Source organism: Styela clava, chromosome 5 (genome assembly GCF_964204865.1).
Source record: "Styela clava chromosome 5, kaStyClav1.hap1.2, whole genome shotgun sequence".
Classification (NCBI taxonomy): Eukaryota; Metazoa; Chordata; class Ascidiacea; order Stolidobranchia; family Styelidae; genus Styela; species Styela clava.
The window spans coordinates 11,514,599-11,631,602 of NC_135254.1; the positions used below are offsets into that span (position 1 = coordinate 11,514,599).

The 117,004-nt window shown below is 33.9% G+C and overlaps 8 protein-coding genes and 2 long non-coding RNA genes across 17 annotated transcripts; 8 read left to right on the forward strand and 2 right to left on the reverse strand.

Annotated features, from left to right (window-relative positions):
* Positions 1–1,894: 1,894 nt before the first annotated feature.
* LOC120344701 (voltage-gated potassium channel subunit beta-2-like) lies at positions 1,895–3,547 on the forward strand. Its single transcript, XM_039414011.2, has one exon. It carries the CDS (start codon positions 2,261–2,263, stop codon positions 3,224–3,226), a length of 966 nt encoding a protein of 321 aa, XP_039269945.2. The 5' UTR covers positions 1,895–2,260; the 3' UTR covers positions 3,227–3,547.
* Positions 3,548–4,532: 985 nt separating this feature from the next.
* Positions 4,533–46,228, forward strand: LOC120344699 (centrosome-associated protein 350-like). Of its 2 annotated transcripts, none has more exons than XM_078112371.1 (56): positions 4,533–4,723; positions 5,244–5,394; positions 5,730–5,902; positions 6,470–6,530; positions 7,569–7,716; positions 8,206–8,347; positions 8,789–8,894; positions 9,079–9,180; positions 9,265–9,471; positions 12,733–12,879; positions 13,587–13,642; positions 13,840–14,005; positions 14,717–14,825; positions 15,181–15,575; positions 16,263–16,473; positions 17,230–17,436; positions 17,793–17,896; positions 18,175–18,378; positions 18,980–19,210; positions 19,542–19,807; positions 20,100–20,519; positions 20,982–21,121; positions 21,551–21,612; positions 21,824–22,001; positions 22,618–22,709; positions 22,864–23,061; positions 23,605–23,786; positions 24,453–24,606; positions 25,591–25,680; positions 26,312–26,466; positions 27,035–27,187; positions 27,412–27,553; positions 28,038–28,203; positions 28,645–28,815; positions 31,839–32,058; positions 32,803–32,913; positions 33,366–33,625; positions 34,328–34,859; positions 35,375–35,470; positions 35,736–35,852; positions 37,349–37,508; positions 37,591–37,750; positions 38,126–38,219; positions 38,362–38,429; positions 39,024–39,144; positions 39,319–39,411; positions 39,883–40,017; positions 40,437–40,517; positions 41,075–41,158; positions 42,082–42,219; positions 42,437–42,556; positions 42,862–42,969; positions 43,377–43,565; positions 44,330–44,461; positions 44,934–45,065; positions 45,463–46,228. In XM_078112371.1, exons 1-56 carry the CDS (start codon positions 4,616–4,618, stop codon positions 45,664–45,666), a joined length of 8,952 nt encoding a protein of 2,983 aa, XP_077968497.1. In that variant the 5' UTR covers positions 4,533–4,615; the 3' UTR covers positions 45,667–46,228. The 2 variants fall into 2 exon arrangements, with proteins under 2 accessions (XP_077968497.1, XP_077968498.1); XM_078112372.1 differs by having other exon boundaries at positions 28,041–28,203.
* Positions 46,229–47,373: 1,145 nt separating this feature from the next.
* LOC120344700 (breast cancer anti-estrogen resistance protein 3 homolog) lies at positions 47,374–55,937 on the forward strand. The gene is made up of 13 exons (XM_039414010.2): positions 47,374–47,530; positions 47,639–47,856; positions 49,274–50,015; positions 50,595–50,815; positions 51,187–51,262; positions 51,653–51,790; positions 52,109–52,188; positions 52,272–52,365; positions 52,685–52,762; positions 53,276–53,396; positions 53,990–54,198; positions 54,844–54,967; positions 55,062–55,937. Exons 1-13 carry the CDS (start codon positions 47,519–47,521, stop codon positions 55,214–55,216), a joined length of 2,268 nt encoding a protein of 755 aa, XP_039269944.2. The 5' UTR covers positions 47,374–47,518; the 3' UTR covers positions 55,217–55,937.
* Positions 55,938–59,009: 3,072 nt separating this feature from the next.
* Positions 59,010–70,072, forward strand: LOC120344484 (rab-like protein 6). Its single transcript, XM_039413723.2, has 16 exons — positions 59,010–59,230; positions 59,772–59,906; positions 60,684–60,731; positions 61,418–61,467; positions 61,817–61,942; positions 62,505–62,611; positions 63,238–63,343; positions 63,776–63,867; positions 64,685–64,862; positions 65,413–65,563; positions 66,644–66,815; positions 67,275–67,378; positions 67,577–67,905; positions 68,407–68,488; positions 68,653–68,757; positions 68,933–70,072. The coding sequence occupies exons 1-16, from the start codon at positions 59,104–59,106 to the stop codon at positions 69,199–69,201; spliced, it is 2,181 nt and encodes a 726-aa protein (XP_039269657.2). The 5' UTR covers positions 59,010–59,103; the 3' UTR covers positions 69,202–70,072.
* Positions 70,073–73,609: 3,537 nt separating this feature from the next.
* LOC120344497 (dual specificity mitogen-activated protein kinase kinase 7-like) lies at positions 73,610–81,355 on the forward strand. 2 transcript variants are annotated; one of them, XM_039413743.2, is made up of 10 exons: positions 73,618–74,037; positions 74,341–74,427; positions 75,021–75,089; positions 75,180–75,291; positions 76,475–76,655; positions 77,796–77,912; positions 78,024–78,131; positions 78,923–79,102; positions 79,465–79,688; positions 80,500–81,355. In XM_039413743.2, the coding sequence occupies exons 1-10, from the start codon at positions 73,890–73,892 to the stop codon at positions 80,816–80,818; spliced, it is 1,545 nt and encodes a 514-aa protein (XP_039269677.2). In that variant the 5' UTR covers positions 73,618–73,889; the 3' UTR covers positions 80,819–81,355. The 2 variants fall into 2 exon arrangements, with proteins under 2 accessions (XP_077968706.1, XP_039269677.2); XM_078112580.1 differs by lacking the exon at positions 75,021–75,089 and having other exon boundaries at positions 73,610–74,037.
* A 1,080-nt stretch (positions 81,356–82,435) lies between these two features.
* On the reverse strand, positions 82,436–83,109 carry LOC120344498 (uncharacterized). Its single transcript, XR_013475379.1, has 2 exons — positions 82,924–83,109; positions 82,436–82,643 (listed from the first exon to the last, which is right to left on the reverse strand). It is a non-coding gene; the product is annotated as an uncharacterized LOC120344498 (long non-coding RNA).
* A 241-nt stretch (positions 83,110–83,350) lies between these two features.
* Positions 83,351–88,884, forward strand: LOC144422774 (uncharacterized). 5 transcript variants are annotated; one of them, XR_013475382.1, is made up of 5 exons: positions 83,351–83,536; positions 85,884–86,080; positions 86,692–86,819; positions 87,288–87,448; positions 88,396–88,884. It is a non-coding gene; the product is annotated as an uncharacterized LOC144422774 (long non-coding RNA). The 5 variants fall into 5 exon arrangements; XR_013475384.1 differs by having other exon boundaries at positions 83,351–83,526; XR_013475383.1 differs by lacking the exon at positions 83,351–83,536 and adding an exon at positions 85,403–85,509.
* A 3,021-nt stretch (positions 88,885–91,905) lies between these two features.
* LOC120344130 (deoxyribonuclease TATDN1-like) lies at positions 91,906–94,925 on the forward strand. Of its 2 annotated transcripts, XM_039413214.2 has the most exons (3): positions 91,906–92,074; positions 92,173–92,602; positions 93,419–94,925. In XM_039413214.2, exon 3 carries the CDS (start codon positions 93,482–93,484, stop codon positions 94,403–94,405), a length of 924 nt encoding a protein of 307 aa, XP_039269148.2. In that variant the 5' UTR covers positions 91,906–92,074; positions 92,173–92,602; positions 93,419–93,481; the 3' UTR covers positions 94,406–94,925. The 2 variants fall into 2 exon arrangements, with proteins under 2 accessions (XP_039269148.2, XP_077968604.1); XM_078112478.1 differs by lacking the exon at positions 92,173–92,602 and having other exon boundaries at positions 91,970–92,074.
* A 34-nt stretch (positions 94,926–94,959) lies between these two features.
* Positions 94,960–99,786, forward strand: LOC120344127 (gamma-tubulin complex component 3 homolog). Its single transcript, XM_039413212.2, has 4 exons — positions 94,960–97,137; positions 97,408–97,599; positions 98,154–98,342; positions 98,569–99,786. The coding sequence occupies exons 1-4, from the start codon at positions 94,978–94,980 to the stop codon at positions 98,713–98,715; spliced, it is 2,688 nt and encodes an 895-aa protein (XP_039269146.2). The 5' UTR covers positions 94,960–94,977; the 3' UTR covers positions 98,716–99,786.
* Positions 99,787–100,110: 324 nt separating this feature from the next.
* LOC120344128 (DBH-like monooxygenase protein 1 homolog) lies at positions 100,111–109,022 on the reverse strand. The gene is made up of 16 exons (XM_078112476.1): positions 108,873–109,022; positions 108,440–108,618; positions 107,921–108,031; positions 107,606–107,758; positions 106,420–106,510; positions 105,983–106,161; positions 105,611–105,688; positions 105,213–105,314; positions 104,641–104,743; positions 104,224–104,393; positions 103,386–103,480; positions 103,117–103,273; positions 102,157–102,296; positions 101,677–101,770; positions 100,834–100,929; positions 100,111–100,332 (listed from the first exon to the last, which is right to left on the reverse strand). The coding sequence occupies exons 1-16, from the start codon at positions 108,889–108,891 to the stop codon at positions 100,156–100,158; spliced, it is 1,944 nt and encodes a 647-aa protein (XP_077968602.1). The 5' UTR covers positions 108,892–109,022; the 3' UTR covers positions 100,111–100,155.
* Positions 109,023–117,004: the final 7,982 nt, after the last annotated feature.

Genomic DNA, 117,004 nt, shown 5'->3' on the forward strand with positions numbered 1-117,004 from the left:
AGCACTTTTTTAAACTATGGTAGTTTCTGCAAACGTGTTGTTGCGCAAGTATCCACCACAAATAAATGAAATGTAGTGTTCAGTAATCGTCATACACAGTGCTGTGGAAATTTCAAGAAATACGACAATAGTTATATTTAAATTGCGCATGGTTAGATAGAGCAAGTTAGGTTAGATCGATCCAGTATTAGTTATCGAAATGAATTCGGAAAGCAGAAGAAAACAGTTCTTCATATGCATTTCGTCCAGATATTTATATATATATATATATATATTTCGTTTCCCTCATAAACAGTTGCCGGGATTATTCGCTCCTTAAAAAAAAACGACTTTTTCAGTGAGACTCTTCTGTGGCGTTTAATATTCAATCCATGGTAATTACCTTAATTGTGTCTAACGTAACTCGCGTGGCGACATTTAAATACATTACTACTTTAAAAAAAATGTAATATGTGGACATAAACACATGAGATAAACTGTCTAACTGTCTAAGGTATCTTTGCAATCTCGTTAATTTGTTATCGCCATTAGGAATCCGTATTTTTGCCATTTTGCGAATTAGAGAAATCTATACTTGTAACACCGATCCGTTCAATCGCAATGCTGCCACTCGGATTATTTTTAAGATATACCCGTCATATTCTCGAATGCATCACTCAACGGGCTAAGCGTTAGGAGTACGCTCACCACCGCACCTCTAATTACTCTGCGTGGGTTCGCAGGTTCGAATCCCATGCAGGGATGGTTATGTGCGAGAGGATTGCTGGACTCCTCGCCGTCGTTGGGTGGTTCACGTAACCGCTGGTCGGTTACGGCTTCCTCCACCACCAAGTCCATGCTTCCGAAAACAAAACAATACAGTATAACTAATCCCATACCCGACTTGGAATGGTAACCGGACGAGAGGCTGTGGTTCGCCATATGGATAAGCCGTCGTATTGGCTTTCCTCTCCCCCGGGATAAATATGTATATCCTATCCTATCAAATAGTTTTATAATTAAAGTTTTATAATTAAATGCAAAAAATAGCTCTAAAAGGGGAATGGGATAGGACGACTTTATTACATGGTAAACCTTGGCTTTTGGTGTGGGTCTAGTTCATGTTTTTATTCTTTTGTTTTACAATCATTTTGAAGCCCAATTTGAGAATGATTTCTATGACAATATATAACAAAACGACAAAAAGGGCTAGTGTTGGCAACCATGCCTAAAAATCTGTCTAGGCGAAAAAATGTGGAGCCCTCTGCGTCTGAATCATGGGGAATATACTGATTATAATCCGTTTGTATTTATCTCCAATCTTAAAGTTTTTAGTAAGGTTACAATGTACGAATAAATATAACTGTAACTAATAACTGTTTTTTTTAACATATATTCAAAGTATATTCATCGTCTCCAAAAATCATAAAAATTGGTAATACGACCACTGACTCACCAAACTCTTTGCACCGCTATAACGGTAATTTTCAAAACGGCTGTGCAGGGTTCGCGCTGTCAACAGGCGGTGCAACGCGTAAACTGCAGAAACTATGCGGCTTATTTGAATCGACGGCGAATCGTTACCGTATTCAGTCGTTATAATTTTTGCTTCAGCTAGACTAGTTAGTTCTATGTCACAAAATGTGAGTTATGGATATAGACATAGTTTAGAATAACTGGAACTGTAAACTGGTATGTAGACAGGCATTTAAATACGGTACCGGTAAAGATATAGGTCTGTAGGTGTTGCATAATATTCAGAATATTACAGTATTGGTACCGGTATACTACTGTCATTGCTGCATTAAACCGTGAATATATTAAACTACAGAACTAAGTTACATATAACCCATATACCGGTATACAGATTTAGTGTTTCTGTCTGTCTGTGTTTACAGGTTTACTGAGTTTAAAAGTTTTTAGAATTGATTTTAGGTCATGGATTTGCTGACTTTGGTCATCAAATTTTTTTATTTTGTGGCATACAAAAAATTTGAAAAATCATTCTACTCATATTACAAAACAATGTTATTATAGTATTAATAAATCATTCCTGCATTTATTCTACAAACTTATTGTTAACAATATGCCTGTTTTTTAGAGTAACGGAGATTAAATTAGCAAAGAACTTTCACATTTCAGTAGCGCACAGTTCCCTGATTCCAAGATGTCTCGACATTTGGTTCAATATGACAAACACTCAATTTGTAACAAAAATGAGGGTGCCTGGTGTACATTTTTCATATTTTCTTTTCAATCCGTTCATTAGTCACATAGAAAAATGCTATATAGAAATCTTGGAAAATCTGGCTTGAAAGTTTCAGTCATAGGTTTGGGGACATGGGCGACTTTTGGAGGTCAAATTAATGAAGATCTTGCAACACAAATTGCAACAGTTGCATATGAGAATGGTGTGAATGTATTTGACACAGCTGAAGTATATGCAGGTGGAAAAGCAGAGATTGTTCTTGGCAATATTTTGAAGAAAAAGAGATGGCGTCGTTCGAGTTATATTATCATGACAAAAATTTATTGGGGTGGAACAGCTCCCACGGAAGTTGGATTATCACGAAAACATATAATTGAAGGACTTAATAGTTCTTTGCAAAGGCTTCAATTGGATTATGTTGATGTCGTATTCGCTAATCAATTTGACGATGCTACACCAGTTGAAGAAGTTGTTCGTACGTTTACATTCTTAGTTAATCAAGGAAAAGCAATGTATTGGGGCACGTCAAGGTGGTCTTCGACACAAATTATGGAGGCTCATTCAATTGCAAAAGAATTCAATCTTATACCACCAGTTGTTGAACAATCAGAATATCATTTCTTTCAACGAGAAAAAGTTGAGTGGGAATTGCCCTATTTATATGACAAGAAAAACATGGGAATAATGACGTGGTCTCCACTTGCTTCTGGAATAATAACAGGAAAATATAGTGATTCAATACCATCGCAGTCAAGAGCAAATTGGAGGGGATTTTCTTGGTTAAAAGATAAAATAATCAGTGATGAAGGTCGGCGACAACAAGCGAAACTTGTTGAAGCAAGAATTGTATCAGATCGTCTTGGATGTACACTTGCACAATTAGCTATTGCTTGGTGTTTACGTCTTGCTATGAACAGCTCTGTATTAATTGGAGTATCAACCATAGAACAAATTTATGAGAATCTTAATGCAATCAAAATTCTCCCATTAATCACTGATGAAATATCTAACGAATTGGACAAGATTCTTTTAAAATAAATCTGCTTATTTGCCCTTGTTCAGATATGGGCATTCAATACCTCAGATGTTCTTTGCGTCGGGACTTTTAAAAACCCTATTTTTGATGGTGTGAGGTAGTAAGTGAAATGAATGATGATCATGCATTACATATGATTTGATCTGAACTTTTATTGACTATATTTAGAGTGACATAAATGTGATTAGATAACATATAGAATTGTTTCTTGCCACATTCTTCTTTATAGTCAACTCTAGTTTAAGTCAGTGTAAGGGTCTGATATAAAATTATTCAAAAATTGCATGAACAGGAAATGAAAACAATACCAGAAAATATAGAAATCAACCATTCATTGCTGTGACAGTAAGCGGTAAAAATTGATAGTATGAGATTCAATATTTGCTTTTAGACTGTTCATTTTATCATAAAATCCGTATATTCGAAAGTAGCACTGTTATTATTGTTTTTGATCTGTAAGATATGAACAAAATTTGGTGAAATATTCAGTCAGCGTCAGTTATTTGAGCAAATATTACCGTTTTCAAATAGATGAAATCTTTTTTTGTGTTTTCTAATGTTCCATTGTCCCAATACAGTCAAATAGAAAAAATGTTGTCAAACAATGGATAAAGTAAATATCAAAATTTTATGGCCTGTTGTCACAAAATTTACGAGCTCCCACAAACTTCTTTAAATTCATAGTAAGAGCAAAATGAGACAATTACCAAATTTTATCATGATTAATTGTAATTTTAACATCAGAGCATTTTTTGCATAATTCACTAAATTTACTCCTGAAATTTAAATTACTTTTGTGTAGTTATTCAACTGATAGATCTAACGGCACTCTTAAATAAACATGTTTTGAAATGGCATAATAAAACCATTTAAATCCATTGTGTCATTGTGAGAAGAAAGCGAATAAAATTGCCTTACTATGACGAATTGAATACAGACAATGTGAAATGTATTAGGGTTTTGAGGAAAGCATTTTTCTCAACAACTACTAGATCAAATCAAATTCAAATTTTCAGTCATTGAAGAGGGAGTATGCCACTAAATATCTGCTTTTTTTAAATTTTCTCGAGAGCCCTATGAAGTCCAATAATCATTTTCTTGGTTCTTTCAATTCATTTTACACCGTTATGTAGTATTTGGTACAAGTTTTTTTAACAATAGGCTGGAATTTTACTAACATATTAGTCATGTGAGCTTCGTGGCCACACAATTGAACATTGCTCTTTCGACTATATTTGTATATACCGTACATAGGCTATGCATATTTATATCGAATTTTGTGATAAAAAATTTATTTTTTGTAGAAAAACTACCATTTAATTACTCGTAAGTAATTATGTAAAATATTTTTAATGTTGTGACAACTGACAAGTGTAATATTCACATAGGAGATGCTTGCAGATAAGAAGTATTCGGATCACAACGTTTTTCTTTATACCACAGATCAATCGGAGTATTTGAAACCTTGCTTGAAAACATCAAGTAGAGTTAAGTCAATGGTGAGCTATGGAGTGGAATTTATTTTATATATATTTTATTAACATGATTATTCAAGGTTCTTATCTCTTATGTACAAGTGAGGTATTGGTTGAACACATGGCCTGTGGGCTAAATGCGGACCACAAAAAAAATTATGTGGCCCCCAGAGAAGTGCCAAACGAGTTTTGGATTTGACTCAATCTGGTACTTGCGAGTAATTCCAATCCCTTTGCATTGAAAACCTATATACCTATATCTGAGTCCAATTTATTATCTGCGCCTATCTATTTGTAACTGGCCCTATATTAAAGGTTGCACGCCCTTGGGTTAGAGCGTTGGATTTAACTATGTTGCACAACTCTTAAATCTTGGGTTTGAATCCCATGCCTACCACCTACCCAGTGTGCTATAAACTGAACAGGAAATGACAAATGTGGAAAATTCCAGTTTTTTTTAAAAATACAGTAGCCTTCACTTATCATTGGCTGCTTGTACAAAGTAAAATCGTTGTATTTATGAAATGATTTTTTCATTTTTCAGCAAGCTTCAAGTAGTTTGAGGCAGCCACCATTGAAAGGTCAAAAATGCAGAATAGTTACACCAAACAAAAGTGTGGGCCATTCAGTTGCGTCGTATGAACCATTCATTCAATATCATGAAGCATATGATCCATTTCAGACTTCTGGAAAAGGTATCCTTTATTATATTTATAACAAAACACTGATTTTAGGCTTATAATAACAATATAATATTAATAATATTAATACCAAAGCATAACAATTTTTGCATATGTCAATCCTAACCTGCACCTGACTGCGTTATTCAAAAATTACATCACAGTGATGTAATAAAGCCCTTCAAACTATACGAACTGTCATCCAAGACGAGTAGACGATCACCTGAAATCGAGCAAGTTATTCTCTCATTTTCTCTTCGCAACGATCAAGATATGAGAGAGATCGCTATATAGTTACCGGTAGTTCAAAATATCAATCAGCTCTTGATTAACAATTTTACAATAAACAGGTGAGAATTATGCTGACAACAACAGTTCATCTCTCCTGGAGAGACATATTGCACAAGCTACTGTTTTAAATGATACATCTGCATTAAAGACCCAAACACATAAGAGCAAGAAAATTTCTGAAGTTAAGACTGCTGGTATCTCGACAACTGTTGTTCATTTGGATCCAACGGAGGTTTCGAAAATTATAATTTTTTTTCAATTTTTGCATCAGCATAATATTGTGACAAGTTTTGTGAGCTGATACTCTCCTTTAAGCAGCACAATATCCATCCATTTGTTTCTGCTTTTTTTTAATCTATACTGACACAGAACAACTTGTGTTGTTCCAATATAATTATGATTTATAAAATCACATTGGGATGTTTTTTTTTCCTGAGTCTCTTTATAAAAATTTATGAATACCGCTATCCATAATTCAATTAAAATATATTTTACTCAGTTGAAGATGCTTTTCTTTGTCTAAGCTCAGTTTTTTCAAAATATTTGCTTAATAGGATACTTTGTATAGCGGCCATTGTTTGAAATTTAGACTGTTTAAAGTTGGTAACTCAATAATATTCAAAATTAAGGTAAAGGATGTAAACCTGAGGAAGATTTATTTTTCAGCTTATTCTTAAGATCTCATTGCTGATAACAACCTTTAAAAAATGCGCTAACAGCTAAACTATTGATGTATACAATATTGGGCTACTACGTTTTTTTAGCAAAATTTCAATTTTATTTTATCTAATAATATTAGGTATACAAGCATTTACAAAGAGAAGATGCTAGAAAACTGGACAATCCGATTTCCAATTCTGGTAAGATTCTAGCATTGATTAGTACCGACTGTAAATGTCACTCGGAATTAGGTTGGTTTGAAATGAAAAAGTGTGCAATACTCTTAGTTGCTGTACAGACTCAGGTGCACCACTGTATTGGTAGTAACTTATCGATAATAATACCTGGTAATAACTTTTTATAGTCTTCAATAACATCAATCAATCTTACTTTCAGATTTCTGACATTTATCACATAACATTTATTACACTGATTCATGTGTAAATGGAATAAACTTTATTTACTATCAAGTGTCTTTAGACTCTTTACTCATATAGAATTATTTATGCATATTAGCACTGTAATGATTTGTAGGCTACTTGAAATACCAAATTTTTCAGTTGCAAGTTTAGGTCTCTTTTAAATTAAGACATGCTTTTATGTTTTACCTATTAAGATCTTCAGTTTAGCGCAGTGGTCAGCAAACTTTATGTCCCTTGGGCCAAATATGCAAATTATGCATGTGGCCACATTAATTTTCGTCCATGCACAATTGCTACATTAAACTTCAAATTGTGAAGCACCCGCAAACTCCTATTTCAGTGTTAATTACAGCTAATGGGTAGGCACGTTTGGTGAGTGGATAACAAACAAATTACATGTGCTTTCGCTTACGCTAATTACTACAAAACAAACATCAGACCACAACCATTGACATGACAAACATCCATGTGCAAATAATAATAAATTTATGAGCATTTTTTGTTTTTATGAATTGAGAGTAAAGTTTTTCGAGGGTTACAAAATATGTTCTGTGGACCGTAGTTAGCAGATCGCTAGTTTAGCGTGTGTGTGGGATTTATTACCTCAGCTAGTGTCTGATCATATCAAATTGAACTGTTTCAAATCTTAGTTTTCTGTAGTTCCAGTAACACTTTCTGACCTTTTAGTAGTCGGCGTAATATTATTCAGTGACCAGTCTCCTTCCCTCCTTGCTTTGAACAAATTTGTGTAAAATATAAAACCGTTACTCTTAATTTTATTTCTTCTTTCGTCTTAATTTATATGTCTGTTTTAAGGTTTTGGACAGCCTTTTTCTACTAAGTTTCTAACTTCACCTGATGCACCATATAAGAGAATTGATCTCGTCAAACAAAGAAAAAAAATGGAACAAAATTCAATGGCACTGTTGCGACTGAAAGAAAAAATTCAAAGACAGAAACAAAGGTTGGTTAAATGATGGTTGGTATTAAAAAAGATTTTACTTTGTGTGAATGTTTGAAACTCATACTTTAAAAGCCTGTATAAATTATGCTTTATTTATTAAAAAGCATAATGTAATTGCTGGAAAGTGCAAAGGATACAAATATTCGGAACATTTACTACTAACTACTTGTACTAAGACACAATGTGAACATGATTACCTTTACTTAAATTTTTTTTTATTTTTTTTCAATTGATTGTGTCTTATCCATTTGATAGTCAAACTAAAAATAGAAGCTTACTATCATTTAATTTCATCAAAGTTGAAAATAGTAGACAATTATAACATTAATAATAACATAACATGTGCTGTCTGTTGGGCAAATTTGGAATTCTTATCAATTTTTTTTAGGAATTTTGTATGATAGTTATTTATTCAGTTGTGATTATTTCTGTAATCAATTGTCATCCAGTGTTTGATTATTGCAATAATATTCTTGCTTCAAATTTTAGATCTCCTTCCGTAGATGGTTCTCGAAAAGCAGAAGGTTTCAGTCCTACTAATCAAGTTTTTTTGAGGCCTAGTACAGAAAGAAATCATGATAATCATATTATACGGAAGACTGCGGTTGGACCTGTTGCTCCTAAATACAAGGTACCCGTATATTTGATTCCTCATTTTCTTTCATGGCCTTTTGTTAGCATGAGCTTATGTATATTATAATCACAGAATATTTATGGTGATGTAAGTATAGGATTGTGTTACCTCTGTCTATGTTTTATATATTCAATTCGCCAGTCAAAGGAATTTAATTTAATACTGGAACTGGTTACATCAGCCAGTCATCAAATTTGTTCATTTATTCGCACATAAGAGTGATTACAATTTTATGCGTGTTATTCTGAAAGGCTTAATTTGTTCTTAAAATCATCAAGTTTGGCAATGTGAAGTATTATCAGACACATCCAAATATTTATATTTTGCATATAAATTTTTCTGTACAACACACAACTACATGACTAGAAAATTTTTATGAAATACTTTTTTGTAGCTCTGGAAGTTACAATATCCTGATTTTTTTCAAATTGTTTTTAGGGATTCAGCACTACAGAAACAAGGATTCAGACTCCTGATGGTAAAGTATGGAAAGGTGGAGACGCAGCTGCAGTCAGATCTTATCATCCAATGAAAAAGCCTAAAGGTATTGTTAAATTTGTGCTTTACAGTAGGTCTGTTTAGTCTGCCAAAATTCACAATCGATTCCAGGATAACAAATTTTGACTCCAGCTTCTAACTATAAGAAAGTAGAATATTGTTCTTCTTCAAGTTGTTTGCATTGTCCTTATTCTGTTCACTTGTTTATATCTATTTCAATTTTGTTGCAGCTGTGTCCTCTTTATTTGAAAGTAAACAAGCCAGTAAAGTTCATGCAGCATCCAATTCTAGAAAAAATAGAAGTAAAAGCGCGAATCCTATAAGAAAAACTGGTGAGCTCTTTTCATTTATTTTGACTATCGTTCTAGTAGTATATTTGTTAACACATTTCTAACTTTTTCTATGCTCTTGCTCAGGTAAAGTAAGACTCGATCATCCCACTCATAAGAAAAGTATGATCACTCCATCTTCTTGGAGAGAAGGTAGAAGAGTTGCAGAATCTATTCTTGGACCTCCTCCAAAACAACCAAAAAGGATTGTAGCAACAGACGTAACAAAATCTGATCAGAACAAAGAGTTACCATCTAAACCTGACCCACTGTTATCTGCAAAACCCAATCAAGGTATTGGTTATAATATGATTTCTGATTGAAGTTTGGCAGTTGCTGTATATTATCCTCGCATATAGACTGACCATCTGAAAACGCCTTCAAAACACACAAGCAGTCTTGTTTATGACAACCAATCACAGACTCTTATCACTGTCATAGCTTACCAACGCGTGTGTGTGGTTGCTCGAATCCTGAGAACTTCGTTCGCATGGTTCGAGTTGTAGCTGTTGGAAGTTATTATTAAGTTATCCTGATGTCATTTCGATATAGTATGATCAAAGTTATGCGCATATAAGCTGAATTTTTAGTGTGACCAGAGCAATGTGTGTATAAGACGAATCTTTAATGCTGTCAAAGTTATGTCGACTAGAGATGTACCGATGTATCGGTATCGGGTATCGGTATCGGCAATATCGGCCATTTTTTCGGTATCGGCCATGTATCGGTATCGGTTAGATTAAGGCCGATATTACCGATATATTTACCTTTTTGATATGGTCCAGAATGTTTTAAAAGATAAGTTGGAATACTACTTTTTGATTTATTTTTGTCTGGAGAGATCGTGAGCTATGAGCCATACATGTCCCCACCCCTGCGAGAGAATAGGATTCACGTGTTTTTAGCTATTTATCAGCTAAACTAGCTCAACTAATTTGGCTATTTTCACTGTCAAATTTTTATATTGACATTTTTAATATTACATAGTTTTTATGAAGAAATATATCAACACAGCACATAACAAAAAGCAACTAGGCGCCCAGTTTTAAATCATACAGTGGAATTGGGGTCCTTCCTTATTAACGGCACATGGACTTTTGGCACGGGTATAAATTCTGACTGTTTGTCGTCAAGTACGAGTGTCATTTAGTCCGTCGACATCGATAAACTAAATTCCGACAGAATTATCCCACTACACAGGTATTAATTTTAATTCTGCTTAACTACACGATTTCTTTATAGATATATTGACTTGACCGCCTAGCCCTAGACTGTCTCAAAATATATGATAGCAATTGTAAAATATTATAAAATAGTGAAGTAAAAAAACATCCTCAACGGTTATCGGTGGGCCTTCTTGGTGTTGATTGATATTCTTTCATGTTGGCTTTGACTTATTGCGTCGACGATTACGATTAGCCACTAAATTAAATATTTGTAAAATGCTTTTAATTTGAACGTAGGACGGCGGCGCTAGAATGTGTGGGTGATATTCGATATTCTTTTAAACACGAATAACGATATTCGAAGCTCGCGATATTAACATTAAATTCAAATTGGAGATCCCGGCTTATGAGTTTTCTAATTGAACACCGAGATTACTAGCGTTGCTGTACAATGTATCTTAATCAGTTACAGCATATGGATACCAAACATTAATTTCATATTATGTGATATATATATATTTTTTTTCGATCTGAAATAATGTGTACTATGAACAACGCTTAAAGACCATTGTTTTAACCCGTCTTCCCTACACAGCATACCTAATTAAGTAATAATTACATAGTATCGGTATCGGAATATCGGTAATATCGGCCTTTTTGTAGTATCGGCGTATCGGTATCGGTATCGGCGTTTTTAGCTGGTATCGGATCGGTATCGGTATCGGCGACAAAAGTGGTATCGGTACATCTCTAATGTCGACGCCTTAGTTTGGCAACTTTTTTTCTGATTTTTTAACTTAGCTTAAATGCAGATATACGGTACTTTGCAGTATATCTAACATACCATTATGTAAAATTCATAAAATTTTAATTTTCAGGATTTCGATGGTCTTCTTTATTATATTCTTGCATCGTAGAGTATTAAAAATCTACAATACGAATCCCATGCTCTTTATTTGCTCCACCCAAGGTGTGATTCCTATATCATTTTGCCAACAAATGTCAAAAAATGTTCTGATATTTAGATCATAAACTTTTTATATTCGATTTACTTAAGACACATTTATTGATTAAATATTCCCCAAATATATGAATGTATGTGACATTTATTATTACATTTGAGATTGATAACAAATGTATAATAGTTCATGTATAAAATTGTATAAAAAAATTACGCAGGACATATTCTCAATATGTATCAAGAATTTAGATCAAACAACGGACAGGTAGTTCAAACTTTTCAAACAACAATAAACACAATGTAATAAAAACTTCCATTCACTATTGGCTTTGGCATATCTGTTTATTCCAACTACAATAATCCTTAATAGACTTACAGACAGATGAATAATTCTGCTTAAAACTATGATGATAAGCAATGTTTTCAATTGTGCTGTGAAACTTGCGGATTTTGAATAAAAAAGATCTGTCAAATAATAGATCAAAATTCTGACAGACAGGATATGGTTTCTATTTGAGTTGTAAATTATATCGATGTTCCATTTTAAAAAGACTTATAAACCCAGGTATTTATTTTCAATAACCTTTGGTGATATTTTGTAATAAAAGGTTAAAGAAAAGTTTATGAACCAATGTGTTTTAGAAGTTCTACTTTTGAAATTTTTTCTCTATTTGGGAATTTTCCTATTGATCTACTTATTACCTATCACGATGGTGTTTTCTATTTTTATTACTACTGTTCCTTTACCGGCTCATGTTGACTAACATGCAATTTTTTTTATACAGCATTTTCTTGCCTTCACCCTGTACAAGGCTCTGTGTAAGCAGTCATTATTATGTATAAAGCTTCTTTTCTGGAGTAGGCTACTGGAATCTTTTTTCTTTAAATATAACCAACCCAATGAACTGGGGGCTTAGAGTTTGAACTAGAGATACTCACTCAAAATGCAATGCTGAAGTAGTTAGTTTCAGCGCTTTCAACTATTAGGCCACAGGTTCTCAACAGGTAGGCCGTGGACCATTGCTGGAACACAGAAATATTTTTAAGTGGGCCACAAATCTATTAAAAATTGATTGACACATTGAGGTATTAATAAATTAGTTGAATTTTATTGTATTAGAAATGAATGACGATGCTGTTTTTTGCTACTAAATGGTAGTTTTTATTTGAATTATTAAAGTTGGAAGTGCCTATAATTTTTGAGAAGAATTTTTTGTTTTTGTTGTAGTTTTTCCCTTGCATGAAAAAGTTATTGAGCCACAGAATTTTTTTGTACAACGAACGTGGGCCACAAGATAAAAAAGGTTGAAAACTACTCTGCAAGCATTTCATGGTTTAGGTGTAGGTCTTGACAATCCAGTGATTTATGACTAAACTACTTGTTACCTGATTGTTTGCTTTTCATAATCCAACCTATTTTTCTTTCAGAAAAATTGTCAACGATTGCTCGTGGAGTGTTGAATGATCTTGGTCTTGGTTCGGAAGATGAAGCTGACAATAAAAAATTTGATTTGAGCAGAAGACAAAGGGAAGCAGACAGATCAAGAAGACCAAAGAAACATCAACCAACAAAAGGTAAAAATTGAAAATTTTGAAACATTTGTTATAATAGTTCATCTGTGATGTCCAAACAAATCGAATATTCAAATCCATTCTGAATTAATCATAATCAAATATGATATAAGAAATAATTTAAAATAGTTTAACAATATAACATTTCAAGGTTTTAACGATTGAAGCCTCACAGTACTTTCAAACACCTTTCTTATATTTCTGAAAACTAAAAAAAAAATTAGGGAGCCAACCAACAAATTCACTTCTATCAATCTTTCCATGCTTACTGCATATCCAAATTCAATCTCATTGCATATTTTCCACATTTTCTCTGTTGAACATGACTCACTAGATTAGACTACATTCAATATTCCATATTTGAAAATAATATTTTAGAATGTATCCACGAATAGTAGTTTCTGGTTTCCATTCATGGCTTTGATTGTAACTCACTTTAGTATTTGATTCTTTAGTATTTGAGATATTTGAAGAGTGATACTTTTTTGGTATTATTACAAATAAAAAATTATTTTATGCAAACTGAACTTGAAATTATCTAAAAGCAATTTTTTTTAGAATTCACACATTTCTTGTATTATTCAGCACTGTGCATTGAAATCTTTCCTCATAATTTAAGCCCATTTCGATTATTGTTAACCTAAATTAATTGCAAGACATGGAATAAATTACAGAGAAATTTTATTATAACGTTCATTGTTTTCTTTTAGTTTCAGGTGATTCCAAGATTAAAATGGAAAAAACTAGACATTATGATCAAAGTGAGGTAAGTGGAGTTATTATGTTTTTATACTGTCTTTACGAAATTGCTGGTTTTTATAATTCATTGGCATATATTCATATGGCAGTTGGCACAATACTTTTTTATATTTGACTTTTGCTATCATTGCAGCAGTCATCCCACTTCTTGTTCATGTATATGAAAATCACTTTCTTGTTAATGCCAAAATTTTTGTTTTGCAGGTGCAACAATATATTGCAAAACAGAAAGCAGATCGCAAAAGAAAACAAAGTCAAGAAAGGAAAGCAAACAAAGATGCCTATGAAAAGAAACAAAAGCAATTGGATGAATTGTATCGGAAGCAAAAGGAAGCTGCATCTGCTAAGAGGAAACTAATGGCTTCTGGAGGTAATTTGTTTGATATTAATTTTAGTGAATAAAATATGACGTGATGGAAAGATTGAATGGCAAACCATAAACATTGTCTAAGGTGGTGGTTAGGTAACAACAGCCAAGGGCCTTGTGCAGTATGTAAAGAGATAGTTACTCATTGCGCCATATACTTTTCTCGGTTAGGTGCTTTGAAATATTTTTGTAATGTTTGACACTATTTCTGCTGGGTGTTATATGAAAAAGAGAATTGATTGTTGTCTTGTTGGATTTTTAACATTTTGTAATAAAATAATGCAAGCTTACATGAAATAAATCGACACTATAAAATGTTTGAATTTGCTGCCATTTTAAAGTTGGGTTATATTGGCAAATTAAGTAACAAGTGTTTATTGGAGGGCGACCATTTTCTACTGTGATCAGAAGTTAAGTAAATCTCTGATTACCAGGCATCCGAGGCTCAAAAAACTTTTTTTTATATTAAAATATTCTCAATTATTCCCTAAATCCCAAATTCGATATATTGGACATTCCAAGGTATAATAAAATCATATCAACAGTTTATTTTTTAGTTCCCTTTGAAATATCTATTCCACATTTAATAATACCTTTCATGTTTTTTTGCTCTGCTCTGAAAACAGATATTCTTGATTTGGTTAGATAATATGGTATATTAAATTTGTCCAACAACAGGACTTAAATTTTCGGATGCAAAATGTTTTTTTGCAGGTCAACTATCAAAACAACAATCAACACATGAACACGTTGCTGGTGATTGGGTTGTCAAAGAAGATGACAGTGACAAAGAAAACGAAGAAAATGAACAGAATGTACAAGGGTATCATAAAATTTAGCTATTACATGAGATTTTTCACTCTGAGCAAGACTCTTTATTTAAAGAATATTTATTAATTTTTTAGGATTTTTATTTATAATTAAGTTAGCTATTATTCAGAATCAGATGATCAAAATTATGCAATGATATTCAGAGCAGTATTCTGGCATCTGGCAGTGACATCCAGGGGTTGTTACTCAAATCTCAATAAAATTAACCATGAATACCAGTGTTCAACAAATTGTTGATCAGAGTTAATTTTCATTTTTGCATTACTGGTAGCTTAGTCTGTTGATTTGATCTGGCAATTTCAATAATACTATACCATCGTTAACATTTATTGAACCTCTTATTTCAGACAATCTAAGTTTGACGAAAGAATGTCAGCACTTATGGAAAAACTCGATCAATATCGACCAAGTACAACACAATCTACAAACTCATACAAAGTACCAAATAAAGAACCTGATAAACATTTCGAATACAATAACATTCCAAATTCCAATATGCCTAGTTCATCTAACACAGCTTCGGAATTTATGCAAAAACTCGACCAATATTTAAGAGATGATGTACCTGTTCCAATGTCACTTGGAACCAAATCGCGTTCGTTTGAAAACGCTCATCGTGAACCGGAAGTTCATGCCAACCTTACTATTGAAGATTTAGATACTCAGTTTTCTGGAAAAGGTACAAATGAAGTTGAAATTACCGATCCTCCTGACAATTTTGTTCCAAGATTACATGATCAAGGTATATTATATTGAATTGAAAAGCTCTTTTGCAAAATTGAATTATAAACTCCGAATTATCTGACACTTGTTTGGCAATAATAACTGTGACAATTTTTTGTGCAAAAAAGATCTTTTATTAAATGATTTGCTTTGTACCAGTGCTCTTCTGAGGTTTATAACGAAAAAATATCAGTTTTTGGTATTTTGTAATTGTCATTCTAGGAGATACCTAGATACTGTAATAATATCTCTACCCTTGATTTCTATACCGGAGTGTAGGATATTATCAGAATAAAAATCGTTGTTTCAGAGTACTGCGTTTACTTCACGAATCAGAAAACGTTATACATGTTATACACTGGGGGCAGGCCAGAGTGATATTGCTTCATAAAATCTTTTGTAAATGAGTGCTCGATTTTTCAATCATGATTGATTTAGATTATTTCATTAATTGCCTCCCTTCAGGAGTATGCTTACTGAAAAGTTTACTTCATATTAGCCAGAAAAAATTTAATGTTGTTATTGGGATATTTTTTCAACTACCCGTTTGATGTCACAGAATCCTATTTACACTTTTTTACTAAATTAAAAAATGTGCCAATCTAAATTCTAAATAACATTTTGTTCAACCCTTTATCCCTTCCTGGACTTGTTAAATGACTTCCATACTTTGTGAGGGATACTGAAAACTAAATTTTTTTTTCAGGTTTAAAACAGAGATTACGCTGTGAAAAAATAGCAGCTTTAAAAGCAAAAGCTGAGTCACTTCAGGAAAGGATAAATGTGGAATCGAAACGATTAGTGGAACAACCTTTTGTGCCGGTGAAAACAAGTCTTCAAGATGTTGATGCCATATTAAGAAGATCTCCTCGTTATCCCTCTATACCTCCTACAAATGCATGGTCACCAGAAAGAATGTAGGCTTTTTTAAAAGTTTATTCTTTAAATAATCAATAATGAATATTTTTATGGTATGAAAACAGTAAGATCTTCCGTATTTGTCAAGTTTTGATCGCACTTTTCACAAGACATTGAAACAACTCCGATAGATTTGTGGACTATAAAAGATATCAGTTTGCATGCCACACCATGTTAAAGAGATCTCTAAAATCGGAAATCATGTTTTTTGAATAATTACATTACGCAATGCTAAAATTATTAAAAAAGCACCTTATATTATGGTTGTGATGTTTATCTGTGCATGTTCATGTGAGCTTTTCGCTCATTTTTGATATCATTGTGGGCATCGTTTCACTTGTGGCTACGCTTTCTAAAATTGGGGGGTCCTCACTCTAAATCAGTTTGACCCACTAGAACAGTGGTTCTCAAAAGCAGCGCCCCCTTTTCAGAATTTGTCAGGTCTCGCGCCCCACCTCAAAAATAACTAGCTTAATAAAATAAGCTACAAATAACAGATAGTAAGGCGAAATTATGTTTTTTTTTTCAAAAAGCATGTTGAAAATATGTGTACATAATAAAGAAATGTATATATCCAAACCAAGGCAGGCAAGATCAAATCTAAGAAATATTTTTATTTTCAATCAGCTTCACGGCTCCTCAAAAAATTGTTTATGCTCCCCCACCGTTTGAGAGCCACTGCTTTAGAAGCTCCATTTGAAATGCACATCAAGAATTCTCTTATTGGTGCTACACCTTTCAATACTTTATTTCAGTGGTTCCAGTTCTATTCCAGTCAGCAGCATCCATATTGGAGTTGATGTTCCTGACAGTCCATTTCGTAAAGAACATTTTCAAGAAGTAGAGCTTCCGGGTGTATCTGATCTTCATAGGCATGTTGATTCTGTGCAAAAACAGAAATCTGAAAATGAAGCAACATTGTTTAAAATTAATTCAGAATTTAGAAGCAAAAGTCCAATAAGGTAACATTCCTGTAAATTGAAGTTTCATACATTTTTTATTTTATTTTCTCATCATATTAAGAGTATCAAAAATTGAGATTGATTTTCTTGAATTTTCAATTTTTCGATTTTGATTATTTTATTTTGTGTAAGAAAGGACAATGGCTTTGGGCCTAATATATTGATAGAACTATATTTTTTCAGTTAACAGATATATTCTATTCTCTTTGCGATCTAACTACTATATCCAGGGTATACAAATTGTAAGACAATAATTCGGTAATACAGATCTTCCTGATGCCCCATTACTTCTCATCTAGTCCAGTTTTATTTTACAAGATATTTGGACATGCTTAACAAATGTTATCAATTTTTAGTTCTTTTCCTGATGAATGGAGGTTAACAACTGAAGGATTGCGAAATGATCGACCGCTGTCACCTTCAGCTGATCAGGAAGAACAGATAGCCAGCAGCAGTCAAAGTATGCACTATGCAGTATATTGCAGTTCCATATAAATCATCTTGACGATGTGAAAATGCTGTATGGTTTACAAAGCAATTGAGCTGAATCTCTGATAACATGAAATTATTAAGTTTCAAATATTTTTTTACAAAATATTTGATCCTTTTTGGACGATCATACTGCTAAGGAGCTGACTTGATTCAAGAATAAAGTTAAATGTCTAGAATGTAACATGTTGTATATTTCTCAAAAATTGATGAGCTATGAGGGTCTAACAGCTTGATTCACTTTTTCAGGTTCTTCCAGATCTTCAAAAAGTGATTTATCCCAAGAACGTAACACTCCTCTAAAGCTACGTTCTGTGGAAGAAATTCTGAAAGAAATGAAAAGTAAAGAATATGCAGTATCTGATCCTCAACCACTTCCATTTGAAGAAAAAGAAATTCAATCGAATATTTTCGGATCAACTTCAAGAAAAAATGAACATGACTTGTTAACAGGTGGGCAAGTCAATTTGTGAAAAAGCGTGAATGTATATCAAGATTTGATTATTTTAGGCATACTTGTAAAGCTATAGAATTCATGCGTTTGTGAAAAAGAATGAATTCTATAGCTTTACAGGGATGTTTAAAATAATCAAATCATGATGATGATATACATCAGTTATATTTAGCATATCATCTAATGCAATAATTTGAATATTTTTATCTGGAAAAAAGGTGTGCTCACTTACCAGTGTCGTCTAATAACCAGGCTTAGATGACTTGGCTATTCCTTTTCTATTTTTCATATTTATTTGGGAATCCATTGTTTTAGCTCTATCTACATTTTGCCAATTTTTGAAAATTGTGCGACAGTGTGGCTTTTTAGCTGATGAATTTTTGCGAACGAACGTCATATTTTCATGATGGTAGTCCAGTCGCAAGTGATCATGTGTATGACAACCATCATTTTGAGTTTTAATCTCGGCTCATGTTTTGAGGATGGTACGAGGATGATATGGTTTATTCTTATTTACGCTTTCATGTCTATGATAAATATTTTGCACAGATCTTTTACACTTATTGGAGTAACATAACACATTAAATCATTTATTCTTAGATTTGAAAAGTTCTATCTTCCCTAAATCACCAACAACACCAGTTTCTCCTGTGAATAAAGATCAACCACCCTGGGAACGAACAGGAGGAGATAAATACAGTGTTGTTAATCTGTTTACAAGTAAATATCTCAAAGCTTTGAAGAGTAGTAACAAGGAAAAGAACAAAGATAAAGAAAGCAACGTTAGAGCTAAAGAAAGTGTACAATCTGTACCAGATACCTCTATGAAAAGTGAGTGATTTATTGTGGTGTTTTGTGGGCATATCGCTCATAGAAATTCGAAAATCTGCTTTACCGGACATGTGTATTGAATGCTGCAGAAGTTATTGTAGGATCGATTTTCGTGCACAGTACTGTATTCTTTCTGTTTGAAACCCACAACTGGTTCAAGGCAATTTTTTGGGTATTTCATTGAATTCACTCGACATCGCGATCGACTGCTTGAGTTGCGGCGATCGATCACGATCGTGTACGATTGATTTGTTGGCCATCCCTGGTATATATAATAAGATTATCGACTGAAAATTGTACTTAGAAAATAGCAAAACTTCTTTTTATCTAGGTGAACTACAACCTCCAAACCAGTCTTCCTCTGCACCCATGTTATCTACCTCACACAAACAATCTGAAACAGCAAGTTCAAGAACAGATAAATATCCTCACATAGATGATACAATACATGATGATTCTGAATCTTTGTCATCAACCTCGGAAGACTCGTCAAAACCACGAAAAATGAGTGAAATGGAATTGAAAAAGGTGGATAAAGATCAATCTGTTATACCAAAATTAAAAAGCAGTACTTCACAGGATATATTTGAAGAGAAGGTAGGTTGAAAATATGCTCTAAAAGTTAACATCTGTCAATTCAACAACTTTGAATTCTAATCCTTGTTCGAATTTCAAATTTGTCAATACTTGGATTTTAAAAATAGAAAACGTGAACACATTTAAAAATTAGTGCTAAGTAATTTAGAATTCTTATAATGACCTTTCTTTTTATAAAAATTTTCACATCATAAGAACCAAGCCGTTACTCTCACTGCATGTATGCATCGGGTAGTTATAATGTTAATAATTTTTTCACATAAACAACCAAATATACATTTAACTTAACCAGGTTCCAGAAAACAAAGAAAATTCACGTCCAGAAAAGTCAATTTCATTTTCTTCTGAAAAATCTGATGTTTCAATGGAACCAATACAACCTGTAATTCCAATCAAAACTTCGATGCCTGTTTTGGATACCGAGAAAAAATTCTCTCCAGCAGCATTAGAACTTAAATTAACAGCGGAGCTGAATTATCAAGAGGCGATCGAAGAGTCGTTACGGCATATTGTTGGCGTAGAAAGAACCCAGCATGTCAGTCAGGCGCAGCAAGAAACTGTTTCTTTGGCTCAGTTAATGAAAGCTCGACAGTTGGAACATGAAGTTGAAATGGAAAAAATAACAATCAAAGCGAAGGAAGAAGCGCTTGAAGCAGAAAGAAAGAGACAACAATCTGAGGAAAAATTAAAAATGAAACCATCGAAGTCTCAGGTTTGTATATTAACGGTCTGTTTTGCTGATTTGTTGTTCTTGCTGAGGTTGTTGTTGTTGAAAAATTACGCTTTTTTTGTGACTAATAAGCCAATTGCTTTCCTATACCAGTGCTTGAAAAATGGGATGAGCCGCAAAAATGCTATTACTTTATTTTTTTTTGATTTTCAATAAATCTTTTGAAATCCGAAGTTGCATCTCAAAATTTTCTTTTCTTTTGATTCGTGGAAACACTTTCACAGCACACAGGAACACTGTTATATGACCTCTGACCTTTCTGTCCATCTGTTTGACGATTCCTCTCTGTTTTTGTTAATAATCTTAATATTTTAGGGTTCGGGTTTTTTACGTGGTTTGAACGTTTTGGTTTATTTATTTTTCGTGAATTTTTTAACTTAATTTCATTGTGGATTGATGATTTTATGTTATCTATAATGTTTTTTATGTTTTACCCCGATTTAGGGATCATATTATGGAACTTCGGAATCTCAAATGAGATCAAGAAGAAGCGAAGAGAAAATTTCTGACTATTTTGACAGCAATTCTACGTCTCCATCTAGAAGTAGTAAAGCAGATTCATACTCTATTTCTGAATCAATCAGGTTAGCGTGGAACATTGTATTATATTTTTGAACGATCATTATTAATTATTTTGGTATGTCTTTGCCTCTTTCTTAGACTCATTTAAAAAAATATTTATCGAGATGAAGTTTTGTTGTATTCTTATTTTGACTATTGATCTGAATGCATCGGGTTTTATAATGTTATCATTGAGACACTTCTGTAATAATTGTAGTGTTTTTTCCAAAAAGCTAACACCCACATGTTAATTGAATTATATATACTTATTCAAATTTATCTTCTTTTTTTTTCATTGTTATTTATGGAGATTAATAGGCTACTTTAAGTTGAGGTCTTTTTTAAATTAGAATACTTAATTAAAAAACTATTTTCAGAGCATAGATTGGGCTGATAACTATGATCTTATATTTTATACTTTGTATCTCAAACGTTGATTGTAATTTTTTCAGCAATAACACAAGAACTGATAAAGACCTTGACGAACATATGAAAGTAGCTTCTATCAGAAAAGGTGATTCATTTTTTCTATTGGAGTATTTTAACAGTTTTTTAAAATTATTTTATATTTTATTTTCGGTAAAATTATTGACTATGGTGGAAATTTTTTTTTGTGTATCCGCAATTTTTCAGACTTTTGATTGTGCTAGTGTTAAATACAAAGAAAAAAAGGGAAACCTTTCTAACGTCTGAGTTTACTTCAATGCATATGCATTCGATTTCAGATAAGAAATCGTATTCTCCTCGGATTAAAAACATGCAAAAACAACGTATCATTCATCGGTCCGACAGTGATACAGAATCTAGTATTACAGAAGAAATATTTTCAGCCAGGAGTCAAGATAAACTTGATTTGGACAAAACTCTTTCTTCAAAGAAAGAAAATCAAGACAGCTCTGATAGGTTGGTAATTTTAGTGATAAATAATGTTGACCTAAATTTGAGAGATAAAATATTCAATATCTACAACTTGGCAAAAATACGTTAAATGAGTAATTTTGAGCATTAAGAGGTATATATAATTGCCATGAAAGTTGCCATGAAATACTTTTCTCCGATAATCTTTTCAAATATGGAATATTGAATATATTTATAAAAGTGTGTCGTGTTTGACAGAAGACATTGCTGAGATAATTGTGAATTTTTAGAAATTGGATTCAGTAAGGAGAACATTTCAGATAAACATAACTTGAATACTTTTTTTTGAATAATAAGTGTACTTTATGTCTGGCTATAGGATTTTGATTGCTTATAATGATATATTTAAATGAAGATCCAGTCTAGATTCTTCCCAATATCAAGAATTTATTATATCAAATATCACCAAATTTGAATATTGGATTTGCCTCGATCAAAAACTTTCTGTCAAACTGACTGTTTCTGTCATTCAACCTAAAAATCTATTTCAGTATTACTGGTTCAAACATAAAATTTCTTTTTTATATTTTCTTAAAAAAAACAAACACATATTTTGTTGAAAAAATTCTTCTTTTAATAAAAACACTTTATTTATCGAAAGGTCAATTACTGAGGATATCATGGATCAGAGCAACCAAAGCAGTATTCATTCTGATATTGGAAAAGCAAGCAAAGCTCGGAAAAGTGATGCAGGTATATTCATTTATTAATATCAGCCAATTTTTTATATAAGTGTTCCAAATTTTTAAAATTTCAAATAGTCAGTTTATAATCGATTATTGTTTGCACTGAAATTGAATATTAACTAGAAACCAAGATTTTTTGTTTCATTGTTTCACATCTTCAGGTCAGACTTCTGACAGCAGTGACACGTCTCTTCGTTTCGATGAAGCACTTACTGAAGATGAAATTGCAGAAATCTCACGCCGTGTTGTTGTGCCATCAGAAAGTCATCGCAGACATCAGCGTAGACGTGGAACTGGTTCACTAGATAAATCTGATTTATCTTCAGATGAGCAATTATTATCATCTGCAAGACAAAAATGTGGGTTTGTCAGAATGTTCAAAATATTTCGCAAGGAATGATTTACTCCTTTTGAAAAATGTTGTGCAATTAAATGTTAAATTAAATTAAATGTTTTCATCAAGTCAGGCTTATTCAGCTTCTAATAACTTTATAAATCTAAGCTATCTATTTATCGATTATTTTGCACTCTATGAATCAATCACGATGACAATTGATGATTAACAAATTTTGCAAATTTCTCTGCAGGTCATATTAACTATTATTCCTCTATGTTATAACCATCTATTCAACCATCTATTCATCCAATATAGCGATTTGGGAAAATGGAAACTTCTTTAGTTCGGTTTTTACTTGTTTATATAAAACTTCAAACAAAGTTACAAACCCTCAAATTAAAGGCGAAGTAACCACTAACACATCGAGAGCTACACATAAACTTTTTTAAATGCATCTTTAGCATTGTTTTATTAGCTTGAAATGGATGAGCAATTGCTTGTGAAGTTTAACCCACCGTGACAGTTTTAACGACCAATACTTCATGAGTTGATTTAAATTATTCAGCTTTCCGTGGTGGAGCAACTAAAGGATTGGATGATTTCAATATTGGATCTTCGTTACCTGGTGGAACTGATAATGAATTTGTTCATTTCATGGATCAGATGGTTCGTCAATACATGTTGGAAGAAGAAGTTCGAGCGAAACATCAAGCTGCTATGTTGAAACTTAGAGAAAGAGCTATCAAGGTGATATTTTGTATTGTGTATATTCGATGATCACCAAGCTTATTGTTGTTAAGAGGTCTTTTCTGTATCATGAAAAGAATGTTTATTGAAAACCCTAGCATTTTCAAAAGGTTATATAATGAAACGCTGAAATTCTTTCGGGCAATAAAACATGTATTGAAACTAAAATATCAAATACGACGTGCATATCACCACAAATGGCGCCCAAGGCACAGTTTGAAATTTTGTCCACTTCATCGTTGACTGACAATTTATTATTAAAGTAAAATACGAGTTTAATTTAAATTGCTCCAAATTGAAAATATTTTATTGAAAGATTTTACTATTAAACCTTTTTGCGCTCTGAATGACACATGTGGCACGGACCAGTGGCTGCCATACCCTAGATATGCCACTACTCCCATTCGCCAATGTATCAGCACACACTAAATGAATAAAAAATCTTCGATAATGTATGTTTTATGTGCTCTGAATCGTTAAGAGAAAACAATGACTTTTCATGCTATGTATACAGTAAATTAGGTAGAATTGAACAGATCGCCCTTTTGGCGACGAACTCACAGTCTGAAGCAAACGAATAATTTTTAGTAATTTTGTAGATTGGTTTGATTTTTAGGTTGTGTATGTTGAACATCTTAGACTCAATTGACCTATCTTCTTGTACAGGAAAAATCTGAGACAGAATTGTCGTGGTTGGAACAAGTTAAAAAACAAGTTCGAAACAAAGGTGACGATGACAAGATGCCTCCCATCAAGAAAAAACAACGAGCAATATTACTCAGATTAAAACTTGAAACTGCGGAAATCAAAAAATTGAAAGGTTAGTATATAACAGGGATGGCGAACCTCTTTCAATGAATGGGTCAAAAAATATATTTTTATCGTGGAACAGAATAGAGTGGGTCACAGATATATAATCAATGTTTATATCTATAGGAAACTTCCGAAACAAATCTTATCTTCCCTTGGTGTAGTTTTGGGCTTTATTTATGCAGTACTTCTATCAGGGACTTTTTATGGCTCTCGATTTTATGAAATTAGAGTACGAAAACAGGCATATGAGTTAACGAAAACGTTTAGGATGATGCGGCAAATTATTTTACGGTTCCAAAGGGTTTGGAGGAAATTCCATTTTGATAGTGTTTTATTTTTCGATCAGCTTTCAACCACATTAGGGCATTTTGTACCACCCCATTGTTATTTCAGATTTCTAGGTTTTTATTTCAAGTCTGAAAGATTTTGTTTTCTCAACCGCATTGTAGGCGAGAAACTAATAAACTGCAAAGTAGCACCTGGTTCTCGTATAATCCCTAAAACAGTCTGCAAATGGACCCCCGAAAGAGACGAGATGTTGCGAGAAATAAACAGATCAATTGCATTGTTATGTCATAAACGATCTCAGAACCAATAGCTGAATAACGTTACACAGCGATGCAGAGTGCAGACACAGCATCCAGATTAGGAGTTTTGAAAATTACCATACCGGCCCGAAAATTAACAATTTGAATATGAGCGATCGCAGCCCTGGCTACCAAACTGACGGTACATTATAATAGTTCAGTTATTGTTAGATTAATTTAAGGCCGGTTTGATCAATTTTTATCACTGTTATATTAGCATTTTATTTTATTCGTGCCTTGGCGGGTCACGAATAAAACGCGGTGGGTCACTTCGTGACTTGCGGGGCAGTGGTTCGCCATCCCTGGTATATAACATTCGCAATCACTTTAAATGTTTACTGACTGGAAAGCTTTGTATTTGTATTGGCATAAATAAATGCTTTGCAACCAATTTTTTTCTCCAGCTGTCACCAAGGCTGCAAGTCATGAAAGAAAGATGTTTTTACAGCAACAAAAGGAAAATGCAGCTAGAAGAGCTAAATTACGAGCAGCTGGTAAATATATTTCTCATGTGATCATAATTTAAGCATTAAGTACGCAAGCCTCCTTTGGTATCACCTAATTCTCTGTTCATTCTTTACTAATAGATATATTATATCTCTGATGCTGGTAATTATGGCCATATAGTGTAATCAGTCAATTAATATTTCTGGAAATTCTACAGTTTGAACCGGTTGAGAATCGGCAATGGTTTAGGTATACTCAATTCTGATTTTCTCAACTTGGATCATTTTTTCCTTCGACCTCACTGTACTTAGCCATTTAGACTATGAAACTAGGTTGTAATAGGCTACGTGATCTGAGTCATGACTTGTATAATGATTTTATGTGTTAGCTATGTAGTGTCTTAATTGAAAAGCCTTATATATGGCCTTTTCAATTGATGACTCTGACTTGTCGAAAATTGAAACTCGAACTGCTTGTATTGAAAGACTCATCTCATACTGAGATGTCGATGACTTAGTTGCACATATACATAATGTTATATGATATTTTTATATACATCGTACAAGGTCCTAGGTTAGCAGCCAATGATATATATGACGCACTATTTTTGGAAGAAGCAGATATTTTTCATTTATTGCATCATGATTGAGGTGGAACCTGTGTTTTTATTATTTTTAGAAGAGGAGCTGGATGGTGAAATTGCAAAAGTGAAATCGAAATCACAAGAAAGTAATCTGGCTTTAAATAATTCAGTTCCCAATATTGATCTGTCTAATTCACCAGATTTAGAAGATGTCAGTGAGAGTAACTCGGAGCTAGATACCTCGTCAACGGTAATTAATCGTTTCTGTGATACTTATTATACTAAGAATGTCCAAACTAAATTGAATATTCGAATATATTCCAAAATTAGGTATATTTGTAATATAATTATGTTCGGTTTGAGCTTAATTGGATAATTTTAATAAATTTATCCTAATGCATCATCCTTTTGCAAAATCAATTCAATGATATACCATTGAACTGACATATCGTCTGAATCATTTTGTTTAATAAGCTACGCAATTATAGAAGAAAGGTCAGTGTACTGTTGGTCACTGCTTCACCTTTTAGGGGATTTGGTCCCAGCCCATTTCGCGACAGCTTTTTTGGTTCCAAATAAATCTCTCGGAATGGATAAAATAAGATTACGGTATCAAAGGTATAAATTTATATTATATTATTTTATGAATTTTAGGAATATATCTTTAACTAAACATACCATTAAATGAAAATTAGGAAATTAGGAATTTTTTTTTGAAATAATAGTTCTAATTCCGAATGGAATAAATTAATCAAACCGAAAAATAGATTTATTTTAGGGATATATTTTATTCCCAACAAATTTTTATTCATTCGTAGTCTTCCGTGCTTATGAAGAAACTAAAGAAACAAATTCCTGGTGTGTTGGATGAACATAGATTGACAAAACGTGAACAAAGATTGAATCAAAGAAAAAAACAAGCAGAACAATTAATAGCTTGGAAGAAGAAACTCGACAACGAAGAGAAAAAGGTATTTTTTTTTCATATTACAGTCATTAAATTCGAAGTTAAATAAAAATATTGATTGTGAAGTTAGTATACGTAACCCATTGGTTTTATACAGTTCGAATAGTTTATAATATGTTTGAAAAAATAGGTGTTAAGTATTACATAGCCAAAGCATATGAGTAATACTGCATCAATTACAAAGCAAAGCTCCCACCCTTAAAACATTCCCTTCCATTTTCTGTACAGGTGTATAATATTGAGAAAAAAGCATTGTCTGTGTGGGAAAAAGATCCTGACAATAAATCTGAGAAGGCAAAACATTCTTCATTTGATTCAACAGAGAATAGTAGACCCAAGAAGTTAGCTTCTAAAGATGAGCTGTCTATAGGTAAGGGAATTATGATATACTATCATAGTTAAATTTGAATTCACTTTCTGTTTTGCAATTTTCCAACTTAAAGTGTCGATAATCTACTGAGATAATTTTTTTTTGGGTGTTTTACATACCTTCACTCTGAATTTGACTGTTGAAAGCAACCACTGACCATGAAAAACTACAATTTTTTGGGAGAATCAGAATCTTTTTGGTTTAGTGTAGCTCGCATGATTTATTGCAACTTGGGTGAGGTAGTTAAATGATTCTAGTGTAGCCAAATTCAGCGATCTAGTTGCTATGCCACCTCGTATCGCAGCTTAATCATACCATTGCGAAAAAGTATTATGCGTTTCCACCTTAGCGTCTGATCATGAACTTCGCTTAGAATTGATCATGTATAGCTAAGCATTGCTAGGATTGCTGTCTTAATACTTGAGTTTATTCTTCAATGTGAAAAACCCATTGATAAGTATATTCGAGAGATATCCTCTTATAGCAGATGAATCACCTAGTGCAAAATCACCTGAAAGTGAGCACCATTCATCTCCTCCTCCACCCTCACGATCTGAAAGTTCTATTGCTGAAGAAATTTCTCAGTTGAACAGTGAAACAAACAGCAGTATATCAGCTATATCTCCTGAACAGAATAATGAAAAACAAAGGTATTGAATTGTTGATACGTTTACATATAGTACTTTTGAGCTATACTTCATCAAAGTTTATTGGTATATATATTATATCTTTAAAATATTGGCTGAACTATATTGTAGTTACACATGTTTTATTCGGGCTTCCGAGTTGGGGGGAACATTCACAAATTATTCAGACTCCTGACTCCGTGTTGTAGATTATTTTTAACTCCGACTTCATATCTGAATTCATAGAAAATAAAATCTTGACAACAAAAACTTTTGTATTGAAAAGTATGAAAGCTGTTAATAAACTACTGAGGGACGCTTATGGAATTTCGGTACAAAATTTTGAAAAAACTTAGTCATAAATGTGTGCGAATATTCAATTTGTTTTGGAGTTGTCTTGTCTTCAAGACTTTGGTCTTGTCTTCATTTTTAACAATCAATCTTGAAATTTGAATTTTTCAACAGATATCAGGAAGAATTGAGTGATGGTACTAATGCAGAATACAGTCAATCGTTCGAATCTCTCACCGCGTCACAAAAATCACCTCGCTCACCTAAAAGCCGCAGCGAAAAGAGCAAAGTTCAGAAATCAAAACCAGCTAAATCAACGACTAAAGTTGAAGATAGTTCTGAAAGGTTTATATCCATTGTATCAACTTTAGTTTCAAAAATGTATTATATAAGAGAAGACAAAACTTCATGCATAAAAATATCTTCTAAACTTCATTTTAATTATAGAAACCATGCTTTTTCTTTTTCAAATAAGGTTGGTGATGTAGCAATGACAGAGCAAAGCAAAATCTTTCTATCTAAATTGTCTTTAGTAGCCAGATGCCAGTTTTTCATAATTGTATTTGGAGGAGGCTCTGTATATACATTTTTATTGGACATGTTGAAGTTCATATTTATCTGAATTATATCCAGTTTTGTGTTCACAAACAGAGTGGTGGGCTTTATTTTTTCATATGTCGTTTTATGGGCCTCACACCCCAAACAATGCCCTGTACAAGCAGCCTTCTTGGTAAGGAGCCACTATACAGGGTGTTAGAATGCAAAATTCACAGAAGTTAAGGTGAAATGCTACTTAAAAGGTGTACTACTGACACCTTTTAACATTATTGAATTACGGTGAAATGCCATTTAAACATTTCATAACTGACACTTTTTAACAGTTACTTTTTTAATGTTGCCATGGCAAAAAATTTCACTTCAATTTTGTGTAACTTTTTTAACACCCTGTAGTTTGCGAGTAATCATTCCAGTTTGGTGTTGCCTGCACAATTTATTTCACCCTGGGTGAGATGGTGGTCTCAGGATTTGGACCCGCATATTATATGATGACATCATAGTTGTGTCCAAAGCTTTAACCGCTTGTATTAGAACTAGACAGTACTCAAAGCAACATTTATTATAAACATATACCAGTGTGGCAATATTGACTATTAGATGATGACATTGCTATACTTTTGAGTTTGCAATTCAAATTTAATCTTCAAAGCTTAAAAAAATATGAAAAAGATTGAATTTTCATAACGAAGTAGGGTCAAGAAGAAAAATAGATTTTTTAGTAATGGTAATATCATATTATATTTCCATATGGGAACACTGCCCATCTAACATCACATTCGATTTAATATCCTTAGGGACTGAGAGGTCACATGATCCGTCGATGATGAAACGAAATCTTCATCAGAGTGTATTGGAATTTCTAGATAACAGCTGCGCCAAGCAGAGCGTTTATTAATCTCACACGTCATCATCATTGTATTCATGCCTTCACATAGATGTACCTGAAATACTAATGGAAGCATTTAGCACTAGGATTAAATTCTTTGTGGCATAAAAATAGTATAATGCAGCAGTCTAAATGGAATATTAATACTATTACAGATCTCCATTAGATAGAAGATAAGACTTTTAGTGGCTTCTCAAGTTGCCTGGATAGAAAACAGAGCTGTTGTAAATGCTTCAATTGATGAATGAATTATATAATTTGATCTCATTATGCAATTTTTTTTAATTGAAATGTAGAAATGAACTAAAATATTGAGGAGCATAGTCTTTTAATATTGGAGCATACATTGTGCCTGATTGTTTTCAGTTCTGTAAATTGGTCAAGACAATAGGATAGAGATATGATTGGTTCCCAGATAGTCTGTTATATCAGTAATATCATTAGTTTTTCCATCCAGTAACAGAATGACAATTTTGAGGAATTATATTGCAGATATTTCGAAATACTAATGTTCAAAAATTTTCATATCCAAACATTCAAGCATGAGAAAGATTAATGCTATATAGATTAATCGGTACTCCCGTAGTATGTGAACCAAGATGGCGGACACCGGAACGTAGTATGTGTACCAGGTTTGGGTTAGGCCATAATTTTATTCCAATTGTCCTTAATTTAGTTCTATTACGAGTTCGGAGACTAGCCAAGTGACTTTCGTAGTATTTTACCTGAAATTGTGGCCTAACCTGTTACACATACTACGGGAATACCGATTAATCAGACATAAATCTCCTCTGAAATGAAACATGTTGGAAGTCAGAGCACTTCAAAGTGTTAGAACATATAGACATATATGAACAATTGTTAGAAAGCAAAGTTCCGAATAATAACCAGTGAACTTAATATGAAAAGTCAACTTTGATATTGTATTATCAATTTTATTTTTTAGTATGTAGAATATTTCCCTTCAAATTGTTTCTAGCCACTTGGTCTTTGTATGTTTTAAATACTATCATCATGTAGTGGATTATATGTTTTATTAATGTCTGGATTCTGGAGATGGTTTTCTTGTTGCATGCCACAAAAATGGAAGATGTAATTATTTTTAAGTATTTTCTGTCCAAAAAAATTATTGTTTCATGGTTATTCACTTGTATGACATATTCATACACTTTCACTCTGAACAGGGCTCTGCATAAGCAACATTTCTAGGCAAAGAGCTACTGTAGATTTGAAGGAATTTTCCTGGTAATATTTGAGGCTTAACGTATAGAGCAGAGGTTCCCAAACCAGGGGTCGCGACCCCAAATTGGGTCGGAGTGATAAGTAGGTAGGGTTGCGAACGGGTCATGGGGTCGGTGGGGTCGCTGAGGTATGATAGAGGATGGATGTACAAATCATCTAAGATTTGACAAACCATGTTATATTTAGCAGTTTGTAGCATTGCTTACTGTAAAACAGGCCCATTAGCATCGCTCTATGTTTATGCTATGGAAAATGTATGTGCTTATTGTGACATCACTGTTTGGTTTTAGCTTATTTTACCTCATAACACAACATTACCAAACTCAAAAGTCCAGTGAAAGAAACTCTAAAGTTTCATGAAAAATATCGACCTGGGGTCGCACTGGACACTTGACAGTTGTCCTGAAAAAAGCTTGGGAACCCCTGGTATAGAGCCTTGGTTGAATGAAAGGGTGAGGGTAATTCAAGGGTGTGGAACAATTTTTGTTGGCGGGCCATTTAACCAACTTCACTCACTCAAGAGAACCCATAAATTTCTTAATTTCTTCAATTATGAAAACACTGTTTTTGTGTCATTTTACCCTAGGGTGCTTTGCACAAAAGTTATATTCTCTCCAGAGTATGATCCAAATATTCTGGGTACTGTCATGCTCATTATATGTGTAATATTTACTTTTTTTAGAAAACCTGGTGACACAAGTCCTTCAGCTACATCTCTTCTTCCAACAAAATCCAGAGATGAGAAGCGTCCGATACTGACTTCAAAGAAAGCTACCGGACGAGAACAAGAATCTGCTTTACAAAGAAGAGAATCTGCGGAAAGTTGGTCCGATGAATCTTTCTCTCAAACACAATCAGAAACTGAACAAAGCGATATAGAATGTAGAGTACGAGCTTTGAAGGTTTGTTGTTTTAAAATCTTTTTCTTGAATAAGGAAGGCACTGAGCAGGCAATTTTCAATTTAATGTACTGGGTATGAAGGGTCAATATCATGCTTGGTTAACTTTGCCTTTGGGTAGGCTATGACTGGTACTGTATTTGGGGAAAAGGCTACTTCACTCAGCTATACAGTCGAATGAAATACAAAGTCTGTTGAGATGTTTGAATCATATGTAACATTTCAAACTTTTACTTTAGCAAGAATCATCTCACTTGTCAAATGATAAAGTTTTAACAGGCATTTTTCTGGCTCTGGTACCACTTTGCCAAGTTTTTTCTTGAAAAAAATTAAAGGACTATTATATACCTATGAACCACTTCTACTTTTCTAGCACCATAAAACATACATTATATTGTATTTGGTGTCTTTGCACCTTTTATGAGTTTAGCATATAGGATTAGTGTTAACCAATTTTTCAGAGTTGAGGTGGCCATAAAACCATTGTAACATTTGAGGGCATGATGCCCTCATTATAGTTTAATAATTGCTTTCCTATGTTATAAATTGATATATCAAATCAATTCCCTGGAGGCGCGCTATGTTGATCTGATGCTAATGCTCTGTCAAAATAAAACAATCATGTGCTATAAGTGTGATGGCCTATTGATATAGCTACAAATGTGATTTTTGAGCGCATTTTGTGAACAAATTATTGCCGGCCAATTTTATTAAAAAAATTCTAAGATGTGTAATCTGAACTTTTAGGAAGAATTAAAACGCAGAAGATTGATTGCTGAACGCTTGAAAAAGGAACAAAAGCGTCGACATAAAGATCGTCTCAAAGCTCAAGAAGCAAGCTTAAGGAGTCAAATTGAAGTTTGTATTTTTTTATAAATAATTCGAGGATATAAAAACATTTTTTGCATTACCTTTGCATTAAATTTAGCTAGTTATGCTGCTGTTGAGGATTTCCAAGGAGATTCTCTCACTCATAAGTAAAATCAATGTTATTTGAGAAATTCGATTCTAGAAATCCAGACAAATAGAATTTTTCTTATATTACAGGTTGAATTAATTTTTTTTTCTTTCTATGAAAACTCCCCTACTGATATGAAATCTTAATTTATGCTATATTATACGGTATTGGGTAGATGCCTTTTTTCTGAAAATTGTTTTCGAGTTGAAGTCTAGAATATTATTTACTTACTTTTTTATTCTTGTGTATATGGCCATTCTGTTTTGTCTGCTGAATATGACTTTATTTTGAAATTTTGGTCCAGGTGGTGTGACTTTATTTACAACAATATTTATTTTTAATTTACATTCAGGCATACGATGTCTTCATCCAAAAAACACAAAGCGAGCTCACACAAGAGTTAGATCATCAATTGAATACCAATGCAGCACACACGGCCGTATCTAAACCACAAATCAGGAGTCCAAGAAAGAGCGATCAGGCACGACAATCTGCCAGGGCGATAAGATCAACGACAGCCGCAGTTGTTTCACCTGAAGCCTCACCTCGATCTGGCTATCAACGACCTCATGTTCTCGGAAAACATAGAACAGAATCAGAAAGTAGCGGAAAGTGAGTACCTTTGTGTGTTTGATATTGAAATATCTTTTACTATAAATCATTGACGTCCTACACTGATCAAATTTACAAATCAATTTCAAATTAGCTATATTTAATTGGCAATGTACCGAAATATCGTTATCAATAGGCAAAATCCAGCTATTTTACAGATGCAGATATTTTTCTGTGATGTATTTTTCTGTGATTTCATATTCAAAGCCCTAACTATTCTACGCCAGGGGTGCGCAACCTGCGGCTCGCGAGCCAAATGTGGCACACAAGAAAAAATTGTGCGCCCGTAATGCAATGCCAATTTTGAATGGTGGGCCGCTCGCTAAACAAGTTGGTAATTTAGTTTAATCTGTGTAATTCCAACAGCTAGCTTGTGCTTACATCGCATTTCAACGCCAGATCGATTAGCGAAATTTTTGTGCCTGCAGCTACTAGAAAGCCCAGTTATTTGTATCTGGCCATCCTGTATTACAGGTGGCACACCCCTGCTATAAACCATCGCACCTGCACCTGCAATAGCGAAGTAAAACATGTGTCAACATTGGCATCGCCAACTTGTTCTCTGTTGTATAGGCAGATGAATGTTAATTAATATTACCTGTGTATATCTTATTCTGAAAGAAAGCTCATACATATTGAAATTCAACAAGTAGCAAGATATATCAATTTAATAATATTCAGCAATTCTTGCATTTTATTCAGATCAAGTAGATCCCTAAGCTTTGATGATGAAGAGAAAACAGATGAAGCTGCGACACCAAACGGGTCAACAAAATCTTTCCCTGGTGTCGTCGCACCTTTACCATCCAAACACCAGGAAAAGTTATTACAACTCCACAGCGGCATATCTTCATCTCAACACGATGGTACCATCAGCACAGCATCAATACCAACCGATAAAAGCTCGGAGAAATTGAAACGAATCGATCTCACAGATTCAGCAGCTACTCTTTCCAAATTATCGGGGCAAGTTCAAACCCCAGTTGAGGCTTCTGTAACCATGCCAACGCCGGGTGTTGCTATCGATAAACCAAAAAGCTTGATACCTATACCTTCTAAATTATCATTGTCTTCATCAAAATCAGCACCAGTTATTTCAACTACTCCGACTTCACCCAGTTTACAACCTTCTCCGAGTGCTTCAGAGCAGAGTGCAAAACTCTCGAAGAAATCTTTAATTCCGATACCGATATCTTCAAGTCTGGATCCTTCATCAGTGGCGACTAAACAAAAGGTTTGTCCTACTTTAAAAATATTAAAAGAAGATATTCAATACAAAACTCATTTTTAGTTACGCATACATAGCATAATTTCAAAAAAGTTGCAATTAGGCGAATTACATCGAGATAACTTGGCAAATAATGCCAATTCTTCGTATTCAAGATGATGGAGCTTAAACAACCTATTAAGTTTGTAAAAAAGATTAAAAACGTTGGAAAAGCTAGTAAAAGCTAATGAATAATCATCACAACTACTAAAGTGAGGAGGTTGCCATCTCTCGACTAGACTAGCAACAGTGACTATTTTTCTGACTAAGGAAAAATTCCTACCCTAATGGAAAACATTGCTTTTCATAATGGGAGTTGACTTTCTATCATATGATGTTAACTCTCTTGGGCATACTCAAATACATATATACAACTAACAAGTATTTCTTATCACTGACAGTTTTATGTTCTTGTTTTCGAATTTTTTTTCTAGGACAACTCATTTTCATAAAAATTTACATTTTCAAATTTACTTTTCCAGGGCAAATCAGATTTAAGTCCGTCTTCATCTTTGGGAAGTGAAAGAAGTTTAGAATACAGTGAACATTTTGAATCTGAATCCACAAAGACAAAAGATGTGAGTGGCCATATTGATCTATTGGGAATTGGCATTCATTGAAAGTTATTGTTTTTATGTCTTTCACAGAGTTAATAAATACGAGAATGTAATGGATTTAGCATTTTCATGATTAAATGCACGTTTTATATGACGAAAAACGACCTTGTTTCGAATTGTTGTTTCAGTTCACTTTTACTATTATGCCCAACGTGGAAAACTAAACCTTGATTCCTTCTAAAATTCTGACTTCAATTAAATCAAAATATTGTACTTTATATTTCAGGATGATTCAATTGAAACTGATGAAAATATAAGCGAACACTTCAGTATAAATTCATCTGCAACATCAAGTGATAAATCAGCTGTGTTATTCAACTTACCTGCTCACGAAGAAACTAAGGTAGTTGTTGATTTTATTATTGTGTATTTTAGTGTTCCTTGCCGGGCAAATTTACATCCATTCCGTATCTTGAGTCATTTAGAAAATATCACCCGACATAGGGTTAACAAATGCTCTGACTCTTGCTTTGAACTTCTAGGAAGCCAAATTTTGATAATGAAAACTTTGGCATGTGCAAGTCTCAATTTATTTTGTGTTGACTGAGCTTAGTCACCCTAATGCTTTTTATCGATTTCTGTTAAAAATTCTGACTTTGATTGACTTTGATAAAAACTTTGAAATTACGACCCCAGAGTTTGATACTACAACTTCGAGCTTTGACTTTGGCTCCACAGCCCTGGTTCAAAAACTTCATGAACTTCAATTGAAAAACTAGCCATATGAAGTTATAACTGATTCTTTATTGAGTTGTTCTGAAAATAATTTTATTCAAATATAATGACATTCTACAATTAGGTATTGAATTGATTTTGGTGATCCGAATGTATTATCTACATCAAAATTCACTGTATTATTAGCAACTTTTATTAAAGAAACAGTAACTTAAATCATCTAAACCAGGGGTTCCCAAACTATGGGCCACGACCCACTGGTGGGTCGCAAATGGAATCTTAGTGGGTCGTGAAGAGATGTAGAAAGCTTTGATTAATTATACTGGTTATTAGGATCGGTGGCGACTCCAATACGTAAATCTTCAAAAAAACAAAAGAAATTAAATTGAATTTAAATTCTAATCTGTGAAAGTTTCCTTTTTACGATCTTCTCAACGAAACAAAAATTTGCTGCACAAAGATTGACCATGTGGCTTTTTTTCGCGTAGCAGTTTTGTACACTGTACAGCACTTCTTATCGTGTTTACCCGAAATTTTGACAGGATTTAGATGCATTTTCTTTTGAAAATAGCACTATGTTTTTTTTTGGAAGAGGTCTTTTGTGTTCATTTATCAAAAATAAAATTACATTGTAGAAAATCACAAGATTTTTTTACTAAATAATATATAAAAACCGACATCCATTGTTTTTATTTGTATTTCCTATACAAAAATCAAGTGACAAAATCATAATTGTGACATCACACAATCTTGAATAGTCATGTGATCTTCACCTTACTTCAGGCCAATGAACCTTTTCTTTCCCACACATTTTAAATTTATTTTAAGGGTAGGGTCCAATTAAAATCTTTTGAAAATTTAAATTATGATCTTATTTTCAGGCCAGGTCTTATTTTTGAGGAAACATGGTAGTTTTGCGATGATTAGCCATTGCTGTGTTTGTGTTATGTCATAAAAAAACAAAAGAAAATTAAATTGAAGTGAAGTGGGTCGCCATAAGCTGTGGTAATAAATAGTGGGTCCCAACTCTAAAACCTTTGGAAACCACTGATCTAAACTATCCACCAAAGACTCTTTATTAATGGTATCATGTATGAAAAATAAAATACCTCATTGCATAAAGAAAAAACATCAAATATAATTGAAGTATTCTTGTTATTTCAGAAATCTCTAGAATTAAACAAGGAAGACAGTTTACAAAGTGTTGAAGATTTTGAAAACGACCAACAAGACAATGATGACAATGAAAAAACTCCTGTAATGTCCCCTGCACATACACCTATACCATCATCACCTAGGGATGCTTTCCCGTTTCAAGAACAAAGTACGTATTATTTAAGCGAAAGATAAAATAAAAACTGATTCAATTTTGTTAAATTATTGTTATTCATACCGTTTTCTTGCAGTCGATGCTCCATTTCATATAGGAGATACTGTTTGCTTAGCCGAACGGGAGAATGGAATTGTACGTTTTGTTGGGAAAACATCATTTGCTCCTGGAATTTGGGTCGGTGCTGAATTAAAAGGGGCAAATGGTAAAAATGATGGATCTGTGGACGGTGTCAGGTATATTATTTATCTTGTAATGCCATATTGTACTAGAACACTTAGTTTTAACTCATGACATCATTTCGCTATACATTTTGGCTTTACATTTCTAAAATTCTTTAATGGTCAGTTTGCTAGTGAACAACCGCAATATGCACAACTCTTGGCTTTTGTACACTTCGAAATGTCCATAAATATGTATTACAATAATATTACATGCAAATCCAAGTCGAATTTCCTCTTTAAAATCAATAATTTTTTTAAGGAGTAATTCCTCTCAGGTAGAGAAAAGCTTACCTAGGGTGTTGTAAAAACGAGTATACTTGCTGATGTATGAAAAATTGGACCCAATGATGATTACTTACATGTTAATTTTCTTATTTTGCTTCGAAGGTATTTCACCTGTAAACCGAAGCATGGAATATTTGCACCAATTGCAAGAGTTTCTCTGGTTTCATCAAAATCAAAAATCGAAGCTGGAATCAAGGTTGGCATAATAGCAATGTTATCTTTACTTATTGCTTTAAAGTGATATTAATAGCAATGAATTTTTCTCCTGCATTCTAAATTTAATTGCCGATTTAAATATAATTTCTAACAAAATAAAAATTTTATCATTAATTCTTTAGGATATTGTGAAAGACGACATAGAGAAAGATGAAAAACTCTCACCAAAAGATGAAGAACACTCACAAAAGTATGTATTCATCAGTTTAATCCCATAATTGACCAGATGCCATATGGATTTTAGATTTTGATCAAACTGATTATATTCTTGTCATTTTTAGTGCTGTTTTCAGTCTTAGCAAAAATAGGATTTTAGGGCGGTACTTTTCATATTTTATCATGGTGGAGAGAAATATGACAGAATGGCTCGATCACATTCAGAGACGTAGTCCGCCACAGCCAGTCTGTTTGAAAAGTTGTCGAGTATTGAATTAGTTTATTTGTCTCTGATGCATGAACTTGATAGTGAAGGAGTTGTAACCTACCGTCAGTTACATGAACGACCATCACGCACATTTTTTATCGATATTTGAACTTGAAACTTTGTACAGCCTAATCTGAGATGCTATGATATGTGCATTCCAATAAATGCTAATCACGATGCAACAATCTTTGAGATAATTGAAAAGCAAAAGAAACAATGAAATTTATAGGGAACAATATTTTGTTACACATGTCGACCAACATCGTCTCTTAATATTGTTATTGTCCACTGTTATTCAAAAACTATTGGAAAAATTTTCAATTTAATTATTTTTTTCTCATATAATTTTATATCATTCAGAGACTTGAAAGATGACAATGATGATAAAACTGCAATAAAAGAACCAGTACTAAGAAGTGATTTTGATAGAAATAGATTGGCAGAGGAACTTGGTGATAAACTACTCAACTCATTGCTGGAGGTTGGTTGTTGTCAATATTCTTTGAACTTTTTTATACCATGGTTATTACACTTGTTCTCACAGTTGTCACACATTAAATAGTCGGCAATTATTATTATTAAACCTTGAAATTATATATTTTTTTTAATTTTGACAATATTGACTCAATATAAAGTTATTTTCTTTGTTTTGTAGGATTCTGTGACACACATTTTGGAAAGTCATACAGACAAACAACAGAGACTCTCACATGGTAACGAAAATTTATCACCTGAACAAGAACCAGAGGTATGTGATGAATGTTTTTGGATTGGAGTTATTTAATGCGCGGGTCACCAACTTTTCAAAATTATAATGCATTTACATTCTACAAAATGAATCACATCTATTGGAAAAAATTTGACTTTATTATTAACATTAAATTACAACAAGGAAAAGCTTTAATTAATCCAATAAATGAGCTTGCTGATGTTCGATATAGCCTCCATATTGTATATATACATACATATACTCCTCCATTAATGTTAAATTTGATATATTTGAATATTTTTATCAAGTTCTTAAATCTTGGGGATAAGAAGGGATTTTCGTGTAATTATGATTTTGAGGAGTCGCGGCGTGCAGTTCAGGAACTACTCTGGGACCACAATAAATAAAATTTAAAATTTTTTTTTGTAGAATAATTATAATAGGAAATGTTCAACAATTTCAAATACGCTTTGTTTCTTTATAAAAACGTTACATTGTTATTCTAATTAGGAGGAAAAGCAGGATCTGGAAGATGCTGGAAAAGCTAGTGATGATGAAGATAATGTTTTGCTTTCTGCCTCAACTAAGCAATTATTGGAAATGTTGTCGTCTAGTCCTGAACAAGTTGAGGAACCAGAAGAAAAGGTTTGTATTTGTTATTATTAGTAATTAGATAATTTTTTTTTTTTTTCATTTTTTTTTTATTTGGATTATACGGGGATCTCATTTCATCAATCATTTGGAATAATTAAATTTTTTCTTGATTTTTGTTTTTTTATTAGGAAAAATTCACCATGATTTGATAACGATTTTTTAATATCACCCTGTGAAAATTATGTATTGGTAATAAAACATTTCAAAAAAATACCCAAAATTAGAATATTATACTTAGTAAGGTTAGTTAGTAATTTTTTCATGCAGAATTCAATACAAAAATTTTCGTGATGTAACAAAGTTGATTCTCATTGTTATTTATAATAAACAATGAACAATAATTATGATATGAATGAAAATTATTAAAAAAAATGAGAATTTATCGCTTACGCAATGCCTAATATTTTTAGAATGAACCAAACGAAATCACATCCCATGAATCATTAGCTGATACATTCACTGGAGATCTTCTTAAAGACACACTTATTAAGGTATACTGTTGTCTTAATCGTGAGTCGTTTGATGAATTCATTCTCGACGCAGGGTGACTTTTTGATTATGACTATTCTTCAGCTATCTTTCAATTGGCCTTCATGCCCGACTGAGTATTTTTCATATTTTAAATGGACTTGTAACCAGACTAAAAACCTTGTACCTCATTGGTTTTCCTCTCTACAAGTTAATTTTGGAAAACCTAACTATGAGTACTGTCCTATGAAGAACAATTGTGTAATTTGATTATTTCGATCTTTTGAACCTCTGGAGTATGTAACCAATAGGGATTTATTTGGAGCCCTTTTCAGAGATGTTTTGTCAAGTTGTATAATTTTGCGTTTGTTTTGATTTTTTTTAAAATATCTCAAAGCAACACTCAGTAAACAATTTATGCAAAAATCTATTATACTAAATTTTTGACTGATTCTTAGTAATTATATCATTTTTTTTATTTCTGATTAATAAATCTATCTTTTTTTTTTATCTAAATATCCAACCGAATCAATATTTTGATAAACTATAAAATGTTAACTCATACATGTTCGTAATATAGGTTCTGGAAATACGAAGGCAGAGAGTCAAGAAATGGCAACATATGGAAGAAAATGAAGAACAACCAGATAAAACATTTGAGGAGGTAATTTTGTTTACAAAGAATTCTCAATACAGAATTTTTTGTCATATATACATGACTCACAACAATATGGAAGTTTTATTGAGGTTCAAGTTTCAATACACGTTTTACTTTATCTCGTATTAAACACAAACAACATCCATATCCAAGGTTAAGTACTTTTTATACTCTCTTGTATGAGCTATAATCCACCTCCACACCAAACAAGGATCCGTTAAAGTATTCACTGATACCTGAAAAACTACTATTTTTAGAAGGCGCGGCGGTGTGGCTCATCGTGCTAAGCGTTAAGAACACGCTCGCCACCGCACCTCTGATTACTCTGCATGGGTACGCAGGTTCGAAACTTCGAATCCCATGCAGGGATGATCATGTGTGAGAGGATTGCTGGACTCCTCGCCGCCGTAGGGTGGTTCACGTAACTGCTGGTCGGTTACGGCTTCCTCCACCATCAAGTCCATGCTACCGAAAACAAATAGCTAACTAATCTCATACCCGACATGAAAGGCCGGAATCTTTCTGTTTTTGTATAACCTACCCAATTAATCATATCCCGAGTAAGCGTTTTACTTTAACTATTAGCCAGTAGTCATTATTGAGGTGCTTTATTCATTGGCAATACTGTTTATGTAACAAAATCAGTCGATCCATGGGCTTTGTTCTAGCATAGAAGTGTTATGATACATCAGTTACAACGATCCGTTGACTATGTTGCCTTTGCTGTTTAGAATTCAGGGTTTGGCACCCGCCGTGCCACACAGGATGTATGTGAAAAGTTGACCTAACCATTCTTCGTAGATTATTATTGTTTCATATGTAGTAACTGTACTGTGCTTCTTATTTTCCACACACACAAGGCTCGGGTATAAGCCCCTTTCGAAAAGTACAGATAAAACTCAATACCTAAAAATCTTTCCACTTTCTAGGATTCTAAATTAGATGATGGACACGAGGTTGAAGATATTCTTGAAGCCAAAAACAGAAATTCAGAATATATTGAGGAAGATGAAAAGGATAGTACAACTCCTGTTCGTCCAGTCTCTCCCATATTTGGAACAAGCCAGGTATATTTTTTTCTTTATTTTTGCTTTTCAATTTTTAATTAGCTAAGAAAAAAATTGTTTCGGTTTTTTAAGTATTTTTATGTGTTAGAATACTTTAGACTTAAAGAAAATGCAAACGCACTGTACCAGCCATAGCCATTGGCCATACCTTCACGAATAGGATAAAGACTCGTAAAAAATGTAGAATAGCTTTCATTATTGTCTTTTGTTCTATCAGGATGATGGTTTGGATGAATGGTTTGAAGATGACATCGGAATAACTGGATTTCACAAAAAGAAACCGACAATTAGTAAAGATGATGTTGATTTTACAGGAGATGAGGATGACTTGTGGCAGGTTTGTAAAGAATTTTGGGTTGAGTGATGTAATGTTCTACATATTTAGGTATTCTGCCATTATATCTGTGAAAGTTAACTTGTAATTAATTTGCTGATTATTAACACTGCTATATACTGACAACAACATTTAGAAATGCACTTGTTGTAGCGCAGGTTCTAATCGCATGGGAGATAACTTTTTATGTCTTTCTCTCTCAAAAAGACTCTGGATAAGTGTCCATGGTATCTAACGATATGTAAAGAGCTTTTTTTTTAAAACTTTCTGGACTTCTGCTTGTTTACTATTTTGAAATTGTCTTACAGGATGGTCGTCTTATTGAAGTATTGTCTGGACGGACAGAACCTGTTCCACCTCCAAAATTTGTTGTTCCTCATAAACCTGAAGTTATACTAAAACTTGTGAAAGAAGCAGTAAGTAGTGTCATGTCTTCTATCGACTAATTATCAGTTTTTAAATATAATCAGTGTAAAATCTTATTTATTTTGATGAAGATTTCTATGCTCAACCTAATATTCCATAACTGCGGTTAAAGACTATTTAGTGTTCATTTGCAAAGAAAACCTATGAGTCCCACTTCACATACCTCCCTTAACTTTCTGTCTGAAATTTAGACTCGGATTATTACCATTAGAAGAATAAAATCTAGACCGGACAGAATTAAAAAAAATTCCTTCAGTTTGATAATACAGCTTTGAGTACAATATCAATAAAAACTTGTCAAACTAGGATACCACAGCCCTGCAGACAAATCCTGCATTCTTGACTGGTTATGTCTTTACCGTGTTTTTAGAGTAAAGAAAATAACTCTTATTTTCAGACAAACTACTATTATTCCAAGTTTCTTGGAGGAGAATTGCTAACAGACACTCAAATTCCTGATTTCCTTTTCAACGTTTCATCCGATGATTCTTCCAAAGATGAAAATTCCGATAAAGAAATTGATGAGGAAAAGAAAGAAGCCGATCTAAACGCAGATCACATATTCAAGACAAGTCTCTTCGACATGGTAATTTTGGTTACTGCTGGCTTTCGTGAGAATGCGATTGGCCCAGTCACAGTATTCGTAGACACTATACCAGTAGATATTTTCAGGGTGGACTGTTTCAAAATTTTGTGAAGTAGTTTTACTGGAGTGAAATTCAGGTAGGTAAAACAGTATGGGAAAAATACACCCGACATTCCTGAGTTGATAAAAATTATTTGACTTCCTCTCTTGAATTCTAATTTAAATAAATTCTGACTTTGACTCCCGCTGCAAGTCTTCTTTAATTGCCCTTCGAAAACGCTCAGTCAGGTTACTGCTTTTTGAAATTTTAACTTCTGGCTCAAGAAATTTTGAAATTGCAACTCATTTAGTATGACAAGTAGGGCTGTCCAAAATCGAATACTTTTTTGATTCGAATCGAATATTTTTGCCGAATCGAACCGAATAATCGAATACTATTGCGCAATATTAAATCTGTCTCTATTATACAATAAATGTCTGCCCTTCGATGTTGTGGTAACGTATGTGCAGTTACATCTTACTTACTGCTGGTATTTTGCAATACAATGTTTTCAGATTTATGAAAGGAGATCTGTATATATATGCCTTTTGAAATTCTCAAATTACTTATATTATGCGAGTCTTGTTAATGAAATGGGTTTTTACATATTCGTACCAAGGTTTACTGGGAAATAACATTAAGGTTATGATTGCTTGACAAACTCTGTCTCTTAGATTGCAATTCTTTAAAAGACTGATAATATACTCTATCCATCCTATTGTAGGTTCGAGAATTGATCACCGAAATATATAACATCAAATCTTCAACTGAGGAAAACTTGAAACGACCATTATGGCTTAAAAAGAAGACAGTATGTCGGCCATCATATTGCAGAAGGATGCCAGAAACTGAGGATGTAAATATAAGTCTATTAACAATTTTTCTGTCCTGTGAAAATTTCATGTATTATGAGTTTATACCTCGTGATTGTGTAAAATTGATCACATATTACAAAACTTCGCTTGCTGTCTTAATTACAGCAAAAATCTGCTAACTTTCTGAAAGTTACTTTCTTTATAATTCAATGGCTGTTAACCTGTTTAGCACTTTCTACTATTTTAGCAAAGTTTCTTACGGCTGTCTTTGTTCATTGTCAACTGGCTGTTCAATGTTTGGCGAAATAGTAGATAATTCACAACGAATATCCGATTGGAAGTCAAATTAGATTAGTGTATTCGCCATCATTTTTTATGGCTTTTGCTTCAGATCCCCCCCCCCCAAAAAAAAAATTAAAACGAAAAAATTACCCCCAGGTTAGGCAATGCTGGTATAGTTTTTGATTGTCATAGTGATCCTCTCTATTCTTATTGCCGATTATTTTATTCTAGGAGATTGTGAAGATTGTCAGCAAGCAGGTTTCCAAACTGTTAAATTTGAGCAATGATCCTCAGAAACTCGATCCAAAGATAACAATGAAGTGGGGCAGTCGAAGAAAGAAGGATAAAGTCGATCTCATCTTGGTAATATGGATAATTGTTTGGTTGAAGGCTTCATCTTTTTCTCTTCCTCTTACCCTGAAATGACCTCTGCTTCAGGATCAAATGACACATAATGGCTGCTTAATAATAACAGGGATTACTGAAACGTATTAATTTGAACTACCGTAATATTTTCAAATATGGAAATTTCAAATATACTTTTCAAGTTGGCCAAGTTTGACAAAGAATTCTTAAAAGTCTATTTATTAGGTTATTTAGAATCTAGATAATTTACAATATTTAATTTGACTTTTGTACATTTGTGCTCTGAAGAACCAACTGACTCGTTGTTGACTTCACAATATGGTATTCAATTGACTCTCAAGTTGGTTCTGACCCTAATTTAACGTTTTTCATATTAGTTTTTATTGATTTTCAGATTCAAGAACTCAGGGAGGAAGAACCTGAATGGACGAATTATGATGAAGACGAAACAACAGTAAAAATGCAGTTGACTGATACTGTTTTAGACATGTTGGTTTCAGACACTGTACATTGTCTGAATAACATCCAACAAAAAGTAACAGATAGGAAAACTAAAGATGAACATAACGACCATGATCCAGAAGAACGCAGCCTGTGAATTTTTCAATTGGAATATTACAGTGTCAAAAATAACTTTATGATAATGCGTAGGACCCGTAGCATGCGTTTATACTACATTAAAACTGATTCTGATCAGAAACGCAAAAAAAGGTCACAAATACATTCAGGTATAAAAATGCGAAACTGTACAATTAAACTTGAATGCACGTTCTTATGAATTCCTTCAACACAAGGTTGGTCCAAAAATATCTAGCTTAACCTTTGACCCATACTATGATGAACAAATATGTTTAGCGTGGCTATCTCAGTAAAACCCATTCTAGAGTTCTTCATCCAATTTTCACTGTGAGAGAGATCATTTTGTATAAATAGCTCATCTGTATCATTTGTAACGATTGTTACAAAGATCACGTTTTTATCTTTTCATAAAGGCTTTGGCTTCATAGTTAGAAGATTTTTTTGTATGCCTAGATTTGAGAAATATGTTATTGAAACTATTATTTGGTTCATTGCTTTATTATCGCTTAAACATTTTATACAGTGCCTGTATGTGTCAAAATTTGTATGAATTTTAATATAGTTTTGTACAACTGTTACAAGGTTTGTTACTGAAAATGATTTTAAACTTCAATGGAAGCTGCGTTGGGAAAATAGTTTGTTGCAAAATTAGAATGCTGGGTACGGCACACCAAAAAAAGTGCTAGATTTGCGTAGTACTACGTCTGCGCAGTGCGAATTTCATGTTTAACAAGGATATCCTTAGTCATATGTTATGCAGTTGGTGAAGTTATGCCGGACAACTTTGTATATATTGATTGTTTCAGTCTCTGGGAACTAGCGCAAGCATAGGATATGGCGACATTCCAGACAGCGCGGTAATTTTATATAGTATTGCATTACAATGTGTCAGGTCTTCTCACCTTGATGATCACCAGATACTGTATGTATGAGTTTTTGACTACATAATCAGCATAACAGGCATTAAATTGATTGATGGAAACAAGTAAAATCTGTAAGTGAGTTAGAATAGCAAACAAAAACTTAAATAGGGTTTAGAACGTACAGAATATAAGATGGAAGATTTTTCCATACGTGTTGACTTACCTAAAGGTATTTCACACACGCACATTCAGCCATACAGAAATTATTAAGTAAAAACGCCATGAACTTAAAACAAATTGCACGGTAATCAAAAATATTGAAAATGAAAAATTACCTACCACAACCTATTAATCAATTTGTAATGGTCGCCAGTGCCGAATTGATCGATTTTCTAAACATGAGTGAACAGTAAGGAAAGTTTATATTTTAATCGTTTCCTAACCATTACTGGCAAAATCTGATTTTCTGGTGGTCAACTAGTTTGGTAGTGTTGTATTCATAGAGCAGCAAGTCTCACAGTCCAAAAATTCTAACCCCCTGGATCAGAAATAATATGTGAAAGTTACGACATTTTTGATTAACTTAATTGTTCCGCTGATAATTTCCAACAATTTTGGTATCTTTACAAGGTACACTTAATTTCTTCGCAATTATATTTCCAAGTCAATGCATATGAAACAAATAACTGGGCCATTCCCTGTCAGAGACATGTAACCGGAAGAGTGGCTATGGTTCGCCATATTAGTAATTCATATTGTCGTCTTCTCCACCAAGCCGGGATAAATATGAAAATATCATTACATGTTAGGTCATTTCAATTTTATTAATTTCTACTATTTTTGTTTTAAAATACCGAAAAATCAAAACAAAAGGATATACGGTAGAAGTCGGATATGCCCACCCTTTTACCTTGACTCCGTGACCGCAACTTGTACGCTGTTGCTGTAACCTTTGCGCAAAAGTTTTTTGATTGCTGAGAGCCGCAGCCGACTTGAAGGAGCAGAACTATGTATGAAGAGGTGAGTATGTAGACTGCAGATAAAACCCTAGTATCTTTACAGTATCTAGGTAAGGTGCATGTGGAGTTGCCGGTACCTTACCGACTGGTGTTGAAATGTTTTTTTCAGTTGGTTCTTAACGCAATCTTGGATGAGGATGTTTCGCCACAAATTTTACTTGAAAAACTCAATAATGAACTTCGATCTGGAAGCGCAGATATTCGTAGTTATGCTTGGTTTCATGGTAAAGTTCCTCGAAACGTTGCTGAAGATTTAGTCATGAAAGATGGAGATTTTCTTGTTCGTGAATCAATAACTAGTGTCGGAGATTATGTTCTCTCGTCCAAGTGAGTCCAATTTACTTTATCATAAATAGGGAAAATTGCTGTCTAACGTTTGCTATTAGACACAAAATGTCAAACATTATTTTTCAAACATCATAATTATATAAAAAATTAAAATGGACCAAGTATGGTAGGCTATTCGTGTCGCTTGGTCTGGAAATTTTATCAAAATTTAAATTTATTATTCTACATAAATAGTAATTAATAGGAAGCAAATAGGTATGGAACATAGGTATGTGATTTAATATTGATCTATTTAAACGACATACAGCATACATGTAACGCTTTACAATAAATATGGGTAATGTATTAAACAAGTTGCTAGACAAATAAATGAAGGCATCATAAGTCAACCAGATTATTGAAATTACAATTTTTCGGAAACTCAGATAGTCAAATGATTTCCAAATTAATATTTTTATAATGATAATGCCTAAAGATGCATCTGTACCAAATGTGTTGAAGCAAAAAATATATACATTTTGGATCACTGCCTATAACCCGCCTATTACCGTATTTACTACAGGAATATTAATTGTTTGTTTGCCAAATTCCTAGCATGATGTTAGTGATTGACCTGAAATGTTTACATAGGATTTCACACTTGGGTGTAACTTGGTACTGGGATTAGAGAGTTTTCAATTTGGAAATATTATAGGAATTCGGAAACATCTCACTTTTGGGAGTGGAACTTAGTTCCAGAATAGCTGGATGAAAAATTTTGCAAACTGCTGATAAATTTAAAATAAAATAAAGAAAAAACTTGTTTTTCTTTTCAATAATGAAGCTCACAAATAGGTTTATATCAACTTGTGTGTGTGTGACTTGCATGATGATTCGAAAAATGCCTTCGTTTTCCACAAAGTTCATTTGAAGAAGAATGATTAGTTCTTATCATTATCATCTTATCTCTTCTGCAACCATTTGCTGTGATAGGTGCTTAGGGCATGTTACGATTTGTAGGGTCCGCTTATATGCGAATTTTTATAAATTCATCGTTTTAGGGCCATTATCAGGGGCTCTATGCGAGATCGGTCGGCTCATATGCGAGATATGCTTATATGTGAGGATGTGCGGTAAATTGATATAACTAAAATATTACAACATATGTTTTGATGAAATACTAGTTCCTACAAAATGCCTGAACGAAGCCAAAAATAGGAAAATAGCCCGTTAGAGACCTCTTTATTCTCATCTTTATTTAAGAGCTGATAAATTGAATAATTCGTTAGTTAAATAAATTTTAAAATGCTGCAAATTGATTGGTAATTTTTAGTTAAAAATTGCTCTTATAATAGCTACCACCTTTATCATGAGTGATAATTTGATAGAAATATCAGATATTATATTTTATGCAAATCTACAATCAGTTGGAAGAAATATTTGGCCCCATAAAGTAATCTCATTTCTTACTTTTCAGGTACAAAAGTGCATACTACCATTTCAAAATCAATAAGATTACTGTTCAACATACAACAACATATTCAACTACTCAGTATTGCTTAGAACAGCATTCATTCGAATCACTTCCAGCTCTTGTGCATTATTATGTGGAACAGAAACTACCAGTTTCCAAAAGAACAGGCGTCATATTGGGACAACCAGTGAATAGATCAGTGCCTGTCTCATACTCTGATGTAAAATATGCTTCACTGCGTCGCCAACCTAAAGGAAATGCAACACAAGTTGTTTCAACTACGAGATCACCTGATGGTATAATGAATGCAGCTCAGCAGCCGACTCCTGCTGTAAGAAGTCCTGTATCACAGATTCCACCCCATCAAAGAAAAACAAGTGACCCATTACCAAATCTACCAGATCGTGGAGTTATCAATTATAACGGACAAACTTCTCCGAATTCAAATTATCCTATGTCTCCTGGATATAGTAATACTTCTAGCCCATTTCCTTTAAATATTTTTGATAACAAGGAGAATGTTACATCTCCAATACAAAGGCAAAAGGATAATGAGGCACAGATCTGTGTTGTGAATCCAGTCACAAATCGACCAACGAGTCAGGTGGATTTGAGCATCAAGAATCATGGACAGAATGTCCCGAGATCAGGATCTGATCCAATGCTCAGTCCTTCAAATCTTAAAAGTCGTGCACTTCCTGGTTCTCATAATATGAATAACAACAACTCTAAATTCAATTTTCAGGTATTTTTTTTTACATCAACCCGAGATTTCAACTTGTACTGCCATTAATTTTTAGTAGTCTAATGCTTTAAAACCAATGGGCCAACACTAATGAATTTAAATTTTTTTTTTTATCAATACTCCAAGAAGGTAAAAAAGTTTAAAGTTAATAAAGAATGTCAATGTATTAGTAACTTGTTATTCTCTTTGTTTCTTATATCTGGTCATAATAGTTTAATACGTTTGAATTAAATTTGAATTAATAATAAATCATTCTGTAGTAAAATTCTTTTTATCGGGTCATATGTTGAAAATTTTTCGAGTCTGTCAGAAATTATTTATTCATTTCTGCTATATCTCTGGATGTCTTTCTCTGACTAATTATAATTTTAAACTGGAAGTGTGAGTAAAAAGATATCTTCAACAAAGTACTGAATAATTTATAGCTTCAAGGTTGAGCTAAAGTCGAGCAGGGCCTATTGGAGATAACTTTCATTATATTCCTTATAAATCTCTAAGCAATATGTAAAACTCTAATAATATGTAGGCTACTCAAAAAAACTCCAAAATAATTTTAGATGCTTTCAATTGATTTCTTAGCATAACAATGAAGAGATCGTTGGAACGCCCAAAAGGAAGCCTGTTCCACCTAAACCAAGTCGTGTTCCATCGTTGAGAAACCCAGCTTTAAAAGGTCCAGTAGTTGCAGTTGGACATGATAATTTTACCAATCGCGTAAATTCTACTAAAAATTCGGGCAAACATCCAGCTCTGACAGAAGTGCCAGAGTCTGTTGATGAAAAAGTGAAAACCAATATTAAGTAAGTAGGCTAGATTTGTTTATGATGTATTGAAAAAATTTGTTACATTAACTATACAAAAATTCAAGTCATCTCCACAATTATGCTCTGATTTCCGGATTTCACACACCATTGTTTTTTACTCACCTGGTTTTAGTAAATAGAAAAATTATGGCTTCGTACAAATTTGAAAATTTTCACTGTGGGATGTTAATTTTTTCATTTCATGAGTTTTTCTATTCAATAAACACAAATTTTTTTAGACGAATTTCAATATCTTTCACACTGTAGAATTATTTTGTCATATTGCAGCTTTTGAGAAGCAGTGAAAAAACTTTTCTGAAAAAATGCTAGCTATCAGACAATAAATATATTATGCTATTCAATTACAGCTTGAGAATAAAATCTTCACCTGGGAAAAATGTTAATGATGCTGCCAGTAAGCGTAAAAGAGCATCATGTTTCAAGGTATTTTTGCTTTATTCAAGATATAATTGTATTTCTCATGTGAATTGGTGTAAATTATCAAATGTGCCTGTCTTATATCATTTTCGTTAACCTTGATTGAAGGGCCTCAATGGGGCTTGATTAGATTATTCTTTGAATTTTTAATTCGCAAACGGAGTCTATAGTGAAAAACCCTGCTTGGGGCCCTCAGATAATCATTCTGTGGCCCCCTAGGTGGGTCGGTCCAGGGCCCACCTTTAAAAAGCTTGCTCCGTCACATTCAGATAAAAAAATATTAGAGGCATGGTTCATTGCTGTTTAATTGCAATTACCGGAATTATACTGAATAATTTTACTTTTATTTATCGTAAGTAAATTTTCAAACTGATCACAATCTTTTTGTTTTCAAAGCCTATGCAGTATCAGTGTACAATGTTAACTAATGAGAACCCACCATTGGAACAGAAAGCACTTATAGAGCTGACAAAAATACTTCAGACAGAAGATCCTTTTAAATTAGCCAGACATATGACGGTTATTGACTGCAAGGTAATGTAATCAGTTACTCATTGATATAACATATTAATTTTGCATTCAATAGACTTACAATTGTCATTACTTTTATAACTTATAACATGGGTTGCCAACTTTTACTCTATCTTACCCCTTGGCAAATATGATAAATAAAAAATATAGCCTATTAATTTCAAGTTTACTCCCAAGGTTCATTCACTCACGATACCCCCCCCCGCCTCGGTTAGGAACCACTGACTTATAATGAATAATCTTTCTTATTCACTATTTTTCGATTTATTCTATTTTCAAATCAAAAGTTATAGTATATGTTTAACATTGTTGAAACTTTAGGTATGTCGAATTTTGGAAAATGATTTTGAACGAATTTTTCTTCCACATGCATCTCAACTGAGACAAGATATTATAGAAAGGTAGGTAGTGTTAAAATGGGATGATTCTTTGGATTCGTGATGAATGCAGAAGTTGATGGTCTTTTTGAATTCTAAATTTTTAGGTATCAATGTATAGCTTTCTGGGTTGCAATATGTGTTGTGAAATGTGCTAATGGAAAGGATGAACGAGCAGTATTGCTCAATACTTTTATTCAAGTAAGTATCTATAAAACTTTCAGGAGTAGGTGTTTACTTTTTTAGGTTCTTACTGATTATTGGTAAACAAATCTCTTTTGTAAACATGGTGCAAAGGGGAATGTGGATGTGGCATTGAAAAATTGCTAAGACCTTTTTATCGCGCTTTGTTATTTTGATTTATTTAAATCACCTTTAATCTTAAAATAAATGTTTTTTCTAAAGAAATTTCGAGAATGATGTTTCAATTTTTACATGTATGAAAATATTATATTATATTGATTATGTTTATTGGTTTATATTATATGTAGTAATGACGAAACTTTATTTTTTAATTTAGGTTGCAAATGAGTTGGTGCATAGCATGGGCAATGTTTTTGGATTCTCAGCAGTTATGCATGGTCTTACATGCCCTCAGGTGATTTTTTTACTTATGTTATTTTTTTTATGATAGTAAGCATTGTAAAATTTGATGTCCATGTAAGGCAAATATATAAAAGTTTAGAAAAGGCTTAAATGGGAACATTCTATAACTCTCTTAATAGGTGGTTGGTAATACTTTGAATAGAATTTGTTTTTGTCGTAACTTTACTTCATTTGTAAACCTTTGTAACTCCATCTCTCCAGCTCAATATATTGTGCATTCGGGATTATAGTGAGTCGATTTGCTCTCAGTAGTGACCGAATCACATACTTTCTGCATTTCTGATACCTTTGTTTGACCAATGCCTTCAGTCAATACTCAACTGCATTGCTTTGGGATTAAAATATGATGTGAATTCCCCAACAGAAGCACACGAATTTACATTATGGCTTGATTTGGTGTGATAGTCTGAGATGGGAGTTCGAGCTTACATGGAAAGCTATGATAGAGCCATTTTGATTATAAAATTCAATTTTTTATGAAGTTATTATATTATTGATTAAACAGATTTCATCATTAGAAACATCTTGGGTATCACTGCGTGCTAAGTTCACAAACAATGCGGTCACATTTGATAAAAAGTTGAGGCCATTGTTGCGTCTCTTGGATGAGGGCAAAGGACAAATTCGTGAGTGTTCATAGAAGTTGTTGTTTCAAACAGTCCTGCGAACTCTAAGAAAATTTACACCAGACTTAAGCTTCAAACCCCAGTTCGTTTATAAATTAACTCCAGACTGCGGTTGAGCCGAATTCTGAACCAATAAACTTTGGCCCTATTTAATTGTCTGTTGAGAATGCCCAGTCACTTTACAAATTTCAACTTCGCTCAACACCATTAGAAGTCAAAAATTATGTTTCTTCAGACTCCAGTGGAGCATGGAAAAACAGTTCCATAAAGTATGAAAATGTGACTCCAGCTCTAATATCAATAAAAACATACCAACCCCCAATTTCAAACTAATGACTATGGTTATAAAGATACCCTCCTCTATTTTTGTATTCATATCTTCTCTTTTCTCTTGAATATATATTTTTTTATTGTAATACCCTGAACCTGCACCCTCTACATACAGTGCATCGTGCATATTATATTGATCGTCGTTCACCTCTGCCTTTATTAATATCTTTGGCAGTCATACTTTGTCTCCTCTTAGGCAAACTATTTCCTCCTATGGAATATCTTCTCACTGATGCTAAATGTTAATTATTAAATATTTTAAGGTTTGTCCACCACATGCATACCTCACATTATGCCGCTGATCAGACTTTTGGAGAATCCAGGACCTGGAGTTCCTCACTTAGGTTCAGGTGAATCAATGTCCAAAAAATTTGCTTCGTTTGGTTCATTGTTGGATCGAATCTCACCTACAAGTTCAATTGGAAAAGAAGATTCACTGAGCTTACACAGCACTGAAAAAGATGGAGATAGGGTGAATTGAGTAATCTTACATCTGCTTGTGGCATTGCAAATATGTCATCTTCATGACATTTGAATATTCATTCTTTTGGACCATGCCAATGCATTTATGCTTTGTATCTAACTTATGCTAAGTAAATAGAATATTGAAAGTGGCATTTTTTTTGACCAGTCTGTTATTTGTAGTATGTGTCGTGACTCGTGAGATATGCATTGACATTCCTATTCTTGTGATAATTGTCGACGATTTTTATTGGTTTAAAAAACTGCAAACTAAATTTTATATTTATTCTCAAGTTTATCTGTGAGAAAAAGTAATGGGATATTTTCTAAAGGATATGCTCTATAATTGCGTATTGGGCAATTGGATGATGGCATTCGTATTATTATGGTAATTATGATTTTCAATGGCTTTAGTTGCTTGAATAGACAATGATATTCCTCCAATTTGAGCCAACTGTGGGATTTTTCTGTATAGAATAGGCCATATAAAGTACAATTGCTTTTTAGTTCAATGTAGTGATAACAATATATAGGTAATGACCAAAAGTATTACATTATTGGAACAGCTGAACGTCAGGCATGAATTCTTTTTTTCTGTTGTCAATAATGATTCTCGATATTCTGATAATTTCTCAAGCAATGCATTTCTTTTCAGACTGACTGGTGGGAAAATATTCCTGATGAAAGTTTTGATTCTCTGCTATCACATCTTATTTCTGGTCGATCCATCTTACAAAATGTAGAAAATTGCAAGAAAAATGCCAATTCAAAACTGATAGGTATATAATAATGATTATCATTTATTACCAAAACTGCTGCTTGTGATTTTTTTTGTCTGTCAACTTTATCACCATTATTAAAATGTTTTCACAGATTTTGTTGAGACTGAAAAAGTTCGGGAAATGTTTACGACCGACTTTCAAATGAGGATGTTATTTGGTTTCAAAAGTGCAGAGTCTCCAAGACGTGATCGCTTCCATAAATTTGATAGAATTATAACTGCAATGTTAAGGCATATTGTGGATTAATCTGTTACTAATAAGTCTTAAAAAATAAAACTTTTGCCACATTTTCTATGAATTAATTAATGCTCAATGTAATTCACAGCAGCAATTTCTGCATAGAATGCAGAGCCACAATAAGGGGCTGCCTGTATATGCCAAAATAATGAAAATATTGTGTCATTGCAGAAAATAGTCCTTTTAAAATGTTCCACCAATGTGATATTTTTGTACTGATACTGTCAACTGGTATTTAATTTTCATTTGATTAAATAGGTCATTTAAAAAATTTTCAATATCCATTGTGCTTTATATAATACTATGTAAATTTGAGATATAACGGTCAATCTTTATGTTTGGGAACTATTGCGATTTGATTTATCTTAAAATGGAATTTTTAGCATTTTTGAATTCATATATTCTTACTATTTTTCTAAATTTTATCGGTTATCATTGTGCTCATTTGAATCTTAATTCTGATTATGGTAAAATGCTTTAATTCACGGTTCATTGCGTGGTACTTAGAGATGTTCATATTAATATGCTGCCAATCCAATCATTTATATTTTTGTACTTTTTACATGTAGTGTGTGAAATCTCTAATCTTGCACTTACCAAGATATGTATAATATAATAATGAAAGTTTTTTAATTGTATTTCTAAAAAGCTATTTACTTAATGCATCTAACTATTCTCTAACGCAACTCATATAATTAGTAATCAATAATACAATTCATTGTGAAATTGACTGTTGATCTTTTAAAATGATACTAATGTTGGCTTTATACAAGGGTGGTATACTTAGCCAATTGCCATAACCCCTTTCATACTGAAATTAGCAGTGTTGCTTATATTGCGCATGGTTAAATCTGCAATGAGCTTGGATTCTGCAGTGATGGGTAAAGCATATTGGGGATCTGTACACTTTCGATATACTGAATGTGGGAAGTATTTTCATATTTATGTGGAGGAAAGGAAATTAGATGAGACTGCTTAATCAAATGGCATGCCATAGCCTTTCGTCTGATTACCAGTCTATGTCTGACCAGCGATACTATGAACCACCTGTCGAAGGTGAGCCAACCAATCCGGGATTCGGACCCGCGCAGTGTAATCAGAAGTGAGGTGGCAAGTAATTTCCTAATGTTTAGCACGATGCGCCATAACTGTCAATAAGAACTATCCTCAATCTGAATATTATATGATAAATCGGCCAAATCAATTTGCGTCCTCTTGCACTAGTATCCGGCCTGACATGTAAAAATTGCCACAAAAAGTAATCATTGCATTCCCACTCACATCAGTGCCTACCTATGGACCCAGGATTTTTATCCGCTGCACAGTTTCACATAAATTTGAAAAACGGAGAAAATCATTAGTGGGGAGTTTCCACTGGACCATTGATACCTTAACATACCTTGTTAAAGTCGTCAATGACTGGACCCGAAGTAAGTGAATGTGCCAGCGTGGTGCGCTCCAGCGTATGGAATGGATATTGCCCCCAGCAACAATTTCCGTGTTTTATTTCGTAACAATGACCAATCAGAGAAATGTTAACGAAGACGTAACAATTATAATATTGCAGCCGCTCAGACACTTTGTTTTTTACGCACAAGAGAGTTTGATTTATCAAACCGTAAATATATATTACTACGATCAAACCGAAAAATACAATATTCATATAATTACTTGGCAAGTAATATTGTAATAGACGCCAGTCATTTTTGCAGAAAATGTATTTTCCAGGGGAAATTTCAAATTTGTCTCTCTGTTTATTTAGAAAATGTTAGCAATGACCGTCAACGCGTTCGGATTTCTGTCTTGTATCGAATATAGGAAAGGAGGAATCGATTCCAGTTTGACCGTAAATATATACGTAAATATATATGTACCGGTTCCGTATCTACTACTACATTACCTATCACCACCTATCGGTGCCAAGCTACCAAAGTGTACCAGCGTTACAGTTCATTAAAGCTGAATAGTGGTGATGTGGGTTTCTGCTTTCTAGATTTGTACCGGCTCTTGACTCTTACTATATCGTATGCCCAGGTACGGTAATGTAGGGATGTGAAAGGCGCAAACAGCTGATACCGGTACGGTAGAGAGGGAGAGATTTATTGCCATAAAAACAAAATCGGTACCGGCCCGATACCGTAGCTATCGTTAAACTTCCAGATAGATTATTATAGTGACTGTTTGGAAATAGAAAAATGGTATCCATGAAACTGACAACGGACATGATAAGACTTTTACACTTTGCTGAGTGAAGCCAGGTTTCCAAAAGTCCATATGCTGGCACAGCGAATATAATACCGATACCGGTATATGTTTTTTCTGTATACTGGTATACCGGTACAGGTACATGCAGATTTGGCTTCACATACAATTATCAAGCTTGATAAATTTCATCAAATCTAATCGCCGATACCGGTACCGTACCGGTACCGATACCAATCATCTGATCATATAAAATCTTTTCTGACAATTTTTGTAGTAAAATGATTCCTAAATTTTGATTATTCAGCTTTTCCTAGTTTGCTTGACAAATGACAATATTTCCAATTTTGACACAAGGCTTATTGTTGTTTTTCATTATGCTCTTATAAATAGTAAATACCATAATTTGGTTCATAAAGTGCATTTTTTGCGCACCACATCTCCTTTGCGATTTCGTATTTATATTAAGCAGGCTTTTCGGGTCTCCTGTAGTTTCGTACCTAACGTACTTCTAGTGGTCGTAGCATAACAATTTTTTGATATGTCAATCCTAACCCCCATCTGATTACGCCATCCAAAAATTAAATCACTACGACATCACAATCACGTCATAGAGCTTGCCAAATATACGCACGATCGACCGAAATGGCATTGGCGTCGACGATAAAGAACTGACTGACGTTATCGGTCTCTCTCCTATTGGAATTGTTGCGACGAGAAAACGAGAGAACTAACTGTTCGACTTCGGATGCTCGTTTGCGCGTCTTGGATGGCAGTTCGTATAGTTTGAAGGGCTCTATTACGTCACTGTGACGTCGTAATGACGTAATTTTTGGATGGTGTAGTCAGGTGGGGGTTGGGATTGATACATGAAAAAATTGTCATGCTACACCCACTAGAAGTATGTTGGGTAAGAAACTACATGAGACCCGGCTTTTCTACCATGGCCCATTGAATTTGATTTCACTGACTGTTGTTAGATTTTGTTCGTCCGTTTATATAAAACTCAATGCAAAAAAGGTATTATATTGAAATGTATCAATACGTACGGTATTTTTCACGGGAAGTCGCAACTTGAGCATATTTCTGGAGGTCGTCACAATACAATTAAGTTCGAAAACTACTATGTCCTATAGTTGAAAGAAATCTACTTTTTAAATTGTTAATAATCTATATGTAGCCGCTATTTTTAATGGAAACGTGCTATTAAATTTGTATCATATTTCGGTATTCATATTTCGTATATTAATCTCGTTATTCTCTACATCCCCCTAAAATGAGCTCCAATGTTCAAAAGAAAATTGATGACAATGTCTTATTTTCGGGAAAACACGGTGTGATGATGTATATTCACTTGGAATCGTGAATTTATCGTTTTACACTATTTTTAATGATTGTATTTCAAATTAAGAGTCTGAAAAAGTGCAATAGATATAGTACTTTGTGTAAAATTGGTGCTTCTTTGCGGCCCCTAGAATTAGTTTCGCGGCCCCGTCCAGGGTCGCGGCCCCTAGTTTGGGAAGTCCTGCTATAGACTACTTGTAGATGTATGACTCGCTAGTCTAATTTTGTAAAATATTTGGCCAGTGATCCAGTAAATCTGTAAATAGTATTTTTTTAAAACTGCAGAACATATTGAATCCGATAGGTAATGGTACTCGGTACTCTGGTACGGAGCAAGTCCTGAATTCGATATGTTTCAATCATTCAAGAAGTGGGTCAAAAATGATGATGCACAACAAAAGGTTGCGCCACCATCTGGCATGCAAATGATGAAGGGTGATCTGCAGAGAAAATTCGCTAAGGGCGTACAATATAATTGTGAGTCTCGACAACGGAGTCATATTTTTCATATTTTTGGTTATACCATATCTGTTATGAAGACGACAAAATTTGTATTGATTGAGAGCGGTCAACCATATCCTAAACAACAACATCAGTAGAAGTGATCTGCTAGTGCTATGAAGAAATAACTGATTATTTTCTTAGTGATAAATCAATACTGTTTACTGGATAATCGTGTATTGAACTGCAGATCCTTTATCCTTGTTTGTAGATTCCTATGTATTATTTACCACAAGGGTGCCATTTTAACGAAGTATTATTATTAATTACAGTGATAAATAAGAAAAACATAATCTCTTCATGAAATGGCAACTATATTTTTGAGCTTTCGTTAGATCATAGTCAAACTTTTTCAGACAAAAAATCCTATTTAATTAATCAATATTATCGATTTTACGTGACCAGCAGGAATGTTTTTTAATGAGTGAAAGGGTCGAACTAAGATTAATATAAGTGTAAATTTTACTGGCTCCAAGAGATTTGAATTGTTTTTAAATTTTTTCATATACATTTTCAGTGAAAATTGTCATTCGAGGGGAAAGAAATACAGGAAAAACATGTTTATGGCACAGGCTAAGGGGACTCAAATTTGTTGAAGAATATTTACCAACTGCAGAGATCCAAGTTGCATCGATACAGTGGGATTACAAAGGTATTTCATATTGTCCTAAAATTCATGATTATTTTTGAGAAAACTTAACCAGTTACTTGATGTAGTGTAACCAGAATGTTTTGTAATTTTTCAATTAGTCTTGCAAATTTTATGAAAAGCTCAACTCTTGGGTGTGATGTTTTTTTTTGAGTATATTGCAAGTTGCAACTAAGATAACGATCAGTAGAGGTGCACGAGACTAACTCCCAATCCTTTCTTAATGCCTTTGCACTAGTGGATCTGTATGCATGTAATGCAAGGATGCTGTAACAGGAATAAAATACCATAATATGCAATTCAAGAGCCCTGCTGCACAATAACATTAATGTATTTCTGTAATGTTTGTCTGACCAAAATCAGACTTCCTCAGACAAGCAGTTTACAACAATGACAAGAAAAGAGCAATCATGCAGTTAAAATATGGCGATAAATAAATTGGTTTGAAATTAATTGTTACCAAACAATGAATAAACAATTATTTATATTCAGAAACAGATTCCAACAGCATATTAAGATTACAATGTTATTAATAAAATGTCCATGCTTTTTAAACACTTGAATTATTGTTTAATAATCAATTATTACAATACTCGAAACTATTATAATTTTTGTTCTTGAGCAATAGATTATGTTTTAGAAATTCAAATCAATTTTTCATGTGATCTTGTTACTCATTTTTCACTCTGAACAAGGCCCAAGACAAGTGACAAATCTGGTAATTGGTATCCAGTCTTAACCAATCCTAAAATTATTTGAATTTTGTTTTACATATTTTAGCTACAGATGATGTTGTTAAAGTGGATGTCTGGGATGTTGTTGATCAAGGTGAGTAAATATACTGCTGATATATGAACAAACTCATGTTGCCTTATCTATATGGACTCCTCCACTGCTAGAATTAATGTAGCGTAATTTCAAGCTTCACTTATTCCCTTGACAAATGAGGTTAGTTGACTCAATTTCAAAACAAAGCTGTCTTATGGCGGCTTGTTTTGACCACGATTTCGTTTGATTATAGTTCCCAAAATAGCTTATATATAATAGTTTTAATGGCTATCAGCTTCCTCCATGATCATTCGACCATGGTATTTGCATATAAATTAAAATGTTTGATTCTGCAAATATTTATGTAACTTCCAATCAAGTAGGGGTGTACCAAAGTTTTTCATAAGAATGCATTGTTTGCTATTGACATGTATACTTATTAAACACTTACAAGATTTTTGCAATACTGCAATTACGTTTAATATTATAATTACATTAAAACTTTGAACGAATGCATTTTGTTTATTTTTCATCAACATAGGTATGCAATTATCTGTTTCTTCATAGTGTACATGAGTAACCAGAGTTATTTACCTTCAACACTACAATAATTCAAACAAGAGTTATCGAACTGCCATGTTACCATCTGTCTTGTTGTTTTTGTCTCCTGCATCTTATTCCTTACTGGTTTGAACTGTCAACTTATTCTTCCTAATTTCAAATCAGAATTTTTTTTATACATTCAGGAAAATCCAAGAGAAAAGAATCGAAAGGATTGAAGTTGAGTAACGAAGAAGTATGTTCATTCGTGATTATGTAATTTATATTGTTTGAAAGAGGAAGTCAAACATTTGCCATTTATCACAATTCTCTCCATTTTCTAATTTAGTGATTCATTATACAAATGAGTACGTAGTGGTGAGAGACTGGAGACCTCAATAAAACAAACTGAGTAATTTGAGTTTTCTATACATAAATTTAAAACAAAATTCCATAGGTTTCTTTTAAACTTTTTTAATATCTCAATGTTCATATTAGACTCATCTCAGGCAATATTCATACAATGACCCAAATAGCCTTGAAATAAATATTTACATAATTATCCTGGTATTATTTTGTGTTGAAATACTATTTGAATTTTCCAGGATGAGGAAGATCCAGCACTCGATGCAAGTTTTCTTGATGTTTACAAGCATACCCACGCTGTTATAATGACATTTGACATCACTAAAAGATGGACTTTTGCTTATATAGAGAAGGAACTGCCAAAGGTGTGTTGATTTATTGGTAAAATATAAAACTTGAAAACTTTCATATTTCTGTATTCAATATTTCCCATAATAGCCAATTGCAGTTTATTTCTGTTTATTTGTATTCATTTCCCATATATCATTCTGGAGACTTATCAATGGACTGCTTCGTTTGTTTATTTGGTGAAATATTTTGGACATGGCATAAGTTATATTTTTTTTTTTGAAGAATCTGGATTTGTCTAAAAAGAAATGCATATTCATATTTCTTATACACATCTGTAATTACCGGTAGTTATGGTCGATATTATAGTGAATTGTTGCTTTCAGGATTATGGCATTTTGCTCAAACTATTAGACTTTCAACATGATGATGAATACATGTTTCACACCAATAAAATCTTAACATGGCATTATGTATATGTTCATTGTTCACTTTCTTGCATTCTATATGATAAAAAAGATATCTTGCTCAAGAAAAGAAAAAAATGAAACAATAGATTTTTCGATCTTTACATTGCATCAGGATATTTTCGTTGTATTATGTTCTTGCCTGCTCTTTTATCAATTGTTTTATTTCCAGGTACCAAATCATATTCCAGTATTAGTCTTGGCTAATTTTCGAGATATGGGACATCACAGAGTCATAACAATTTACGAAATTGAGGTTCTAATAGAGTCAATTGAGAGGTAGGTGCAAAATATCATCCCACCTTCTCACAGATTTCTTTTAGTCTTGAAGAACATTGAAAGTTGAAACGGGCTAGAATTGTCTGTAGAATTCACCTCTATAAAAATTCAAAATTATTGCTAATGTAAAAAGATCAGACATTGAAAAAACTGTTGTCTGTGAACACTGCAGAAATCCAAAAGTATCTTGAAAGTACAATGTTGCTGCTTTCCGTATATAGTTTTAGTAGGTTGTATACAAACAAAGGTTATCGAAGTAAAATATCATTCAAAAATTTGCAAAGATTCCAAAAGACCTCAAATAATAACAGTTAGGAAATGATCTTTTGGACCTGTCTAGTCCATCCATCAATCAAAGTCTTTCATTTTATTTACAGTGTAGGACTGTAGGTACACTTGACACTCTTTTTTATCAGCCTAATTCCAGTCCATCTATTTATTAGGCTGGTATTGCAATTTGAAATGGAAGATAACTATATAAAAATAGTAAAAAAAAAGATGAAATGTGTAATGTGTTAGTATTGCCTGCCAATGTATAATACATGTATGAGTCTGCGTTGTAAGTTTTACATGATAGTTATAAAGCGGTTTCGTAAAGTATTAATCTCTTTATTGTGTTTTATCAGGCCTCATGGTTCTGCATCGGTGATGTTTTATGAAAGTTCAATGAGGAATGGGTTTGGTCTCAAATATGTTCACAAGTTTTTTAACATGCCTTTCTTATTAGTTCAGGTAATAATTTTCAATGATCGTTTTAAGTTGTTTCACACTGATTAGAAATTTAGATTTCATCAATGTCTCAATTATTCAGAGTTTGATAATTCTTCTTATTGATTATATTTTGTGATCTTGTCCAAAAACCTTTTGAAACTTTGTTTTGAATTGTTAGAGATTGCTTTTGTAGGCTCCAAATAAATAAATCATGCTAATATTTAAATCAATTGACATGAGATATTAACTATAGTACAAGACTAACCAAGTTAAGCAATCTAAGTAAAATACAATCTAGAACGAAACAGTTAAAACATGCAATGAAATATAATGTAATGTTCAGCTATAAAAATCAAATTTTTGTCTATTTGTAGTATTGTTATATATTTCATACTTTCAGTCTCATTTGAAAAAATTTACAATGGTAAAAATGAAATAGTTTTATTTTCTCAGCGTGAAAGTTTGTTGAAGCAACTCGAAACAAATCATCTAGATTTAGAATCTTGTATTGAGGAATTGAGCACAGAAGAACATGGATATGACATGTATGTTGATTATTAATTATAGTCTTAGAGTTGGAAATATGATCAAGATTAATAACCTATTTAAAGTTTATTGAATTAAAATTCCTCTTTCACTTGAATTTCTATTGAACCAAACAGTGGCTGCCTAAAGCACTTTGGTGGTGCATTATTCTTAGGCCACGTCCACGTAATAAATTATGTTGGTGTAACGTTATGTATGTATGTATGCAAATGTTTAAATCTGTTCAAATTTGTCTAACTTTCTTAACCGAATAAAGGCACCTATTCACATAACATGATAACCAATTACTAGATAATTTTCAGCTTGACTTTTTTTTTTTTAAAATCAATAAAATGTCATGGGGGAGTGCAATTGCCATTAATAGGATTGGTCTGCATTTATTTTTTATATCTATTGATTTTGAGACCTCGTTGTTGGCCACTTTGCTGAAATCAATTCCTCAGTTCCTCACCTAAATCAATGCCATATTTTGTATGAGGAATGTGTTACATGAATGATATTTGGGTGATTGTTTGAATTCTGTATTTTTTTGGATATATCTGTCATTGGTGGAGTATTCCATAATCATTAAAATTAACTTGATTACTGTGGAAGATCAGTAACTTTGCTATTTTTATCACTGTGAAATTTTCCATTGATATTTCTCCGTTTGTCTTCATTTGATTGAGCTATTCTACTATTTTCCTTATTGTTATTTTTTATGCAACATGTTTTCACATCATTCTCTCTGAACAAGGTCCTGACCAGGCAGCCACCAATAAGGACAACAATCTATCAAAATGCAAATATCTTTAATAAAACTTTTTCAATTTGCAGGTTTGTACAAAGGTTAGGTGACAAAAAAACTAAAGTTCAATCAACGCCGTCGACCCCAACAGAACCTGGTACAAGTAATGAGAAACTACCTGCCAATAGCAAAGAGGAATCATCAACACCAAAGAATCAATCTCAACCACCAGACCAAGCACCTTCTCCATCCTCAAAGCCCGTTCAAGTATGAATGATATTGATAAATTAGTCTTTCTAATGATAAATGTATTCGCCTATTAGTCAGAGTATGGGTGTGCAACCTTTACTACAAGAGCCAGACACAAATAACTGGATGAAACCGTTGGCCGCACCTTTATTTAACATAGGCTTTCTAGTAGTTGCACACAATTTTTTTTATAGCTATCGATCTTATGAGATGTATTGTTCGCTTTGCACAAGCTAGCTGTTAAGGCATTGTAACATCATAGATAGGTATAGATAATAATTTGGACACAGGTATAGGATTTGCAACGAAAAGGGATTGGAAATACTTGCACATACCAGATTAAACTAAATTAAAAAGTTGTTTCACAGGCCTCGCACCATTTAAAATTGGCACTTCTTTGCGGGCCGCTTTATTTTTACTTGTGTGTCGCTGTCGCATTTGGCCAGCGGGTCGATATTCTTAAATATTATGATAAATTCAAGTTTTCTCTAGCTTTTCCCATGGGTGATATTCTAGTCATTTTTATATTGTTGTCAGAATCCAGTATTTCTCTTCTTTATATTCATAGGAAAATGTTAATGCAGCAAAAAATGATAGTCCTGGTCCTTCTGGGGATAGTGGATTATTCTCCCCCTCACAAATGGAAAGTCAAACTCCATCACAAATTCAAACAAAAGAAGTTGCTGAGAAGAAAGGATTTATGTCTCGATTTTTTAGACGTGAGTTTTTTAATCATTTTTTCCCTTCAAGTGTTCAAAACAGACATGGACAAGTACGGCCTGCAAGCCAAATTCGGCCTGCCAGTTAATTCAATCTGGCTTGATGCTGCCACAACCAAACTGTAACCAAATTTTAATGTTTTAGTTAAAAATAGCTCAAGGAATTTGTTGGGATTGCGGTTAAATTTAGTTTTGGCACGAGGTTTATTGTTTTCCACTGTTGCTTTTGTAACATCGTGAACATTATTCATAAAATGTAACTGTAACGTCATACTTACATGGCCCGCAGACTAGGTGGGCCCCTGAACCAAAAACCGTGCCCACCCCTGGTTTAAAATGTTGCTATTTTCATTCCTATGCTTAGTTAATAATGGTGTGTCAAAGTGTAATAGCATTCGTTTTGTTGTGAATGTAACCGGATAATGTTGAATAAAGGAAGTGAAAATAATAATAATGCGATTACAGTAACTTATAGATGATGGTGCTACGTGCTGATAATTGTAGCATTGCATCTTTAGTTCTATTTTTGATTCAACTTTTCTGAAACGTTATCTCTTATTAGCCGCTGCCATTATATATACGGTACATACTCACTTGAATTACAGTATATCCTCGCATATGAGCATAGTTTAAAAAAGTGCCAAATTAAAGGTTCCGCTTATACGCACATTACTCTGATCACACTGAAAATTCGACTTATTTGCACATACCTCTGGTCGCATTCAAACGAACTGACAAATATGCTAATGTATTTCCAACAGCTACAACTCAAACCATGCTAAGTTCTCACGATAAGGGCATGTACACACACACTGGGCAGTGCTTGGTACGCTATGATAGCGATAACAGTCTTCGATTGCTTGTCCTACACATGATCACTTGAGGAGTGTTTCTAGATTTGCTTATTTTACTTAGCCATATTTTTGCATGTGTTGAGAAAGATGTTATAGCATTTAAAACCAGAAAACTATTGTTTAGATGACAGTACCACCCACTTGGATATTTATCTCATTAAGAAACATTAAGGCTTGCGATCTTTGTTTAAAAAAAATTCAATTAATCACTCGTTTTATTTATTAGGATCGTCAGCTGAGCCAACAACTCCACAAACAAACAATATTGCTGCCCAGGAAGTAGAAGTGAAAGATGTCAGGAAAGAAGAACAAAAAGTAACAAATGTAGAGGAGTTCATCCCAGATGATGATTCTGTTGATGATTTCTTAAATGAAATACCTGAAGCAACAAAAGTGAAGTTAGTACTGATTTATATTGGTAATTCATTACTGAAGTACTTTACTAATTCTAAACTTGATATCACTTCCATGAAAAAAAAAGTTTTAGTTTGTTATTGCTTTACTTCTGTTCACATTCTTGGTGTAATTCTCCAACTTTTCGTAATTAATTTCTGTGAATTTCCAGTTTTCATGTAAACATCTTGAAGAAAACATGGCGTTTCATTGAATCTCTGTCAGGCCTAGTCTTATGCTTTTTTTTTTTCAATAAAATTTTTAGCTAAATTTTCAGGTTTTATTGTTTGATTTTAAATAGAAGTGATAGCTTGAATGAATTTGATTGAAGAAATATGGTGCATCTTGAACCCAGTTGCTAATTAACGGATTACCATTTTTCTGGTAGACAAGGGATAAGCAGTTTTTTGACCACTGGACTTTCTCATTGAAAAGGTTATATGATAAACTGATGTATTATTTAGAAATGATCATCTTGTGGTCAGCAGTGATGAAGATGCAGGAAACCCAATGGTTGCTGGATTCCAGGAAGAACTAGATTCCGAGGACGATGTTACTGTTCCTTATAGTAAGCATTTTAATATTCTTCAATATCAGTTCGGAAGAATGGACTAGCTATTAATTGAAAGTATTTCAAAATCAGAAGGAACAAATGCAAACATATCTTGATATTAGAAGTGTTAATGCTAGCCCATACCAATCTGAAGCAATAACAATTTGTTAGTATTTTTAAGTCTTAATCACACGCTGTCTTCTTTCATTTCAGGACAGACAGCCTACATAAGTTCTGACAGTGATACAGACACTTTTAAACCAACGAAACAACAACAAAATAATATTGCAAATCAATTGCCAAAAGTTACTGATGAAGTTCATGAACAAAAACCTCAGAAAAAACAATTAAAAAAAGTGAAATCTGATAGTAGTTCTGAAGAGTCAGTTCATCATGAGATAACAGCAGACGTTGATATCAGCAGCGATGAAAATATTGATAATTATGTTAAAGATAAAGATGATTATTTATCTCCTGCAAGTGATCAAAATTTGCCATCAATATCGGACCAGACTTCAATAGAAATACACAATGAGAATACGGTAAATGAATGTTGATAATATAGTTTAAATTGCATGTTAAATAAAAGTATTTTGTCTTATTTGATTTTCAAATGTTCTGATGTGAGTCGGATTATTTCTGAGGGCGACTGAAGGTTCTTGAAAAGATTTTAGCCTTTTTGGATTACATAATTTTGATTATCTATTTTTATACCCTTTTTGGGGTGATGACTGATGATCTTTGAGTGAAAGCTGGAATAACTGTTTAGTATATAAACGGATCTAAAAATAGTATTCAAGTCTGCTAACTTCTGGAAAACCACTCGTTCTATAACATTGATATTAATTTAATAATCAATTTTTGCCATTAGTTACTTGGCTCTCTGGTGGTTGCCCGTAACTTTTCGCAGAGATAAACCCTCTTATAGTCTGAGTGGTTGCTTGTTTAGAGAAAATTTTCTTGAATAATTCTGTGCTTGATGCATATGGTTTTATGTTTCCTCCAATCCATACTACATTGTCTAACTACTTTATTTTATGTAGGTATCACAGACTTCCAACAGTCTTCCTTCCCATGACGAAGCACCCCGTCACCCGCCTGTTGCAATTATTGCTCCTTTACAAGGTAATTTTTTATTCGCTGTTTGTCTTTTCAGTTTGACTTTCGTGAAACTGAATAATATTGCCGCACATCATTCTGTTCAATATTCACCACAATAGAAATTCACGTAAAACATGATGTGTTAGTTTAATTTAAATATCTTCTGTGTAAGTGTTGGTATTTTTCAGCCGAAGATAATGAATGTTCTAATGAAGAAGATGAAATAGAAGACAAGAATCAAAGTTTGGGAATTCAATTAAACTCTGCTGATTTGGATTTCTTGGAAGGATCTGGTAATTGTGAATAATTTTGTAATGTTTCAATTTCTACATTTAACTAACAAGTAATTAATTCATGGGTGGGTCGTCTATAATTTTTGCTGTGCAATTCTGTTTGAAAGTGGTCTGTGTTTGAAATATGTTCGTAAAATATCCCATTCTCACATAATTTGCTTTATTGCCTCCCAAGGTGTTAGTGAACCAGCTAAAGAGGAAAGGAGACACAAATCTAAAAAGTCCTCAAGAAGAAGTGAGGGAGACTCTTCTTCAAAAAGACGTAGCGAAAAATCTCACTCAAAAAATGAGGAAAGAAAACATAGAACAAAATCAAAACAAGACAGTTCACAAAATAATAACGAAACAAAAGATCGAAGGAAAAAAAAGAAATCGAAAAAACCTGAACCATCTGCAACCTCTGGTGTTGTTGACGATGATCTAGAAGCGTTTCTGAATGCGTGAAGCGTTCTACTGTTACTTGATTTCCACTGCGTATTCTTCAATGTAGCTTATTAGCTAAATTGGGGGATGGTATTATTTATGTTCTGGACATAACTTTAACACAAGTTAATCATAATCTGGTGAAGAATAAAATGTCATTTTAAAAATGTTGTACCAATATTCACAGATGATTTTCCCATTTTCTTCCTTTCATCTGACCCTTGCTGTAACTATAACTTTTTTCAAAGAATTATATCCAAAATTGTGATACATGTTGTTCAGGCCACTCAAACTAGCCCATCGGATTTGAGGTTTTCCGACTTGCTGAAATATGCAAATATATTATATTTGTGTCAAAAACTCAGTTTTCTCATGGACCGTATGCACAGGCTCTGTTATTTTCATTATCAAGGTCAAGGTCAAAAGTATAACTCAATTATTTTGCATTTACTCTCTAATTTTTTTATAAGGCTTTTTGTACCTCTGCTCTCAGCCAGGTTCCAGAAAAGCAACCACTCATACACAACAAGGTACTTTCTTATTTGACATTACGCAATATTATTGCACCCTGGGTGAGTTAGTTGGTGCGAAAGAACTAGAAGAAAAGTTTTTAAAATTGTTGAACAAAATCCCAATTTTTATTCTTGTAAATTTATTTATATGTAATAAGGTTTCAAGATAGACCAAATACATTGCTATAGTTGACTATTGGTTGGTATTTTTGTGTTCTAATTTTCCATGAAGTGTGGGATTTTCATTCAAGTTTTGTGCAATGGGGCTCACTGCATGTAATTTTCATGTCCCATATTTATGAATGGTTCAAATGATTATGTATATCACTGTACTTCTTTATATGTATCAATATTATTTCTAGGATATAGGCTCCGGTAAACCCAAGTTTTTTTGATTTCCAGGGTAAAATCTATAGGTTGTAGCAGTGATCACAGGTTTTTAGGAAATTAGGAAGGTCGGTTATCTCTTTTTAGTGTAAAAGACTATTCCCTCTGAGTACATGCGATGTTGGGTAATTGGCAAATGGTTGATCTTAGTTCTGCAAGTGATGCATTGGAGGAATGTTTTATGGTCTTGCGTGACAGTGGTTGAAGCTCTGCGTTTTGCAACCGATGTTGGAGGGTTAATGTGTGGAAGGCTTGTAGCCAGAGACGCTTATTTCACCGCCGATTACGAATTTTTTGCGTTTTCCATCACCTATTTTTATGCGTTTGTGTGATTACAAATGGAACATGAAGACCAATTTGTGACTCGAGGGAATACAAAATTGCATATGGTAAAGTATATAAGAATCTGGAGTCGAGAGTCGGTGGAACGCCCATCCATTTTTTATGAATCGTTTGCTCTTTATTTCGTTTTGAAAAATTTTTGTTCTTGGGATGAATTTGTTGAAAAATCACTTTTCTTTGCGAGTGATGGTCTGGTCATTTCAACTTTTCTACTAATTGTAGATGGTTGAAATCACTAGAAGAATTTTATCTTTTTCATTACCTAACTATTTTGCAAAACTCGGCTCTCAGCTGACAAAACACAAAAATTCTAAAAATTATGTCTCGAAAGAAGTCATTGACTTTAAAAGACATTGTAAGACATTTTTCAAAATATGTCTGAAATACCACAGTATCTGGTTTTATTTTGGCTGCGTTTATTGACTCAATATGGTAGATAAACCCCAACCTACAAAACGAGTCAATGTTTATTAAACCTGTTTCTGTAGAATAATTGTGCCAGTAACTGGTTGAATATTGACTGCTACGTCTTCGCCGATCATTTATTGTTATAAATATAACATAAAGCGGATGGTCGGAAAAGATTCATTGAAAATGGCAGGAGAAAAATTAGATATTATCCGGATAAGTATTTTGATTTTTATATAGACTCCATGCAACGCAATTCTTTTTGGATTGGCTGATCCGTTCCTCTCTTCTTCTAATTGTAGATAGGCGATAGGCATTTTTCGTTTGTTTTGCGCTTTCGCAGACTTTCGCACGCACCGTAAATTTCGCAAATTCTCTCTTTTTTGACGGAAGCGAGTACCGGTACCGTACTCAACCCTTGCAACGTTATACAAATATTTTTTCAATGTTTCATTGAATCAAACGAATGAAAACGATAATAGCTAGACTAATAGGACTAGACTACTATATTCCCGGGACGAAGTTCAGACTTTATTTATCAAATCATCTCAGTCAAATAGATCTGTATGACTTATAAATTTCTAATGGGTGCATAGCTTACCGTAAAAGCGCCTAACTTCGGACAGTTCCTAACTTCGGACAAAATTTTTGAACGGCCATATCTTGGCTAAAACGCGCCATATATTGCTAATTTTAATTATTATAGGTTGCGCTGTTATATCTACATCTATTCTCATCTTTTTTAATGTTGCATAATTATTTTTTTGGTAAAAAAACGGAAATTTTGCCGAAAATTGACTGCCCGGCATTCAACGGCGCAGAGCGTCGCTCCAACTGAAGCTATCGTCGTCAAAATACCATCATTCGGTAGACGGCGACAACAATGTATATAATTTATTTGAGTGATCGCAAGATGTCGTACGAGATTTAAATTAAATCTAAAATTCTGAATTATAAATTCCGTAAGAATATTAAGATTTCACGCAGCGTCAAAAATTACGTCAACCTCACGTAGATTATTTTTCGCTCACTTCCGACACGACGTCACACTGCGTCGCGGAAATGAATTTTGACCCAGACACAACGGAGCCAATATGACAATTTCCGTTAAGATAAAGACGGCGTTTCAATCTAATATTTTTGTATTTTGTTCGGTCATGTATGAATATATGCCAAAATTACATTAATGAAAATACATGTCACACTTAATCGATGACGTTAAATATCGAATATATAATGAACTATGATAATTCCAACGTCCATATGGCACAGTGCACTGACTTAACCATTATTTTATGATTAGTAGTCGAAATGACAGTTATTAAATACGGCCTGGGTGAATTTTATTCACTCGAAATTAAAAATAAATTTAATCTCCAACAAATAAACGGGACCTACATGTTTACAAGATCAAGTTGAATTCTAAATTAAACTTTACAATCGGATTTACCGTGTGTTTGATATAAATTATCATTTATAAAGATAACCGCGCAGAATAAAAAAAAGCTATCCGTCGAGAATATTAATACTTCAAAGACTTCGATAGAAGCCCGTTAAAATACTTCATTATGGATTGAAACGGTTTGCATCAGATATATTTACGTATGCATTTCCTGATTAAAATGACTAACGTGTTATTATACTCATCTGAAGTATCGAAAATAACGAACAAAAGATGTAAACATAGGACGACGGAAGTTTCAAATAATGCATTTTCGTCGTGACGCCAATGTTACGTTACGACGACGATCGAGCGTCTTATCTTCACGCAACGACGTGATTACGGCATCCGCATCGGAAGCCTCTTTCTCTCTGTGCGTCGCGGTTACGCAGTGAAGAAAATGACTGTCCGAAGTTAGGGCAGTGAAGGATAACGGTCAGATGGCAAGAAATATCGATTATTTCAATAGTAAAAATAGTCCAATTGAACCGAAATTTGCAGGGAATGTAAATTACCGCACGAATGTTTTACCGAGCAATTTTGGCGCCGTTTGGACAATAAATGGCCGAGTTATTGACGAAAATATAGTAATTTTGTCCGAAGTTAGGCGCTTTTACGGTATCCATGCTGCTGTGCTGTGTACAATTCCAAATCTATTCAAATTTTACATCTGATCTAGAGCAGTAGGGAGGTCTTTCGAGATTCTGCTAGGCTAGATCTGTAAATTTTATGATTATTCAGTCTCTTTTCCATGGTGTTTGATTTTGTTATTTTGTTGTTATAGACTATGACTTGCCTAAGTTTTGTTAGTGCAGAAGTTAACAGTTTGGGTCTCATGTAGTTTCCTACCTAACATACTTCTAGCGGGCGTAGCACAACAATTTTTTCATGTGTCAATCCTAACCCCCACCTGCTGACCTGACTACGCCATCCAAATATTACGTCTCTACGACGTCACAGTGACGTAATAGAGACCTTCAAACTATACGAACTGTCATCCAAGACGCACACGTCTGCGCACCTGAAATTGAGCGTCTATTTCTCTCGTTTTTACGTCGCGACGATTCCAATATAAGAGAGATCGCTGACGTTAGTAAGTTCTTTATCGGCGCCGATGCCATTTCGGGCGATAGTACGTATATTTAACAAGCTCTATGACATGATTGTGATGTCGTAGTGATGTAATTTTTGGATGGCATAGTCTGGTGGGGGTTAGGATTGACATGTCAAAAAATTGTGATGCTACGCCCACTAGAAGTATGTTAGGTAAGAAACTACACGAGACCCAACAGTTTATGTTGTCATAATTTGGTTGAATTAAGTTCATACTAAAAATGACTAGGCACACCAATCGTACCAATTTTTTGTTTTATTTGGTAATTTTCCCGATCTCACAATCTAACGATTAGGTTTATTTCTGAATTTTGAATGTTCAGTTAAAACATTTTATAGATTACGGATCTAAATCGAGATGTTGATACATTCAATTGAGCCAGAGAATATAACATTATATTATCATCATTCAATTCAGAAGTACACTATTTCAGTATTTTGTATATGGAAATATTAGAATAAAGCAAAATTACCTGAATACGAGTGGAAAACAAACAAGTACGAATATGTCATCATCTAATGTTTCTTTGGACGATATTCAGAAGAGAATGAAACGTTTAGAATTGAGTTTGAACGCAGAAAAGAATGATCCCAGACAAGCCCTCGGACTTCCAATTGGACACTTTGGCAATGAGCAACAGCCAAAACGTCCAAGTAATTATTTTGATTAGCTTTATTCATTGATTTCTTCAAAACAAATGGTTTTTCACTGATATGTGATCCTAAATGAAATAGCTAAATCTTTTTAGTGATGCTAAAAATCAATCTCTAAATTTTTTCATATTTTAGAAACAATCGAGTTTTAAAATGGCACTGGTTTAATCTTTAGTTATTCATTGCAAAATGCTCTAGGAGATAGACATGAAACTTTTAAAACTTTTTCCATGGTGTTATGCCTGTTTAAAACATAAACTACTGTCTATTATAATCCACTAATCTCAAGTTTTACTTATCTAGGTACTGCAATGGAATTTCCTAAGAAAACGCATGTTAGAAATTCTTCAATGGGAAGCCTCGGTCTTTCATTTACCCAGACTCGTCCAAGTAAGTTTGAAAGTCGTTTTCAGTTTTGAGACTGTTAGGCTTCGTGAAATATTTAATTACTCATAAGTCATAACTTCATGTTCTCATTTATATTGTGTCGAGGTGATTGCTATTCTGGAATAACTCGTGATCTGATCGAGTATTCCCACTCTTCAAATGACTAATGATGACTGAACAGCATGATCTTATAGCCTTTGTTATAGCAGAGGCAACATGTAGCTTATGTCTGGCTTTATATTCTGTTATTTGTGCTAACATTTTAAATGTTTATGTTAGTAAACAACCGCTGTTCAGTGTTCATGCAGAAACCCTTTTTCATTTTTAAGTCATTAAATTTGCCTAAAAATGTGAATTTATGTTTATTGAAAATATTTTGATTTTAGCTTTCATTTATTTCAAATGTTTTGATATTGTGCCGAACTATATAGATATCAAATGACTAACCAAGGTAATTGTGATATTGCATTAATTTGCCTTCTATTTTTGATATTATCAAAAGTGGGAGTGCTATTTCCACTGTATGTTCCTGACTTTTTTGGCTTTAAACGAACTTGTGGATAAAAATATGTGTATTATCTCGGTACTGTATTTAGGTTCTGCTCAACCACTCACTACGCCACCAGGTCTTGAATTGTCGGGATTATCAAGACAAAACAGGCCAAGTAAGATATGATAGTAACGTTTTTTATTGATGAAGTTGTAATACTACTATAGACAAAGTGCTATCTCTAATCAGAAAATATTATTGACAGGTTCTGGTCTCGATCTTACAAACAGCGGTCCGAACTCACCAGCAATGCAAAGAAAGAAGAAATTGCCATTTAATTATATACATCCTGAACCAGACGCCAAAAGCAATGAAAGGTGAGAAAATAAATAATATAGGTTATAGTCAGAAGTTTGTTGTATGAACTCATCAAAGTTCAACTTGTCTTTCTTCTTTTTTTCGATTAAATATGGTGGTATTTTTGGTCTGATTGATTGATATTCTACCAAAAGGCCTATATTTGAGCAAAAAATTTTTTTTTTCAACTTGGTATATAGTTTTTATGCTCTTTGGATGTCTGTGTCTCTTAGCTGAAGTATGTAGTTGGCCAATTTTCTTGTATCTAAATGATTATTAATAATGGTCAGTAAAAATAGTGCTGCTGACTGGCTACAGAACTCGTTAGGAACCATTCTCTAGGTTTTGCATATTTGACCAATCTTTCCGTTGCCTTTGTGTTGTTATTTTTATGAGCTGTCTTTAGATCAAAATAAAATTGCATTGTTAATAATAATTTGAAGAAAAGTGTAAAATATGAGCATAATTATGGTAAATAGTGCGAAGCATTTTATTGTCCAAAGCCAGTGTAATTAATGTATTAGTAGCATTTCAGCACTTAAAAGTATCAAAATTTAAATGTTCCAAACCAGAAGTTTTGTAACAATATATTCCCTTCCCACAAATCCTTTTGTTTAGGCCTATTTTATTATAAAGTATGACCTAGATATTTAGGTTAATCCATTTCTGACTAATAGCTTCTTCTCTCTTGGGAATTTTAAATCAATTTATAGAAATGATGGCCATTTATCTGCTGGCATATGCCTTGAATTCAAGATCAATATTCTCTATACTAAGTTTATCCCTCAAATTTATTCGTTGTGAACGCTTTTTAAAATACATTTAACTTTTGCTTGCTTTGTTAATAAAGACTATAAAACTTGTTGACTTGTGTGGTTTAGTCAGAAACAAAAAATTATTCTTTGATGTTCAAGTTATATTTTTAAAGTTTTCGAACAGATGTATATCATATGTAGGACATCTCAAATCAAAAATGTAAGATAGTTATCTAATAGAGTAAAATGATACAGTTTGTGGTGCTAGGTTGTCCATTTTGCTCTTAATGTTTTTCGATTTGTTAATGCATGTTTCGTTTATTAATCTTCTGACGAAAGTGTCTATATTGTTATGTTTAAGAAAAAAGTAGATTTGAAAGGTATATTAAAATAAGTTAAATATGATATATTTACGGTAGCCTATTTAGTCATACATTTTTGTTCTTAGTGTTGAAGTTAATAAACGTCTTCAAGAGGCCTTCAGTCAGAATGGTAAACTTCGAATTGATGGAAGGCTCTTCAATTCCAAAGCTTCAGATTTTGAAAACTTGGGAGAAATTGGTGCTGGAACTTGTGGACAAGTTTATAAAATGAGATTTAAACATGCTAATAGGATTATGGCTGTCAAGGTTAGCATATAATCATTGTTGGAATTTAGTGCTAACTTTTTCTTTGATAATAAATTTCAAAAAAGCCGTTTGAAATAAGTAATGGACGATAGTGCTGTTGCTGTAATGTATTTGTTGAAATTAAAGGAACGAATAATTCGTTCAGAAATAATATTGAACTTGAGATTTACAGATAAACTCAACTATTTGTGTTATTTATAATGTGGAATTTCATGCTGCTGACATATTTTTGTGTTCATCCACTTCACTGCATTTCAAATATGATTTGGTGGCTGTATTGGGCTGAAATATTAATCTATTAACGATGACAATTTTTAATTGTATCGCGCATGATATTGTGCGTTGTTCATTAATGATTAATGTAGTCATATTCTTTTTTTTGATCTTGTTGCTTATTGGTGAATTTTCAGAAGAATTACCTTTTCTTACCTTGCCAAAGTAGATTTTGGTACAAAAGCCGTACTTCACCACAGATTAAATCAAATATAAGTGTCCACTGTCCCATATCAGTATTCAAAATGATTCACAGTGTCAAATTATTTATCGAAAATATATGCAGTGTCTGTAATTATTGCATCAACTCGAAAATAATTCATTACCTACCACATTGCTTATTTGACTCATATGGTTATTAACAATGTAGCCTATATCTCATGATTGCTCTTTATAATGCATGAATGTAATCACCTGCACTCCATTCTGTGGTTACTTATTTCCTTATAGTCTTGCAGTTATGTTATGATTTGTTAATAATAAGGGGAGTTCTGGCCATGGCAATATCCAGTTGACATATTATTATAGATTTTTCTCAAATTCTTTTTGTTCATTAATATTTGGACTAGATGGATGTTATATGGCATTTTGGATGTAATATTTAATGCACATTACGATTTTGGAATACTAATGTAAAATTTCACAAAAGTACTAATTCCAATTGATTTTACAAATTTTTGTATATCCTCATTTTCAATTTCAGAAACTAATTCAATGGTGATCATTTAAGTTTGCATTTTTAATTTCAAATCACTGTGATTTGGTGTATATATATATTTTTTGATTCCAGCTACAGACTTCGTTCCACAGTCAATCATTCTCATTACTGTATTCTTTATTCTTAATATAATTCTTTATTTTTTGCAGCAAATGCATAGATCAGGAAATAATGAAGAAAATAAAAGGATATTAATGGATCTTGATGTTGTCCAGAAGAGTAATTTTCCTCATATAGTAACATGTTTTGGGACATTAATTACAGAGGTATTTAAACTTAAATTGAATTAAATCAAAAATGAATTATCATTGTTAAAATGGAATATTTGTAATACTAATTTGTCATGTCGAATTTACTAATTTTTTTCGGTTTTACAGAGTCATGTATGGATTTGTATGGAGCTTATGTCAACTTGTTTTGATAAGTTATTGAAAAAAATCAAAGGACCTATTCCGGAAAAAGTGATTGGAAAATTGTGTATCGCAGTAAGTAATTTTAACAGTATAGATACCTAACAAAATAAGGCCAAGTTTGTTCGGAGGATCAAATTCACGAGGTTGTCAAAATATTCCTTCATATTTATAAGTGATCTATCTTTGCCTCAATGATACTAACATATTTGGTACAGTGTCTTTGTTACTGTCTTCAAATCGCTAGACTGAATGCAATAATTAACATCACATACTTGGAATAAATTGGAGAACTCTCCTTATTTTTTTTAAATTTATGGCTAAAAAATATGAATATGAAGGTTGTAAAACATGTATGCAAGATGCACGTCATACTCGATGTCCACATTGAATAGCACTTTAGAAAGGCTTGTCATTGCAAACTTAATTCCTACATTATTAAATAAATAACATCTCATATTATGCTGTATTAAAAATAGTTCTCTGCTCATCCGATCAATGTAAATTTGTGTACCACACTCCCATGACACCGAAATGCTAATTTATTATGGCTACAGGTTATCATGAACTTTGACTGTGACTCCAGATCCGTACTTTTAAAAAAATAGTTTGATAACAAATGCTTTATCGTGTGCAATCTTCTTCAATTTCCTGTTGAAAAAGCATTGTCAACATAATGAATTTCTGTAAAAAATTTTGACTCTGATTATTATTACCATTCCAATTCTGAAATTCCGACCAAATTTCGATAAGTTAAATAAAACTAAACCAACTCTGATATTGATATGAACCACGCAGGTCAGTGTCATAGTTTGCATTCTTCGTGGCATCACCACCATTCTATAATTATTGACTTTTATCTTCAGGTTGTAAGAGCATTAAATTATCTCAAAGAGCAACATGGTGTAATACATAGAGATGTAAAACCGTCTAACATTCTCATAGACAAGAGAGGAACAGTTAAATTATGTGACTTTGGAATAAGTGGAAGATTGGTTGATTCTAAAGCTAAAACCAGAACTGCTGGTTGTGTTGCATATATGGCAGTAAGTTTCAGTCGTATTTCCAATCCTTATAAGCTGGCTTGGAATCTAAATATAGGTAACTTTGAGAATTTATTTGTATTGAAACCTGGCACCTCTGATTATCCTGCACATGCTTGCAGGTTATGTACGAGAGGATTCTTCACTGTCGTAGGGTAGTTAATGTAACCACTGCCCGATATGGCTTTCTCCACCACCAAGTCCATGCATCTGAAACAAATGCCTACTTAACTATTTTCATACACGACTTGGACTCGTAACCGTGTTAAGAGATGGTGATACACATTGTGATAAAGCCATTTTATTGGCTTTCCCTTTTTCATGAGATAAATATGGAAATAATAATTGAATGCTATTTGTTTTAGCCTGAAAGAATTGATCCTCCAGATCCTACCAGTCCAGATTATGATATCCGAGCAGATGTTTGGAGTCTGGGTGTTTCTCTTGTCGAACTTGCCACTGGAAGATTTCCTTATCCCAACTGTACAACAGATTTTGAAGTTTTAACAAAAGTTTTACAGAATGCACCTCCTATGTTGCCTCAAAATGCAAACTTTAGCATGGCGTTCAGACAGTTTGTTAAACTATGGTAAGTCAATGTGAAGTAATTTTAAAGGTGTGTATAAATAGGTTATCTGCAAGAAAAATACTACCCTGAAATAGGGGGTGGGGTCAAACGCTTCTCTAGATCCAGATTATCTCCTGGACCATTTTTTCAGCAATTATCAACATCCAAATTACATGCTTTCATTAGTGCAGGGGTTGAATTTGCAGAAGAGTCGTTACGATGATATTAGTTTCTTAAATGCTTCACTGAATGTACTACCTGCAAACTTTTTTAAATTGATTTAATATTGTTTTTCATCCTACCATATCTAGAAGATGCATTAAGAGTTGGTATGTAATAAAAAAAAATTCAAATCCCTAAATTCATATTTTCAAGGTGATTGATTACCGTATTTGCTCGTTTTGTAGCCCGGGCCCATATATTTTTAATCAAACTCACTAACCGGGCCCTTATTCAAGCACGGGCGCTTGTTATTTTTAAAGTAAAATTATGTTACGGTGTAACGGTGTTACGTAATCAATGCTATCTGTTATGTAATTGGACGTCTAAGGCGTGAGTGTCATCTACCAGCGCTGTGACAAAAGCATTTCTTATTTCCTATTGTTCTCTAACACTGAAAAATCAGCTTTTACATCGGGCGGGTATTCAAACACTGGCCCTTATTTATTTTTATGTTCTGTTCACACGGGCGGCTATTCAAACGTGCCCTTAATCAAGATCGGGCGGTAAAACGAGCATATACAGTATATAGGCTTGAAGCAGAATTCACTAATCCTTGTTCAGAATTATATGCATGCTTAGGACTATAAGAAACCATTATTTTCGTTTTCAGTTGCACAAAGAATTTCCAGCAACGACCAAAATATCGGCAACTTCTGGAACACGACTTTATCAAACATTCTGAGAGAATTACAGTGGACATTACTGAATGGTTAACCGGAGTTTTAAATTTTCCAACAACCCCTTCATTCAGCGACCCGTTTCTGTTGAACAATTTCACTCCTCTTCCAACTAATGACGCATTCAATCCAGTAACTTCACAACCTACCGCACAAGCCAACAGATTTGGAAATGGGGTCAATTTTACAATTTCACCCCAACAAAACAATTCTAATGTCAGAAGCGGTTGGGAAAGCTTTGATGATAGCTAGTCGAAAATGTGAACATAACTTATAAGAATTATGAGACATGACTATTTCACCTCGTTTATTAATTAATAAAAGGTTTTATTCAACATGGTATTGGTATCTTAACACCTGTTATGCTGTCAGTAATCATCATGTACCGGAATTTTTTATAACCTTCAAATGTGTGTACTATCTATGTCATCCGAGAATTGGCTCAAATGTTTTATTTGAAAAAATCATAGCAAAAAACCCTGGATACCTATTTGGTGTATTTTGGTTTTATGATTGTACTTGAACTTTGAAGTCTGTGCGTTACTCGGCAAACCATTGCCCTGGTTAATTGAATGTGAATTCTATACTGTTTCCATTATAGCTGGTCGAGCGTCTTGAAAATAATTTATGGTGATCATGGAGGCACATGAATTGGTGAAAATAATCGTCATATATTTGATGCGCCATTATTAAAACAGTATTAATGAGATAATATCAAGTTTTCATGGTTTGAACTCTGAACCTTGTAATGTTTTATTTTAATGTGCAATAAAAGTCTTGTGTTTCTTATTTTGTCTTGGGCTGTGGAAAAAGATGAAATTTGCCCTCTTGTAGGTTCTACATTTACCACAGGAAGATCTCATATTCTAAAAGTCACATGCTCTCTCTGAAGCAAACTTCAATCTAAAAAAAGTTAACAGTAACCATGAGCTACTGAAACTATATTGTATAGATTTTTTATGGTGGTCGGTTACACACTAGCAAACGCCAAGTCCACACAATCGGCTATTGTTTTTTTACTACAAGAATCCGTCGTGGCATGTCTGAACAACTAGTTAGTCTGTGTATAGCAGGGGTGAGCAACTTTTCTAGTCGGCGGGCCAGATGTGAGAAAATCAAGTCCTCGGTGGACTAGATTGTAACATGAATAGTATTCAATATCTCGATCACATATTTATTCGCTAATGCAAGAAAAAAAATTATAAATCATGTTTAAAATAAGGTTAAACTTTACGAAAAATAGAGACCAAAAAACACGTCATATATTTATCATAATATACTAAAAGTGTAATAATGTACAGTCGGCGGCCCGTATGTTGCCCACCCCTGGTGTATAGATAGCATGACTCCCATTAAGCTTTATTGTTATGGGATGCCCCCCTATGAAATCTGTCTCTGCTATATCTTGATACCTAATTTTCCAAAACATAGTCTTAAGTGTAGGACCAATGAAAAGTAATCCATTTGACATGGTGATGTATGATCATACAAAAATTTAATAATTTACCACTTCGTTCGTATAAAAAGTTTTACAAAAGCAGTAATTGGGTCTTTCACCCAGTTTCATCACTGCTTTTAAGTTTTACTTATTTGCTGTTTAATTGCAGTTACTGGATTTACATCAGCTGGGAGATGAACATAACGAATAGCCGAGCCTTTAACATGTATTAAATCAAAGTTAGTCTTTTTGACATCTCTTGAAGTAAAGACCGCTTTTCTCAAACACAAATTCATATAACCATCAGTGCTTTCGAGTTTTCCTTTTATGCAAGATTCATTTTTCGTTTCAACAGTTATGAATCTGCCCTCAACACTCCAGAGTAAAACTGCCATAGTATTATACTTGAAGAATTTTTCCTTTTGTCGCGACATTTTTCAAATTTCAGTAGATGTTGCTAAATTGTGTGGTAGCTTCTGGTGTGACAGGCGCAGGGCTGAAACCAATTCTACGCTGTACTTGTGCTCGCCTGGCTTCGGGGTTTATAGCTCGATCTATGACAGGAAGAGTCTCTGATATCTCAAAAGTTGTATTGCCAGTGTTACCACTTTTGTTAGCAGATTGCTCTTTGCTTTGTTTCTAAAAATAATGCGTAATTTACAATCAATCAATGCAAGAGTCAATGTTACAAGGTGAATACAGAAAGTACTGAAGTACGGCACTGGTACACCATCTGGTTGGGGAAAGAGAATTACCATAATATGACCTTCATTGTATATTTTTAGTCAAGTGCGAATTACATACCAAATATTAATATTGTTTACCAACTTTTGTCTCGACTGAGATTCATCACTGAGATATGACGGCATGAAGAAATGTTAATATTCAAAATTACATCGCTAACGCTAAATTGCTTCACCTTCTGTTCAATATATTCAGCAAGATCTTCCAGATCCAACTTAATCTTGGTTGGTTTCCTCCGAAGCATAGCGAAACCGCCAACACCAAAATCTAACCAGCTAACCAATCTCTTGAGTCCTGGCCAAACAGACAAACCAGCGGAGTAATTCCGAACCAAAATAAAACTATGAAAAAAGTTTATAGTCACTTTGAGTAATTCAGCCCAGAACAACAACAACGCAAAAATGCGGGTCTTACTGAATACAGCGCGAAACACCGCAAAATAGCGCGAAACAGAAGGAAAACAGGAGACGCAGTCATTACCACCTCCTGCCACGAAAGAACCACGGCGCCTCTCGCCATGGTTTTATGGCGCTATTTCCGGTATATTTACAAGGTTATGTACCGGATTATAGGTCATCATGCAAAATTTTATCTACCTTTTTGAGAGGGAGTGGTCACTTTTTTGTGGCTTTGGGGCCAGGCCACTGAAATGGGGCCAGGCCACGGAGAAATTGGGGCCAGGCCACGGAGAAATTGGGGCCGGGCCACGGAGAAATCGGGGCCAGGCCAGGCCAGGCCATGGTGCTATGCAGTAATACGGAGCCACACTCAAATTCTGGTATGAAAAGGTGATTAGTCCTATTTTTTGTTTGTTTAACAGGTTAATGATGATCTTGAAGGTACAGGCAAACCTAATTAGTGAAAAGAATACGCTTGAATCACATTTAACCGAGAATTTATTGCCTGGAAATACAGGATAGAAAATGGAGCCACAGACTAGAGCAGTTCAGTAATATAGAGCCACACTCAAATTCGTTTTGAGAAGTGGATTAGTCTTATTTTTTGTGTGTTTAACAGGTTAGTAATGATCTTGAAGGTACAGGCAAACCTTATTAGTGAAAAGAATACGCTTGAATCACATTTAACCGAGAATTTATTGCCTGGAAATACAGGATAGAAAATGGAGCCACAGACTAGAGCAGTTCAGTAATATGGAGCCACACTCAAATTCGTTTTGAGAAGTGGATTAGTCTTATTTTTTGTGTGTTTAACAGGTTAGTGATGATCTTGAAGGTCCAGGCAAACCTAATTAGTGAAAAGAATACGCTTGAATCACCTTTAACCGAGAATTTATTGCCTGGAAATACAGGATAGAAAATGGAGCCACAGACTAGAGCAGTTCAGTAATATGGAGCCACACTCAAATTCGTTTTGAGAAGTGGATTAGTCTTATTTTTTGTGTGTTTAACAGGTTAGTAATGATCTTGAAGGTAAAGGCAAACCTTATTAGTGAAAAGAATGCGCTTGAATCACATTTAACCGAGAATTTATTGCCTGGAAATACAGGATAGAAAATGGAGCCACAGACTTGAGCAGTTCAGTAATATGGAGCCACACTCAAATTCTGTTATGAGGTGTGGATTAGTCTTATTTTTTGTGTGTTTAACAGGTTAGTAATGATCTTGAAGGTACAGGCAAACCTTATTAGTGAAAAGAATGCGCTTGAATCACATTTAACCGAGAATTTATTGACTGGAAATACAGGATAGAAAATGGAGCCACAGACTTGAGCAGTTCAGTAATATGGAGCCACACTCAAATTCTGTTATGAGGTGTGGATTAGTCTTATTTTTTGTGTGTTTAACAGGTTAGTGATGATCTTGAAGGTACAGGCAAACCTAATTAGTGAAAAGAATACGCTTGAATCACCTTTAACCGAGAATTTATTGCCTGGAAATACAGGATAGAAAATGGAGCCACAGACTAGAGCAGTTCAGTAATATGGAGCCACACTCAAATTCGTTTTGAGAAGTGGATTAGTCTTATTTTTTGTGTGTTTAACAGGTTAGTAATGATCTTGAAGGTACAGGCAAACCTTATTAGTGAAAAGAATGCGCTTGAATCACATTTAACCGAGAATTTATTGCCTGGAAATACAGGATAGAAAATGGAGCCACAGACTTGAGCAGTTCAGTAATATGGAGCCACACTCAAATTCTGTTATGAGGTGTGGATTAGTCTTATTTTTTGTGTGTTTAACAGGTTAGTAATGATCTTGAAGGTACAGGCAAACCTTATTAGTGAAAAGAATGCGCTTGAATCACATTTAACCGAGAATTTATTGCCTGGAAATACAGGATAGAAAATGGAGCCACAGACTTGAGCAGTTCAGTAATATGGAGCCACACTCAAATTCTGTTATGAGGTGTGGATTAGTCTTATTTTTTGTGTGTTTAACAGGTTAGTGATGATCTTGAAGGTACAGGCAAACCTTATTAGTGAAAAGAATGCGCTTGAATCACATTTAACCGAGAATTTATTGCCTGGAAATACAGGATAGAAAATGGAGCCACAGACTTGAGCAGTTCAGTAATATGGAGCCACACTCAAATTCTGTTATGAGGTGTGGATTAGTCTTATTTTTTGTGTGTTTAACAGGTTAGTAATGATCTTGAAGGTACAGGCAAACCTTATTAGTGAAAAGAATGCGCTTGAATCACATTTAACCGAGAATTTATTGCCTGGAAATACAGGATAGAAAATGGAGCCACAGACTTGAGCAGTTCAGTAATATGGAGCCACACTCAAATTCTGTTATGAGGTGTGGATTAGTCTTATTTTTTGTGTGTTTAACAGGTTAGTGATGATCTTGAAGGTACAGGCAAACCTTATTAGTGAAAAGAATTCGCTTGAATCACATTTAACCGAGGTTCATATATAGGTTATAATATATATATATAGGTTCATAGTTTGTATATTTGAAAATCTCGTAATTCTCTACTTTTTAAGTTTGTTTTTAATAAATAAAAATATAAGATATCCCCCGAAAATAAGCCCTAGTGTTATTTTTCGGAAGAAAATTGAAATGAGACCCAGTCTTATTTTTGGGGAAATATGGTATATCTGTATATGGAGCCATACTTGATTTCTGTTATGGAGATGATTTTGTATTTTTTTTTTCATGGTTTTCAACAGGTTAGTAAAGATCTTCAAGTTACAGGTAACCATAATAGTATGAAATCATGTTTGACTGTCTGAAAAGTAAATACTTTGAAATTTGTTGCCGGGAAGTGCAGTTTAAAAAGTGGATTCATACAGCGAGGTGATTCGGGGACGCAATGTCTGAATGTTGTCGGAAGTGGAATAGTCATAGTTTTTATTTCATATAACAGGTTTGTAATGATGGTTAAGTTACTTTACAACAATAGTACCATAAGATTTGTTTCACTTTTTGGGGAATTATTGTTTTTTGTTCAGTATATATGCTGATATGAGTAATGATCGCAGTGAAACAGATACTATACGATAACTGAGGAATGTATACAAGAATTAGGCTGTAAGAAGCTGGTATCATATCAATTTGATCATAGATTATGAATATGAAAGCTAATTTGTAGTTTACATTTACCAGGTTGGGAAAAATATTTCAAGCTTATCTTACTCAAACTATTTATAAGTAAACTATACATTTTAGCCTAATATTACAATGTATATTATTTATTAGATAACATTAGCTGGCGCACTGGATTTTTCATTTAAGACTGGTTTTAGGGGAAGCTTTGATTCACACTTTTATATTCGTTCGTCATTCAAATGGTTTGAGTAGAGATTTAAGTATATATTTGTTTTTGAGATTGTTCTGCAATGTTTTACGGTTGTGACAAAGCTAGAAATACTTATTAATATTCCTTATATTTTTATATCCACCTGAAGCATGCATAACATATTTGTATTATATTCTTGTGATGATTACTACTACATACATAATTGGATCTGATTTCAGGGATTGTTTAAATTGATAATGAAACCAGGAATCAAGCGAAAAAGTTTTTCCGAGAAGACATAAAAATATATTCCGAACGAGATTCCACTACAAAGATTAAATACTAAAATAGATGGAATAGTATGATGGTAAGATTTGGTATTATTTGCCTTGATCACATCATTGTAACAATAACTGTACAGATGAGACCTGAATACAATCTCCATGGTTAAATTTTTTTGTTCCAGTCAAGATTGTGTCTAATAGTCAAGTCTGAATTTTGTACATTTGTTTTCCTAAAATAACATTTGCAAGTTCTTTCACAATTTTTCTTGACTATTTGCTATTTTTATACTGTATTTGGAAAAATTTCATTTTCAAGAGATGTTCTCGCAAGATGTTTTTTGCAAATGGTGTTCCCTATTAAGCACTCTTTTTTTTATAAAAGTGTAAGATGTGAATTTTTCGCCACTATCGGTTTCATTTTTAAATATTGCCTCAATCACTAAGCATTGTAAAGAAATACATGTAATGCCTAATATGTATTAATTGTATCACATGATAAAAAATTGTTCAGTATGGCTTTAACAAATAACATAATTTTTGTGACATCTCAGGTGCTCACGTCGTAACGACATGCAAACAGTTGTCGTAGTTTCCATGTTATTGATTTTGCTTCTCCAAAACATCGCGTACATAAAACAATAGAATGACGTGGAATTGGCAAGTGTGGTATTATGATTGCTCGAAGATTTATTCAGATTCTACGTACCTCAATGTGAGTTTGACGTATTGTTTGTACTGAGCTTTATAGCAGGACATATGCAACAATAAGTAAAAACAGAATAGAATATAAAAATTGGCCCATTCCATTTGTTTCCTAACCTAATGAGTTTTTGATAATAAGTGATCTGCGATGTATACAAATCAGGGATGGACCAAGCAGTCTTTAGTCCAGGGGTTCTCAACCTGAGGTTCGCGAAAAGATTTCAGGGGGTACTTGGATGGCAGTCGAGTTTTTGTGTGTTGCTGTTTTTAATATCCTTTATTACTACCAGAGGAAAATGCGTGCCAATTGAAACATAGATTTTCCCTGATCTTGCGTTGTTGTGATTGTGACGTAAACAATGTGAAATTCACAGAAAATACAGCGTGCTGCGAGCACTGGAGAGAGTGATATCCTTATTGAAACTTGAAAGGGATTTTATTAGTTAGGGCAATATTAGTAACAGGGAAATTAAATTTAGTTTTATCTGGTCAATAAATTGTTGTTTCAACAAATTGTTAATCGATATATCACAAATTTGTTCGGTGTCACATTACTGGGGGTTCGCGTTGATTGTTTCGTGCCTCGGGGGGGGTATTTTGCAGAAAAAAGGTTGAGAACCCCTGGTCTAGTCGAATAAACACCATGTTTTATTGAATCTTCGTTAGATTTGAATTGACTAGTTGACAATGATAAAAATGATGTAATAATTCTATATGAAACCTACATACTTCCTTCTGTTAGATAAATTTCATCCCATATTGTTGCTAACAACCGTGCCATAAAACCCCACTCCCTAATATCACTACCATTTAATTTTACGTTTTACCTGTATTCTCAAAATGGTGTGCAGGATTAAAAAGTATTTATTGGGGAAATAGGTATTTTGATTCCCAGTACTGTAAAATAATAAACCACTCAAGTCATCAAGAATTTTAACATAATTTTTTTGTTTATAGCTTGGAGAGAAGAAGAAATTAAATCATGATGACAACAATACAGACTCTATATAATTTTGGTTTTATATTGTGTAGGAGATACTCAACCTTACCAGTGTAGTTGCTAAAAACAAATCTGAAAAAATACCAAATTGAATTTTGCGAATTTTCCCTTGAATCTCTAAACCAGTTCCAGTCAAAAGAGTCTTACAATTTCCTTGCTTATGATTATCTAATATGCGTTTGTACTACTGTTACTTTTCCGATATATCTATGATGACTTATATTGAAAAAACAGTCTTATGATTGAACATTTATCCCTGATATTCATTACGCTAAATATAATTGAAGTAATTATCGGTAATAGGAAAGTCTTAAGATGCTAACAAAAAGGACTCCCTCGGAGATGAATCTTATTTTAAAAAAGATTATGTTGGAATCCTGCCAATCTGGTGTTTGCAATTTTTTTTTGCATATTTTCCAATAAATGAAACAGTTAATCAACTGGTATGCATGGATCTTGTTTTCTGTTAGGGATAATGTATAACGGAGAAGAGTAGTCTTTTTTGTATGTTGAGTATTGGGATACTAGTGGTTGTGATAGCTACCGATATGTTGTGCCTGCAATTTGTATTACAAATCTAAAATATCTTAGCGTGTAAACCCCTGTCAATTGCCTATGCAATACAGGTAGAACTACACAATTTGTCAGTACGGACTTCATTTAATAATAGCATTTGAGTCACTGGTGGAATTATTCACTGATCTATTAACCATGTATTGTATGAAAATAATTAAATAACAACACATATTTGCTAAAAAAATAACAATCACAAAAAGGTATGCAATATCGATAATGTATCGCTCGCAATATAACCCCCTCACATAAGTAATACATTGGGTGAGCGAACACATACTACTTCTTTTTTCAATACCTTTCCATCTAAAATATGTAGGCTTCAAACTTTACTTGAGGTTTTGTTTGCTTTCCCGATTCTATAATCAGTTACTCTATCATTTGTTTGTATCTATTATTTTATCGTCTATTGCTGATTATGGAGTCGAAATAAACTTATACCTCTACATTTGTAATGAGTACCGTAAGTGTTCGAATACAGCATTTTCCCTGGTTGTAACATACGATACGGTTCAATTGTACAAGTACCGTACATGTCTTAACATTACCAGTTTCCACATTACTTATAAACAAAAATATAACTAAACAAATACGGATGTCTTAACATTACCATTGCGCTGGCCTGGCCCCAAATATTCTGAGGCCTGGCCCCATTTTCTCCGTGGCCTGGCCCCAATTTGTCCGTGGCCTGGCCCCATTTTCTCTGTGGCCTGGCCCCATTTTCTCCGTGGCCTGGCCCCTTTTGTGTGGCCTGGCTCCAAAGCCACAAAAAAGTTATCACCCCTGTTGACCTTTTTGGTGCTCCAGAAGTATGTGCAGCAATATGTCGCACAACCTGAATCCGCTACACACACATACTATTTTCAGGTTGTGCGCCATCTTGGTGCACATACTTCTGGAGGTCCCTTTTTACCTAACCCTAACCCTAAAGCCAACCATATCCATATGGAAAATGTTTTAAATTATGGTACCCAAAATGTGTCACCAGCAGGGTGCCATTACAGCATTACTGGCTACATACGTTGGTTTGTGTTTTTAATTTGCTGCCGTGGTACTCCAACTTAAAACAAGGTGCCCGAACTCATTGCAAAATTTTTTTCTGCTTCACACTGTTTCCCTCTGTTTTGCGCTCTTCCGCGCTGTTTCCCCACTGTTTTGCGGTGTTTCGCGTTGTATTCGGTAAGTAGTAAGACCGCAAAGATGCTATACCGGTACGCCACCATTTGGTAATGGTTGGCGCTGTAACCCCTACAAGTTTTACATTCGTAAATACCGGTATAAAAAGGATAAGTTTATTTCGGTAATTCTATCTCTAAAATCGAAATAAAATTGCAATGTAAGTTATAGACTACATTATAAGCTATAAGCGCTATATACGAATATTGGTAAATTCCGCACTAATTTTTACATTCACAAATATCATATTTACAAATGGTGGTGCATAGCGGTTGTTGGGAATGTAGAAGTTACGGCACGTTGGTGTATGGCGGTATTTACAAACAGTACCTACCTGCCATATCTGTAAATGCGAAACGGCGGTATTTACAAACAGTACCGGTATCTGTAAATGGCGGTGTGGTATGAGGGTATGATAGTCGTTGGGTATGAGTTACCGTATCAGCGTATATGGGTATTTACGAACGTTGAAGTTATATCGCTTACCGGTATTCTGATGTATACCGTAGCAGTAGGCGGGTCTGGTAGGTACCGGTACCGGTATAGTTTAGTGCCACATGCACTTCTAGTTGGCCTGGCTCAACAATTTTTGCATATGTCAATCCTAACCCCCACCTGACTACATCACCGAAAAATTACGTCATTTCGATGTCACAGTGGCGTAATAGGGCCCACCAAAGTATGCGGATGGTCGTCCAAAACGCGCAGACTACCGTACCGGTATCCCCCAAAATTGAGCAAGCTATTTCTTTCGTTCTCTCGCCACAACGATCACGATAGGAGAGAGATCGCCGGGTCTCATGTAGTTTCTTACCTAACATACTTCTAGTGGGCGTAGCATGACAATTTTTTCACGTATCAATCCTAACCCCCACCTGACTACACCATCCAAAAATTACGTCATTACGACGTCACAGTGACGTAATAGAGCCCTTCAAACTATACGAACTGCCATCCAAGACGCGCAACCGAGCACCCGAAATCGAACAGTTATTTCTCACGTTTTCTCGTCGAAACAATTCCAATAGGAGAGAGACCGATAACGTCAGTCAGTTCTTTATCGTCGGCGCCAATGCCATTTCGGTCGATCGGGCGTATATTTGGCAAGCTCTATGACGTGATTGTGATGTCGTAGTGATTTAATTTTTGGTTGGCGTAATCAGATAGGGGTTAGGATTGACATATCAAAAAATTGTTATGCTACGCCCACTAGATGTACGTTAGGTACGAAACTACACGAGACCCGAGATCGGCGCAGATCCCATTTCGGGCGATCGTAATTATACTTCGGCAAGCCCTATGACGTGATGGTGACGTCGTAGTGACGTAATTCTGGATGGCATAGTTAGGTGGGGGTTAGCAATAACATATGCAAAGTTTGTTATGCTAGGCCCACTGGAAGTACTTGTGGTACTAAACTATACTAGACCCGAGGTTTCTTTTCAGTTGATTATATTTTGAACGCTGTTTTTCCTTGTGTTCCGACTGGCTAATTTTTATCGATAATTGCTTTTCTGTTTTGACGCGAGTTTCGCGGGCTTCACTGCATCTGACGTGTCACGCGTGGCTCTTGCATACCGACTTTACGCGCCGAAGGACGTCCTTGTTTAATCTTATTATGATGTTAGTGGTTTCGCATTATCCGCTTTACTGACTTAGCGTGTGGGTGGCATTTGGTCTCGTTAGGTAGAGCTGTGTTGAGGGTATCGTAACCGGGGCCCCATATGACCATCGTCATCATTTATTGCTTTAATTGTTCATGTATTTTTATATTGCATTCCTATTAACTGCTTTCTAAATTTAGTTGCTATTTTTATTCTAATAACATTATCGTTCACGTTACCTGTGAGTTTCTTGTCGATTTAGGCCTTTGGAGCGTTACAATATGTAAGTTTATCTTCTATTAACTATCTGGTTATGCATTTTCTTTCCGCCCTCATCTTGTGATTGTTTATTGATTAATGATTATTTCATTTTATTTACAGTCAACCGTTTTACAATAAACGCGTATGACATGGAACATCTGTGTGCCTAAAGCTAAATCTGACAGGAATCTCATGTGGCATCACATTTTTTTAAAATACTACTTGAATTAAAAACGTGTACTTGATGTATGACTGGATGTCTGGGGTGTTGAAGCCAAATCGTATTATTGCATCAGATAATAAAATCCAAATTCATATTTTTGCACATTCAGCCAATACTATTAGAAATCCTTCACCAAATACAGAAATAACTGATCACACTAAATTCATGCATGCGATTATTCAGATTATATCCTATTTTCATTAGTTGAATCATACTATTTGAGTATAATATTAACATGGCCATTTCAGATATGTTTCCTTTATATACTGATATATCCTTGAGTTGTTTCCTATTGAAATTGATATATATACCGTACTGTGTCGAAGGGTAAGTAACTTTTTGTTTTCGATATTGCTTTTTAATAATCAGATTTCCTGAAAAAAAAGTTTTTCCATAGAATTAGAGAGTTTTTAGCAAAAAAACTGGTTACATAACGGCCATGATTCCTTTAGATTATTATCGAGACAAGCATGGCGTGATATGACCAATCTGCCTTCCCTGCTATCCCTGAATTGCAATTCAGATACATATGATCGGGGATCATAAGCCTATTATTTTCATGTAGTAGCTCTCTAATGAATCAACTATTTCACTGTGATTAATACACTTTCCAATGTCTAATAGATTGACAAATTGGAGAATGACATGGCAAAAAATATATTTTGGATTATCGTAATTTAGTTTGTTCCAGCCTCCCTGCTAAAATTATTGAATATTAGATTAAATAACAGGTTTCAATAACAGATAGAATATTTGGATTTATATACTTGTAACTTAATATATTTGGTAATGAATTCTTAATTTTTGGAATATTTGCTTTAGGAATTGGAAACTCATTTAAAAAAAATATACCCCGGTCCTGATTAGATTCTGAGATTACTCCGAAATTCGTCTTCTTTCTAATCAGATCACGTTTTTTGTACACGGTGTATAGAGATTTTTATAAACTAAGAGTGGAACAAACCAGAACCTGTGTCTATTTATCTATTGTAAGTGGGTGTATTGGGTGGTATCTGACTCAGATACTAAATGGTTGTATCGTTACCACCCAGTCATCTACCGAAAACTTTTCTTATCATTTATATTTACCTATTATATGTTTTCTGGTTTGACGAAAAAATAAATTCTCTCTCTCTATTACAGTATTCTGATATTACCGTTCATAGAGACGGATATGTTTATCTGTGGATGTCGGGACAACGGTAAATGAAAAACTTAACACGACTTTATAGAATGGCCAAATTTATTGATATTGGAGCAAATTTGACTGATCCTGTGTTTAGAGGAGTTTATAGAGGTAAAGAGAAGCATGAAGATGATTTTAAGGATGTCATTGATCGAGCGAAAAAAGTTGGATTGGATAAAATCATTGTAACTAGTGGATGCCTTCAGGATTGCGCGGATAGCTTGGAAATATGTAAAGCCAGTCAATTTTTGTTTACAACAGTGGGATGCCATCCTACCAGATGCCAAGAATTTGATGAACATGGTCCTGAAGTATATTATAAATCATTATTTGATATTGCCTCTAGCAATGGTGATGAAGTAGTAGCCATTGGTGAGTGTGGGTTAGATTATGATCGCTTGCATTTTTGTCCTAAGGAAACTCAGTTGAAGTATTTTGTTAAACAATTTGATTTGGCGGAACATACAGGCCTTCCAATGTTTTTACATTGCAGAAATGCACATGATGATTTTTTGGATATAATGCGACAGAATCGTAATAGAATATCTGGAGGTGTTGTTCATTCATTTGATGGCACACCTGAAGAAGCGAAAGCAATAATAGACTTAAATTTGTTTATAGGAATAAATGGATGCTCTTTAAAGCAAAAAGAAAATTTAATGTCCATTTGTTCTATCCCATCAGACAAACTTATGATTGAAACTGATGCACCGTGGTGTGAAATAAAACCAACGCATGCTGGGCATTCTTTTATTAAAACAAAGTTTCCAACGAAAAAGAAATGGGAAAAAGACCATTGTATAAAAGGTCGCAATGAACCGTGCAATATTGTTCAAGTATTAGAAGTAATGGCTGAAGCTAGAAAAGAGGATTTGACGGAACTGGCGACCACAATGTTTGAAAATACAAAAAAGTTATTTTTTGACAGGAAAAACGATGTCTGATTTTAGGATATAAAGCTAGATTTATCACTGAAAAAATCATCTTGCATTTTGACACATACAGTTCTATTTTTAAGTTTCATTATTGCACCAAAAAAGAATCAAGAGTTCATATTGACAATTGACATTCTAGAAACATTTTTTGTGTGCAAAAACTAGAATTTACTTCGACAACAACAATTAGACTTCCTGATGTTTTTGAAGCTGATTTTTGTATCGCTTGTTTTAAAAGTTCTATCAATATGAAGGTGATCTTTAAAATGATAATATTTGCCTATTTTGTGATATATTGTTTATTTCAGCAATTCTGCTCAGATGCTTTTTGATTTTAGTTAGATACATTTATCAATCCTTTTCATTTGGCCACTGATCATGGCTAATTAGACGATTATACTTAGTTACTGAGACTCTTTTTGAGTATCGTATTTGAAACCATTTTCAAAACAAATATAGATGAAAATGTAGTTCGAATGGGGATAGTTTGGGTTACATTTATCAATTTATTCAAAAACTCAATTTTCAGCTTCCTAAATTTGTTACATGACTTTCTAATATAGTATCATCTTTAAATAATAATGGCAACGAAAAATCGAAATCAGCCAACTCCTGAAGTTCTAATTAACGAATTGTGTGTATTATTGAGTGATGATAATCCAAGGCATTCCCAGAAGTTGACTGCATATGCATTAAGAATGCTATCGGACCTTGGAGACCAACCGATACCGAACTGCAATGAAAACACTGTTATTGATCGCATTAAACGAGATTTGGCCACAAGAGGAATGCAAGAAAAAGCTGCCAAAATAAGTGATCTTTATAGAAGACTTGCTGCTTCAGGTCGAATACAAAACCTTTGGTCTGTCTTATACCTTCTGAGGAGTTTGTCAAAAGATAAATCTAAAAATTACACAAAAAATACGTTGCTTTTTCGACAGGGCCTTGCTATATCGTCAACACCACTTATGGATTTGACTCCACCAGCAAGCCGTCTGCATTCCTCTGGGAATGCCAGTAGTGGATTTGGAACTGTTAATAGTCAAGGTACTATAAGATCATCAAATAGTGGTTTGCCAAGTAGCATTGATACCCCTGCAAACGATTTTCAAAGTATGTCTCTTGGTTCACGTCTTGCATGGGGAATAACACCTTCTACAGGATACAATTTGACATTGAAAACGGATCCAAGTACAACTGTACAAAGCAATGATGGAAAATATAAATCCAGTGTTCAGGACAAGTCAAGGGTTTCATCATCATCTTCTCATAGCAACAAGACAAAAGTTCCTGTGAATAGAATTGCAGACAGCACTCTACTTCGCGAACTTTTGCATGTTTTTCGTGGCACTGAAAGTGAAAATATTAAAATGAGTTCAAGAGAAGATGCATTTCGAATCACTCCGAAAGCAACTGTCGATAAGCGTACTGCTCAAATGGTTCATAAACTTGCAGAACTAGGCTGGTTGCATAACAGAATAAGAAAGTATATTGATAAACATAGTAAGGATTTAGCTTTCGGCTTAGTCGGTCAGGCTTTTTGTGCAGCATTGGTTCAAGAGTTGCAAGAGTATTACAGATTCTTATCTGTATTACAGTCCCAATCATACAAAGAAGATCAGGGTTTTGCAGGTGATGCTGGGAGTCGTCTAACTTTTTACAAACTCTTGGATTGGACATCTGAACCTAAAGAGAGACTGCAATGGGTCGCTATGCTCGTAGATAATTGTAAGGACAGGAAAGGTGGTGCCTTGGCATCCACTATTCATGCTTTTATGCAAACTGGTGATGTTAGCATGCGGTTGTTGACAAAACGTCTTTTGGTCATATCGACGCAACCAATTTTTTACATTTTGAGTCGATGGATTTATGATGGTGAACTACAGGACACATTTCATGAATTTTTTGTTGCAATGGATCCTACCGTCAACAACGATCGGTTGTGGTATGACAAGTATCACTTGAGACAATCTATGGTTCCATCATTTATGACAGACAGCCAAGCAAGAAAAATTTTACTTGTTGGAAAGTCTTTGAATTTTCTTAGGCTGGTTTGTCGTGATCGTACAGAAGTTGATATCAGAAACAAGCAAGAATTTCAGTTACCTGAAGATGCACATTTGGACAGTACGTTAGATTTTGGCACAGAGTTGCAAGAGAGAGTGGACGAAGCTTATGAGGCCACTAGTCGTTGCCTTTTGAATGTCCTGAGCGACAGATACAAACTTCTGACCCACCTTCGAGCAATGAGAAAATTCCTCTTACTTGGTCAGGGTGATTTTGTTCGACATTTACTAGACTTGTTGCATGACGATTTAGCGAGACCTGCTGGTCAATTGTACAGACATAACCTGAACGGCCTCGTTGAAGCTGCTGTCCGAGCCACAAATGCACAATTCGAAGATCAAGATGTTCAGTCTCGTTTGAACATACGTCTTCTGGAAATAAATCCAGGCGATACTGGATGGGATGTTTTCAGTCTTGATTATCACATCAATCAACCACTGAGTACAATTATCACTCCTGATATTATGCTACTTTATCTCAGATGCTTCAATTTTCTTTGGAGAGCAAAACGCATGGAACACAATCTTGCTACTATATGGACAGATACAATGGAACAATCCATGAGACTTTCTCCTCACTTGCCTGAACTTAGAGGAATACTTCACATGTGCCACACTCTTGCTGCTCAGATGGTTCATTTGGTTCACCAAATTCAGTACTATATTGCATTCGAGGTATGGGAATTATTTTGCGTTTCATGCGCTATGTGTATGTGTTTCTATCACATCATTTGAATTTGGGATTGGAATCATCAATCAAGATCTATAACCTGTAATGTCAATTGTCGACATAGGCTCAATGTTTTAACCACTTGGCCACTGCACTCAACAAATTTTTTACAGTGTTCGAAATTGTTATACTGATGTTTTTATGACAAACTGTTTCTTTTTTAAAGGTGCCTTATTCCTAATTTGGTTCAACTTTAACTTTCTTTTGTCATCTAGGTTTTGGAGTGTTCATGGGCAGACTTGCTGAAGAGGGTTGAATCTGCTAAAGACTTAGATGAAGTAATTGTTGCACACAGACAGTTTCTTGAAGCAATCATGAAGAGATGCTTACTTGATCAAGGATCGCAGAATTTATTGACGCAATTACGTTCAATTTTCGATCAGATTGTCTTATTCGAGACTTTAAAGGTAGAATCCTTTTATATTGGTTTTTATTGGTTGGTTTTTTCATTTGGAAAATTAATTATGCACTACTTTACATCAAGTTGTGGAAAGAGACTGAAATCTTTGGGTGTGAGATATACTCACTTGGCTAACACAAATAAGTCCCTGAATTCGTAATAGAACTAAAATAAGGAAAATCGGAATCAAATTATGGCCTAGCCTAGTACTCACACTACAGGAGTACCCAGTTTTGTTTCAGCCCTTATATATATCTAAGTAAGTAAGTGTTTATTTCGATTTTCCAATACAACAAAACAATACATGGCAAAACAAACAATTGTACGGAAAATCAGGAAAGGGGGCAAAATCTAAAAAAGATTTAAGACGTGCTGGTGCACGTGCCCACTTACGCCAAACAGCAAACAACACATTGAACTAAATTGAAAAAAAGGAACACGGAAGATAAAAGGAATCTATAATAAGTTTTCACATCCATTGCTCAACCATGAATTGTTGAGTTTGTTGAAAAACTTGTTCTGTTCCCCTGTTATTTGTCAATTATATAAAATGTGTTCCAGGGTAAAATCTATGAGAAAGCTATGGATGAAATGACGAGACGAAATCGTTATGAGAATTTCGACAAAAAGGGAATTTGGAGTGAGGATAGCGTAGAAGAGGCAGAGGAAATTGAAAAAAGAAGAGTTTTCAAGAAAGAAAATGTTCCAAAAATGAGAGCGCAATTGAGTATACGGGCTCAAACATTTCAGGTACTTGTTTGGTCATTTTTTAAATTTTGATTCATAACTGATGACGTTTTCTCTTGACATTGACTTTTATTGAAATATTAAAGTTGAAATATACCACTGTGGCACTCTAAAAACTTAAGCATTTCAGGAATCTTTTTTGAGAACTGAAATGAATATTTTTAGCAGTAGAAAAAAATCAAACGAAGTATATAACCATTGTATCTTAACACAAGTTTTTATCCCTTAGGATATGGTAATCAAGTTTCTTGGACAACTCACTTCACATGCTGATCCAAATCTACGTTATTTGAGTCAAAGACTAGATTTCAATGACCATTATAAACTCAAAGACCCTACCTGGAAACTCAGAGGAATTACCAAAGTTAAAAAATGATTGTCGTCCACTTTACCTTTGTCTGTAACAGGCTAGGATTTCACTTATTCAATTCTGGAAAACTTTTCGCATCAAATTTTTAATATTGTTGAGGGTGCCATTTGTCAGATTTTTTCAGGTAATGGGAATACATTCATGAATTGAAACTGTTCTTTTTTGAGAGACACATTTAATTTAGTAGCACCTGTAGAACACTATAAAGTATTCAGATCGTACTTCTGATCTGTTATATTCATCCACTGTACATTATTATTTTATCGATCCATAACAAACATTAACAAAAGTATATATCCTGGGAATAAACACTTTATGTGGTCAATGCTACTTCGGCTAGTATTGGAAAATTCTTCTCCGACGTAGTAGAATTTGCAACCATGTCTTTCAATTGCTGTAAATATACTCCTGACATTGTCTTTGAAGTTCATTTAAAGATGACTCCAAGTTGATGAAACTTCTTACTCTGAATCACGACTCCAAATCAAAAAAAAACTCCAAAAGTGTAAATCCCAACTCCAGCTCACAGAGAACTATTTTTGATCATAAAGACTTTGCGAATTCAAGACATTTTTTTCAATTGGTTGTGCATTGTGCACAATGCCTACTCAACTTGATGCATCTGACTTCGATAATGTCATTAGAAGTATTTGATTTTTTTGATAATGGAGGTCGGAAATATGACTGCAGCTCAGTTTCCAATTTTTCTAAAATCTCATCAAACTGCATTTTGCAACCTGGTTTGCAACATCTCACTTTAGATTATGTTCTCGATTTTATCATAATTAGTTGATGTTGCCAATGAACAATTTAGTCCTGGCACATTTGTTGACCGAGAAACCGTTTGTTTCTTAGGTGAATGGGATATTCATTCATTGTATCTACCGGTTTTGGCTGGAGTTCAGCTAACACTCGGACAGAAAAGTTTGCAGACTTCATTAGATTTAGTTTTCCGAAATGCAGAAGTGTTCACATTTGCCAAGTTTGGGACTTACTCGTATTTCTCCAAACCGATCTATTTTTGCATGACTACATTTTTCATTCTTGTTTATTTACATAAATTTTTGAAAGCTTTGACATTCTGCTTATACAACTTTACACTCAAGGAATTCGGTAGAAAATACCTTATGTCATCTAATTTGGCGACGTATGTCATCTTGTCCAGCCAGTAGAAGCAATCGGGCATAAGTTGGAGAAAGAGAATGAGCAACCGAGCAACAGCTGAGGACCTGACATTTAATTATATCTTTGGCTAGGCTACTACATTTCGTTTTAGTCAAATGATGGCAGCCAGCTCCCATCCCCAAGTTTGTGCTGGAAATTTTGTTATGTGTGAGAAACTTTCAATTGGCATTCTCAGCGCCACCCAGAATTTAATGTTTTAGTCACTCTTCCCCCGAATGTTATAGGTGTATTTTAATGCTCGACACATTTGAAAAAAAAAACTTAGACGATAAGCATAAATATAAGAGATAGAATCCCCAAAAGAATAATTGCAGAAGATGTCGTCTTATGTCCGTGACTCGTGGTCTGAGATGAAGGCGTTGGTAACCCAACCAGGCATTCCTTTCGTGGTGAGACGTATGGAGTTTCGATACTGATAGGTTCGAAGGGCGTAACTGTCTGAAATTTTTGAAAATATGATTTAATATAATGTAATATTTTTCGTTTAAATGGTTGGTGCAGGAAACCGACGCTACTGTAATTGATAAGCAGTTGCGTGTAGTAGCTACGTCTGGGAATTGGCCACTTTCTTGCAATCGCAAGCTCAAATGATGGCTCGGAAACATATTGATCTCTTCCACTTAGCTGATGTTAGTCGACAATTTGAACACCACGTTTGCATCTTGTATTGGACAATTTTTGTATAACTGTTGAGCCGTCTGTGTATGTCGATTTAACGGTACAATAGTATATATACAATGAGCTTTATTGTCGTATGAGCAGTGAATGTTAGAATCCCCGAATATTCAAACTCGTGTAATCATGTCCGCAAAAAAAAAACGGTTAGGCTTATGCACCCAGCGTAGGTTTAACGAATAATGGATACGCCTTTTAGCAGTGATTTTTATAGACAACGCGAATGAAAATACGGAATTCCGTTGAAAATATAATAAAATTCACCGTCTCGCTGACATTACTGGGAATGCAAAATCCGTGATGTTGAGCGGCATTGTAAAAACTTTCAAAATCTTCAATCTTTTGCTGCGTCCAGTTTAGCTATGTTGACAATGAAAATCAATACAATTTAATATCAGTTCATACTATAATGTGCTATTAATAAATAAAACTAAAGAGTATGCTAGGGTGGTATACATACTCATTTATAAATATTTGAAAGCTCTGAAAATCAATCTTTAAATGAATATATGGTGATCGTATATTTGAACCCATGTGTATATCAGCGGGTTCAATCTATATGCGGGGGCTAAAACCCATTGGTTAGGGTTAGTATGGGTTCAAATATCCGTAAAACAAAAATAGTTCCATAGGTATGCAGGTGCAATTGTCGTGGGTTTAAATGTAATGGAACCGAATATATATATTCAATTTTTGGGCACTCCAGAAGTGTGTGTACCAATATGGAGGTAACTAATATTGTTCGCCTATTTTCATCAAGTTGTGTAAAGGGATTAAAACCTATGGACAAGGGGTATATTCATTTGGCTAGCTAAGAGAGTCCCGAACTCGTAATAAAACTAAAATAAGAAAAATTGGAATAAAATCATGGTCTAACCTGGTACATATAATGCGGGCGTACAAATTTTGTAATAAATACGGTGTCATTATGAATACCAACAGCTATCTGCCACTGCGACCTTGTTTGAACTGTTTTTTATTTTATTTCGTTGTAGGCTATGACACTTGAATTCAATGTATGTATTAGATATTGCGTTGAATTAGTCATTAAAGGTTTATTTTTCTTCAAAGGGATAATTAATTGGATATAAAACGATGTGAACTTACTTCATTCATATATTCAAATACGGTTTTTCCAGCCACGTTGCTTGGTCCTGTAAGTTGAAAATGCGAAAGGATGGCGCCGGGAGTGTTTTCAACTCTGTTGAATATATATAGATAAGATTTTTTCATATTTCTCCGTTGGAGAGAAGAGTTGATTTAATTATTTGACGATCCACTGTCTCCAGTCCGATAACCAATACAGTTCGGGCGTGGAAAGAATTAACCTAATTTTCGAAGAATTTGTAATCGAAATTGCGATGCCGAGAGGTTCACCAATCTTCCCGCACATAATCAACCCTCACGGGATTCTAACTGGCAAACTCATACAATCGTGGCAAGCGTCTTGTTAGGATGCCTCCTACTAAGTTAAATAGCATGACTTTAGAAAAAGAACATAGTACGATTGCTCTTCGAACGAGATATAAACTATTGTTTGGGGAGAAATTGGGAAAAAGAGAGATATATATAATACATTGCCCTTACTTGTTCACTTTTGTCATGTCAATGTCGAGGTATTGCCAAGAAGCATACATTGTAACTGAAGATTGACAAAAGCTCAAATCTATCTTCGGATAATACGAAATAAATGCAAGACACATCTCCTCTCGTACGCCTAGTCCTGCCTTGAAATTAAAAAATAGAAGTAGAGCAATGGATACTTTTAGATGATTGAATAAGGGCCACTTCTTTGAGGCAAAACTTTCTCACATATATTCTGTATACGTTATAAACCCTAAGGTTTTGTTTGCTCTCCTGATTTTTAATCAGTTTGATTTATTTTTTTAATCAACTATTTTATCGCCGGATTATGCTGAATATTGAGTCGAATTAAACTTATATTTATAAATAATACGGCCACGGAGTATTGTTATTTTACAATAGCCATTTATTTAGAACACCTTATCGAAATCAATCAAACCAATTTTTATCACACTATATCTATTTCCAATAACAACCGGCACCAGGGATTCCAAGAGTAACTTGGAAAAATATAGGCAATTGACTATTGGACGACATTTTCATCTTCAAATGCGAAAAACTGGTCTGGTTGTCGAAGATAAACCAATTATATAGGGCAAAAGTATCAACACTTTAATGGTTTAATCAACGAAATTTAGTCACTTTTATCAACACGTAACTGCGAGGTAGGAGTTTGACATGTTTTCAGTGGAGTCGGATTGGAGCCTTTTCCGTATACTTGAACTTTCCGGATTCGGGAGTCGAATTAAAATTCAGAATTTTCCCGGAGTCAGAATTCCAGACATTCAATTCATAAAAGATGTCGGAATTTCTACAACAACTGATTTCTCCGACATCGCAGCTGGATTTTCGAAGCCTCCGAAACCGGGAATTGGAATTAAACTATTTGAATCACTGTCCCTAAAAGTCCAAGAAAACTAAACTCCTGTCAATAGAATAGGCTACTAATAACTTCATTCTCACCTCTGTGATTGCAACTCGTCCCTCCGTATTGTAATCGCATTCCAGTTGGAAATTGTCTGTACTTTGGAGACTAACACTTGGATTTAGATATCTTGCTTCTTGGTAATTGAAATCATAGTTTTCATCACTGGCGAGGTACGGAAGTTCAGTTCCATTTCTGATATTGGAGAAGGTGATCATTAAATGCAGTGATTAAAATTATCGTTTCAAAATTTGATTTTTTGTCCTCAATTTTTAAGAATAATTGTCGAATGTTGTAAATGGAATACCTGAGGTGGCGTAGTCTCATTTTTCTCCCGGCTTCATGAGAGTGAAGAACAACACTGAAAGCTGTAACGTGGTCTGTCTCGGATACTGACATTCTCTAGGTAAATTAGATATGTGAAAATTAGAATCTATCATCAATTTCTAGAAATGCGAACAAAATGATTTTCTTTATTCATATATATATCACTCATTACTGAAAAGTAATTTATCAAATTGTATATCAAATCATAATGTTTTGTACTAAATTTTCAATGGGATGATCCATAAAGGAATCTGGGTTGAGTATAAATTGAATCAACCTGCTTATAGACCTATCTAATTCTTGACACTTGATGGGCGTCCTGGGGGCTAATTTCATCTATACATAGCACATGTGGTATATTATCACTTGAATACTGCAACAGAATGGAGGCCCCGTCAATTCGATCATATTTAAATACATTATCTGCACTATTTATGATTTGGATATACCCGATATTAATATATAAAATAAATGACTGATATGAGCTTATAATTTGTTTACCCAAGTTTTGTGCTAGAAAGTACATCGCAGTGAGATTTTACATTTCATTGCAAACTTTTTTGAAGAATAAACTTGCGATTACCGACTATTTGTTTACAGCTAACAAACAATCGAACAAAATATTTTTTAATTATTATCAGCTTGACTTACAGATTTAACACATTCGTTTGTACAGTGTGCTATACTTTTGAAGCTCTCAGCTCCGGGGATCACATTGCAAACTTTTTTGAAGAATAAACTTGCGATTACCGACTATTTGTTTACAGCTAACAAACAATCGAACAAAATATTTTTTAATTATTATCAGCTTGACTTACAGATTTAACACATTCGTTTGTACAGTGTGCTATACTTTTGAAGCTCTCAGCTCCGGGGGGTATGAAATGTTCTTTTGGATTGACATAATTCCCGATTTGAAGAACGCCAACATCATATTTTCGAAGAGTAGGCGTATATGTAAACCGATATCCTGAATTGTCGCGAACTCCTGGAATGCCAGAAAAAGATTAACACTGTTAAACTATTTTATGACTGTCATGACAAGCTTCGATAAGTATGAATATATATATTTGATAGTAAAATAATATTAAACGAAAACTTACACTTTTGCTTAGATTACGCCAGTTACAGTTTATGTTATACAATTCAGCTTAAGTCCAACAGAATCTTGACTTCTTAATACAAATGCTGTGTATTGTTTTCGCTGGAAAAAATTGATTTTTGAAGATTGTTACCTGCGACCATGTTAGGGTTGTTATAGTGAATTTCCAATTGTACATAAACCGGATCTCCTGGTCCACCGACTGGAAAACCCGCTTCTGCTGGAAACGTCATCGCCTGTTAATTCACACGCAAATATGTTGAAAACCATTTTTATATATTTCTCAGAGTTACTTAGAATGGATGACAACGTAACTAGTGAAAATACAGGGTAATTCGTGTTTAAATCAACAAATGAGAGTGTCAAGGCCTAGTATTCCAGGGCGCAGACAGCTGTATACTAAAAAACATACTCACAGAAACGAACATTTTCTGTTCGCAATCGTTGTGGCCGTGAGACAGAAGTTGTAATTGTAGCAGTTGCATGATTTTGATAATTTACAAGTTCAAAAAAGGCGTAGTCAATATAAATCAGTGTTTGGATGTGTGGGGGCGAATACTTTGAATACTAAAACATAATATCGCATTCATATCGCAATAGCATTTCTTCTCTTATGAACTCGGGCGAGTCATTTAACAAACCTAGTAAACGACTTCTTGGGTTCACTATATGTTAGTATATACTACATTAGGTTTAACACATTACCCCAGCTCCTAATAGCCATTCAAAAACAATGGTCGTACACGTATCAAAATGAGCCATATTTGGGGAATAACACCGATCGTCCTTTGCCAGTTCAGACTCGTTCTGTAGAATTGAAAGGAAAATATGATTGTCATTAGTAGGTCAACTTGTAGCGATAGATTATTTTAAAAGTTAAAAGTTAAAAAGATTATTACATTTCAAATATTTTGAACTTGTCATGCTGATGAAGTTCCCGTTCTTAAAATGATGTACGTCTTCTACATGATTTTTGTTTTTGTAAAATAGGATAGAAACCGTTAACAAAAATTCTACTTAAAAATATTTAAAATTTAAAGACTGCTGTACGAATTCTATTTTATTGAAATGATGATCATGATGTTACAATGTTACATTCTTACCTCCATGATATCGCCACATCTATAAATGAGCATGTGATGAAGGTAAGGTTCATTTCCAAGCTGAATCACAGGTTCCCACTAGAAAGTTGAATGAACATTAATTATATATGATGAATCTAATAAATTGTTGCTTGTTTCAAATTTGTTGTTTGTTCTCTTTTCTGTTTCAAGTTTAAATATTCAACGTTTTCAATTTACTGGCAACGTCGATTCTCATCGATAGTGATGAAATAGGAGCTTAAATCTTTGTTTAGGTATACTTTTCTCTGATATCAAAATACAAATGACCATAATTTGACCAAGGACCAATTTCTAAAACCAGAATATCTATCAGCTTGTACAAGTTGAATAGATTAAAGCTACGTATTCAACCTTTACAATATGTTGTTTTCCACCAAAATCAGGAAGTTTGTATAATATACAATTGTAGTATGTGCGTTCTGCTGGAATAAGAAAATTTGATGCAAGCACATCGAAAGTATCGTAGGTAGGTCCAGTTGGAAGATCAGCAAAATTTGTCGATGGTTCGAAAAAGTAAATACTTTCCACACCTACAAAATAACGAGCAGTTCAGTAAATTGAAAAATTAAGCTTCATATTCAGCTTCTTAGGTAAATATATGTGATTATCTAATAAATTTTATGCGTTATAAATAAACACAACTTATTTCCGATATACAACCCTTAATTTGAAAATCACAAAAATCATAATGGCTGAATAACTATTATGACAATGTTGCTAATCATTGTTCCTTTTTTATAATATCTAGTTATTAAATTTGAGAAAAAAGTTTCGACTTGTTCACTAACCTCTGTCAGTATTGTGATAATCACCAGAAACAAGGTCGTCTCCGGTTGGATCAGTATTTCCACAAGCCCATATAAGTCGTTCTGTGTTTGTCTGTATTTAACACAAACAAAATATTTGCAGAAAAATATTTTATTCATGACATGTGAGTCAATAAACAAGGACATACATAGAGTCAAATAGAGCACTTTTTTAAGTTCACGAGTGACTTTTTGCCATTTTTTCTGTGTGACTCACAATAAGGTGTTAATGTATAAGAAAAGAGACTAGGCCTATGTATCCACATGCAATTTACTATTAATTTACGATATATATTGCATATTGTCAGATAAATCGAGACTAGATAGGAGACAAGCTCATGCGCAATGTAACATCGACACTCAAACACATTGTGCCTAAGTCATTTCCCGACTCAATAAAACCACATTTGACGTAACCGGAGTCATATTTTCTCATTGCAACTTTTTGAGCTTTCCTTTAATTTTGAATTTGGTTGCGCGATACTAACTCCCTATCATTCCTCTATGCCTTTATGCTAGTGGATCCGTATGCGTATACTGCAAGGATGATGTAGCTGGAATAAACATGACTATTCTATCCAATTAAAGGGTCCAGTTCCCTTAATTCTTTTACTTCGTGACCTTCTCATTTTAAAAAATATCTATTTTGTGGCTGACATGGATCAAAGAAAGTTGGGGTTTTCAAATAAAGTATAATAACCCTTATTTACACAGTATTCAATATGTAACTGATTGTATAGAAGAGTACTATAATTACATGAACAGGTGGTGTCTTTGCTACTGTCTACCCGAATTCAACAAATTACTAATCTGCCTAGTAGCCTACCTATACTTTCCAACATGTAGGGGCGTACTAAAATTATTATTCACGAGACACAACGAATAATTCTAATTGTTAAATTATTTCTTAAGTGTTATTGTTACTTAATGCATGGCAATGATAATGCCACAATTTCCCGATCTAATTGAAAATTGTATATTACATTTGAAAATGCTTCGCGACTCACCAAATTGAGTATATAAAACTCCTTTAAAATCATGACATTTCGTCAGATTGAATAGCATAATTCAGCAAGAAAATATTTGGGCATTGTAATAAAACTGTATATAAAAAATGAATATTGGAGTATTGCAAATAATGTAGTATTTGAAAAAGAAATGCATGTACCGAAATTTCTCGATCGTATTCTTCTTCACAAGCAGCAATTTGACGTGAAAATTTAATCATTGTCCATCCGTCTAATTCTTTTCCTCCCAGAACTTCGATATTTTGTTGGGGATCAATAGGTGGGTATGTATTGGATGAACCTCCGTGTCTATCCTGTTGTCATGGGAATATTATGTCAATATTTCCATAATATACCAAACGAAAGTCAATGGATATTCAATTTCGCAAATTAGTTTCTCGCTTATAACTACTTCTGGGTGAACTTTTGACGGTTTATTTGAAGTATAGCAAAAATATTGAAATGTTATATTATACCGTGACTGTTACTGCACCGTTTTTCACCCATCCTACTACAATATCCGATGCCGTCATTGCACCGTTAGAAGAAAACCCGATTCCAATCCATCCAGTTGTTTGACCGATCACCTGTGTATATATAGACAGCAAATTATTTATTATATCCTTCTTGCAATCGATAAAATAAAATTCTTTGTGTTACAAATCATATATTGCCTTAAAGCAATTTTCATTCTAAGATTGTCAAAGAAATACAGTAAAGACGACATTTTCTTTCTGAGCATTCTCAATAATAACACGCATATTTCAATTTACATGATGTAACAGTTACAGCAACTCGAAAATTCCAATGTCGTCTGTGTCAACATATCATTTATTTCTTAATTTTTTTTTATCATCATATAAACATAAATATTTATACTTCGGTTTGGATATAGATGGGTTTATAAATCATTTACATGTTGAAAATGCATTACTTTTGACAAAGCAATAAAAATTAGAATTCGTTTTTCTGTTTTGATTATCTCCAATACTTACTTCAAAAGTAATATGGCTGTCAGTATATTTCCAATATAATAAAATTTTCCCAGATTGCAACATTGTAGAATGGCTGTAACTGTCACTCGGGGTCATTTGACTTTTCACACTCGGCGAAAACACGGCAATCCATATTACCAATATGAAATGCATGATACAGCTGAATATTACAACAGAATCTGCGTAAAAATTGGTTTCCGTATTGCATTAATAAAAATTCTTATTACACATGCATTGATAAATGGGCACTTACATATATAACTTGTTTACCGGTAGTACTTTTTTCACCATTATCATTTGTCTAATCTGGGTCGTTACTTGATCGTTTTATGTGAGCCCAATTATAACGAATAAACGCGGATCAGCTTTTGTGGGTTCTGGGATACTCGTGGATAGTATTTCGTACTGACTTTCCAGCTTACATTTACTTCACCTTCGATTTTTTCAAGCATTGGCTCTTCCTCACAAGTTCTCAAGTCCGAATATGTACACTCTTTGCTTGCTTCATCGAAGTTAACAAGTTACCCATTGTGGATATGCTCCCCAATAACTCGAGGAAAATTTTCTAATTAAAAAAGGAATATCTTCAATCGATAGAAGTATTTTATCGTCGGTACACATTTACTTATTTACCGTTTAATTTACAAATTTCTATAGCGACATCATATAATCTGGCATCAACATTCTACATACAAATTCTGCCATTTGCTACAAACCAAATCGGCATTCGCATATCGTGGGCTACTTGCATGACTTGATTCCGGAAACTATTTTGTTTCGATTGTAGGTTAAGTGCCGTGCAAGAATTACTTTTGTATACTCTTTCAAAACATTTCTACGGTTACTTGTCCAGGGCTACCAATTTAACAATCGCTTGCATATTTATGGAAATCTTGAAAGCCTAACATCCATGATTGACATTCGCCGTCACTTTTCAAAGATATGACCTTGATATAAGTTAGCGAACTCTCATATTCAAACCACCAATATGAATCCCTCGAGTATTCCGTTCGCTCAGATTATTCATGATTGAGCTTATATATAATTCGAGATGAAATGTCATAGAAAGGTGTATCGATATATAACACTCAAAACTTCACTTGATACCCTGGAGTATTTTGCAGAACTCTTTTGAACTTATTAGACAGTTGGGTTAGTCTTTTCTGCTCTTGTCAAACATACAAAAAAAACTAGTAAATTTTTTTGCAGATCAGAAATTGGAGCAATTTTGAAATTTTACTCAGTTTTCAAAATAACGGAATGGATTATCGCACTCATGGTGCAAGATATCGCATTGAATGTGTCACTTCTTTCTATTTTATTCAGGATAACGGAATGGAGTAAGCTATCGCACGGTGCGAGATATCGCAATAAATTAGGGATTTGTCAGCTGTGAACTGGTTTGATTCTTCTAGTCTTATGTTATTCTCCATTTACTGATATCTTTGTGACAAAGACAAACACTCATAAATATAACCGATGAAAGATGTGAAGTGCGCGATGGATTATATGTTTTTAGTATATTATGTGTCTGGATCATTCCAATGAAAAAATGCACATACAATTACATATTTTCCTAGTATTCGAGCATCGATTCGTTTCGAAAAAAATATTCTATTCTGAAATCATCAGATCAGGAAAGATTTATACAAACAAAAGTCGGTTGCTTTCGATAACCATGTCAGTGAATCAGCAACACCCGAAGACAGTGGTTCTCAAACTGAGATCCGAGTAGGATTATCAGAGGGGCCGCAAGAGCTTTAGTTTTTGCCTTATAGGCTAACATTGTCATTTTGCATTTTTTTCTTGTTGTTATGAAAAAAGTCGCTTTTCTGTTTACCTACTGGATCAAATGCTTCGAAACTTTCAGTGCATAAATATTGTTGTTGTCGCTAAAAGGCTATTACTTTTACTGATTTTAAAAAGTTATGTGTGCTCTAAGGAATTCGTTTTTCACTTTGAATTTTTGCGTGATGGCGTCATCAAAATAGAAAAATTTGCACCGTGCGTGGTTTCTTGACCGCATTTCGGCGATCTGGTCAGATTACCGGTACTGTAAATTTTCACATTCATTTTAGGCCGTGAGACGAGGAGGCCCTGGAAAACGCCTAAAAAAGGAGTTTCGTAGCGCACATAAAGGAACCACCTGGAAATAATTATAAAATGCTCCTTACAAATTTATCTTATCATATCAGTATCTTGCACGTTTCACGAAAAAGACGCTTTTACTACAAGAAATATGTGCTACGATCTGCTATATATTCTGTACTTTTCCGGCAACATTGGCTAATGAACGCAGACTTCTCTCATGACGTAACAAATAAAATTTTATCAGCTGTTTGCGGACGGATGAATCTCAGTTTGTACTGATCGATCGTGCGTTGAATTGGGTAGCCTTTCCATCGTCTCTTTAGCCGTTCCCCTAACATGGGCGCCTTAGAAACGCCCAGAAAATGAGTTTTGTAGCGCACATCGGGTAACTAAACAAATTCTTTAATTTTGTATGAAAATGAACATACTTAACGCATTACAGCTTGTTCCACAATCCTGATGTGAAATTGAATATAAGGGGGTTCCCAAAAATTCAATAACAATAGGTTTACAACAACACAGCATACCATGCAATTCAAGAACCCTGCTGCACACCCACACAAATGTATTTCTGTAACGTTATGTCTGACCAAAATCAAACTTCCTCAGACAAGCAGCTTACAACAAAGAACAGCATAAGAAGTTGCATTTATTTTATAGAAGCTATCGAACGTATTTATTTTTAAGCAATGAAGTCACAAATTAACATTGTGATTAATCAGATTGTGTATTTGAAACAAAAGCAATATTATTCATAGAAACAGGACTTTCGACACTAACAAAATGTCTGAAAAAAAAATAATAAAATAATATAATTTAATTAAAAATAATATCTCATTCACTTTTTTCTGAATTGCTTCCGAAATCCACATTGTCAAAAATCGACTTTTCTTCTATAAGTGTACTGTGGTTTTTGCAGACGATACAAAAACAAATTTTCGTGCAATTTAAGTTGTTTTTAGTAGAGCTCGACCGATATCACTTTTTGGCACCGATACCGATATATCGGTCAACTAGTGACCGATAACCGATATCGACATACCGATATCTACAACCTGAACACGCGATAAAAAAAACGGAAGGAAAAATTCAGTTTCAGTCAATCAAAAGTTTATGTTGAAAAATAAAGCAGTCCTACACAGTGCTTGCATCATTGATAAAAGTTTCACAGCAATTAATAAGAACACACATTAATGCACAAAACAGAAGGCAAAGTTTGAAAAAACCAAGCACAAAAGAAAAAGGGCAATCAGTAAAAAGCTTATAGAAGTCCACTTTGATCCATACAGTAGTAGGTGGGGACTAGGCTTGCACGTAATTTAAGGAATTACGTAATTATTTCGAGTTACGGAAAGGAAGTTACAAATTACGTAAAGTCGCCATCCCGTTTGAGCGTTTGGTTTCACGATCAAAATGATATTATTATGAGCGTTATCACCGTAATGCAATTAACACCGACATAATTTTTTGTCTTCACGATTTGGTATCTTTTTTATTCGGCGCTGATATCGATAAATAAGAATGTGTGATAGTTGATTGTAATTCCGGAAAACGTATTTTTCTTTCTCTCCGTGAAACAGACATGAAACGAATTTTACCGCCGCTATGGAGCAAAGGGAGAGAAGGCTACTTAATTTTCCCGACTCAATCACTTTTATTAATACAAATTACAGCACATTAAAAAACAAAATAGAATTTATTAGCATTAATTTACAACGAGTTACGGGTAAGAATTTACCGCCGGCTAAATAATTAATATGTGATCTAAATTTATCGCAAATAATGTTATAACATTTAGGCCGCGAAATGATTTGATATAAATGAAGCTTGGTAATCGGAACATCGTCAATAATTCAGCATCAATAATTATTGCAAAATGCTAACTAGGTAGCAAAGTCGGATAATGTAAAAAACGGAGCAATAACAAGTCTTCGTCGCGAGGCAAGCGCAGGTATAATCAAACGAAAGAATACGCTCGTCGTTGATTAATAACTTGGAAACCCGACATTTTTATTCAATACGAAAGTCAATTTAAAAAAAAAGGCAACTATTGTTTCATAAATATCGGTATACCAGTGTTGGTAGTGATAAAATTGATCGCATAAAATTGGGACGGTTAATTTGCGATGGTGATAAAGGAAAATCAAATCAACACAAAAGATAAAAATCAGAATAAATACAATTTGAATTCACTCCTTGGTATTTGTCTTTAACATCTGTCTCCGGCGTGTAGTACTGTCGGTGATATGAAAACCAAACTTCGATGTCCCATTCGGGAAAGAAGTGGTTTCAAATGATTTTTATGATAGGTTTAAATGCGTGAAAAAATATCGCACTTACGGGGTCATTACGTAATCGATTTTGCCGTATTTACAAAATTGATTTTTGTCGATTACGTGCAAGTCTAGTGGGGACGCAAGAAATTCGAAGGCGAGGATTTTGCGCCGCACGAAGAGATAAAAGAGAGAAATATAGAAGAGAACTCTCTGTTCATTGAGAGGCAAAATGAGAGAAGCGAAAAAAAGAAAACGCTCGGCCGCAGATATTTCCCGGGGAAAAAGACTCATTTTTTAGAACGTGGAAAAGCGACTAACGCTGATATATATCGGCCAGATATATCGGCCGGTTGGGCCGATATGATATATCGGCAAACACGCAATATCGGCCCGATATATCGGTTGGCCGATATATCGGTCGAGCTCTAGTTTTTAGCACACCTGCATAATTTATTTTGCCGCCTATTTTGCTTACCCTTGCAGTTTGCCAACTCAAGAACTGATTTTCGGGCTGGAAGTAGATCTATCAATTTTACCCGCAAAAAATCATCATCAAGATCTCATCCATGGTTAGGGTTACCATATTTTTGTGACCTCAAAGCGGGACGCCTATAACATTCCGTTTCGACCTCAAAGCGGGATCACTAAATTTGAAAAGGAAATCCGCTGAGTATTTAAATGTTTATTGTAGCAATTTAACCTCAGGATGGTTACCCAATGGTCAGAAGGATTTAAAAAACGGCCTTTTTGAATATTTTTTTTTATTGAAATTCCGCTTTGTTTTATTTGTTTGTTCTATTATTAATCAAAATCCTATTTATCTTATATTTTGAACTAATTTCTGTAATTCTAAAGTTTCCACATTGTTGGGTAACTAGTTTCGTTCAAGAAATGTAACATTTGAATTTTATTCTGACATGCTCATGATGAACTGAATTTGAGTTTTTTTTTATTTATATATATATGTATGAACTTGGTGTCACCGTTTGCCTTTGTCAGTGACCGAAGACTGTTTTGATTTGCATTTTGGACATTTTGATTTTTAGTGAAATGTTTTGAAAGTATTCAAATGTTTTTGTGTTTTACATTAGGAATTTGGTTATTTTTTATCCAAATTGAATCGAAATTACAGTCTCATCACTGAAATTTGCCCACTACATTAACGCCCACGTTTTCACACCTTCACTCCCGATAAGGGCTTTTATCCCAATTATCCTACTATGGCCAATCCACATTCACACTGCAAGTATGTAGATCAGGCCTGCCCAACCTTTTTCGTCTCGCGGGCCACTTTCACGTGACGAAATCGGTCGCGGGCCGCAAACGTTTGTACCAAACATTAATGCCAGATAAGTCCTGATTTTGGTGTAGGTAATTACATAATACATAAAAGGTGAGTTTATTAAAATGAAATCAATCAAATTAATATTTGCTCTCTGGTTATTGGGTAGAGCTGGCAAATTATTCGAATATTAGAATAGCGGTTTACTATTCGAATATCTGGTAAATGGGGCGTGGACATAACACTCTCGGGCGACCGAATCAAAGAATCAATCTTTGCACAACACACTTGTGGTTTTCTGGCGACCACGCAAGAAACACACACATCACGTCAAAGTTGAGTGTTATATTTGCGTTTTTATTCATTCCTTTCCAGTAGCTATGATACTGCTTCAATGTTTAAATGGGCATAATGTGCGGCAATATCAGGTTTTAGTGGGTCGTTTCGTAAAATTTGAAACACCAATACAAGTATTTAATGAGGTAACATAACGAGGATTTTTGAACGAATAGTCAATATATACTGATTTGTGACTGATTAGTAACAATGCCATTACGTCAATTTCATCAGAATTATTGACGAATACGCAGCGGAGACATTACCAAAATCCTATTTAACGCGAACATAACATGATCAAAAGTACAAACATAAAAAGACAACGAGTCCGGGGATCAGTGCCAGAGATATCGTTGACTTTTTATTTTACGTTGGCGATAAAGACAATCAAAGCCGGTACAAAAGAAAGCAATCAGAATGAAATTAATTTGCAAACTTAGGCTCCAAGTTCATTCCTATATCTGCGCTCAGCGTTTGTTGTCCCCAATGGTCGAACAATATCTTTATAGTTCGTCTAACAGAGTGCACAGTTTTGCGAGAAATAAAAAAAAATGACGTTTATGTCCACCCGGGTGCAAGACTTGACACATACGTAATAATAAAAACCGGCATTTGAACGTAGATAGATGGCAGGAATAATTACACCAGAATCACGAGTTATGTATATGAAATAATACGAATTATGTATAGTAAAATGTATGTAAAAATTTAAAAAGTCTAATTACAAACTTTATAGAGCGGGCCGCAAAAAACACTCCGGCGGGCCGCGGGTTGGGCAGCCTTGATGTGGATCAACTTAGAAAGGCATATTTTTTAGAAGTCTATTACAACAGCTCGTTCAATTCACGAGATATATATTGCATTTATTATTGGAATCAGTTTTTGGTTGAATTGATAATTAGTAGTGTTTATCATTTGGCATGTGTATGCTATGCAGTTCAGGTAATGTAAATGGTTAATGAGGTCGCAGGCTCTGTTTTAAAGAATAAAGTAGCTTATGTATTAGCAAGTTACCGGACGTATGTATTTTCGGGATAAAATGTGCTATGTGGAAACAGCTGGGGTGTGTATTTTTCACTAGTACACAACGTATGTTTTTAGAAAAATAGGTGACTCTGTTATAGTGACTATAGAGATACTCTGTATGTGTTGCGAACATGGGCTATGGATACACTGCTGTCCGAGATTTGGCATGAATTTTTTTTACAGTGATAGACTCAATCAACTGACTGCCAGTGAAACGTAGCCTACCTCCCGTAATTCACTCAACTTGACTCAAGACTTCAACGTCTGAGAACCATGTTGAAAACCACTGCTCATTTTAATAAAATTTCAAGCCATATGCTCTATGACAACTCATCATTATTTAATACTATTTGCATCTATCTAGAAACTGATCAGGTCCTTTCTACTTCTGACGTAGCAGAAAAATGGTTGGAACAAACCTTCAAACTCAGTTAAACGGATGCTAGTATTTTTTGGGGGCTCCCGAAGTATGCGAACCAAGATGGCGGACATCGGAATGTAATATGTGTACTAGGTTAGGCCATAATTTTAGGTATAAATACTACGGGAGGCTCTTGGTTAGTCTTCGAACTGATAATAGGACTAAAATAAAAAAGATTATCGCCTAACCCTAACCTGTTACGTTCCGATGTCCGCCATCTTGGTTCGCATACTTCGGGAGCACCGATTTTCAGCAATTATAGCTCAGTGTTTAATTACAAGTCTTTCAAATTTAGTTTTACATATGTTATTCTTGAGAATAATACGTATTCTGGTACTGCTGGCATATAATCCGTATGGTATTTGCTAGGCCAGTGGCACACAAACTGGGGGTACTTGACCCAAAAGAGGATACCTAGGCATATTATATATTGTCTAGAATAAAATTGATCTAGATTATTATATATATAGCTGTGGTGGTAAAAGGTTAATGCGACAAACAGCATGTTCCATCATTTTTTTGTTGTTTCGCTATTATGTCACCTAGACATGTGATTCCTAATAACGAATGAAAAACCATCTTCATTTTGCGGTCTCCTCCACCTCTTGCTAAGACAAAGCGCAAAGCGTCCTAAAATAGAAGTGTGAGCCTGAAAACTGACTGAATAATGATAACCGTCCCATAAAATAGCTTCGCACTAATGACTAACAGTGCATTATCAACTAAAAACAAGAAATACAAAATATTGTTCAAAAAAATATAAAAATACTACACACCGCAACTTTAACGACTAAATTCCTCAACAAATCTCACTGGATTAAGTTTTTTGAATCTTTGTTTTATTGTACTGTACTAATTAAAAAATTAGTTTATAAACTATTTTTGGTTTCACTGTTTTATTTTAAAGTTAAATACATTATTTGCAGTAAAATATGGGTTGCTACATGTATATTATAAGGTAAAAAGGTCCACTAGTGCTATTTCCTCTACATATAGCTTTTTCGCCAAAGCTCTTACTCTATATGTGATCTTTAGGGAAACCAAAATACTTTCACACCTAGGCCAAACGTTAGGCTAAATACCAATTTGATTCATACAAACTAATCAATCTAATCCTATCTTCACATTAACTT

Bases quoted from the DNA above. Each gene is read 5' to 3' on its own strand.
- LOC120344701 (XM_039414011.2), top strand. From the start codon at position 2,261: ATGCTATATAGAAATCTTGGAAAATCTGGCTTGAAAGTTTCAGTCATA.
- LOC120344699 (XM_078112371.1), top strand. From the start codon at position 4,616: ATGCTTGCAGATAAGAAGTATTCGGATCACAACGTTTTTCTTTATACC. The intron at 18,379-18,979 runs GTGGGCAAGTCA...ATTTATTCTTAG, and splicing joins TGAACATGACTTGTTAACAG to ATTTGAAAAGTTCTATCTTC. The intron at 23,062-23,604 runs GTGGGTTTGTCA...TAAATTATTCAG, and splicing joins ATCATCTGCAAGACAAAAAT to CTTTCCGTGGTGGAGCAACT.
- LOC120344700 (XM_039414010.2), top strand. The intron at 50,016-50,594 runs GTATTTTTTTTT...TTGATTTCTTAG, and splicing joins ACTCTAAATTCAATTTTCAG to CATAACAATGAAGAGATCGT. The intron at 51,791-52,108 runs GTAATGTAATCA...TTGAAACTTTAG, and splicing joins TGACGGTTATTGACTGCAAG to GTATGTCGAATTTTGGAAAA.
- LOC120344484 (XM_039413723.2), top strand. From the start codon at position 59,104: ATGTTTCAATCATTCAAGAAGTGGGTCAAAAATGATGATGCACAACAA. The intron at 65,564-66,643 runs GTGAGTTTTTTA...TTTATTTATTAG, and splicing joins TATGTCTCGATTTTTTAGAC to GATCGTCAGCTGAGCCAACA. The intron at 67,906-68,406 runs GTAAATGAATGT...TATTTTATGTAG, and splicing joins AAATACACAATGAGAATACG to GTATCACAGACTTCCAACAG.
- LOC120344497 (XM_039413743.2), top strand. From the start codon at position 73,890: ATGTCATCATCTAATGTTTCTTTGGACGATATTCAGAAGAGAATGAAA. The intron at 75,090-75,179 runs GTAAGATATGAT...TATTATTGACAG, and splicing joins ATCAAGACAAAACAGGCCAA to GTTCTGGTCTCGATCTTACA. The intron at 79,103-79,464 runs GTAAGTTTCAGT...TATTTGTTTTAG, and splicing joins GTTGTGTTGCATATATGGCA to CCTGAAAGAATTGATCCTCC.
- LOC120344130 (XM_039413214.2), top strand. From the start codon at position 93,482: ATGAAAAACTTAACACGACTTTATAGAATGGCCAAATTTATTGATATT.
- LOC120344127 (XM_039413212.2), top strand. From the start codon at position 94,978: ATGGCAACGAAAAATCGAAATCAGCCAACTCCTGAAGTTCTAATTAAC. The intron at 97,138-97,407 runs GTATGGGAATTA...TTTGTCATCTAG, and splicing joins AGTACTATATTGCATTCGAG to GTTTTGGAGTGTTCATGGGC. The intron at 98,343-98,568 runs GTACTTGTTTGG...TTTATCCCTTAG, and splicing joins TACGGGCTCAAACATTTCAG to GATATGGTAATCAAGTTTCT.
- LOC120344128 (XM_078112476.1), bottom strand. The intron at 104,394-104,640 runs GTAACAATCTTC...CTGGCATTCCAG, and splicing joins CAACCCTAACATGGTCGCAG to GAGTTCGCGACAATTCAGGA. The intron at 100,930-101,676 runs GTAAGTTCACAT...TTGTCAACATAG, and splicing joins TATTTGAATATATGAATGAA to CTAAACTGGACGCAGCAAAA.